Below are 134,898 nucleotides of genomic sequence, written 5' to 3' on the forward strand. Positions count from 1 at the left end.
AGCATGAATGTGTCGTTTGTGGGACCACCTTAGAGCGGTATTGGATCTCTTTGTATGCGTCATATTGTGCGAAACAGTTCTCTTTCTCACAGGCCCTTGTGTTACTGTGTCCCCACCTACCTGGGCTCTCTACCTCCCTGTGTAGTGTGTAGGTGCCCTTCCTGTGGTCTGTTCTGTGCCCCAAGCTGTCCCCTGTCCTGTTGTCTGGCAAATGGCGTGCTCTATCCTGCACTGTATACCTATCTATCGCCATTCCCTGTGCCCTGTATATGACATTCCTGCATCTGCTCTATCCTGTGATTGCCTTGCATGTGCCTGGTCCTGTCGGCTTCCTGCCATGCATATGCCATGCCCTATCCACTGCATATCCGCTACCCTACCCTCCCGTACCTGATCTTTATCCTACCCTGCGCCCGGTCGATTCCCGTGCCCAACCCAGCTCAGTGCCCTTTCTGTCTGATGCCCCAGCCTGCTCTAGGTACTTAGATAGTCCCTCCCCATTCGTCAATGCCCTAAAATGTGGTGCCCTTCTTTTCCTGGCGAATGACCGGTCCATGGTTTAGGTCTTGCAAACCATCCGCATGCGCCCTTCAACCTCCTTTCTCCCTAGCAGACCCGGCCTGTCTTAAAACTTAACATCCCTGCCCTTTAACCCTACCCTGCCTGTTCTACACTTGCCTTGGCACTGCCCAATGCCCATGTTTCAACATTACATTTCCCCATCAACTGCCTTAACCTGACTCGCCCACTCTGTTCAGTTCGGTTCGACCCGGTCTAGTCAGCTTCAATCTGCTGACTTTGTCCTTCCGTATCCTTTGATGCTCAGCAAGGAGAGAGTCGGGGCTGGGGGGGGGGGGGGCTGCCCTGCCAACTGCTCAGTAGTGTGAGGAAAAGCGAATTCTTTCAAAAGATCATCTGAAATCAATTTGTACCTAATTAACCAACACAATTGAAAGATAATAAGTCATTGATGCATCGAAAATAAAATGTGATAAAGACCGCTTCCTTTCCTTGCCAAAACAAATGTCCTGAATACTTACAGAAAAATAATAAAAGCAATGCTGATAATAATTTTGCGGCATTTATGTCACTCAAATATGATGCAACAAGCCAATTTTCGGTCTTCGAAACATGTACGGACATTCCGTACAAGTTTTAAAAGGTCCGAAAACTTGTACGGACACTGTCTAGTGTCCGTAGTGGTGGCGACGCACGTGTGGCGCGTGGGCTGTAATGCTTGGATAGATCGTCCCGTACCCTTCTAAACGTGGGCTGTGACTGAACTGTTTCGCTGGATCAACCAGCGCCCCACCGTGACTGTGTCTTGATCAGGGAGGAATGTTCACGCGGCTGTGTTTTTAATCAAGAACGAGTGTAATGTTTCGGTACATCGCCTTTCACCCGACTGAAACGCTCACTGGCGTGGTACGTGTCACCAGAGGCTAGTAGCTTAGCAACCTACACATGTTTTTTTTGTGTGTTATGATTCATGATGGACACATTTTTCCTGAGGGTCACGTGAGGTCATTTCGGACTCCTGACCTCGCCATCATGAGGTCGCCATCATACCGGGGATCAAGTGCGAGGGTCACAATGATACCAGCCTTTATAGGAATAAAGAGAAGGCAGCAATTAACGAAGCATACTGCGAAATAATAGAATGAACAAACGGCTTCAAGCACCAAAAACTTCATTAAATTATTATATCCTAGCATAAAAGATGCATAGCAACATGGCGTTTCGGTAGATAGAGCTGATAAAGAGGAGGCAACAATTAACGTAGCAAAATGCGAAATAATAGGACAAATAAACGGCTTCAAACACCAATAACTTCATTGAATGACTATATCCTGGCATAAACATGGCATAGCAACATAGCTTGTTGAAAGCGCCTTCGATTGAATCCAAGAACAGATCTATGCGACTAATGTGAGGGGAGATATGTAAGATAAAACATTTTTATGTTGTCATTTTAATACGTTCTTTCAGCGCCGGCCGCCCGCCCTCCGCCGCCCGCAGTCGACGCTAGCGCACCCTGTGGCCGGCCGGCGAAACGGGGCAAAGACAACCAATCAGCTTCTCCCGCCGCCCGCTGGATCCGCCGCTGGCCGGCTGTCCCAATCGAGTGCCAATGAGTCCCAAATGCGGCCCAAATAGTTCCAAATGTTAACACGCGCGGCTATGCATTTGGTATCATTTGGGACTGATTTGAAACTGCAATTGGCACTGCCCATTGAGTTCAACATTATTTGGAACTAATTGGTACTAGAAATTGGGAGAAGCACCCTCCGAGTCGAGCGCGGTTTGCCGGGCATAAGTTTCTCCGTCGAGGGGGATAAAGGGGGCGGAGCCAGGGGGCAAGAGGGCGAAGAGAACGAGCTTGATTCGCCGACTTGGCCCGGCACTTTGCCGACCGATCGCCAGCCGGCGCCACCGGCGCCCGCCGTCGCAGACGCGTCGCCAGGCACTGCGACGCGGGCGGCGAGTCGGCTCGGGCCGGCCGGCAGGCAGGCGACCGCGACGGATGATCAGTCAGCGAGTGGCCGATGCGCACATTGTCTGAATCACCAAGAATCACAGCTTCAGCCCTATCCATCGGTTTTCTACTACTGGTATCATCGTGACCCTCGCACCTGGTTCCTGGTATGATGGCGTCCTCACGATGGCGAGGTCACAAGTCCGACATGACCTCACGTGACCTTTAGGAAAAATATGGCAATCATAAAACAACAAGCCTGTGTATTGCTAAGCTACTGACCTCAACCGACACATAGCACAGCAGGGCGTGTTTCGGCTGGACATGCTTTTTCGTTTTTTGGCAATGAAAAGAGGTGATTACATAAACATTTCATCTGTTAATATGTCTGGTGGCCCCCCCCCCCCAAAAAAAAAAAACGTTCCGAACTTTGGAGGCCTATATCTCACATTTGAGTGCAAATAACGAGCCAAAATTTTTATCAAGTTTGCGTCACTTCTTTGCGCATTGGTATGCCAAATTATGACACTGTACCATCATTTTCAAGCCAGCAATCTTATGTTGAATTAACCCTCGCATGTGTAGGGGGGGGGGGTCGGATGGTTTTTCGCGAGTAACTCGCGTAAAAAGAGGCCGATCGCGACGAAACTTTCAGTACCCTCGCATTGATCAATTTTACACCTACCCTGAAAATTTCATGACCCTGACCTAAATGACCTTTGACCGGTGGCCTCTTTTCCGAGACCATGTTTGGCCGGAATCGCGATTCCGCGTATGTCGGCTCGCATTAGCCATGCGTTTGCAAGCTTTTCGTGGTTTCAAACGTCGCATTTGTCATGTAAAATGGACCATAAAACATGTATCACACGACACTTTCATATTGTGACCCCCCAGTGACCTGACCTCTGTGACCTGACCTGGTATCAGTGACCTCAGATAGCGAGGTATGTGTTTGACGAACAATGTAACGGGTGGTCAGTATGAAACTGGACAAAATTTGATTAAGCTAGCATCTCCAATTATGGACAGATTTTAATTATTTTTGGCAGGTGAATACTTCCAGTTATTCTATATTACCAGCTCAGATTTCAACTTTCTGCTATTAACTAGTAGAAAACATTGTGCCGGTAAGTCAGCAAGCGTTCCGGGACCTGTTCGCGCAAGTTTGTGAAAATAACACAAATTACAAACATGCTATCATTATGCGTCACATTACGCCATAGGGTGTAACCAGATCTTAAGAATATGTGATCATCGATAAAGTCTGAGGACTTGCAGATGTTTTGCATGGTGGGAACGGCAAGATCACCAAGAAAAGGCACATTCAGCACCGAAAGAAACAAACCGGTGCCGTCACCGAACAGTTGGGGCTCTCCTTGTGATCTCTGGGAAGAAATTTTGGAATCTTCAAAACATATGACCAATTAATGTGTCAACAAGCAGGAATCAGGTACAAAAATAGGATAAAGGTGACGGAGGCACAATATCGTACGCAGAAACCCCGCCTGCGCCGTCTGTCACCGGGTCCAATGCAGGGTAGCAAAAACATGAAGGTGCATATGGACGACGAATCTTATTTCACCTGCAGTGGCAGTCAAACACCTTCCATTGCCGAATTTTACACCTCAGCTGGTGGAGACACTATTCCACATGTGGCCCTCATCTTCGCTTTCGACCTGAGAGCAAGAATCCACCCGAGAGGCCCGTCTGGGTTGCCATGAGTCCGAGGGGCTCACACGTCCAGTTTCTTGCCGAGCACAGGCAATGAAAAGGGCGAACTGTGCTATGAAAAGTGTTTGAATGGCGTATTGTTACCACTTCTTGAGTCTCAGAACACAGAGCATGATGCTATGTTAGGTTCCGACCCTGCAACAATCACAGTACGCGCGCTAGAACACGAAACTTCTTGAGGAGGCTGGGGTGCCCGAAATAGCACGTGACATGAATCCGCCATGTACCCCTCAGATTTAGCCCATTGAGGATCTGTAGGGGCTCATCAGACAGAAAGTGTATAAGGGAAGGTGACAGGTCAGCTGAGACGCACAATTGAAGCGGAGAATCCAGCAGGCCATCCGTCAAATCGACTCGGAGGTGCCGCGAAAGACAATAGCGGGGCTGCCAGCGCGCGTGCGCTTGGAGGCTGACAGAGGTCCAGTGTCACACATCCATTAGGGCGAGCGTGATCACAACAAAATAATGGCACGGTAACGCGATTTTCGTTGCTTTCGCTTAAAAACTTTCGACACAGTAACAATTCAAACTTTGTCCAGTTTCATACTGACCACCCGTTACCATCGATGGTTTTCAATAACTTACCAATTTACTCGATTTCACAACACATTTCTTGAAATGCCTGTGAACGGTGAAAATCCTACCTTTGACCTGGCCTGTGACGTCATCGGTTTGACCTAGGTCAATGAAATTTGGTCACAAGGTAGTTCCCGGGTGGGGCTATCGAACGCCATTTGAATTTTGAAAATCGGCCGGTAAATTTCCGAGATCTTAGTGGGGGGCCGAAACGCCCCCAATTCTGGTCATCTCGAGGATTTGTACGACTTGATTTTTTATTTTTCACGGATCTATACATGCAAACCGTAGTATTTTAGATCGGATTCCGGCCGCAGTGGGCCATTTGGAATATCTGGTATAATAGTGTAACTGTACATCCCCATCATCCTCATATCGCATACAAAATGCAAATTGCAAGCGCTCCTCGAATCACAAACCCGTCCAAAAAAGTATGTTTCCCGATGACTGGATTGTTGACTGACTTTAGGCCCTTTCATTCAGCGTCGGCTCCTGACGGTCTTTGTTGGCCACTGAGAGCCCTCCCCGGCTACCGAGGGGCGGGCCTATATAAACCTTAGAAGACCCCTACACAGATAGCTGAGAGCCTCCAGCCGATCTTTAGAAGCCCACGCCGAATTTTGGAGCTCTTAAGCCGGCCTCTAGGAGTCCAACGCAGCTGACTTTACTTCCATGCGGTTTTGGATGCCGCATTCCAGCCCACGAGGCCCCAAGTCTGCCTCTAAGGGCCCCATTGGCTTCTGAGGGCCTAGACTCAGTCCGGCCTCTAAAGGTCCCTTGCAGAATTTTGAGGGCCCCACCAGCCTCTGAGAGCCTGCGTCGACCTCTGAGGGCTCCAAGACATGTCTTGAAGAATGTCGGGCCAGCGATCGCTGAGTCCAGTCAGTTGACAGTCCTAACTCGAAAGTTAAACTTTGTGGTTATCATAAACAACATCACGAACAACATTACCAATAACGATGGCACTTTTAGTTTTTCTTCATTCTATCGATTTACGGTTTCCCCGTATGATGTTTCCTCGTATCGGCCCACGTCGCTTGGGCCCGCTTGAGTAAGTAGGTAAGAATCACTTGTGTTCTCCAAATATTGATACCTACTTTTCTGGCTAGCATGAATGTGTCGTTTGTGGGACCACCTTAGAGCGGTATTGGATCTCTTTGTATGCGTCATATTGTGCGAAACAGTTCTCTTTCTCACAGGCCCTTGTGTTACTGTGTCCCCACCTACCTGGGCTCTCTACCTCCCTGTGTAGTGTGTAGGTGCCCTTCCTGTGGTCTGTTCTGTGCCCCAAGCTGTCCCCTGTCCTGTTGTCTGGCAAATGGCGTGCTCTATCCTGCACTGTATACCTATCTATCGCCATTCCCTGTGCCCTGTATATGACATTCCTGCATCTGCTCTATCCTGTGATTGCCTTGCATGTGCCTGGTCCTGTCGGCTTCCTGCCATGCATATGCCATGCCCTATCCACTGCATATCCGCTACCCTACCCTCCCGTACCTGATCTTTATCCTACCCTGCGCCCGGTCGATTCCCGTGCCCAACCCAGCTCAGTGCCCTTTCTGTCTGATGCCCCAGCCTGCTCTAGGTACTTAGATAGTCCCTCCCCATTCGTCAATGCCCTAAAATGTGGTGCCCTTCTTTTCCTGGCGAATGACCGGTCCATGGTTTAGGTCTTGCAAACCATCCGCATGCGCCCTTCAACCTCCTTTCTCCCTAGCAGACCCGGCCTGTCTTAAAACTTAACATCCCTGCCCTTTAACCCTACCCTGCCTGTTCTACACTTGCCTTGGCACTGCCCAATGCCCATGTTTCAACATTACATTTCCCCATCAACTGCCTTAACCTGACTCGCCCACTCTGTTCAGTTCGGTTCGACCCGGTCTAGTCAGCTTCAATCTGCTGACTTTGTCCTTCCGTATCCTTTGATGCTCAGCAAGGAGAGAGTCGGGGCTGGGGGGGGGGGGGGCTGCCCTGCCAACTGCTCAGTAGTGTGAGGAAAAGCGAATTCTTTCAAAAGATCATCTGAAATCAATTTGTACCTAATTAACCAACACAATTGAAAGATAATAAGTCATTGATGCATCGAAAATAAAATGTGATAAAGACCGCTTCCTTTCCTTGCCAAAACAAATGTCCTGAATACTTACAGAAAAATAATAAAAGCAATGCTGATAATAATTTTGCGGCATTTATGTCACTCAAATATGATGCAACAAGCCAATTTTCGGTCTTCGAAACATGTACGGACATTCCGTACAAGTTTTAAAAGGTCCGAAAACTTGTACGGACACTGTCTAGTGTCCGTAGTGGTGGCGACGCACGTGTGGCGCGTGGGCTGTAATGCTTGGATAGATCGTCCCGTACCCTTCTAAACGTGGGCTGTGACTGAACTGTTTCGCTGGATCAACCAGCGCCCCACCGTGACTGTGTCTTGATCAGGGAGGAATGTTCACGCGGCTGTGTTTTTAATCAAGAACGAGTGTAATGTTTCGGTACATCGCCTTTCACCCGACTGAAACGCTCACTGGCGTGGTACGTGTCACCAGAGGCTAGTAGCTTAGCAACCTACACATGTTTTTTTTGTGTGTTATGATTCATGATGGACACATTTTTCCTGAGGGTCACGTGAGGTCATTTCGGACTCCTGACCTCGCCATCATGAGGTCGCCATCATACCGGGGATCAAGTGCGAGGGTCACAATGATACCAGCCTTTATAGGAATAAAGAGAAGGCAGCAATTAACGAAGCATACTGCGAAATAATAGAATGAACAAACGGCTTCAAGCACCAAAAACTTCATTAAATTATTATATCCTAGCATAAAAGATGCATAGCAACATGGCGTTTCGGTAGATAGAGCTGATAAAGAGGAGGCAACAATTAACGTAGCAAAATGCGAAATAATAGGACAAATAAACGGCTTCAAACACCAATAACTTCATTGAATGACTATATCCTGGCATAAACATGGCATAGCAACATAGCTTGTTGAAAGCGCCTTCGATTGAATCCAAGAACAGATCTATGCGACTAATGTGAGGGGAGATATGTAAGATAAAACATTTTTATGTTGTCATTTTAATACGTTCTTTCAGCGCCGGCCGCCCGCCCTCCGCCGCCCGCAGTCGACGCTAGCGCACCCTGTGGCCGGCCGGCGAAACGGGGCAAAGACAACCAATCAGCTTCTCCCGCCGCCCGCTGGATCCGCCGCTGGCCGGCTGTCCCAATCGAGTGCCAATGAGTCCCAAATGCGGCCCAAATAGTTCCAAATGTTAACACGCGCGGCTATGCATTTGGTATCATTTGGGACTGATTTGAAACTGCAATTGGCACTGCCCATTGAGTTCAACATTATTTGGAACTAATTGGTACTAGAAATTGGGAGAAGCACCCTCCGAGTCGAGCGCGGCTGGGCCCATGAGGTGTTCTTACGAGCCATGTGGGGCCCTTCTGAGTCCCTGAACCTGATGGGGCCCCTGAGCCAGGTGGACACGTGCCTCACGGGCCCACCTATGAGAAAAATAGTAAGCCCGTAAATATCGAAATGTAATCACCTGTCAGGGCCTCGGCTAACATGTTAACTGGTGGGCCAAATGGCCCACCAGTGACCCGAAATGGCCCACCAGCTTCAAAGATTTGGCCCACCAGTAAATTTCCGAAAAATCTAAGTTTTCACATTTTTCACATTTCAAATTGAATTAGCAGATCTTATCCTATCGTACATTTTCAGGCTGTAAAGTACCCATCGGTGAAACATATTGTTGTGAAAAAATTCAACCTATTGTTTGCAATATCCTCTTGGGGTAAAAAGTGGACTATAGTGGAGTGGACCCGCAACTTTAAAAAAAAAAATCCACCACCTACGTCTTTGCTGTATGCCCGGTGTGCTCAGCCGGACACCACCGGACATGGAACGGATATTAACGGATAACAAACGGACGTCCAACGGAAACAAACGGACATCACCGGACGCTGACAGTTCCAGGGGCGGAGCTTCCTATACAGTTGATGGGGCGGCTGCCCCACCAACTTGGTATTTTGCCCCACCAATAAGCGTTTTGCCCCACCAACTTTAGCTGATTTCTAAGACTTTGTTGCTTTGCAAATTAATCTTTTTTTCGCATTGAATAGCTATGGAACGTCTGGTTGATGCAAAATGATATGTCTGTAATGATAGGAATTGATTCAATGTGGCATTTTATTCAACTTTATAATCGGACATTGTGGGTTTGACGACTTTTTGCCCCACCAACTTCCCTGGAAAAGCTCCACCCATGGACACAGTTCTCGTCCGTTTCTCGTCCGTTGGTCCAATCCGGTGAAGTGTGACCGAGGCTTTAAAGTGACCATCCCACCTTAACATTAGTTTTGAGTTGAGATAGCCAAATTGGTGGCCATGGCCTGAAAATACCGGTTTGGGCACTCACAACATTGAAAAATGCTTTAATTCGGAGATATGGAATTTCAAACTTGCAGTTTTCAGATTCTAAGGGGCTAATGCATTGGTATGCCCCCTTAGAATTTGTGACGTCAGCGGAGATCTAACGATTTTTAAATCTTTTACTAAAACGTTTGGTAGCACGCGGTGGTATATGCTGCTTTGCGCGCAACAAATGCCGCACTTTCAAAAAAAGTCGCTAGGAACAGCGGAGATACCAAAAAGTAAACAAAGGTAAAAGTCTAATATCTTGAAAACCCGTGAATATTTTTCGATGAAATTTGGTAGATAATCGTTTTTGCTCTTTCTGAACCGAGCGACATCACTTTCATGCCAATTCATTAACTTTTTTGAAGGTGGGAGGGTCCCTTTAAATTTTATGCAATAATCGTGAAAGACGTCTGCCTCTGTCAATGACAGATAGCGGCTTCCAGGCGATCGAGGTCTGCGAGTGAGTTCTTGCAAGCTTTCCGCTCGATCGAGTGGTTGCAGTCACATAAGCATCTGCCGCAGACCAGTCGGTTACAAGAAAAACTACGAATAAAGAACAGACCAGTTCAGACGGTCGGGGATAAGCCTGCGAGCGATCTCAGACGGCTCGCCGATAGACACGATATAAGCCAGAGTCAAACTAGAGGTAGTGTCGGTGACTTCCAGCAGATTGAAGTCTGCAAGCGATATTTAAACCGTTCACAGTCAGCGTTCCAAAAATTTCTCATTTGGGCTGAAGATGACACTCAAGAATAAGAATGGATAGTTTTCCACTCTCACATTTTGGGTGGCTAGAATTTTCCACACAGACACCCAAGAGAAATCTGAAGTTTGGGACACTGTTCACCACAAATGTACATAACTTTTTTTAAAGAAAATATTAGGGTTGCGCACTGCGCAGTGCGCTAGGGCTTTTGAGTGAATTCTTTTCCATGCGACACGCAATAGGCTTAATGATCATTTTCAGAGATGTTGGGGTTCCTGCTACAACCCACTTTATATATAAAGTTGCACTCGTGCTGTTCACAATTCCTCCCGATCCACCCGACAACGCCCGATCCCGTCCGACCGCTTCCGAATCTCCGACTAGTCGGCGAGCGATCCACTCAGGGCTCGCTGATTTTTAACATCCGACCGGCCGTAATTTATCGTCCAGAGTTTTATAATAGGCGTCAATATTTTGTGCATACTTATGCGATTTTATGTGCACCGCCGGAGTATCACCACTGAGAGGGTTGTGGGTCCCTGCTCTCTCCTCTCGGCTCTCTCTGAACAGTCGGGGGGTGGGGGTCGAGCCAGTTTTTTTACATTTTTTTAAATGCCATCCTGACGTTTTTTGCAGAATAAAGTGACCGAAATCTGGGGAGAAATCGAAAATTGGAGGGGGGAGGGCTATGGCTACGAAGGTCAGTCCATGTCGCTACCCAAGTGGCCCACCAGTCAAAATTCCTTAGCCGAGGCCCTGTCACCTGTCATTTTTCAGCGACTATTGTGACCGTCAATGGCGGCGCCACGAATTTTCGCCAGTGGGGGCAAGCTTGAGGTAACCCGACTGTGGTCTGATACCTACCCCGATCTGCAAAATCCATGAGCACCTTGCCCCTAGAGGTTGCCATTCAAAATTATTATGGTTTCAGGTTTCATGCATACGTATTGAGCTTAAAGGAAACAGTCCACTTTCCTGAAATCAGTATTTTGCTATTGATTTATGATTTTTTATGCTCAAAATAATCATGAAATAAAATAAAACCTTTTTGTAAAAACAATTATTTTCTATATTTTAATATAGGACGAACTATATTATATGTAAAATAATGTTTGACGCGGAAGCTTATTACGCATTGACCAATCATATTGCGTAGCTCAAACCTACGCATACTGCATTGGCTGTAAGCAGCACGCTGATTGGCTGACGATGACGTGGCTGCATTCCTGTGCAAGGCACGCATTCCTCTACAAGGCACTCTTTTCGGAACGAGAAATGGAATATCTTCGTCTAGGGTGATCGTTGAGCCGTAAAAGCTCCTGATTTGTGCTAGTCTCAGCTCAAGCTACGAAACTGCTATTCCAGCTCAAAACCCCATGTTAAAAGTGAACTATTTCCTTTAACCATTAACCCTCGCGGGCCAGGAGGGGGGGGGAGGGGGGAGGGCGTTTTTTGCCTCCCCTGGCGAATATTTGCGATACCTCATGAACACTTAGGGATAGAAAGACGAAACTTGCTGTACCTTATCCCCCATTAATTTGACATCTTTTGAAGCAAGCGAATTGGACCTAGCCTTCTTGATAACGTCTCGGGGCTGATTTTCCTAGACTCCTGCACGGCAAACTTCGGCGTCACAGACGTGAACTTCAACCAGCTGCCAAAAATAGAGGTTGAGAGATGAAGACGAATTACGAGCACGGTTGTGTGGCATTTGACCTAGAAAAATGCTTAAGTAACTTTGGTGACCTGAGGTTGGAGGTCAGGTCAATGACCCCGAGCTGGGGCTTTAGTTTTTTTCGCAAATAACTTCAACAAAAATGGTCCTAGAGCTACGACAGCGGTAACATCGCATTTGTCTCGTCGAGACGTGTCGAATGACATATATATATATTGTTTGAAAAAGGTCAAGTTTTATGTTGACCTCATGTGACCTCGAATGACCTTTGGTTGACTTTGACACATGAAAGGGCGTTTGTGATGATTTCGTTGTCGCTGATCACGATTCTGGCATCCATTATGCTCTAAGCATTCATTTAGAGCCCAGGATGGCCAAACATGTCTTACTTATTATGCCTGACTTGAATAAGTGAAATAACCTCTAGCAAGGATACTCTCTTGTGACTTTAAACCTTGTAGCAGCCTTTTATCGTAAGCTAAGGCACAAATAGGGGCCCGCTAAGCTTCAAAACATTTCAAAACATTTCGGAATTTAGTAAACAAGATATAAGAAAAAGTGCAAAGTTTGTGGTCAATTTTGATCATGACTGTGACCTTGCATTTGAATGTTATGCAGATCATCGGAATCCCCAGACTCTCTTCTTTCGTTTAACATCCATTTTAGCCGGTTTCATGCACAATGCCGTCCTCTGGAACACGTACCTACTTTGAGACCACTACAAAAGTGCCGGTTTTTGCCTTTGACCTTGATTTTTGACCTTGAAAATTGACCTGAGATCAAAAAGTTTAGCTTTAGAATCTTCTCGTAAATACCTTTCGTTTGGTACCATTTTTGTTTCCGTAGCTGCCTTATTTACGGAGTTAGACAGGTGTGTGGGGGGCTACCCCCCACGAGCAAACAAATCGAGCAAACAAACAACAAACAAACCCCCGGGCTGCGGTGGTTGGGATTGCCCCCCGGACCCGGGCGGGTTACGGTCGCGAGCAAATAAAGCTATAAAACTAGATTGCGAGACACAAACCTATGAAAACGTTATGTTGTTTGTTGAGATGGATTGAGAATGGCGTATTCCTCAAAACAATAATCAGTACCTAGTTCTCTTTTTTCCCGTAGTGGGTACGTGTGCGATTCTCACACACACGATTGATATACCAGAACAAGCTTTATTATCCACATACCAGATAACCCGGATATACATACCTATCACATTTTGTCATACCTCCCTGAACTCAGTCTCAGTCTAAGGGTTCCTAAAAGAAGGTGATCTCTTCTCTGGCCGATTTTGACAAACTGCCTCTCAACCTCCTCGAGGTCAAGCGAGAGGGCAGCCTTCTGGTGAATGAAAATGAGTAGGAGAATGAGTGGGAGTAGGAGATATGCGACAGACGGTCCGAGAACGAACGTTCTGCCAATGCACTTGATACGCGGGGACCGTAAAAACAGGCGTAGGTACTAGTGGTGTCAATTTCAGAAAACGTATGTCCAAAGCCCGTCCAATGTCCAATGCTTACGTCGACTGTCCGTCCAAAAATGTCCAAGCCAGCCATTTGTCCAAAGATGTCCGACACCTACGCAATAGTTTACACTCCACACTGTTATTTAATTTGCTTTTCATGTACCGTTCCCAGCTTAAAAGTGTTAATCATATTGAAAGCTGAGCTTTGTAATAGCCAATCAATGTTAAACACGATTATTTTTTTTAAATGTTGAGGTGTAGCAAGTGATTGTCCAAAGTTGTCCAAAGCCTGCTGCCATTGTCCAACCGAATTCCGAATTGGACATTGGACAAAATCGGAATTCCGAAGATACAAGTTCCGATTGACATCACTAGTAGGTACTATTATAACCGCCTATCATGAATGTTGCACCGGTCTTCTGTTCCCATTTCAACATCAGCCAAATTTTGTGGGGGCAAAAACATAGTCTTGCCCCCATGGCCTTCTGCCAGTGGGGGCAGTCTGCCCCCACTGCCCCCACGGTGGCGCCGCCCTTGGTGACCGTCGGATTCCCGCCAGAGCCTCGTAGCTACCGCTGCCTCCGCGCAATGTCCGCCCCTGCGGGCCTCAGGGGCTGCTGCACCGGTGCTAATCGCCGTCATCGGTTTCTGTCACCTTATTACAGAGGTGCCGGGGCTGTTGCCGAGCTGCCGGCAAATACATATACGACTTTTTTCGGAAAGATGTTTATGTAATAAGGTAGCAAAGAACTGGGACGAGCAGAAATAGAATGATTTTCAAGAAGAACGTTCTACCTTTGGGAAATATTAGTGGAAATCCCGGGATTATCAGTACCATATAGGGATACCCAACCCTGCCTTGTACGGTTGTGCCCTATGTCAAAGCTGCAATTTTTCACCCGGTGCAGGGGTTGAGCACCCCCAACCATTTTGAAAAATCGACACCCCTGTGACCTGGTGACCTGATCTTGAATGACCTTGGTCTGAAATTTTTACAACACGTGTAGAATTGATGGATGATGGAGCGCCGCCGTTTTTGAGATATCCGCGAAAAACCGCAGGAAAAACCGCAGGTGCCCCCCCCCCCCCCCCAGCAGGGCGCCAACACACTTTGACGATTTGCCCCAGTAGTCAAAATTCCTTAGCCGAGGCCCTGAGAAGAACTGGGACAAGGTTTAGGCACGTTGTCCCAGTTCCCTACAAGTCGTCATTTTTATTTCATTTTCAACTGCTCTCCCACACAAAAAGTATAACAGATACATACAAAATGTTTCTGCATAATTAACCCGCGCCGGGCCGGGGGGGTGTTTGAACACCCCCCCTGCGGTTTTTCGCAGATATCTCAAAAACGGCGGCGCGGAGTGCCGCCGTTTTTGGCACACCTGTTTGTGCATCTTTTCCGCACATGTTGTGGAAATTTCAGACCCAGGTCACCTTAGGTCAGGTCACCAGGTCACGCCAAGTGACCTCACCTCAGAAAAAATAAGAATGCTCGTCATAGCTACACCGATAGATTGATTGCCTTGAAACTTTCAGCGATTGATAAGAACAGAATTATCTATAAAATGTTTATCTCGAAATTTTGATATCGGTGACCTAAGATCAGGTCAATTTTGCGACCTCTCCATTATAAGTCAATGGGAGAAAATTGAAAAGCGTCTGTTTTGCACGAACGCTATTCTAGACACTCTCAAACATCGAGATGTAGGTAAAATGGACACACTGAACCGGAAAATGGCAACTGTGACCCCTCGTTATGTCCCCGAGGTCATCTCAGGTCACGAACAGAATCTAACAGTTTTTCGCTAATAACTTCTGATAGAGACGTGCCAGAGCGCTGAAAACGCCTTAGATGTGTTCGGCTCGACGTTGCAGATCGACTGATATGCAACATGACCTTTTCCGGTCAGGTCATGACCTTGACCTGAGGTCAAATTTTCAAGTTGACCTTTCAAGGTCAAATTATAGTTCATTCGACGCGTCTCGACGAGAGGAACACGATGGTGGCAAAAGTAATGTCGTGGCTCTTTTGAGTCAAAAGTTATTGCCGAAAAAACGTTTTTTTGTAAAAACGGCTATTTTTGGAGTTTTTGCCCTCTGGAGGCTAAACTGTTGACCTGAGGTCAAATCTGATAACATTATTCAGAAAGGTCTGTAAAAGGGCTATCGAATGCGCTTTTCCGCGGCGCTGTAGCTCTATCGGTTCCCGAGATAGCCGTTGGCAGTTTCCAAAATGTTGAAATAGTGGACATTTGACCTTTGGTGACCTCTGGTGACCTGACCTTTGACCTGACCCAAAAAATGACTGAAGTGTTTTCGTCCTTATTTTGGACGTTCTTTCGATTGCCGCTTACCGCGTGTCGCTACGTGGCCCAGGAGCCGAGTTAGAAGGGGGGGTGTTCAGACACCCCCCCGGCCCGGCGCGGAATCTCAGAGCACCGGCCCGGCGCGGGTTAAGATGACTTCACTGACATCCAAAGGTGAACGGCCTGAACATTTCACATCGCTGAGTAGGTAAACGGCAAATTGAATTAGAGTACAATGCCAAAAAATCACATTTTAGACCCCAACTCAATATCTCAGAGACAGGCAACCGGAAAAGGAAACTGCACTTGGTTGTGACGTGCCCCGACTAAATGCATGAGAATATTTGATATTTATAGATATTGCGCCACAAGAAAAATGGCCCACAGCTATTAGGTGCAACTATATCTGTAAGCTTAGCTATATCTGTACAACATAAGTATGTACAACAACATACAACCCATGGGTATGTAGTTTTTTTTTGCCCACCCAGCACATATCCCAAACGCGCACTACTCAACCCTACCACCCACCGCCCAAAACCTGCACCGTGCCAGGTAGGCGGTGGCCCAGTGACCGCCTCTCGTCTCCAAGGCTCGCCGTCAGCACAATCTGACGGCCCCGTAACAGTTGTTACTCTCGACCGCTTCCTTTTCTGATCAATGGAGTTCGTTAGCCAGAGGCAGTCGATACATCTGCGTCCGGATCCGCCATTCGAGATCCGCCGGTCGGTCGGAGATCCAGTGGGCGGTCTGGGATCGACTATCCGAGATCCGACGGGCAGGCTGGGATCTGTCGTTTATGTCTATGTAGTACCGTTGTCTAGATTTCTAGTACCTATGTAACTACCTACGCCACATGGAAGAAGTTAACAAAATGACTTCATCGAAGTTATCAGCTGTATCGTCGCTTTCTTAATTACTTTTTCAAACTTAATCATAAAACCACTGTGCCCTTTTGCACAATGCACATTTGTTTTATCTGAGGGCTGTTCCCGGCACCTGCTGACGGGCTAACTACTGCTGAATCCAGCTGACAAAATGCATCAACCAATCAGCGTGGACCAGGGGGGGGGGGGGGGGGGGAGGTCCACGCTGATTGGTTGATGAATTTTGTCAGCTGGATTCAGCAGTAGTCACTAGTCAGCCCGTCAGTAGGTGCCGGGAACAGCCCTCTGATGTTATTGTTGCGTAATGCATCCTTCATTACTTTTCTTATTCTTGCTTGTAACTGTTTTCGTCCGAACATAAGCTGGCTAGATCCTCGCCGTCGCGTGACTTACGGACGGCCAGTGAGGGAATAAATAGGACTTAGCAGGGATCTGTACTCCCCGGTGAGTCAATCTGGCCATTCACATGTCCATCGCTAATGAGCGGACAAATGAGCTGCACAACTGCAGCTGCGGAGCGCGTCGCGGTAGTTGTGTCCGTCCCTCTGCGGCCCGTGGGCTGCTCCCGCGGCCTCCCGGCACGGCTCCCATCGGCAGCGTTCGTCGGCAGACACACCGCCACTGGAGACAGGACCCCCGAGCTGCAGCTCCGAGGTCAGGACGGAATAGATGTGATTGTTCTCAGACCTTCAGCCTGCACCGGTCTCTCCCAGTCCCACTTCTCCATCTGCTGCTGCTTCTTCCGATGAACGGACCGCATTGACAAAATTTATTGAACCATAAGCCCCTAACTGGGAAGCATGGAGAGACTGACACTTCTCAGCCACACTGCCGCCACACTGCCGCGGCCGTGAACTGCATGGATAGATGAGTTCTGCAGAAGTCGGCGGCATCACAGCGTCGGGGAACTGCGTTCACGCTCTATGTTCGGCGCCGATAGTTGATTTGCTCCAGCCGTGCTCGGGACGTGACTGCTCCTTAGGAGCGCGTTCAGGCAGCGTCCACTGCGGGCTACACCTGAGTGACCTCTGCATGAATCATATTCCGTTGGTGTCAGGTGGCCGCCGGCAGCTCACATGGCAGTGGGGCCACGACTGAGTCCACACGACTTCTCTTGTGCGACTAATGATCTGAAAAAGTTATTTCCCGCTGAATTTCAAGCATAGCTGTAATTCAGTGTTCGCCACGGGCCGGGCCAGCCCAACGGGCCATGGGCCGGGCTGGGCTACGGGCTGGGCCGGGCCCCCAAATATCATTAGTTAACGGGCTATGGACGGGCCGGGCCAAGAGCTTTGTGGACTATGGGTTTTGCGACTAATGTCAATTTAAAAAAATTTGGAAACTGATGCAAACAAAACCCACTGGGAAAATACTAAAACTAAACCAAATTTAAGCAATGTGAAAGAAAACCTACTTGATATTGAATTTTGGAAATCTTGAGAATTATCCAATATCACATCATGTCACACATAGGAGGGTTTTCATAAAAATTCCGCAACCAAAAAGATCAGAGAATCTCTAGCATCATTAGTTTGTTAATAAGTTAAAATGTAGTTATCAGAATAACTTACTTAGCACTACAACTCCAAAAACTAAGAAGCCACTCAACAATGATGGGCTACAGGGCTACATTAAGTTTAACACTTATATATGGCGATAGTGAGACAATTCCAACACAGTCTTTTTTCCTTCACCGACGGCTTTTTAACGAACAGAACCTTAAAAGGATACTCACGAAACACACTGTAAGTAACGAGGAATTCTACAGAGTATTTCGCGATGAAAGCTTCTTTTAATGTCCATAAATTGGTCAAAATAAATCACAACAACAACACACCAGCCCCTTCTCAACAAAATTTGCGATCATGGCGCTATGTTTATGTGGCGGCATCTAGGTAGTATACACAACAGTATATCAAATAAATACGTTTTTTTAGTAAGTATCAAGGTGAAAAACAAAATGAAACAAATAAAAAATAAAACCTAAATCACGAAGCCTGAAAACTTGAACGAAAAACAAAATAAAAACTTGATCATATATGTTTTATTATACAATTGGTCAGAATCGCTACCTGCCGCAGCTGCGACAATCAAGAAGTGTTCGCTCATTTTCAATTGATGATGATGATGCGTAAAAGTCGCAAAAGTACCCAATGACATTTCAAGCTTGCCATGTTTTCTGCTTACGCTGCTAGCGATATCCATATCTTGAAAAGAGCCTAACATAAAATAGCAAGGAAAGCAGCAGATAGTTGTCCACAGAGATTCGGTTGACACGTGGGCATGAATTGAAAATAGATTAAATCAGTTTTGCTGATAAATGGATGGATTTTCTCTTTTTTGGAAGACAGTGCTTAAGCTAGTGTCACCTATTTTGCATGCTTTCTCAGGCTTTTGATATTGCAGCAGCAATGGAGTGAATTTAACAGCAAGGTCAATCCCAGACAGATTCATCAATTCCCATAAGTCAAGCTTTTTTTCTGCTGGTAAGTGCTGGGAAGTATAGAGTAAGTTGCAAATACTTCCTTCAAGTATGCATTAGAGTCACCAATTATGCATGATAATGTTCACACACATCAGCTTGCAAGATAACTTTACTCATAGAATGTAGTTTATATAATCATGTAAACTTTTTATAGGTGTGTAATCATGACCTAATTGACTGAGGTGCTTGCTGTTACTGTTAAAATTTGTGCCATAGGTACTTGAAATCATTATATTCATTGAATAGAAGGGAGTCATGATTGCCGTGTTAATATTCATGCAATTTGAATTGTTCTCAAAATAGTGTAATCAGTCATGCTTATTATAGCAATAGACTAAGACAATAACTAGATTGCTATTTTTGACGGGCCGGGCCGGGCTGGGCTTGGACATATTTGCCAAGAGCGGGCTACGGGCTGGGCCGGGCTCTGAACCCATGGGCCCGGGCCGGGCTGGGCTGGGGATTTTGGGGCCCGTGGCGAACACTGCTGTAATTCTACATAAAGTTGTATCTGTTTCAGTAGTGACTTTAACGCATCGGAAAAAAAACTGTGGAAGATCATCATAACGTTAACCCGCGCCCTGCTGGGGGGGGGGGGGGGGGGGTTTGAACACCCCCCCTTGTGGTTTTTCGCGAATATCTCAAAAACGGCGGCGCGGAGCGTTTGGTACCCCTTATCATACATCAATTCTACACATGTTGTGAAAATTTCAGGCCAAGGTCATTCAAGGTCAGGTCACCAGGTCACTTGAAGTGACCTCACCTCATAAAAAGTTTCAATGTCTGTCATAGCCACACCGAGTGACCGATTGCTTTTAAACTTTCAGCGATTGCTAAGAGCAATAGCATGTAAAAAATGTATATCTTAGAATTTTGATATCGATGACCTAAGGTCAGGTCAATTTTGCGACCTCCCCATTATAAGTCAATGGGAGAAAATTGAAATGCGCCTCTTTTGGACGAAAGACATTATAAACACTCCCAAACACCGAATTACAAGTGGTTTAGACACACTGAACATGAAAATGGTGTCCGTGACCCTTGTTTGTGCCCAGAGGTCATCTTAGGTCACGAATGGTATCTAACAGTTTTTCGCAAATAACTTTTGATAGAGGCATGCTAGAGCGATGAAAACGCCTTATATGTGTTCAGCTCGACGATACGGATCGACTGATATGCAACATGACCCTTTCCGGTCAGGTCATGACCTTGACCTGAGGTCAAATTTTCAAGTTGACCTTTCAAGGTCAAGTTATAGTTCATTCGATGCGTCTTGACGAGAGGAACACGATGCCGGTGAAAGTAAGCTCGTACAAGGCTTGGGTCAAAAGTTATTGCAGAAAAACTGTCTCCGAAAAAATCGGCTATTTTTGCAGTTTTTGCCCCCTGCAGGCAAAACCGTTGACGGTAGGTCAAATCTGAGAGGATTACTCAGAAAGGGCGTTAATAGGGCTATCGAATGCACTTTTCCGCGGCGCTGTAGCTCTATTAGTTCCCGAGTTATGCGTTGGCTTCTTGGAAATTTTCGACATTCACCTGGAAATCGGCGAAATTTTGCCTTCAATGACCTCTGGTGACCTGACCTTTGACCTGACCAAAAAATTGACCGAAGTGATTTCGTCATTATTTTTTGCGCTCTTTCGAACGCCGCCTTCCGCGTATCGCTACGTGGCCCAGGAGCCGAGTTACAAGGGGGGGGGGGTGTTCAAACACCCCCCCCCCCCAGCAGGGCGTGGAAATCCCGGACCCCCAGCCGGGCGCGGGTTAACACGCGCAGTGGAAGGGTTGCGAGTACTACGCCCAGTGGAAGGGGGGGAGGCGGATGTCGCCCCCCCTAAGATCTCAGCTCCCAATGGAGCTAGAAAAACGAAATTTGGAGGGTAGGTTGGGGCCCTGGGGAACTCTGTTGTGTGTGAATTTCATGGCCCTAGGTCAATATCTTCAAGGTCAAATGAGGTCAAATGTGGTCAAATCTGCCATATGAACGACTGTTTTGCGTTTACACGCCGATAACTCAAAAAGTTACCGGCCGATTTTCTTTTTTTCTTTCACTATACGAAAGAACATACAGTTCTGAGTATGCATGGTGAGTTTCTAGTTAATCCAGCAATAAATATGGCATAATAAATATGGCAGTTAGAAGCCTGCTAAGGGTAAGATGTCGCCGGCTGAAGCGGGATCGGCCGACGCGGGAAACGCGGCAATCACAATTTTGTGTTTACACGGTCATAACTCAAGTTGTTACCGGCCGATTTTCAAAATTCTTTGACCATATGATTGCCTGTACATTTCTCAGTCTTCTCACCAAATTTGACGCGAATCTAATATAATCAGCGGTAAGGAGCGCGATGTAAAGACGGAACCGTCCCGCCCCGGCACAGTCTATATACAATTCAAGCGGCGCGTAACGGCTAGCGCCGGCCGCCGCGCCGCCGCGCCGCCGCCGCGGCAGGATGTTTGACTTTACACCGCTATTACTAGAAAAGTTGCGAACCGATTTTCTTATTTCTTGCCCGTCGTGAAAACGGCAATTATATAGTACCTCTGTACCTGTACGTTATTGTATTGTCTACGGTCTTCCTTGTAGGCCCAGGTCCGGTGCGAAGGCGGGAAACTCCAGCCGGCTCACATTTCTGGCTTGTATTACAACATTTAACAGCATTTGTTGGAATACACGTACACGACACACTGACACAGGCGGAGGGAACGAAAAGACAACCTGTTTGATTTTGTGGCGGATGATGGATACTATAGCTGTTTCCAATTGAAAGGCTTTTCTTTTGTTATTATCCAACAAAAGTCTCCAATCATTATTTATCATGTTTCATGCTGGGTTCCTTAAGTTTCCGACTCTGACTGCTGACAGGATCTGTAGTGTTTTCGGCTTCTGCGGACCACGCATCGACGAAGTGCAGACGGCAAGAAAAGCTTGGTACGAAATAATATAGAACGTCACCTAGATGGCCAATGGCCATGCTGAGTCAATATTAAGCGAGCACATTCATTTATCGTTTTGATGATATATTATTATTGACATCAACTTACAATTGTTGCCGGGGTCATTGAGTGGGTATTATTTGAACGAAAGTATGAAGGCCTAATGCAACGAAGATTATGCCACTGATGCCACTAATGCCACTGATGTCGAGGCGCTGTGATATTGATTATTTTCGCGCATTTTATCACTTTCCTCTTCTAATTCGTATGCAATACGTTTACCTAAGGATTGATATAAAAATTAACAGGAAGTACCTAGATTTTACAAAGATACCTAAGGAATAAGGTAACCAATAACAACTTGGTTCATTCAGCTACTTAGAGTGACATTTATACCCTCTGACCTCCAACATCCAGTCATCTGCAACCCAGCATGGACCTGTTTGAAACAATGCCATCCATCCCTATCGCCGCCCACGCCTGCTGAATGCCTCCAAGCCTGTTTCGTTCCACCTGAGTACACAGTGACGCCGACAGGTCGTGGACAGGGACCGTCGGTCACTCTATGTGTGTGACGGACCGCAGGGCCCGGAGCACGTCTACCCTCCCTTCCCAGCCCCTCCCCTCCCCCACACCTATCCGCCCCCCCCCCCCATCTCGCCACCTGACATTCAGCCGGGATTTCATAGGAATCCTCGCTGGGTCGGTGGCCCTCCGTTCAATTCCACTCGTGGCGGGCTCCATTACACAGGACAGCCGACCAGTCTCCCGTTCTCAGTACCCTCCGAGCCCACAGAAAGTGCCGCTCACTTGCGCGTGTTCGGTCCGAGCCAGAAATGCCTAAATTTTCAAAAACTGAGAGCCGTCGAAGCGGCCAGGCGGTGGCGTTTACCGGCCCCATATCCTCGGCTCGACCCTCCCTAACGGCAGTCCGAGGGTGGCGGCCAGTATAAAACGGCCAGGTCAAAGGGCGCTCGGGGTTTTGATTTTAAAACTAACAGATCACATATCTGTTCCTTAGGGATTAATATGTCACAGCGTACCACAAAAATAAAATTTAAACAACACCCTAAAAAGACATGCTACACGCTGGCCCATGGCTTTGATTGCGCGATAAATGACACTGCCTGTTTGACTGTCCATTTTTAAAGTGACAGGGAAGTTGACAGTTTTCCACAAGACTAATAAATAGATCCGCCAACATTTGGTAGGTAGGTACAAACGGTTCAAAATCCTCCGAATTTCCTAAAGGACAAATTGGTCATGATACGTCTAGAGCTACATGATGCATTTGAAAACTTATCCATTCCTGAGCGATGGAGTATGTATCGGAGAGCAGATGCAAGACAGCCATACGCACCAGTCAAACAGTATAGAACCGGTGGAACACAGTACCCAATGCGCACCGCTGGCCTCGAGCCTGTCGGGCGCGGGCCTGTATCATTGCTTCACAAGTATGGAGAGCGTTCGGCCACCGCCGCAAGACGGAGCTCGTGAGATACCTCTCGTTTGGTCACCTGAGAGGCACACTCACACTGCCTCATCCCCCATGAACAGTCTTGATTCAGGAGCTAATACTTATCTTGTCAGTCAATTTGCTGCAAGTACAAAACATACGAGTCAAGTTCAGCGCAATCTAGCGGTGAATATGTCGCTCCACCGGGATAATTGTAGTGCGCCTAACACTTAGCGTCATTTGCACGGAGTCGCTAATCATTCACTCTGCACAGGAGCAGGCACACTGCCAGCGCGACCGGAGATCCACGGGGCGGAGTGCGCTGCGCGGCGGCGCGCTGCCGTTCGCCAGCGCGAGCGAAGAGGTCGCCGGCGACCTCGCCGAGTTTTGATTCTGGTCGGGCGGCGCGGCGCGGTCTGACTAGAGCCGGGTTTGTACGTGGTCGGGGGTGGGGTGGGACTGGCGGTCGGGGTCGGGGTCGGGGTCGCGGTCGTGGGGCGGCGGGGGCCGGCGGGCTCGGCGCCGCGCCCGCCGCCGGCCCGGTCAGTCGGCCACCTCACAGTCCTCCTCTGTCTGACTGCGGTTGCCCACCAGCAGCGTCCGCCGGAACCGGCGCTCCATGGCGCCGCGCCGGCACACACACTTGCACAGGATGCTGCTGAACGCGAACCGAAAGTCGCGGCTGCACAGCGCGTACACGCACGGGTTGACGGCCGAGTTGCAGTAGCCCAGCCAGAAGAACACGCTGAACAGCAGCGGCGGCACGCAGTCGGCGCAGAAGCCCCGCACCAGGTAGCACACAAAGAATGGCAGCCAGCACAGGATGAACAGGCCCACGATGATGCCCACCGTCTTTGCCGCCTTGGTCTCCATGCGGAAGCGCCGCGCCTGGTGTCTCACGTTCCGCCGGCTGACGCGCGATATGAACCGCGGCGGCCGCGAGTCGTCCTCGGAGCTCTGCGAGGCCGAGCTCAGCTTCTTGGCGGGCCGCTGCGGCTGCGGCACGCGCCGGCCCGGCCGCGAGTCACCCTCAACCACCGTGTAGATCTCGTACTGGTTCTTGGCGCGGCTGTCCTCGCGACAGTGCACCACGAACGAGGGCTTCTTCTGGCGGCGCGCGCCGGGCTCGCTGAGCGTCAGCCGCACCTGGCCGTGCGCGCGCGCGCCGCCGGCGGCCGCCTGCTCGGCGCGCTGCGTCACCGACCGACCGCGGTGGATGCGCAGCGTCAGCCGGCCCTCCTCGTCCTCCTTGGTGGTGCGGAAGCCCTGCGCGATGGCGCGCGTCGTGCTCACTGCCGTCCGGTAGATGCGGCCGTAGAAGAACAGCATCACGGTGCTGGGCAGGAAGAAGGAGCCGAGCGCCGAGTAGATGACGTAGCCGCGCTCGTTGGTCAGCTCGCAGGTCAGCCGGCACGCCGAGGAGCCCCGCGAACCGATCAGCGTGCCCGGCCGGTCGTTCCAGCCGACCAGCGGCGGAAAGCAAATGACGAAACTGAGCACCCAGACGGCGGCGATCAGCTGCTTGGCGCGGCGCGTCGACATCAGGCTCGGGTAGCTGATGGGCTGGCTGACGGCCAGGTAGCGGTCCAGGCTGATGGCGCACAGGTTCAGGATGGACGAGGTGCACATCCAGACGTCGACGGCCAGCCAGACGCTGCACCAGACGTCGCCGTACAGCCACACGTCGAGCACCTCCAGCGTCGCCGAGAAGGGCAGCACCAGCATGCCGACGAGCAGGTCGGCGCAGGCCAGCGACACGATGAACAGGTTGGTGACGGTGCGCAGCTTGCTGTGCACGAACACGGCCATCACGACCAGCAGGTTGCCGGCCACCACCATCAGGTTGAGGAAGGCGAGCGCCAGCAGCGAGATGAGCCGGTGGTCGGCCCAGTCGAACAGCGTCGCCGGCCGGCCGCAACTCACGTTCAGCGTCACGTTATCGGCCGGCGCCGGCGACAGCGGCGGCCCTTCCATGGCGAGCCGCGCCGGCCGCTCCGTCGTCCCCACCGCGCCTGAAATCAGACAGATACGGGCGGTCACAGCTCCATCCCATGCACCAGTGATCACGGTAGCTAACAGACACACGAGAACAGGTCACAGGTACAACCCTCGTACTACGGTCATCACGTCACAAACAGACAGCACGGGCGGGTCGTAACTCCAGCGGCATCACGGATCACTCGACTCCCCGAGCTTTGTTCTCCGTCGTCATCGCCGCAGCCGCTGCGACCTTCCCAACCGACCTCGCGCTGTTGCTCCATGCCGCACTCGGGTCGGGAGGGCGGCGGGGCGGAGCGTGCGGGTGGGAGGTGACTCGTCGGCGGCACCCGCACCACCATGTGCTCGGCCTTCCGCCACTCGAATTATCCACTAGGCTAAATCAGCGGGCCGAAATCGTTCCAACATTAGATCTATTCCCAGCCGCGCCCCTGCCCGACGATGGGGTGGCCACGGAAATTAAACCAATTATACGCGCTTTGTCGAAATGCATGGCCCTAAAGCTTCGATTTTAGTCGAGTTGGACTGAAATTGATGCAAAGTTTAGCGTCGGTTATATCCCGTGTCAGACAGCGAACGGCCGCGTGCTGGAGATGGCGGCGCGCTCTTCAGCGCCGGCCGGCCGGAGGGGGCACGGCCACTTCGAGATAGTTACCCGCGTGATTATTGCACACTCACCAAGAATAAAGGAAATCAAATGAGGAATCATTCAACGAATGCTGACCGGGGCTGGCTTGGAGAAGCTTTCAATTCTTTCCCCGAGCCTCCGGTCGAGTGTAATCATACGGTTCGTTATGGGCTTCCTTTGCGACCGACAGCTCGAATTCAGATTCTAAGAGAGATCTAACCGTAATCTTCATTAACGGTAATTGACGTTCCCAATCCAATCAGTGTCACCTCGGCGGGCGGGCTGAGCTCCCGCGGCCTACCAAGGCGCGGTCGGAGCACTCCTTCCAGCGGCGGTCGGTCCCCTGGTGCCCCTGGTATCCCCGGGGAGGCGCTGCCGGGCCGCGGAGCTCGCGGCAGGGCAGGTGTCTATCGATGACTGGTCGGAATCGGTGCCACGATATCCGTGATTAATTGCTGGCAGCCCGCATGTGGGAAAACAGTAATAATCGCAGCTCACACTGACACCACTATCATGCAGTGCACAACTGACGGCTAGTAAATATAGAAGGGCATTCGGAGGTCGGATAATACCCCTTGCAACCCTTGCACCTTACACCTAATTATGAATCATTATCACCCCATTGTCTGCTTACCCGTTGATATGTTTTAATAGAACAAAATGAAATTCATTGGCGTATGTTCAGTGATGTAATCTGGCTGATGCGCCAGTTACCAACAGCATATTGTTATCGAATGCTGGCATCTTGACAGTCGAATAATTTGAACGCCAATTTATTGCAGCACGTATCTCACCCTCCGTGTATTTGAGCTCGTATACGAAAGCTATTGTTTTCAAGCGTCAAATACTGGTGAGCTTGTCGCCTAGCTTGGCCTTCGAGTTTCGAGAAGCGTTCACCATGACTCGTAGCACGAGATGATGAGACCTGAGGTTACCGCTCCTCCAGAGGGAAACTTCCGCACTAAAACCCCCGGATCCCCGGATGCTTCACGGTGGTCCTCCGATGTTCCGCGGCGTCCCCGGACGTTCCGCAGCGGTCGGAGCCGCGACCACGGGAGCCGGTGGGGCGGCTCTGATTTGGCCGAGCGGCTGTTGGCCAGCGTGACGATCAAACAGCCCAGAGGCGCCACTGACAGCCGTTTCAAACAGGCACCGTGTCTCAGAAATACGCCCGGGACGTGGGGCGCGGCGGGGCTCGACTTCGAGATCGGCGGCGGCTGCCGGCCACCGGGTGCAGCCGGGGGATGGCTAAACAGGCGCTCCACGGATAAACAGGCCCTCAGTTCACGGCGGCGTGAGAGCAGCGGCCACCCACACAAACACGGCCGGAACAGACGCATCGGCGCACAGACAACACAAAACCGGCGGCCGCACATCACAGGCGCGCTGAGAGGCTAATGGCGTTATGAATGTGGCTGACGACAGTACCGCCAGACAGCCAGGTGTTCGAGCTGTGTCGGCGTGCACTTGAGGTGCAGACGGGGTGACGGAGAAATATGGAGATGGTCAGATGGAGCACGGATAGAGTGGGGGTGTGGTCCGGGTGCGGTCTAATCAAGCAACATTGATGACTATGAGTGCCCCTCCGATTTTACGTGAAAATAATTAAAAACGGCAACTCGTGGGGTATGCTTTTAGCGGATTAGGCTGCTGTGACCAGCGCGGTCCGTGTTCACCGCTGTCGGTCCCGTGCTCGCCGCCACGGTCGGCCGACGCCGTCACCTCTCGGCGCTGTTTAGGCCGGCTCGCCATCTTTGTTTATGGCCCGCCCTAACGATGTCGATCGGAGGGTTGACCATTAGCGGTCAGCGGCACCGCAGGGCGTCCGGCCGCGCCCAGCTGACCCCGTGGGGCCGCCGCCGACCCTGAGCGCCGGCCCTACATGGCGCACCAGACGCCAAACCGCTCCAACAGCTCACCTGGCATCATCAGGCAGGCATTGGGCCGCTAGCAAGAAAGGCGATATGATACAATATGGCTTATTGCCTCGAGTTCAGGGTCACAATGGAATGGTTCATCTATTCGGGCCGTTCTTGTTCACTTGCCAAACTCTCAAGCGCCAAGCTCAGTCGCCATCAGTGCTGGCCTGATTGTAGAAAACTTGCAGGATTTCGCTTTGGTGAATTAGAGTAGATATATCAGATACTTATTAGTCTATTGCTTAGTTACGCATGCACAAAGATTCATAACAATATACTATACGCTATACATTCTTTTTTTTAATCACTCGGGTGGGAAGCAGCAAAATCATCTGACCAAAAGCTCCTGTTGACCAGCGTTTCTCTTCTCATATCAAAATTGCACCTTCTCGTATACGTCAATCACAGCTCAGGCTAATCCCGATAGCGTCCGTACGGACTGTCTTGCGTCATCGTTTCATTACCCGAGCGTGCACCAGTCGGTTGTACAATGTACAGTACAGGGCCTGGGGGCGGGGGAAGCCTGGTGTAAACACAGGACACCCCACCCCCGCACCCCTCCGGGCAGAGGGCGGGGGTATGCACGGATTAATCACCTCCCGGCCCAGCCGGCGCCGGCGGCGTTACTGACAGGACAGTGACGCTGCAGGACGGCCGCGCTGGCCGCCCGACCGCGCCGGTCTCCGCGGGCCGCCCTTCACTGAGAAAGGCGTGGTTTATGCAGGACGACCTGTGCGGGCTCAGGTGGGCAGCAAGACTCGGGATTTACGGCTCAATGCACTGACACAGACACTGCAGTGGCAATCACGAGATAAGCCCCATGCAATAACTATTATCTTTCGGAGAAACGGATACACTTATAAAGGTAACATTATAAAGTGTGGTTTTAACCCTCGCCAGGCGAGGGCCTTTTCCATAACACGGACGGCGAGGGGGGGGGGGGGTTGGTACGACCCCCCTGGCGATTGGCTCCTATGGCACTTAGAAACACCAAATTTACAGGGTAGATGGGTCTATAAGAGGTCTCGCCCCTGTGCAACTTTGGTTGCTCTAGGTCAATATTTAGGGGGGTTCTGGGGGGGGGGGTATAAGTGTAAAATGCTTGCTAAGACAGGCCAAAAGTTTTTCGCTTATAACTTTTGATCTAATTAAGATAGAGCAAAAAGAATTGCACCAGTGAACTCAGCACGTCAAGGCGCGTCGAATGATATAATTGTTTGCTTGCTTAAGTGTACTTAAAAAGTTAAGCACATCTTAAGTAGGTACATCTTAACCCTCGCCCATGTAGGGGGGGGGGGTGCAACCCCCCCCCCTACATGGGTTTTTCTTAGCTACACGCCGAACCGTTTCAGATAGCCTGCTCAAATTTTCAGTACCCTATGGGGCATCCTTTGCGCAACTTTTGTTTTTTTTTTGTCAAGGTCATGTCAGGTCACGGAGTTATGACGTCATAAAGGGAACAACCTCCGGCCAGATTTACGCTAAATTGGAGATTGCTTCACATTGGTATAAATGCCGACTGACCTGACACACTGATGGATTGTTTTAGAATCATAACTGGCTGATTTGACATTGGCACAATGTCCGTTGACCTTTTCAAGGTTACTAAAGGTCAAGGTCAGGTCAGTGACCTCGGTTGACCTGTAATGACTTCTTGCACTTGTATGCCTTTTCGGGGTATTTTGATGCCCTGAATTCGAATTTGCTATCCATTTCAGGCATCGTCGGTTGTTTCTTGTAGTTCATTTTGGGTCAGGGTCAGGTCAGTGACGTCACACGCCTGACGTGACCCAATGCACAAATGACCTTGCAGACTTCCGATGCTCCCAACGCATCATTTTTAGAGTTATGACATCGAAATACACACCAAACGATAGAGAATTGATCAAGGATCACGATAGTGAAGGTTTCAAGTCGATATCTCTTACCGTTTTGCCGCAATCGGCGCGGAAATCTGAAAAAGTTAGATTTTTTCGAAAAGTTGACGTTTGACCGGTCATAAGTAGGTCAAATGTTGACCTAGGACCAAAAAATATACCACCAATCGCGAGATCTCGTTGAGAGCAATCCGTTGGTCTTTTCCGCTAAGCTCTACGACGCTCCGTTTTCAAACGCCAGGGGGGGGGGTCGCACCCCCCCCCCCCCTGCATGGGCGAAGGTGGCAAAACACCGTTTACAGGCGAGGGTTAACCCTATTAGTGGCAGGGGGGGTTGTTTTCATCCACCCCTAAGGTTTTTCGGGAATATCTCCGAAACCGCTGAAGCTACGATGCTGAAATTTTCTGACTTTTCCTAAAACTAAATTGGGCACATTCCCTGAAAATTTCAAGTTCATAACTTTACCAGGGGCGGCTCCAGAGCACTGGGAATTGGGGGGTCCTATTCGTGAAGCGAGTCATTTGGGCGAAGATCACGATGCTGATGTATTATAACTGTATGCACCAGTTTTACGAACAGTGAATGAAAGGTATCATGTGATAACATATACAAAGTTATTGTGCATCCTCTTTTGACACGTTTTTGTTATAATAGGCGGATCCAGGCGTCCAAAAGGGGGGTTATGTGTTACCTCCCAACATAGGTGCCCTGACACCGCCTATGCATGACCAATACAATTGTAGTCGTTCTCTCATAAGAAAATTGTAACATAACAAGACCATTACCACCCTTTTTAGAAACAGTACCAACAAAAACCTTATTTTCTATACTTTTTGTGTACCCCCAATCTCAATGATCTGTATCCGCCTATGATTTTTGAAAATGCATATTTTTAGGATCCATTCCATGTGAATTCCTGGTTCATTCTCTATCAATCGGCAAAAGTTGCGTTAAGATTGGTTCAGAAACCTGGCCGTGATAAACAGTCTAAAATGTATCTGCAATTTGCCCGTTTTTACCCCCGTCTACCCCCGTCTATTGACATTTTTTAATTCTTATTTTTTAGAAATGTAGATCACGTTGAGCGAAATCGAATGCCGTTTGAATTTTGAAAATCGGCCCGTTAGATCTCGAGATATCAGGGGGGAGGGGTCGTAAACAGCCCCCCCCCCTGCCACTAATAGGGGTAGCCAGGAGCCTGCCACTAATAGGGTTAAGTCTTAAGAATGGTCGAAATGCTTAATGTTGCATTTCATTCGACTCGGCTGTTCAAGAGGAACAGAACGATGCCATTTTGAAAGCTTTATCTTTATTGTGTGACAAGTTATTGGCACAAACGTCATTTGACCTCAGTTGACCTCATTTGACCTGACCCATGGACAAGTACACCAAACAAAGAAGCACCAAGTGACATAATGTTAAGTAATGTTGTTTCAAAGCACCAAAGTGATAGAAGGAAGCGGATATCGCCAGTATTTTCCGAATTGAATATTTTCCCATAGGCTTAACATTACGACGTAATGACCTCTAACTGACCTCAGGTCAGCGACATGAAAAAAACGAACTATATGTTATACAACTCGGTGAACTTAGGATATCCTGAAGTTTGAAGGAAATCAGTTCAGAGCTGTGAGTAGGACAGGTGCATAAAGAAAATTGAAATTTGACCATGACCTTGTACCGGTTTTTCTGACCTGGTGACCTGATCTAAAACGGCAGACACCTGAAATTTTCAGGGAATGTGCCAAAAGGTTGCCCCAGAGGTTATGCCAAATTTAGCGGCGCTACGCGCCGCCGTTTTTACGTTATTTGCGAAAAACCTTGGGGGGGGGGGGTTGCATCAACCCCCCCTTGCCGGGCGAGGGTTAAAAAGTAACGTTGAGTCGTCAATGCAAGCTCTCATTTTTGTCAGGCTCCATAGCTATTTTCATTTTTATCAGATCAAATGGGCTCCAATTCCAGCCATTTTTATGTTCTTTTAGCGTTGATATTTTTTATTTCTTTCTTGCATGCTTGGCGTTTAAATACAGTGTTAGCAACGCATTCAGTGAATAACTTCCTACCTTAACCCTCGCCCGCATTGGTGTTTTTCCAGTCGCGAACGTATAAGGGACCCCCCTTGGACCCCCCTTACCATTTCGCCCTGATCAAGCTAGAGCTTCGCAGAAAAAAACGAGCGTGTTGCCCATGACGAGACGAAGCCGATGATACCCAATTTTAAGATCCTAGGTCATCGGTTGACCTTCCAGGTCAGGTCAATGACCCAAAAGTCGGGGAAATCGGGACCTGTTTTAACGTGGTGATTTTACCTTCAGGTGACCTTGACACCCACCCTAATGCATGGGATCAACATCATATCACATGGTGAACGCTTGAAAGCATGAAAAGACTGCGAACGCGCGGCTAATGCGAGCCGACATACGCCGAATCGGGATTCCGGCCAAACATGGTCTTGAAAAGTAGGTCACAGGTAAAAGGTCATTTGGGTCAGGGTCATGAAATTTTCAGGGTAGGTGTAAAATTGATAAACGCGATGGTACTGAACGTTTCGTCGCGATCAGCCGTTTTTTACGTGAGTTATTTGTGAAAAACCGAGGGGGTCCGTTCGACCCCCCCCCCCGCACCTATATACGGGCGAGGTTTAAGTGCATCGTGCTGTATCATTGTCATGTGTTCGGTGCTTCGCAATGTGTGCTATCCTACCTGTCTATCTGTCGGAGCCCCGGTGCTCCCATCAAAGGTGTTTTATTGGTTGTATCGACGGCGACCATCAAAAGGCACGATGATATTTTATTGACGACTCCACCAGCGGCGACAGGAATGGATCAGCTGGCGCAGAAAAGAGCTTGATCATAAACGGTTAGGCTTCATCGCTGATGTCAGCCGAATGTCTTTTCAGTCGCACAACGACGGAAATAGAGGCAGCAATGGGCTCTATTCTGTCTATTCTTTTTTGTAGGATAAAGCTACCATTAGAATTATATTATATATAGTGCCCCGTGAACCAATAAATACCGCATCCAGAATTAATTAACATTGTACTTTTAGTTTTCAAATGCACACAAAGAAGTAGGTACCTAAGTTACCTACTACCTATTGCTGGATAATGTGTGACTGAGTGCCATTCACTTATTAAGCTGTTTCAGGCAAATGGTAGGGTAAGGTGCCTAATTAGCGACCCTTTCCGATTTGCGACCTACCTCCCTACAGAAAAACTGGCAGGAGAAAACGGGGTAAAAATATCGTCAAAAGGTCAGCCATACTTTGGTTACCAAATAAAATTACTTTCCGGTCGTCGATGTTTCTGGTGGGACGTTTCAGGTGAGTTTAAATAAAAATGACGAGTTTCTTATCCAAAACGTGTGTGTTTGGGCCCTCTCTGATGAAAAGCGATGCATATTAGAATGATGCACCTTTTTTATTCTGAGTCGACATTCCTTTTTCAATTGATTGCCGTTTTCCCATAGTGAATCCCTCAACTGTGCACAGCATTGCGGTTAAAAGTGTTTCGCAACTCATATTTCCTATTTGCGCCTGACATGGTCGCAAATAGCTCAAGAAAGGAAAGAAAGGGGAAAAGAGAGAAATGAAAATGAGGTGTTGCTGAAGCTTGCAATGTGTGGCAGGGGATGCCAAATGTCGTCACCGACTGCAGGGGTGCCGAATTCAGCGCGGACCTCGAATATCATACGAGATAGCCCGCAAAATTTGGGTTTCCGATTTCTTTTCGCGTTCGGTGCATCACGTGATCAGTTTTTACTTGCGTAAATGTGTTTGATAAACGTTACTGTTCGAGAGATTGAGTGCTTTGCGTATAGGTTACCTTTTTGAGATTATATTTCATCTTTTCAGGCGTCGCATTTTTTTTTTGCCATTTTTAATATGGGGAAACCCATAGACTTATTAGCGACTCTCCCCGGTCGCTAATCGGGAAGAGTTCCCTATAAGCGTTTTTTTTTTGCAATGGTTTGCCAAAATGCTCACTACAAATACGTTAGTGAATATTGGGGCAGAAAATGGCTATGTTTTAATAGAAAAATGAGCGATCTCTGCGAAAATCAAGCCAGTAATACAGTGGCACCCACAGAGCGTGAGCAATGACGGTTCAAATTAAGGGGGTCGCTAATTAGGCACCTTACCCTACACGGTATATGTACAAATGCAAATAAGATGTCTAACTTGCTTGGCACTCTCCACAGATTCCGGCAGCCTCAACGTGAAAATGATTGTAGATTTCACTCTACATTTGGCGTGAAACTAAGCAACGATCCCGGACTTGTAGGCATTGATTAATTTTATTCCATTTACACCTTCCCCATTGACAGGTCACCGGAGCCTGACCTGACATACGTAGGATTTCATTGAATAAAGTTGCGGATTTTCAATGTTATCGTGCTTTCTTGTTTACTGATAGGTAAACAGGTCATTCAGTATGAGTTTGATGGCCTGCTAGTGCACAGCTCACGGTTTCTGGGCTGTAGCTTGAAGAAGAGAGCCCACTCATTAAAACAAATTATAATGGCATGTTCTTTTATTGCTGTTTTAAATCGGCAGGTGGCAGTTCATTGGAGCTAATGCAGTGTTCATCATAAGTCACGCAAACGCGGCCTATTAGCGAGCTCCTAAAAGGAGTGCGGCAACGATAAAATGATTTGAAATTCGCCAGGTAGCTTGTAGCTTCTACGCGGCTCCGAATATTCCCGCAAAACTTGAGCACTGATACAAAGTGGATGGTCAGTGGCGTCTCTTACATAACAGCAGGAAGTTATAAAAGCAAAGTTCTGCATACTGATTCACTTTTAAAGCGGACTGAAACGCAGCCTATCTGAAAATAATTGGCTTGTGCATGCGTCCGGGCATTCGAGTCGTCTGACAAAGTTCAATTCCACGCCATTGGGTGCAACTTTAAGGGCTCTGTCAGTCACCACGCCACATCAACTGCATGTATCCATTTCGACTGTGTCGATCATGGGTCAACTATGTAGACGGCTGCGTCGGTGAACACTGCATCGCAAATCTGGCCGTGTCAGTGTGTCGGTCACTGCCGGTTTACCACATGTGCGGATTAATTGTTGCAGTTCTGTATATATTGTAACCGTCGTAATCGGAACAATTATTCGGCTGTTTCCGTACATCATTGGATCCAGTGTTTGGTTACCTTGCAACCCATGCGGGGTGCGCTATGCTAGGCTGTCGTCCCCTACATACGGCCGCCGGTGATATAGGTGCAGTGTGCGTCTGTCTATGCCACTGATTGGTTTGACGGCCGGACCTGACGGCCCCTCTGTCTGTACGGACCACAGATCCAGGTGTGTTTGGGACGATCGATGCCCCGGGGGTGTCCTCCCCCCCCCCCCCCCCCAGAGCAGGGACAGTGGGTGGGTGGGTCGGGTGAGCACAGCGAGCTGCACCAGGGCGCAGGGGGCGCCGGAGACAGGCACCTGCAGTATACCCAGACTCCCCGGGGATGTGGCCCGCTCTGCAGCTGCAGATGTCAGACGGACGCGGCTTCCGTGCGAGGATACTCAACTACGCACTGACATCATTGTAACACATGTCCTTTATCCTATAGGTGATGTCTGAGCAGAATCACACTTTGTATGAAAATTCAAGCATTAAAACGTGGCTCTTTGTATAGTGATGATTTGTGAACCGGATGACTTATGACTGTGTGATTGTGCTCTGTGATTGTGCACAATCATGCCATCGGCATGCCAATATGGTGGTTGTCTTCATTAGTGTTGCACTGAGAATTCCGTTGACAAAGGCCTCTGCTCACCTCGACGGCTTTGTCGTGGCTCACTCTGTTCTCTGACCACTGAATAGTTTGGTCACGGACGAAGTGAATGTGTCACTCCGCTGTTTATAGATAACGCATTTTTATTTCATATTTCATTCACGAAATGTCGATAAATACATAAATAACACTTCACTGTAACTGTGGGTAACGATATGGTACAGTAAGTTTTATGTTGAAACTAGTTCTGTCAGGTTGATTCTTATCTGGAGCACTTATGCCTTCAAATACGTCTATCATAAGGAGGTCATTACTAAACTTTATATTCTGGATTAGGCAATAAGCAGCCAAGTATAGACAATGAATTGTTTCATAAGCGCGGTGTAGCGACTGTAATGAATTCACACCAAGTCCAGGAATATCTCAGACGGGAACTTGGACGATTGATTGCCGTGTGGTTAAGCCCAACTAAGCCGGATCGACCGCGGCGAGTTCATCAGAACAGAGAGTTCTTGTGTTCGCCGAAACTGCGACACGTGGCGAAAACTGCGGCGACACGCGGCGAGACGGCGTGACCTCGTGGCCGCCGAGCTGGGTCAGAGCCGTCCTGGCCGCCGCTGGGTCAGAGCCGTCCTGGCCGCCGCTGGGTCAGTGTCCGGTCCATTCGCCGAGCCTGATTCAAAGCACCAACAACAAATTGCCTTAGGCATGTGCAGGCAATAAGTTTGTTCTGTTTCTCAGTTGGTAGAGCGCATGATTACAGGTTGTGAAGAGCTCTGGGTTGTAGTCGATCGGTGCTCAATATGTGGCTGATTTGACAGAGTCCGGTGCCGGTAGGTAGTAGGCACAGAGTCCGGTGCCGGTAGGTAGTAGGCACAGAGTCCGGTGCCGGTAGGTAGTCGGCACAGAGTCCGGTGCCGGTAGGTAGTAGGCACAGAGTCCGGTGCCGGTAGGTAGTAGGCAGTAGGTGTAGGCAGTAGGCAGTAGGTAGTAGGCAGTCCGGTGCCGGTAGGTAGTGGGCAGTTGGCTGGTGCCGGTAGTAGGCAGTCCGGTGCCGGTAGGTAGTGGGCAGTTGGCTGGTGCCGGTAGTAGGCAGTCCGGTGCCGGTAGGTAGTGGGCAGTTGGCTGGTGCCGGTAGTAGGCAGTCCGGTGCCGGTAGGTAGTGGGCAGTAGGTGTAGGCAGTAGGCAGTAGGTAGTAGGCAGTCCGGTGCCGGTAGGTAGTGGGCAGTTGGCTGAAGTCGCGGGAGAGGGACGTGTCATGTCCGTCGAAGTGGACAACTTTGACTTTGGATTCCAGCTCTGTCCGCCATGTCGATCGACGAGTGAAGATGTAGGGAACAAGCTCATTTTGGCTTCTTCTGTGGGCCTGTCTCTTGGACAAATTCGACCTAAAAATAGGATTTTATAAAATTATTTGCCGTTCATGCCTACAGGGAATAAAATAAGGCCAGATAATTCCACAATGCACACGTATGCAAATTCAAATGATACCCTTTGTTCCCGTACCCCCCCCCCCCTTTTTATAAGTTAGGCCGCTGCTGTGTCCTAGCCGCTTCCCTTTGTTCATATCGTCTCTAAATGGTGAAACGAGCACTGAGACTACAAAACATTCACCTTTTTGCCATTTCACCCGAAACAGCTATCGGGCGAGACAAAGCCCGAGAGGAGGCTTGAAAAAGCCGTTCACATCCAAGCATGGATAACAACGGCCCACCTATGCAAATGTGATTTTAAAACGAATCGTGTCAATTATCAAACAGTCAAGTTATTCTATGACCAGCCTACTTTTCACATGCCAGTTAATGGTAACGCCGCATCCTTGCTCAAACGCGTATCCGCGGTTGGCCTCTAGAGCCGCGCCGGCCGGCACTGTCGAGCGGTGTTCCGACCTGACCTCGCCGCAGGGTTCGTGACGTCACCAGCGGGCCGCCGTGAGCTGGACGGCTGAGGTCCACTCAACGCGGCCCGGGCGAGTGAAGCGGACCAGCAGCGGTCGCTGCCGAGCACGTTTTCTTGCAGTGCAGTGATTATCAACGCCGGAGGTGACGGGACGATGGATAGAATCTGCTGCCGTCACAGGTATCGTGCGTGCTTCACCTATCGCACCGCTACGGGTGTCTGGAGCGAGGAAACGGCTGATGGACTCTGCTGCCATAAAGGTACCGTCCCCGGCTGGCCGATCCGCCGGCCCGACCGTTAGTGTTGCTATGCTGTGAGTCAACCTGGCGACCCGGTTGACTGCAGCGTGTTGAACAGCTGCAGATGCTACGATCGAGCATGAGGTACTCATATGTATCGTGGGATGCCCCTTAACGCACACTGAAAATAAATTCACACCCGCTCCTGGTGTTTACACCTTTTTAGGAAATGTTTACACCCCACCGTTTTTGAGCACCTGCACCGGTGTAGTTTCAACACCAAGCTTTGGTGTAAGCATACACTGAATCCTGGTGTAACACCAGGCACATACACTGGCGTATGGTGTTAAATCACTGTAAGTACACCAGTTTGTGGTGCTACACGACGTCTTTACAACATAAAAAGGTGCTACACCATTAATTTGCACCTTCTTTACGGGTACAAAACAAATACCCTTACACCAATGTGTGGTGTTAGTAGCCAATTGGGTACACCCCCTTCCGGTGTTGTGAAGGAGATACACCGGTGTTTGGTGTAGCTGCAGCTCGATGAATTAGTATATATATATATATATATATATATATATATATATATATATATATATATATATATATATATATATATATATATATATATATATATACGTGTGCATGCGTCTGTGTGAACACATGTGACAAGTCCATATGCGTATACTGTGGCTTGCCTAGACCCCATACAAAGCAAAGCATTCCTTAAATAAAGACAATTTATTTTGTAACGTCCGAGACGAGCAATAAACAAAAGTTATTAACAAAAATTGCGGCAACTGTGAGTGGCGCTTTCTCAAGTGCACGGGTGGTCGCCGTAATCTGCTGACAACATACCAGACCAGACACTTATTTATCTCACACTTATTTATCACACTTATTTATCACTTATTTATCTCGCACCACCTCCAGTCTCTACACATCCCCGCATCACTCGACTCAAACTGAAGCGCGAATCAACACGCCGCCGTTCATTTGAATTTACGCATGTGCACGCGCAGCCGCTCGCGCTGGCCGGCGGCCGGCTGACCTTGAATCCAAGGCCATATCCGATCTATGGTAACGGTGCTAGTAACACCGTTTAGAGATCAATGAACTGGGAGCTACACCATTGTGTGGCGTATGCGATATAACGTCTCTGTCACGGGGTGTTGACACCAAATGGTGGTGTTATTTATCCGCAGCGTCGGTTGGTCTGAGGTGGCATTGGTGTTATTTGTCGGTGTTGATTTTGAACACCGAGTAATTGCACCATTCTTCGGCGTTACACCCCACAGTTACACAGTTGAGTTGTGTTACACCCTACCAAAACGCCTCTCATTGGTGCTTATTTTCGTGTCACCGGCACGCGAGTGTTAATTTATTTTCAGTGCACCGACTTGCGAACCGTACGAACGCTGCTACACGATGACTACACGATCAGCATGGTACCGCCTTTAGGCAGCGCCAAGGGTCCAGCGCACCGCGGTGGCAAGCGTCATTCTTTATTACGAGCGAGTGCGAAACGAGTCTTTCAACATGACGGAAATCTCAGTATGAGCGATCCGGCTGGCCCGGCCCGGCCTGTAACGATTCTGAGAGGCCTATCTCGGCAGCCGCTGGGGCGATTGACATGCGGTAATTCTGTCAGGAAGTTCCGTACTTTCTGCCAAAGATCGGACACTCTCGATGCGTGTGGGTCCCCCACTGCACGTGCAAAATGCAAAGAACAAGTGTCAGATTTGTTCCCATTACAATAACTCGGAATCACCGGCGCGGTCTCGCTTAAACTTGGCATGTAGGTAGGCAGTAGGCACCCACCAGGCAATGTTTTCCCATGGGTTCCGGACCGGTCGGTAGGGTGCCGCTTCCAGATCTCTAGAACACGGCTGAGCTGATTGCCAACAAATTTGGCACACTGCTAGTGACTGGTTAGTAGGGTGCAGTGCACAAGCCAGTTAGAAGTACCCGCTCGCCATTCCGCACGTGCAGGGCTCACTCTCTCATACGCTCGTTATTCGCCCAAAAAGGCGTTTTGGTGATAATGGGCTAAGTTGTACCTATCTCGGCCGGCACTTTGTCTGCCGTATCACTAATGATCACACGGTATTCACAGCAGCAATCGTCTATCTCGATAGTTCGGTTGCTGAATCGGTGCGTGTTTCAGTAAGTGACGGTGGTTCCTTACTCGTCGGTAATGCCGCTCGGGAGACCTTTAGTCCGTAACTGATCCCATGTGCATGATCCTGCTGTCTGGCAGCTTTTGGACGGCGAACGCGATCGCGACTACCCGGACAGCAGAGGCGATGCTGGAAGTTGGATCCATTTTCCAGTCCGGCGTCTTAGATGGCTAGGCTAACGCGTCTTAGCTGCTTGAACGCTTAGGCCGAGTGGCGTCCGCACGGGTCAGTCGGATGCCTCGCATCGTACTTTCGCGCGTGTAGGGCTTAAGGTACGTTCGCTCGTTGTCATTCAAATCGGCCGTTTACTGGCTTGGTATCTTGCGCTTCTAAGAGTACATGAAAGGAATGCCGTAATGATGTCAAGTCTCATTCTCGTCAACGCGGATATCCGGCTGAATGCGGCCTGGCCACCCAACCGCTGCCGTTCCAAATCGCCGTCCGTATTGTGACTGCTATACTAACGTTTCCATCACCGTCCGGACGTACTTAATCGTTTCCCACAGTCTGGCTCCCGACCCATGCCGTTTAGCGACAAGACTATGATCGTTTCACCGTCTGGGTGAGCTCAATCGTTGTCGTCTCATCAGGCTATGCCACGGGGTGCAGTCTTGCGACGCGGCCGCTTACGTTTCCGATCGACCGCTTCGACGTGTTTAATGTAGTCTAGTTTAGTTTATTGATAAAACATCTACGGGCATGGTCACACAATGACGGACACAGTCTTAATTAAAGATGGTAGGCATGGTACGGATGAAATCATGGGCTAAGGCAAACCAAGGTTTACAAGTACAATAAAGGTGACACAGATATGGTTATACATATGTGTTGTGACACAGGTATAAAAAGGAGGATTTAATTATACGACGGACCAAGTGACGTTCGAGTGGATATACGCAGCTACCCGGTTTCGTCAATCTGCACAGCAACTGAGGCGGTCTGCTAGCCCCACTGCTAAGTTTCTAGCGCCCGCAAAACGCTTATCGTTTAGTCAGTCTGGCTGTTCGACTGGTAAACTCTGTCCATCCGATTGTTAGCGTTTTCGACCACCGCCTCTGGCTGCGTCTCATTGTCCTCGGTGGTCCAGCTATGCCACGGGATGGCCGAACCAGCGCGGGCTGGCGGCCCGGCGGCGCTGCCGGAAGCGGGTTTGTCTGAGTGCGTGGACGGAGGTGACAGCAATGGATTCAGCAGCAATCCCGATGCTGCCATAACAGGTGCCGTTTCCGTCAGGGTATTCCGGACGTACCGTGAGTATCAGACTGGCTACTCCGCTTCGCAGTCCTGGCGAACCGGCTGTCGACGTTTCTAACCGGCCAGAATGTATATCCGACCGACAGCACTGCGCCCCAATCGTGAGTCTTGTCAGACCGGCTACTCAGCATTGCAGTCCTAGCGAACCGGCTGCCGACGTTTCTTACAGACCACACTGTTTATCCGACAGGCAGAACTGTCTCAATCGTGAGTCTATCAGACTGGCTACCCAGCATTGCAGTCCTGGCGAACCGGCTGCCGACGTTTCTTACCGACCACATTGTATATCCGACCGACAGCACTGCGCCTCAATCGCGATTATCAGACCGGCTACTCAGCATTGCAGTCCTAGCGAACCGGCTGCCGACGTTTCTTACAGACCACACTGGTTCCGACCGACAGAACTGCGCCTCAATCATGAGTATCAGACTGGCTACCCAGCATTGCAGTCCTGGCGAACCGGCTGCCGACGTTTCTTACCGACCACATTGTATATCCGACCGACAGAACTGTGCCTCAATCATGAGTATCAGACTGGGCTACCCAGCATTGCAGTCCTGGCGACCCGGCTGCCGACGTTTTTCTTACCGACCACATTGTATATCCGACCGACGAACTGCGCCTCAATCGTGAGTATCAGACTGGCTACTCAGTATTGCAGTCCTGGCGACCCGGCTGCCGACGTTTTTACCGACCACACTGTTTATCCGACCGACAGAACTGCGCCTCAATCATGAGCATCAGACTGGCTACCCAGCATTGCAGTCTTGGCGAACCGGCTGCCGACGTTTCTTACCGACCACATTGTATATCCGACCGACAGCACTGCGCCTCAATCGCGATTATCAGACCGGCTACTCAGCATTGCAGTCCTAGCGAACCGGCTGCCGACGTTTCTTACAGACCACACTGGTTCCGACCGACAGAACTGCGCCTCAATCATGAGTATCAGACTGGCTACCCAGCATTGCAGTCCTGGCGAACCGGCTGCCGACGTTTCTTACCGACCACATTGTATATCCGACCGACAGAACTGTGCCTCAATCATGAGTATCAGACTGGGCTACCCAGCATTGCAGTCCTGGCGACCCGGCTGCCGACGTTTTCTTACCGACCACATTGTATATCCGACCGACGAACTGCGCCTCAATCGTGAGTATCAGACTGGCTACTCAGTATTGCAGTCCTGGCGACCCGGCTGCCGACGTTTTTACCGACCACACTGTTTATCCGACCGACAGAACTGCGCCTCAATCATGAGCATCAGACTGGCTACCCAGCATTGCAGTCTTGGCGAACCGGCTGCCGACGTTTCTTACCGACCACATGTGTATCCGACCGACAGAACTGCGCCTCAGTCGTGAGTCTATCAGAATGGCTACCCAGCATTGGGTCGTGGCGAACCGGCTGCTGATGTTTCCGATCGAACCCATTGCGTACGACCGGCCGCACTGTGTGTCAACTAGTACGGTCAGCCGTTGGGGTGGTGGCTATCTTGTAAGCCGTTATGACCGATCGTAGACGGTCACGTGCTCGTTCCTGTAACCGCATTTGGCTCAGACCTCCATCGTTCATCTTCCCGATGGACCGGCAGCACCAGACTGCCATTTCCATGATGCTGGTAGTGGTCGAACAGAGTGGTCCAGTCAGCTGCGCTGCAGTGACTGGCGATAGATCGTGGCCCGTCCCTACAGGCGTTTATCAGTAGAGCCGGTGGTGGCGACATCTCGTTCTCTACGATGCGTTCCGACCGCCTACCCTTCACATACTTAATCGCTCCGTTAGTCTGGCTATGTGGCTGATTACACTCTCGGATGACCTGACTGCACGTTCCCGGAGCGTACATGCATGTTTTCTGGGTGTTCACAATGTATGTGCAGGTGTCCCGACGAATACGCAACAATGTGATCCAGCTGTCGCGTCCACAAATGCGTGGCTGCTGTTTTGATAGTGCCTAATAGTTTTACCACCCAAATACTAGCATTTTGTCTCGACCGCCCGTGCTGGTAGTTGGATGCTCCGACGACTAATATTATGGACCGACCGCCGAGTCCGACCGATAATCCGGCCTTCGCATGACCACTACCTATCGTTATATACAGCTTACGATACCTGTGTGCAACTGCGCGGGGGATGTTTAACCGTCCAATGCAGTCCAGATCTCTTACTGACTACCGTTTCTTTAGTCGCTGTTGTCAGTCCGGCTCCAACTAGCCCAGTCCGGCACCGAGACCTGGCTACTCTTCCGACCACTCCCATGGAGTGTTTCACAGACTGTTTCATCGGTCTCGACAGGCGGAATCTTCGACTCAACAGTTTGGCTATTTGACTGCTAATGTTGGCCCGACCGACGTGTTTACTCGCCCAGTATTTTAGCCTTCCGGCTGCTTTACGATCCCCGCCGACCGCTGAGTGCGTCAAACTGTCCCCCCTGGCTCTCCGTGTGGTCGCAGCCTGGTTTGCCCACTTCTGTTCTGTTTCCAACAGACCAGAACAAATATGCATTAATCGTTCATGCAGTCTGGCTCTGCTACTATCACGTGTAGGCCGCCCACATTGTGCGTTTCATTGGTTTCAGACGTTTGAGAACAACGACTGACGACGCCGTCGACCGACTATGGTGTGATCAACTGTATCATTGTCCGGCTCGCAGCGGCTTGTGCTTCCCCCTATGATTATTTTACGATCGATCGTGGTGGATTCACAGTTGCCGGCACCCTGCATCCATCTCACTGCAGTCTGGCTCATCATCGACCACTGATGCCGGTGTACCTTAACCGGTCTTCAACGCCTGAACCTCTGACTGCCCACAGTTTTGCGTTTGTCTGCTCGTGCCTGACACCTGCACGGCTTCGAATTGTCGGCTCGTCTGTCTGCAATCTAGTAACCCACTGCACCGTTATTGACCGATCGTTGTGTGTTGCACCGTTCTCGGCAAGCTGGTTTCGACCGATCGCAGTGTAGCCAGCCGACTTCTAGGCCGGCCGACCGTAACTGGAGTTAATTCAGTCTATGCAGTTGTGTGCTCTTGACTGACGAACAGTCTGCTCTCCGACTGCTAACATTCCCGACTAACCACAATGGGTGGTGACCGTTCCCGGCCGCCCAGCTCTTCAACTTATAACAGTCTGACCATCCCACAGCCACCGCAGCGGAGTAACACAAATCGACGCGCCACTACGACGCCATCTGCTTGTACCCGCGCGGCAATGTGACATGCGTATCTATGACAGAAATGTTCCCGACTTCGTCACGCGGCGACTCGCGTTGGTTCCACCTCCTGCAACTGAGCACTCAGGTCTGATGGCCAATATCCGGCGTGGTTTCTTCTACCATGTTTCGTCGTGAAACAGGCGGCCCCAATCGGGTCCGAAGAAGAATGTGGAACGGACGAAATGGCTTATACGGTACGTACCATTGGCTTATAACATACGCGTTTATATGCCTACATATATACCCGCGCACAGTCTCGCAAACATTCTGTCCTGTCGGGTGTCATTGGCGCCTGGAAGGTGAATAGGATATAAGGGAGAGAGAGAGACGGCCGGCCGATAAACAGCCAACACATGAGTATGCTATGGAGCATACGATGCCGAAGCGTTACGGGATTAACTAAAGATAACGCCAGTTATATGCCAGTTAATGGTAACGCCGCATCCTTGCTCAAACGCGTATCCGCGGTTGGCCTCTAGAGCCGCGCCGGCCGGCACTGTCGAGCGGTGTTCCGACCTGACCTCGCCGCAGGGTTCGTGACGTCACCAGCGGGCCGCCGTGAGCTGGACGGCTGAGGTCCACTCAACGCGGCCCGGGCGAGTGAAGCGGACCAGCAGCGGTCGCTGCCGAGCACGTTTTCCTCCACCCACCCCTCCAACCATCTGCGTTGGTTTTACTTACCTTCATTTCCTTACCTCGTCGACCGTCTCCTCTCTCTCTTAACGATCGCCTGGAAGGTGAATAGGATATAAGGGAGAGAGAGAGACGGCCGGCCGATAAACAGCCAACACATGAGTATGCTATGGAGCATACGATGCCGAAGCGTTACGGGATTAACTAAAGATAACGCCAGTTATACGCCTTTGATGTGCTCCTTCACTGGGCTCCACGTCCACAGGGCACACGATTCCTCCGACTGAACCACGACATTATGCAAAAAGTCCTCCCAACTGCTCATTTTGCTATAGTAGACTGTCATCGACTTCTTTTCTGTTCCCTTACGACCCGACACGCTTAGCACCGAGCGGCTCCGGTGGGGCGCGGGGCTGGGGTGTTACTGCAGAATGGAGTCACACAATGAGCGCTCGGGCCACCTCACGCGCACCGGCAGTGCCCTATAATCGAGTGAAGCGCCGATAAACGTCACTCTGGCGGCACAGTTTATTGACTAGCGGCCGTCTCATTTGGCTTGGACGGCGGCCAGGGTCAGGCCGGCCGGGCGGGACCGGCGGACGCCGGGTATGGCATGGACCGCCTCCGCCGGCACCGCTGCCACTGGGAGAGGACGGCAGCTGCGCGGCCGGGGCAGACGGTGGCAGTCGCTGATAGACTGCGGTAGATTTAGCAGTTGACTGGTGTGCACTGGGGGCTTAATTCGGGCTCTTATTACAGTCGATATAAAAAACTGACGTGGACCTCGACAAAATGCCTTCATGACTACCTTTCCAGCGTCTGCTAGGAATTCCACGCATTAGGATGCGGTAAATATCGCTGGCAAAAGGCGTGAGCGAGGAAGAAACCTGCATATCCGCACTGTCACTCTTCCCGCAGGTTTTTTAGCCAATACATCTCGGCCGGTATGCCGTGTAGCGCTACAGCGCGGGTACACGTCAAAACAGCTGGTGACAATTGAGCTGGTGACTTTTGAGCTAGTGCGAACGAGCTGGTGCTTCAAAACAGCTTGCCTCAAAATCGCTAGCATCAAAATAGCTACTGAATCAAAATAGCTAGTGACATTGTTCGGCTGTTCCAATTCAAGATAGTGCTTGTCATGCCCTGGCGGGCTCATACATAACAATCGATCACCATAGTAAATCGATCGTGTTTGTTTCGCGGCTGGCCTGGGCTGTGGGCTCACCGGCGCCCCAGTTATGTGAAATGAAAGGTCCGGTCCATCAGAGCTCGTGTCAACGTGCAGAACTTTCAACCAGCGAAAATATCATAAAACGGCCCTGCATCGAGCTGAACAAACACATTAGCTACGAAGATATGACATTATTTACATAATAAGCCTTATAAACCACTTTTCTGGAATAAACGGTTCATGATCATCTTGCCATTTTTCTACAATGCTCTCGGGAATGCATTTTATCATAAGCGGTGTTCTATGTTTTACGGTGATCAAAGCGGCACAAAGCACGTGCTGTTTCTTTCGTTGCCAATACAAATACTTTTTGTTTGTCTGCACTGCCTGCATCCTGCATTGTGTTTTCGTCGCTCTGAGTCTTCCTATTATCGTAGAACATGATTGAGTGTGATTTATGTGTGGGAAAATGGCGGACTAATACGCCAGTAACGCCACATCTAGGCCAGTTTCGCAATACTGCCTAGACGTATTACCAGAGTATCTCGACTTCTTACTTCTTACATAATGCAGGTAAATACATTCTTTTGAAGCATGAATCTTAATCTTGAGAGACGATGTGATTGGCTTTTGATATTTACATCGTTCCAAGACAAAAAAAAAGAGAAAAAATTAAAATATGCCTTATGTCGCAGCCTAAGGTTAATTTGATCCTTCTAGCGTTTCAGCGCCCAAAACGTCGGTGTGGTGCCTCATAAGTGCTCCCGTGCCCTCTGCCCTAAATATCGATCACGATGTCAATCAGAGAGCACTGTTTGATTCCTGCGCCGGCCTCCCCAGCCGCCACGTATATGCCCTATATGTCTTAGGACGGACGGAATGCGTTGGTCATTCCGAGCGTTCTATCATGCCATCGGAGGTCTGCGTAGCAGATTAATGTGCCTACTAGAATGTGACACAGACAAAGTCTATGCATATGTAGCCATACATTTTCTTCTGAACGATGCTGCAAAATTTAGCAAAGCCTTCTCTATATTATCATATTAAACGCTTTGAGGCATTTGCATTATATAAAAATCGTTGTCCGACCTACACCCTTAGATTTTGTATTGAGTACACATCATTATGTTGAAAAGGAACATTTCTTTGTAAACGGTATTTAGCTTATTATATCAAATGATATCAAAATATGAAACTAAAAAATCAACCTATTTCAACATTAGTCTTAGCTATTAAAAGCATAACATTTCAGTCACTGTTTATTACCAGCAGTGACATCCGGTGCACCAATAGATTACACGGAGTGCTGCGCTAACTCACGTATTGGCCTTCACGCTTCCGTGTATTTTATGGTAACAGCGTGTCTTGTCTATTTGTTCCATAAGTCACCAGTGTTTTGAACGTCACCAGCACTGGGCGGTAGCTTATTACATAGCAGTTTTTACCAACCAAGGCGTTGAACCATCAGATTGGAAATTTATCGCTTATCTCGAAGTACACACTGCACAATTCTAGCATGTATTCTCAATATTGATAATAGTTATCATAACAAAAGGAAGATGGTGAGCGAAGATATAACATTCGCAGAACAATACCATGTCAAATGAATTGTTGAACGCGTGGGCATTCAAAAGTAAGGGCCGGGACATTTCAGAGTCCCAATTTCCTTTAATAATGAAATGTCAGGTCACTTATGTTAATCACAAGACTGGTGATGCGGCGCGGTGGGGTGCGTTTCGGAAGTGAGGGCCGTGTAGAGGTCTTGTCACGTGGCTGAGCGGAGCACCAGCCGGCGGCTATCAAAGCGATTAGCCGGGCAGTGGCCACCCACTATCGTCAGATAATCGACCACGAGCCACCCAGTGTCAAACCCGAGAGCTGAGCTTATAAGGGAAAGGTTGAGCTGAGAGCTGAGAGCTGAGCTGATGGGAGAGAGGGTGAGCTGAGAGCTGAGCTGATGGAGGAGAGGGAGAGCTGAGCTGATATGAGAGAGGGTGAGCTGTGAGCTGAGCTGATAGGAGAGAGGGGGAGCTGAGAGCTGAGCTGATTGGAGAATGGGTGACCTGAGCTGATGGGGGATGGGGAGAGCTAAGAGTTGAGCTGATGGGAGAGACGGTGAGCTGAGAGCTAAGCTGATTGGAGAGAGGGCGAGCTGAGAGATGAGCTGATAGGAGAGGCCTTTATCTTGTCCTACCTCTTTTCGTTTCCAAAAACAGACAGATTAGATAGGCAGGCCAGGTAGGGTGCCGCCAGTCGAAGAACATCTTAGCAAAGCGAACCAAATCGGGTTTATTGTCTAAAATTAGTGTGACTGGAATTGCATATCACCAGCAAATGATCATGCTGAAACCGAACCCCGGCTTTAGCTTTGCCAAACTCTCTTAACCCTCGCCCCGTTGGGGGGGGGCATTTTGGCCCCCCCTGTGGTTTTTCCTGAATAGCAAGAAAACGGCGGCGCGCAGCGCCGCCAAATTTTTAGTACCTTCCCGGGCATCAATTAGACACCTTCACACCAAATTTCAAGTCTTAGGTCACCTTAGGTCAGGAGTTATTGAGGTCAAACTGAGGTCATGTTCGAGCAAAAATGAGCAAAAAACATGCAATCTTGAAACGCTCACCAAATCTACAGTTATCAAGCAATTTCAAAGTTCTTTATATGGTCTAGTAGACAAAAAGCGGTGCTACAAAACTGCTATCTCGGATTTTCAAAATTTTGGGTTTTTGACCCCAAAAAATTCAAAAAATAGATTTTTTTAGAAAAACTAAAAAAAATCCGAAATTTTTCCGAATTTCGAAAAAACCGGAACATATGTGATAGTCCCTGCGCTCTTCTATATACATACCAAATTTCAGATCGATATCTCGTTTTTTGGCCAAGTTATAGCGAAAAAAACTGTTCAAAAATGATGACGTCAAATTTTTTAACTCAATTTTTTGCGATTCTAGACCACGTACGGCAAAACAAAGACCACCATTGAACTCCCCGTGACGAGCTGCATCGATTCGATACCGATTTTATGCAAAAATATTAACTTTCAAATTTGACCTAATTTGACCTGACCTTGACCTGACCTTGACCTGACCTTGACCAAAACGTGACCTAAGCTGGCCCCAAAGGCTGCCTGACCCAAATAATCGCATTCGCCATGTAAAATGGACCATAAAACATGTATCACACGACACTTTCATATTGTGACCCCCCGTGACCTGACCTCTGTGACCTGACCTGGTATCAGTGACCTCAAATAGCAAAATATGTGTTTGAAGAACATTTCCCCATCGATGATTTTCAATGAAATGCATTTTACTCGATTTTACAACGCATTTCTTGAAATGCCTGTTAACGGTGAAAATTAAACCTTTGACCTGACCTGTGACGTCATCGGTTTGACCTAGGTCAATAAAATTGGGTCACAAGGTAGTTCCCTGAAGGGCTATCCAACACCGTTTGCCGCTTGTCGCTAGGCTGCGTGGTTCTCGAGATCTTAGGGGGGGCCAAAATGGCCCCCCCAACGGGGCGCGTTGCTCGGCAGAGCCCAACGGGGCGCGGGTTAAGGCCGCCCCACACTGGACCTCGCATGCGGGTTGCGAGTTTGCGGGTTTTGAGCTTGCGGGCATAATACTAATTCATAGAGTGATTAGACCGTTCCCTTATGGTAACTTCATGAATACAGTGAAGCCGGTGCACCTTCAGAAAATTACATATAGTCGCAATACCAGCGCAACGAACCGAAATTCGACTCCAACGAAAACCCCGCAAGCCTCGCAGAACTCGCAGACCTCGCTGCGAGGAAAGTCGAAAGTTGACTCAAAACGAGCTTTTGGAATGCGATGTAAGTTGGCTCGCAAGCTAAAAACATGCAGACTCGCTTGTTACGTGGTAGTGTGGGTCACTCAGCTTAGATTGTATTATTTGATTCTGAAGAAACCCGAAAAACCAAAAACTCGCAACCCGCATGCGAGGTCCAGTGTGGGGCGGCCTTTACTGATCCTCACAATCAATCATGAGTGGTTTTTATTACGCTTGAAAACGTAGATCACATAACGTGATTTCATTCAGTGCTGCTTATACTTGTGGCAAACTGCATTAGCTTTCACTTCTTTTAACGCCAAGAGACACCTGTGTGTTCACCCAAATACACTTCCCTCTCCTTTTCCTTCTATCCTCAAACCATTTTGTACTTAATTTCCGTTCTCTGTTTTCGCGTCCTGTCACTCTCCTGTCTGTTTGCTCCACTCTCAGCTACAAATTTGTGAGCGCATCATCGCGCTCCCGTCTCCGCAGAAGTGCATAAAACAAATGATCAGTCGGTGGCCAGGGAGGTCTCCGTGACCGGGTACACAGTCATCAGGGACGAGCCGTCAAGGGGTGGTGGCACGGACGGCGGTGGAGGGATGGCCTGTGAGGGCGGATGGGGTGAGGATGCCGCGGGGCCATGGCGGCGGCGGCGGCGGCGGCGGGGGCGGACGGGTGGGCGGCGTCACCGGCTACGCTGATGATTTCCGCGATAGATGACGAGAGTGCGCCGGAACCGGACAGACAGCCGTGCGAGCGGCAGGACCACGGCGTGGATGTCCCCGGCGGAAGTGCGCGCAACGAGATGTCTGTTTTGATTACACGTAAGCTTTTGTGGCGTGACGGCGACATTTGTTGACCCGGTAGCGAAATTCATGGTGAAGCTCCAATATGACCGCAACTCGTTTGAGGGGCTGACCGGCCGATAATATGGCTCCAAAATTGTCCTCATTGGATTTGAATCACTACGACGAAAAGTGGTTATGGAGCATTGAAAGATACTTACTACTTTTTACACAGGAAAAAAATCTGCTAAATTTCCACGCTGCTTTCCTTGGTCGATAACAATTTGTACGCTTTAAATTTTTTAAAGAAATAAGGACCTTAACGCGGAACATGATTGCAAGGTGTCCTGTTTGATGCAGACAGTCAATGGGATGATGAGTGGGTATACCTATGGATTAACTTTGCCACGTTTGGCAGCTGGCAATTGACCCACATCGCGGGTGGTCGTTTCGAGCTGTCGATAACCGTCCATATCATTGGTCACTTTGAAAAATCAATACCTTTATGTCACCCATAGAGAATAAGAGAATAGTTTTCATTTCTTTAAGTGTCTTGGCAAGGAAAGATGTCTTTTGTTTATGTAAGCGCTGCCGCCTACATAAACAAAGGATATTTTTCATTAACCATCGTTATGTACAAAAGGGAAAATAACATCACACGCCTAACCTTTCCTCCGCTTGTGGCGTGTGGGCGACACAGCCAGCCGAGCACAAACACGGTCATTAGCCGCGCGGCACCAGTGTCAGGCGTCTTCGATTTTGTCATTTCGTCGTGGCCAACTCCGCGGAGACATGACCAAAGGTTAACGAGCGCCTCCGCAGCTGATTATGACAGCGGGATGCGGCTGTTTTTGTGTCGGTCGGGAGCCGAGCGCCTGTAATCCGCCGAAAAGGACCGGCGACTGAGGCGCCGGCTCTGATCCATACCGTCCCGATGTCACCGCTGCTTACTGCCCAGGGCTGGCGGCCAGAGGCGGCGATGGGCTATAATTTTCCAAACACATTGTCGCCAGATAAAGACGGCATACGTACAATAAAATGGCAACACTTTTAGGGCTTTGTTAATGAATGCTCCTGATTATTTCATAAATTAAACGTAAAGATAGTGCAGAAATCAGCAATGCACGGATAAACATAACCGCGGATGTTCGTTGGTTGTTTTACATAGTTATTGCAGTAATTACTCAATGGGCCAACACACTCCCATGTCTTCCTCCGCATATGGATATGTAGGCTGCGGAGGTAGACCTGGTCCCTTCTCGTCGTCAGTCTGGTCCCGGTCGCCCCCCCCCCCGGACGGGAGGAGGTGGGGGGGGGGAGGGCCGGCGGAAATGATCCATAGCTCATTCCTGCGCCGGTCCCGTCTCATTAGGAGGGGCGGCGCTTAGGTGTCGGGTGCCTCCTGGCTCAGTGCCGCACGCTCAGAGGACGATCCGACAGCAAAGAGGGTGAGGTGAAAATGTGGAAATGGCAGGAGGCATAGACGAAAGAAGACAGAGTGGGAAGACAGGCATGATAGGAAAGTGGAGCAAGAGATTTAAACAAAAATGAGCGAGAGAGAGAGAGAGAGAGAGAGAGAGAGAGAGAGAGAGAGAGAGAGAGAGAGAGAGAGGGAAGAGAGAGAGGGAGAGACTGAGAGGCGGTGACAGACTGTGAGAGACACAGAAGATAAGGTGACGGCCACCGGGGTCTCGGAGACGCCGCGTCAGACACGGAGATAGAGCCGAGGACCGTCGACACTCCGGTGATGAAGGGCTCGACAGCTCCGCCAGGGACTGGGGCACAACGGGTGTCGGAAGCCGGCCGGCACTTCCGACAGCCGTCACCAGCCAGACAATAATTCACAGCAGAGCTAGGGCGGCGGCCGGCGACGGCGCGGAACTGTCAGAACGGTGGTTAGCTCACATTTTCAGAATGATAAAATATGTGGGCGTTCGCAAGGTCTCTTTTTTATTCTAAGATGGTTGTGTGGCGGCAGGCTAAAGCCAAGACCAAAGCCATGCTGAGACAAAATGGCACATTTGTCTCGCGTATCCACTATAGTTCAGTGTGTACTACCGTGCAAATAGACACAGCGGGCCGGTGGCCGTCGGAAGCATTAGTGCGGCCGTGCCGTCCTTTTAGCGGCCTGGGCTGGGGACTGTCGGCCGGCAGGCTGGCGCGGAGCGCGGCGCCGCCGGGTCAGCGGCCTAGCGACACGCACTCGCTCTTCCCCGCGTCCGGCACCGCGATGAGATCCGGCCCCCGGCCCCGGCGGTGACGGCGCCCAGTTGCGTCAGATTCGGACCGGCCGCGTTAGGCAGGTTCGTGACTGTGCGCAGACGTACTTCAGCTGCAGCCACAGTCAGCTGCGAGCGTGAAACTGGGCGGTCACTCCACATGAATATCCGTTGACCGTGGACATCATAACTGCGGCTGTGATTTGAAAATAAGTTATTTAACAAATAAAAAGTTGGGTTGGATTAGTGACATCAATCCTGGATTTGATAAATTAGTCGAGTCAAAATAAATTGTACAATTATCGTCCCGATATGTCTTTGTTTGTGTTGCTGTCAACTAACGATCAGGTTCGTGAGGAATTCATTAGATTTCTTTGATCTATAAGCACTGACTGGCGAGCTGACAAAATGAATAACGAGTTGTTGGTGCTGTCAATCACAGCTAATCAGCGATCAAAAATCATGTTCAACCACAGTCAATCTCCTTTCTGAAAACGTTTATATCTGAACCTGGGCCGGCGTATCGCTTTGCCGACAATTTATAATTGTTATCGGCGAAACGTGACTAAGGACACGCAACGTGTTCTAATCGCCTGTAGTTCTTACGTTAGCACGCAACTCGGCTCGCTTATTCAGCCAACTCTCGAACAAAACACCTGAAAGTTGAGCGTTCGGGGCGAATTCCGGGCGTCGTGCCGCCGTCGGTCAGTCGGTAAAAACTGGGAGACCGCCGCGGTGACGGCCGTCGGTCGCCTGCTCAGCGGAATCGCTCGGCTGATAAGGCGGGCCCGGTGGCGGGGTGATGAATGAACCGACGACTGGAGGCCGCAGATAAACGGCCGGCCGTGTCAGACAGAGCCGCAGCTCATACATCCGCCGGCAGCGACAAAACGGTGACCAATTATGCCAATTACGGGTGTGCCGAGAATGCCTACCGCTGAGAACTGCCTCAGCCTCAGCATTTTCAATCACTACGATGGTGAAGGGGTGTATGCAGTCATAGCAGAAGATAGCCTACGTTAGACGAACTATTTCGTGAACAATCCCAATAATCCTACCGCACGATTGGACGGAGACCGAGTTGTGAGTACCGGCTGGGGTAGCTGATGGTCGGGTGTGCCGACATGTCTCTGTGCCTCCCGCGATGTAGATCGATGCCGCTGTTGACCTCGATACAAAGCACGCATCTGCTGTGCCCGTACCGTGCGTGCTATCCAGCTGTGCGTGACCCGTGTATGTGTGGTAGAGAGCGTCCATTGAGGTGGGATAGCAAGTGGTAAATACGCGCACCAGCGACGGTTTGTCGACAACTGTCTGGCAAATTCAAGTTCTGCCCAATGAAAGGACCAAGTTCTTCATTAGGATCGAATAGCGGAGAGCTGAGAGAGTCGGATGCACCGTGGTAGGTAGTTATTCACAAAGGTAAGAATACTAAAATTATGAAAGTATATCAAAAATGGTCTCATGGACAGTGTATGCCGCTCCTTATCTCTGCCGACAGCTGGCATACCATGCCGATCACCTTACTTGATCTGAGAGCCTTCCTTAGCTGCTTGGGGCACGAAATTTATGTGACAGGCACAAATAGCGTCCATTCATATAATCCTGATCGGGCCTATGGATGGGGCCAGGTAAGTCTAATTATGATTTATAGTAAGGGAAAATATATAAATAAAGATACCAAAAAGTCATATCCTGGTGGGGAATGCTTTGCGTCTTATTACACCAAACATTTCGAAAATTAATTCATTTTTATGGTAGGTATATGAAAAATCACCGAACATATCTGATCCCACCAAACATGTAAACGTTAATGTGATGATTGATGAAAGGCCCAGCAATATATTCCATTCATTTTTTCTGATAGGTATGCACGGAAATGCCTACTGTCTAATGAATTATCAACTTGCATTCTTCATACGTGTAACTCAAGAAAAAAAATACAATTACAGTTGTGTCTCAGCCTATTGACCGTGAAGCGACCTACCGAACAATTAACATCAAGCTCTTAATGTATCTTAACCCGCGCACCGACGGGGGTCTGCGCCAACTTTGTACCGACGGGGGGGGGGGCGGATGACCGCCCCCCCCCCCCTGAGATCTCGAGAACGAAGCAAGATAGCGACAAGCGGTAAACGGCATGGGATACGCACGGGCAAGGTCTACAATTTTTACAAAGGTCATTTTCAGGTCAGGTCAAAGATAACGTCACAGGGGTAAAAAAAGTCAAAATGGCGGCGCTGGATATGGAAAGAGTTTTTCTCGAATAACTTTCGAACTAGTCAAGATAGGAACAATCTAAGGGCATTATCGTGATCCTCTCGTCAATCCGCATCGAACGATATATATATATATATATATATATATATATATATATATATATATATATATATATATATATTGACCTCGAAAGGTCAAGATCAAAGTTTGACCTCAGGTCACGTAACCTCGAGGTCATCATGTATATCATTCGATGCGTCTTGACGAGCTGAACACAATGAGACCATCTGCGCGGCTTTATCTTGTTCCTGTACAGAGTTATTGGCAAAAAACCTTTGGTAACCTTTGATGACGTCACATGACCTTACAGCTGCCCAACAGCAAAACAGACCTCAAGGTAGTGAAGGTTGATCGTATATGAAGTCATGTATGGTACCTATATGGGACCATTCCGACCCGTTTTAGTGGTAAAAACAGGGGGTTTATTTTTTCCCCAGTTACTTATCGAGAAATTGAGGTCGAGAAATTGAACTGGCCTTAGGTCACCAATATCAAAATTCCGAAATTTACAAATTGTAGCTACTAATGACCTTATCCCGGCACCGCCTGGGCTATTTCCGTACCCACGACAGCCTGGGGGGGGGGGGTCGGATCCGACCCCCCCCCCTGTTATCTCGAGAACCAATGGTCGTATCGAGCCCCGCGAGGCGGCGTTCGAAAAGCCCTCTTAAGATTTTAAGATTGAGGTCAACTTTCGGGTGAAGGTCAGGTCAAAGGTCAAATTCTGGGGTTTTGCATGATAAGGCTTACGGACAGCGGAATCGATAGCTGCTGCTCGAAACTCACCAAAAATGACCTCAAAGACCTAGTGAAGGTACCATGTACGTATAGGGGTCATACTAAGTACGGGTCAAGGTCAGGTCAGGTCACGAAAGGTCACGGTTTTCACTTTCTGCTACATGGTCGTGCGACACATGTTTTATGGCTTATTTTTCACGCCGAATCCGATGGTAATGGTTATATGTGACCCCAAGTCACTGTGCTGGTGATAAGTGTGCATTGAAAGCATAAAAAAATCGTTTATACCAAACATAACTAAACGAGGGCTAAGAAAATAATCAATTTTTCTACTTTTTTATTTTTGACATGAAAATACCTTTTTCTAGACGAGCTTTGTCCCAGGAATCTAGTGGTGCCATTTGTTTTCACATGCGATGTTCAGAAGTGCCTCTAATTCGCGAAAATGCTTATGACGTCACCATGCTCTATGCATGTTCGAGCTATATTTTACAATTTGGGGGTCAAAAATCAAGATAGAAAGTTGAAATTTGGGACATGTAATGTTCTATTAGAGCTCTATAGTATATATTCCGTTTTTTCTAAAATTCCAAAAAAAATTGGATTTCATTAGCTGTTTTCCAAAAAATATAGTTTTTGGAATTTTTAGGGGTAAAAAACGCATTTTATGGAAAGTCCGAGATAACCATTTTAAAGAACTCGTTGAGCTGCGTCTTTTCATGTCCTTAATTTGCAATTTGCTTTAAACCTCGATTTTTAGCGATTTTTTAAACATTTACCACTTTTTGACTGAAAACGCCATGTAGTTACATCACTAAAATCGATATATCTAAAAAATTGGAAATCTTTTCTTAAAAATCACACAGGAGACGTCAAATTGATGGGGGAGAAGGTATGCCAAGTTTCAAGTTAATAGCGTAAGCGGTTCATGAGTTATTCAAGAAAAACGGAGGGGGGGGGGTCGGATCCGACCCCCCCCCCCCCAGGCGGTCGCGGGTTATAACATTCTGCGACTTTCAAAGGCCTCCGACATCTACTGTAGCTCTGGCACGGTGACAAAGTTGCAAAAAAGTGGGTGGGGTCATTCAATGTGACCTGGTGACCTGGCCTTAAAAGTTAGGAGGTTCAAACTTGCACACCATGTGTAAAATTGATGAGAGAGTACGACTATTTAGTCGTACCAAATTTCGCGGCGCTACGCGCCGCGGTTTTCCCGCTATTCGCGAAAAACCTCAGGAGGGGGCGGATTTCCGCCCCCCCCCCGTCGGTGCGCGTGTTAACCCTCGCCCCGTTGGGGGGGGGCCACTTTGGCCCCCCCTGTGGTTTTTCCTGAATAGCAAGAAAACGGCGGCGCGCAGCGCCGCCAAATTTTCAGTACCTTCCCGGGCATCAATTTGACACCTTCAAACCAAATTTCAAGTCTTAGGTCACCTTAGGTCAGGAGTTATTGAGGTCAAACTGAGGTCATGTTCGAGCAAAAATGAGCAAAAAACATGCAATCTTGAAACGCTCACCAAATCTACAGTTATCAAGCAATTTCAAAGTTCTTTATATGGGCTAGTAGACAAATAACGGCGCTACAAAACTGCTATCTCGGATTTTCGAAATTTTGGGTTTTTGACCCAAAAAAATTCAAAAAATTGATTTTTTTAGAAAAACTAAAAAAAATCCAAAATTTTTCCGAATTTCGAAAAAAACGCAATATATGTGATAGTCCCTGCGCTCTTCTATATACATGCCAAATTTCAGACCGATATCTCGTTTTTTGGCCAAGTTATAGCGAAAAAACTGTTCAAAAATCATGACGTCAAATTTTTGAACTCAATTTTTAGCAATTCTAGACCACGTACGGCAAAACAAAGACCACCATTGAACTCCCCGTGACGAGGTGCATCGATTCGATACCCATTTTATGAAAAATATTAACTTTGAAATTTGACCTAATTTGACCTGACCTTGACCTGACCTTGACCTGACCTTGACCAACACGTGACCTAAGCTGGCCCCAAAGGCTGCCTGACCCACATAATCGCATTTGTCATGTAAAATGGACCATAAAACATGTATCACACGACACTTTCATATTGTGACCCCCCGTGACCTGACCTCTGTGACCTGACCTGGTATCAGTGACCTCAAATAGCAAAATATGTGTTTGAAGAACATTTCCCCATCGATGATTTTCAATGAAATGCATTTTACTCGATTTTACAACGCATTCCTTGAAATGCCTGTAAACGGTGAAAATTGGACCTTTGACCTGACCTGTGACGTCATCGGTTTGACCTAGGTCAATAAAATTGGGTCACAAGGTAGTTCCCTGATAGGGCTATCCAACACCGTTTGCCGCTTGTCGCTAGGTTGCGTGGTTCTCGAGATCTTAGGGGGGGGGCCAAAATGGCCCCCCCCCCCCAACGGGGCGCGTTGCTCGGCAGAGCCCAACGTGGCGCGGGTTAAAATGTACGCACAATACACAATTACACATGATTTTAGCATCACATTACGAAAAATACTGAGAAGTATTGCTGTGTACCGCCTGCACGCTCTACATTGTGCACACTGAAGATGACAACGTGACCGCGGACTCATCTCGTATTTAAATTCTGTGCGCGACAGCGGTGACTCAGCAAGACGGATTGCATCGGTGAGCGATCCGCGGGCTTCTCTGCCCGACCAGAGTCGGAAGGTCGCCACTCGGCCGCTGCTCGAGAGAGCTGTTGCTTTGGTGAATCGGCCGACTGATGGAGGAGCTCTCTCTCTCTCTTTCTCTACCTCTCGCTCTCCATTCCCCCTCTCTCAATCCCCTCTCACTCTCTACCCCTCCCCTGCTGTCGGACCGACCGTGACAGTCGGCGAACGGAAGAAACATTGAGCGTCCATGCCATCACGCACTAGAAAAACATATACCCGTTCGACCAGCTACTCTTCGACAGGAACGAAAGCTCCACGAGCATTACTGAGAAAGGCTCCATTTGTTTTTCGATCAGGAAGGAAATATGTATGTTAGAAACAAGAGGTTTACTCAGGGATAGGTTAAGAAGAGGTTCCTGCTGAAATACCATCGAAACATTGAAATTTTACAACACTAGCAATCCTCCACACTTCGAAGAACTAAGGCGGTCCTGTCAGTCAGGGAATCTCAGAAGGCCACCATCGGCTGCACCGCTTTTGACGGACGGGGAGGGGGCTGCCAGGCGGACGCTGTTGACGGGGGGTGCCTGGCCGGCCGCGATGCGCGCGTCGGGACAGATGCGCCGGCCGATAGGTTCCTCAGAACTCGTGACTGGAGCGCTGACGAAGACGGCACCGCAGCCGCGCGCGGACAGATGGGAGGGAGCCGGGAGGGGTCGCTGTGACAGAGACCACCGCGGCGGGAGCGACGGACCAGTGGCGACCACCCCCCAAAGGTGCCTGAGCGACCGCGGCCCGCCCACAACTGGACTGTCGGGCAGAGCCGTCAGCCACCGAACGGCCGGCCGGCCGACGGCGCCGGTCGGGCCGAGCTACAGCTGCATCCCGCCAGCAATGAGATGTATAGCCGGTCGGCGAAAACAGCGTCCTCCAGCACGCATTATTCACGATAGCGCTGTGTTTTGGCGTGTCGACTGGCTGGAGACGCCGGTCGGCCATCGATGTGACCCGCCAGAGATGCTCGCCGACTAACAATGTCCAGGGCGGAGCTGGACACCCCTCTCCGAGATGTAGTACACATTACACAGCAGCGTCGGGATTCCGAGTTGAAAGCCGGAAAAATTCGACATCAATCTAAACATATATTTTATTGTATTTCAGGCCGTTGTTATCAACGACACCACAGGTCAGCTAAGTGCATTCTGTATCCGAAGCACAATTCGGTATGCAGGTGTTATACTGTCTACCTACAAAAAAAGAGAAGAAGATCCGGCCAAAGCTGTCGGCAGGTGCAACAAACGAAGGTCGCAAAATGATATAAATGTATGGAACCGCACAATGCCATGCTAAATAGATCTTAGCTAGGCAGAAACGGTGTGCTCCTGAATTCAAGAGTAGCAGGGCAACTTCTTATCGCTAGCTGACCGCTGTCAAGCGATAGCATCAATCATGCAGGATCAGGAGAGGTCAGCATCAACCGGCATCTGAATCCGGGTGACCATTCTATCGAGTTCATAAATGATAACGGTATTATGCAGTTACAGCACTCAATCGTTACATTCAATATTTGTATATGTAGTTGTAGATCATCGCAAGCGGATGGTCTTCGGAGGCCAAGGTGCATCTCTCGGCAACTCTGAAAATCTGATTTTAGTGTTGCCGACATCGCAACGGATTATCGGCATCGTGGATATCCCTAATGGGAAGGAACTGTTGCAGAGGTCAAGCTTTATATTGAACAGGGTTTCTTTCTAGTTTATGGTTTGACAGTGTTGTACCTGACAGTTGTTTCGTTTACCGTTGGCTGCTGCTTGGCCTAATGTGGGTGTTCGTTAGGGGCCGTTCACAAGTCATGATCTATTCGCCGTGACTAATTTTCGATTATGGTAGTGAAAGGCGTGTCAAATGATAAGAGAAAGATGACACTTGACGTCTCACATTATTTTTCGTTCTATGCGTAATCTTGTTTCATGTCACCAGTCTGTCTGGTCCATTTGCCACGGGTTCCAGGTTTTAATCGGCCTGATAATTAGACAACTATATGGCCTTCAGTACTGCTTGAGCTTATAATTAGCAGAATAGCCACTGCAATATGGCTGTGATAAGTCCACAGTTATGTTCTATTGTAGGGTTGATATGTTTGTGACAGCCACTGTACCGAGAAAGCTACCCTATCAATGCATATCCAACTTATACTGAGTGGGCTAGCCACCAGTGAGATCTAGGCACACTGCTAATCCCATGTCCTGCCAAATTAAATGTTGTCACTTTGATTCAAACGTCACCGATTGCTTATTGAATGAAGCGCCGCGGCGGCGAACCAATATTTTTCTCTGCAGCCGCCTTTGCTGTGCTCTGGCCTTTGACGACAGGCTGTTTGTATAAGCCACACGTGTGTTTGGTCTCGGTAATTTGTTACTGAATGCACCCGACTGTGTTGACGATTTACTCGATTCTGCATACTCAACAACATTATACAGCGGGGAAGAGGCAACACATCGCGGCCTAAACGAATTTACCGCAGCGCATTCAGCGGCGCTGCGACAGTGGCAGTCGGCGGGCGGGGATTGGGTTAGGGCTGACTGCCGGCGGTGCGGGGCGCGGGGTCTGGGGCGGCCAGCGGCGCCCGGCAGACAGCCCCGGCAGACAGCCCCGGCAGACAGCCCCGGCAGACAGCCCGGCCCCGGCAGACAGTCCCGGCAGACAGCCCCGGCAGACAGCCCCGGCAGACAGCCCCGGCAGACAGCCCCGGCAGACAGCCCCGGCAGAAAGCCCCGGCAGACAGCCCCGGCAGACAGCCCGGCCCCGGCCCCGGCAGACAGCCCCGGCAGACAGCCCGGTCCCGGCCCCGGCAGACAGCCCCGGCCCCGGCACCCGGCAGACAGCCCAGCCCCGGCGCCCGGCAGACAGCCCCGGCAGACAGCTCCGGCAGACAGCCCCGGCAGACAGCCCCGGCCCGGCGCCCGGCAGACAGTCCCGGCAGACAGCCCGGCCCCGGCGCCCAGCAGACAGCCCGGCCCCGGCGACCTCGATCGGCGGACAAAAGACGGCCACTGCGCGTCGGCCACGGGCCCAATCCTCCCTGCCTGAGCGGCGAGCCCCGCCGCGGCTGCGGCTCGGAAGCTGTTGACAGCTCTGAGCCCGGCAGCCAAGGGCCGTCGGATCCGATGAACCGCCCTGAGAGCGGCCGCCGCCGCGACGGGCACGATCCGAAGAGGACGCAAATCGGCCCCTCCACGGATCACCGGTACTCGCTAAAAGTTGCGCCGCTCCGATATTAGCTGAGCACTGGATCTACCGGTTACAAGCAGGGTCAAAAGAGACGAGAATTCGTTTAGCTGAGGTGCAGCTACTCTCATGATATGCGCAGAGGCGTATGCGGCTGCTACAAATAGAATAACTAGTCCAATCCCCTTCCCCCATCAACTCGGTTGCGGAACTACTAACGATATTTATATTGGTGTTGGTACATTTGCATATACTGTTGAGTGTTGATAAATAAGCTACACTTTTGTAGACGTTTGTTATAGCCCTGTTGCACTCGAACTAAAATAAGATTCGTAATACCCGTGCATCATTTATCCAAGCATCAATGATTGATGACTGAGATATCGGAATGCGTTTAGCGTTCTCAGAGCCCATTAAATGGCTCGAAGTGATACATTAAACAAATAAAATTCTGCCTGATCAAACATGTGATGCTTACGTTCCAGCGATAAAACTGGTCGAAAATATAACGGTAAATTAATCTAAGGCAATTTCATCATTTACCAATGGTATTACTTTACATGCTTCATAAGCAGTGCACACAAAACCTAGTTCTGGAAGTGATGCATTATTAAGGTGACGCATTGCAACCACCTTACACTTTATAGTCGACGAAGTTGGATCTGTAACGGCTTTTTACTGACCCATACATCCCCAGGTTGACAGGAAATAATTGGATTTTACCATCAAAGGAAGATGACATTAAATTACGATTTAACACCTGCCAGAAATTGAGATGCATGTGCTCATCACACTTGACAAGGTACAGTGCTAAGTCATTCAAAGGATCCGGTTGTGTCTTTTGTGTTGCGCGTTTCGAGGAGCATCGTATGTATCGGCAAGTTCCTTGACCAACTAGGCATCTATAAACAATGGGAATAGTGAGAATACATGCGATGTAAACGGCATGCTCTTCAGTAAAGATCCCGTTAACATTTTGCGATCTATCTCCATTGCATTAGACCGATGCGGATAGTGCATCAATGGGTGATTTGCCATCCACAGTCAGAGGAGTGGAGAAACCACAGGGCACGGGATGTCAGCCGAGCCGTTCCCTCGTTTGGCGCGGTGCGGATCGGTATGTGAACGGGAGAACAGGCGCTGGTCGTTACCCGGCGGCGCACGACAGGTCTCCGGTGACGGCCCGCTGCTGACAGACTGCGGCCTGCAGCCGGACCTGTCACCTGACACAGTCTGTGTGACTGGCACAGTCGGCGGCACCGTCCGCCGGCCCCGAGACCGCGCGACGGCCACACCGCCACCGACAGGGCCGCTCCGCGGTCGAACATCGAATAACACATCGACAGAGAGCAACAGGTTCTCAGTTTGACAGCGAAACTCGGATGGCTGAAAGCTGAACAAATCTTCTCCGAAAGATCGTTAGCATTGCTCTTCCGAAAGAGAAGCGACCTGATCTCGGCCGTCTCCGTTTGACATTTGGTCGGCAGTCGACCAATCAGCACGGAGGGTCGGACGGCCTCCTGTTGTGTCGTCTGACAACACTGACACTGCTCGCCTCCTCGTCGTGGACGAGCGACCTCGGCAGCGGCGGCGACGGTAGCGGCGGTGGTGATGCGGCAGCGACAGTGAATTTCGCGCCGGACGCCGCGGTTGCGTCACGGCGACTCATCAGCGCCAAATGTGTCGCCAACGGAGCCGTAAACATCTGACCTTTCCCTAGAGTCGGCGGTCAGACGGACCAACGGCAGCTCGCAGAGTGGCGTCCAGACTCCTGGCCGGGGTCGAGCCGGACGGACTTATCGGACCAGACAGCCGCCGGCCGAGCAGTGCCGATATCCACACAGCCCTACCAAACAGGACAGTAGCCGGCCGGACAGGCCCGGTCAGACGGGACAGCGGACAGTGCTGGCAGACAGAAGGCCCCGCCGGTCCCCAGCCGCGGACCCAGGCGCCGCTGTTTGACGGCGGAGATGGCCCTGCAGCCTCTGTGCCGTCCCTGACTGAGCCTGTTTATAAACCATCACTGATGCAACAGGATACGCCAGCAGAAATGAGTAATGTCTCAGATGACGTCGACTACAATTTAGAATATCTTTGAACAACCTGCAAATGATCCTTGACTAGATTAGGCAGCGGAATAAATTGAGTTTGGTTTCGTCACCCTCTCCCCCTGCACCTTTCCTTCCCTCCTCCTTTCCACTCTCACTCTCTCTCTCTCTCTCTCTCTCTCTCTCTCTCTCTCTCTCTCTCTCTCTCTCTCTCTCTCTCTCTCCCTCTCCCTCTCCCCCTCCCTCCCTCCCTCGCTCCCTCCGTCTACCTCTTTCATCTCTCTTGTTCTCCCTTCCTCCTCTCTCAAAATCAAGCTGTCCTAGTATCTGTTGCTGGATGGCGCCAGCTGTCGAAAGAAGCATGAGTGATAGGAAAAGCAGGATGAAGACAGAATCTCATATGACACTTTCCACAGTATCTTGACATACCATAAAATATTTTGATTTACTTTGACATTTACAACATATCCCAAGTCAGGCAAGGGTAGCATTTAAAAGGTCACCCCACAAATTACAGATCCGATGGACTGGTGGCTCAGGCCGGTGGACCGGCTGGATTCCTCTATATGGACGGCCGTCGGACGGGATTGTCGGGAGGTCCCGGGCCGCTGAAGCCGTCTCTCTCCGGGGCGGGCACACGTCAGCGCACCTGCCCGACCCGATCACGACCAACAGCGCCGGTTGGCCGCGCCGCCGCCCATTAGCAATGCACATGAGCCGGCGGCGGTGCAGCGGGGAGCGCCGGCGGCGGCCCGTGCCCACACCCCTCGGCGGGCCGGGCGGGCCAGCCGGGCCGCTGTCCGCCGGCAATTTGTGGGCCGGCGGCGGGCCGTCCCTCAGTGGGCTACCAGAGCCGGCACGGAGCCGACCGGCCACAGCCACCCGGCTGAAACACGACACTGGCCGCAGAATAAACAAACCCGGCCACAGCAACGTTTTAATTTGTGGCGGCAACGACTGTATGCAACTATGGACGACATCAACGTTTATCACCTAGCCGTCGCCGCGCCGGGCCGAGGCAGGATGGTATTAGTCAATAGCACCGTATCAGCTTGCAAAGCGCGCCGAAAACATACGGGCTATGTACTGACGCGCTTAGCTGCCTGCTCCTCGAAAGTTCATTGTGTTGTATATTTACCTGATTAGTACCTGAGGAAATACCTCAGAGACTACCGTATCTGATAAAACCCAGCGATTCCCTCCCTCACAGATGCGCTGATGTAAGAAAAAGAATGTGCTAGCACCTATATTATTGCATTATGCATGACGAAGCATTAGTCATATACGCCGTCGGCTTCCAGCCGGCCGGCTGTCAGTGGCTGCTGCGGCGTAAATTGAGCCGTGCCGCCGCCGGCCTCCATTGAGCGCCTGTCTGATACAGCAGTGATAAGGCGGCTAAGACGGCCATTACCTCAGCCGCAGCGTGAAATAAGGAGAGGTGTGATGTCACGTGCTCACACGTCACTTGTCAGCTGAAAAGTCACAGCAGGTCCTCAACGTGGAAAGAGGTCCGGGACCGAGCCGCTTTGCTCCGCATTATAGGGGAGACCCGGGAGGTATGGGCTGGTTTTGTGAAAAGACAATTTTCTTCCAGTGGGCAGTGACTAGACCCGGTTTTTCACTCTGTGCACGTGAAATTGCCTTTTGCCTGCAAAGTGTGCCTGATATTAGGCATCTGGGATCAACTATTTTGTCTGGAGATAGCCTTCAATAAATAATGTGCTTTTTCGATCCATCAAAATACACCGGGAGGTATGGGCCATGGCCCGGGAGGTATGTGCCGGTGCCATGTTTCATATTCTTTTCTAGACAATGAGAACAATAATCGCAGCTGGTATCTACCTTGATCTCTCTTAGAGCCCAGGAACCGCATAAGCGGTCAACAGCTTACTTAATGGAGGTCACTTGGGCACATATGTATTTTGGTAAACTCAATCATGCACCATGAAATAAAATAAAGAATAATTTTACGTTCGAATCAAATTTGAGGTTAAATTTTCAACCTTGCACGACAAAAACAAAACTTATTGAAGATGATACTCAATGAAAGCATCTTTTTATTGATTTAGGATCAACGGGGGTGGGTGGCCCGAACCTCCCGGTTAGGACGCCAGAATTTGCGTAGTATTTCAGCTCATAATCTTGCAAGAAAGCTTCAAATTGTCTATCCAATCTTAATTTGCATGCTTATAACCCGCGCCCTGGTGGGGTCTGTATAACGCGACCTGGTGGGGGGGGGGGGGGGGGGCTATTTTTTGCCCCCTCGTATCTCCGAAACTACTGGACGGATCCGCAAAATTCAAACAGCGTTCGAAAGGCCTGTCAAATTTGTCGAAGGAAACCAAATTTCATTGACCTCGGGGTCACCGATGACGTCACAGGTCAGGTCAAAGATGAAATGTTTCACCGTTCACGGGTCTACTAGGGAATGCGCTATAACACCGAGGAAAACGCATTTTGTCGAGAATCAGCGATAGGGCGTCAGTTGCCTAGTAGATATGTTGCTATTAGAGGTCACTGACAATACCAGGTCAGGTCACAGGTCAGGTCACCAAGGGTCACAGGTCAGGTCACATGAGCTCAACTTTACTAAGGTTGTGTGATGCATGTTTTATGGCCAATTTTTCATTTCCAACTCAATGGTGTTGGTTATAAGACTATCAGGTACGGCTTAGGTTACTTTCTGGTGAAGGTCAGGTCAACGTCAGGTCAAGGTCAGGCCAAAAAAGGTCAAATTTTAAAGTTGATAGTTTTGCATAAAATGGGTATTGATTCGATGCAGCTCGTCACGGGGAGTCTAATGGTGGTCTTTGTTTTGCGCTACGGGGTCTAGAATTGCTAAAAATTGAGTTTGAAAATTTGACGTCATCAATTTTGAACAGTTTTTTCGCTATAACTTCGCCAAAAAAAAGAGGTATCAATCTAAAATTGGGTATGTGGATGGAAGGCGGTAAGGACTATCACATATATTCCGGTTTTTGCGAAATTCGAAAAACTTTTTGGATTTTTCGACTATTATATCCAAAAAATCTATTTTTTGATTTTTGGGGGTCAAAATAAAAAAATTTCAAAAATCCAAGATGACAGTTTTGTAGCCCTGTCAATTCTACAGCTTTTATGTCTTTATCATTTTTCTGTATTTGCAAAGCTATAGGCCTAACAGCTCTTCCCGCGAAACCCTTTTTTGGGTCGAAAACCGCAGAACATGACGTCACTCTGACGTCATTTCCGGCCAACCTATCATAGCTTTTGGAAAAATTTTTGGTCACAATGTGTAAAATTGATGTCCGGGAGGGTACTGAAAGTTTGGTGACGATCGGCGCAGCGGTTCTGGAGATATATCGAAAAGTCTGGAGGGGGGGGCAAAAAATAGCCCCCCCCCCCCACCAGGTCGCGGGTTAACTTCATGTTAGCATTGGTCTGACATCATAAAACGAACCTGGTTCAAACTTATCACGAATTTTCTGTATGTAAAGTATTTTACTCGAAGAGGGAAAAAACGCTTTATCACCGCTCATTGCCAAAGAAGAATGAGGAAGATTTTGGAAATAGCGTGGGTTGTATAACGGAATGGCTGCTACCAGTTTACGCGGTCAAATGTGTAAAAATAAGCAGCACTTCTTCAAAACTGCGATGGCCCATACCTCCAGGGGGCCCATACCTCCCGGGTCTCCCCTACATAGCATAACGTTGAAAAGATGTTTAGATACAGATATACTGTGATTGGACAAAAAATTACTTTAAGCGTTTCCCGATTCTGAATTGTTTCATCATATATAAATGAAGGTAAAATGGCATCGTTCCGAGGGCAGATCAGTGGCGAGCTGGACGGAATCCCTCAAACTGACAGTTCTTCCCCTAGATGTCACTAGGTGTAACGCCTAGGAGGTAGACTGTTCCGCATGGCTTTACAGTGCGAAGAGTAGGAGAAACGAGAGAGAGAGAGAGAGAGAGAGAGAGAGAGAGAGAGAGAGGGGGGAAGAGGTGGACTATGAGACCGGGCTCGGCCCTGGTGACTGGCGGGTGGGACCTGGGCGTGGGAGAGTTCAGAAGGGCGGAGTGCGCGGAGTTGAGAGGGCAGTTCGGGGGCCGCCCAGGAGCGATTGGAGTGCCCAGCTGGCCGGGGCGGAGTCGGCCCGTCAGGGGGCGGCCGTCACGCCGCCCGTCACGCCCCGTGACGTCACGTCACGTCGGCGGCGAGTGACGGATGGCGTGTCGTCAGCGGCGTCACCGGAGCCGGCTCGGCGGCGGCGCTGAGAGAGTCGCTCGGCCGGCACCGCCGCGGGGCCGGCCGCGGCATTCCCTCCGCCTGAGCGGCAGTCGGCAGAGACAAACACGGCGCCCCACAGTACCGGGAACGGACGGCTATAGACTATTTCAATCTTTAATTGTGTCTGCCAGAGCCGGACGCATGCCTGACACGGGAAGCGCCCAATACAGTGGAGTCGGTCTGGGTCCAAACATGGAAAGAAAAAAGGCCTTCCGTGAGCCCCACCGCTCCCTAGCGCCACTGACCATCTCTCACTGTCCACCACCACCTGGCCATTCGCGATCCCCCAGCGTTCCCGGCCGTCCGCTCCGTCCACCCACCTTCTGTCCACCACCCACCCACCCCCGTCGTCCATCCGGCGGCGGTCCGGCGCGGCGGTGCGGCCGCCCTGAGCGGCGCGATGCCGCGGCTGGCTCAGCAGGACTGCGCTCCTGATCGCACGATTAATCACTGAGTATCGGCGCCGGCCAGAGCCGCCCTGTCGACACCTCCGCCGCGCTGGGGCGCCGATTACCGAACTGGCCCCGCCGCCGCCCGAGACAGGGACCGAGACAGGTCAGGTCGAACTGCGCCGCGATATAAGAAAGGAAAGAGGCCATGGGTTGAGTGGGAGCATAGCGCCCTGTCTCACCGAGCCCGTGTCTCATTGGCTCTGGTCTCGCTGACTGGCGTGAAAGGATAAGAGCGACTCCTATCGCACTGCTGATGGATTAATGCTGGGCAACTAGCCCGGTAGAGCCCAGCCAGGAGAGCTCACCAGTCACCGGGACTTACATAGAACACGAGCACGACATAATGCAGTGAAACCCGGCCATTCACTTCCCGAGCCCCCGCGACTCCCATTGGGGGAGCTCCAGACACCCTGCACATTCCAGCGTCTCGCCCGAACGGTGTAGTGAGCAGATTAACAGCTCGATACCATCTGACTACTAGCAGTTGCACCCGGTCACCCTATCGGCCCTGGCACACACCTACACTTCCTGCAGGCATGCAGGCGCGAATACATTGCCGGGTTAGCTGCATTTATCCGTCCATTCCGTTCTACTGAAGGGGATCAATCTGCATAGAAAAGTGATAATTATAGTCTATGCTTTTCATCTGGGCCAGCTTCTGTATTGCTACTGGCCTTGTAACCTGAACGGATAGGTGAAAGGCTGAAATTCCCACAAAGCAAATCTGTACAAAGTGCAACCATCTCAGAAACGTCGCCGGTGAACTTTTACTTGGATATTCGCAAAAAGACGATACTTGATTTTCTAGTTATCTGTTATAGGTCTGATTTGCACTTCATAGTATTTATTCGGAACCTACTTCAATTAATTAATAGATTCAACTAACTCATACAAAGTGCCAGGTTAAGTGAAAATTAGAGCCTACAGCGCCCACTGAATAGGTACAACGGCCTTGGGTACAACAACCTGGCACCTACTGCATGGTATTTAATCTGTTAAATACACGGCACATGATGTAAGAAGTGACCATATTAATATTTATTGCTCACATTTCTCGCCATGAGCACACGGTGTAAGTGTTCATCTGATACCAGCGATGTATTGCAGGCGTTACTAAATGCAAACCATAACCAAGTTTGGTACCTGCCATTATTAGACTCTGGTCTATTCATCATGGCGGATATAATAAAAATAAAAATAATCGATTTAAAAGCGTGAAGTCAGATGAGCGTGGACACGGCCGAGGTACCGTGCTGGAATGTGGTGCCTGCTGCAGTGTGCCATTGACATGCAGGACGCTGATTAGATACACTCGGTGTGCTTCCTTTCTGGGCTGGGCATTCTGTCACAGCTGACTGAGGCGTGCCGACCAGCAGACAGACAGCACCCGGGCTGTACCCGCAGTCGGTAGGTCTGAGCGGCTCCCCTGTGCTCGGGCCCCGCCATTTACAAAGAACCTACTCAATCCCCAGTGTCTGTAGAATTGCTGAGTACCCTACCACTTTAATGGTACCACTAACAAGAAACACATCATTGCTAACTGCTTATCTTGTTATGCATTTTTTACCCTGTAAGTGACAAGCCCCCGATTTAACTTTGGTGCTTGCTTACATCCGTTCATAGATAATAATTTTCTCTTGAACGGCTATCAAAAAGGCATCAATAACTTATATCGGCCCCTTTGATGTTCATTTCGAGGCCATTTGATAGACACTTTGGGCACCTGCAGTCACGCACTCCATTTAACGATAGCTTCTCTTCCAGATGAGCTCAAGAAGTGCCGACACGCACACTTCAAATACATTTGCCGTCGTCTCAGCAGTCACTTGCGAAACGTTTCTCCGGTTCCAGCAATCCGACACGGACCGGCTCGGCGAATCGGCCGAGTCAGAGCCGCCCTAAAACTCGCACCTCCATCCCATATAAGTCAGCGCACAAATCAGCTACCGAGTCTGGCCGCTCGCCGCCGGCCGTTTGTGACGTCACTGGCCGGCCAACTTGCGGCGATTGTGGCGCAACAAGTGCCGTTACCGTGCACGCGCGCCACTTTAGAATGCACAGAGGGGCTGGCGGGGCACTGCCGGCCTTCTGGTCACGCTGATAGCTCGTCGGGCAGCGCAGGGCCGGTGGGCGGCATAGATGAGGTGCCGGCCGGCCGGCGGGGGCGGCAGGACAGAGTGACGTGCCCGCTCCGCCCCCCAGTGAAGGACGCGGTAGGCACCGGACGGGGGCTGAGACAGGGACAGGTGCATGCTGAGCGGTACACACTCCGGTACACAAGGATGGTGGAGCAGTGTGAGGCAGGTGGCCTCTTCCTGTTTTGTTTGACCGCACGGTTTCTAGTCAGTGAGGAAGCCCTACCATCTGTCCTCGATATGGTGTCCTAAGCTGTTCGCAGCAAGCTGCTAGAGGTCTGCTGTGCAATGTGCATGTCACTGCAGGGCGGCGCGGGAAAGTCGCCGGCAAATGGCGACTGTCACGCGTAAATCATTCAGCCAGAGTTAAGATAAACTGCTGTTGTCGCGTGGCTTCTGAGCCGGCCGGCGGCTGCACGGGCCATCAGTTACCCATAGTGCTTACACCGGGTGGTCGCGGACACCGGATAGAGCCGTCGGCGCTTATTGATCTAAAACTGGTCAGCGCCGACCGCCGGGGTCAGCAGCGGGTCAAGAGGGTCAGCAGCGGGTCACTGGGGTCATTACGTCACCAGGGTCAGTGGCAGGTCAGCGTCAACTGCCAGGGTCAGCGGCAGGTCATGGAGGGGCCAGCAGCAGGTCAGCGCCGACCGCGCCGCGCCGGGGTCAGCGTTAGGTCAGCGGGGTCAGCGACAGCTCAGCGCCGACCGCCAGGGTCAACAGCAGGCCAGCACCGACCTCCGGGGTCAGCGGTAGGTCAATGGGGTCACCGGGGTCAGCAGCAGGTCAGTGAGGTCAACAGCCGGTCAGTGAGGTCAACAGCCGGTCAGTAAGGTCAACAGCCAGTCAGCAGCGCGTTTATACAGTGGAGACACCAGCGCGACGTTTAAGTAATGCTGTACAGAATAGACCATCTCATATAAGTTCAATCGGTGTCTAGCAAATGGCAATAAATGCATAGCTATTATGTCAACGAGTTAGACGCTAGAAGACAGCCTCACCTTTGATATGTGATGCGTTCCACTTAATATCACATAAATTGTTGTCCCATGAAGCCCTGGAAAAGAAGAAAAACGTTGAAACACGAACCCTAGCCCTGATCAATGAAGGACCTTCAGTCATCTTAGTCAATCAGCGGTCATTTCAGACTATACACAATCGCCGTTTAGTAATAGAATCGCTCTAGAAGGTCACAGGCGCATGGTGGGGCTCGATCAATGTCTGACCATGGTGCACCTCGCGGCTGAGCTCGTTTCTGAGTCAGCAGTTCGGACATACAGCGGCCGTCCATTCATGACAGTGCAGGGCCGCTGTGATTTATCCGCCGGCGCCTCTGTTGCTAGTGATGGACTGGGCTCTGAATGACATTCGAGCCGATGTTGTCTGCGGCAAAAATCCGGTGCGCCCCGGCCCGTGATGTCATGGTGCACGGGCTCGTGAGCAGGTGCAGCTCGCCGGTTTGGGCACGAGCCGCGGCCAGCCGCGGTCACCGCAGAGGCCGAGCCGACACACGGCAGGCACGCCAACAATCCGACCGCAGCAGCATGTGAGACGAGTCGCCTGGTTCATAGAGCATGCTTGTTGCATGCTAGTCTGTGATTAACTTGGTGTTGAACCTGTCCGCACGGGAAATTAGCATATCAGTAAGACGATTGGCAATAAAACAGAATGTTTTCTGAGACAACCATGGCGTTCTTGCCATCATCCTTATTGGAATTCTCGAACTAGGCTGATTAGTGAGAACTGAAACGTACTCCCGGCTGCCTCTGAATGATACAACACTCAGGCGAAAACGCATTGGCTGTGCATTTCTTATGGGTGCGATATGCGATGAGAATGGGATGAGAAACCGAGGCAAAGACGCAGAACATGGCAGATGAAAGTTAAGAAACTGAAGTTAAATCAGTCGTTCAACATAGTAACACTCTTCCCAAGGACGAAATCCACACCTGTGATGCTAGAATACCCCCTTGCTCTTTTAAAGTAAACTACCTTTAAAACATCCGCAATGTCAATGTTTGAGTGGAAGCACCGCTGTTTTTATGGAATGTTAAGTTAACTAATTATAGTATCCGCGGGCCACTTGTGTTGGTTCTCACTCGAGTCAGGTAGCGTGTTTCTACAAATGCGCAAACATGCTCCGCGACGGAAACACGCGTGACCCGTCCGACAAGCGGTCGACGCGGCCCCACCTGGAGAACAATGGGTGGCAGAGGGAGAAAAACTGACCGACCCCGACCCAACGAGCCTCCGCGCTGGTCGGTAGCGGAGCTCCACTTTGTCGCACCGCGGCGCCATGCATGACGTGTTTCTTCAAAGGTTAACGGCGGATCAGCCAAATGAAGCCTCTAAGCGCTGCCGTGCGCACCAAATATGGTCACCGGCAGCGCAAAACGAAAATGATTGAGCCGTCATCTGTCCAATACAGCTTTGGTATCATCAAACTGGCGATCGTATAAAAGACATGATATCTTTGGGTATGTGGGCCCACAAGAACTTTTGGCTAGAGACATAAAAATATTTGAAGCTTCTGCGCACTTACAATCAAGTAGGTTAAAAATACTGACAGTCGGTGACTAACCGATTGAAGTAAAGGGAAAAGAAAGAAACCAGAAAGGAAGGGGGACGTTGGACCGCGCCTGGCAACCACCTCGGCGTCGGTAGTGACCGACTGAAGACGTCCCCCGGCCGCTCGCGTCTGATGAGATTGACGTAAGAATAGACGGCGGATTCAGTTGGTCGTGTCAGTGTGTCTGACGTCGTCAAAGACTTGTTGCTAGCCCAATCAGATCTATCCTTATATAGAAATGTTGCCAGCTCAATAAGATCTGCCTTGCTGCGGCTGTCGCTAATGGCTCTGTGGTCATCACAAAACATCAGCACTGCTAGTGGTACTGGTGCACTGCAGGACCGTAAGAATAGACCTACAAAACAGCGCTGTTCAATGGAACCAAATGTAATCACATCCGGCAGGGAGTAGGTTATTTCTGCGTATAGATAACCATTTAGATATCCTATTATACAGCTAGGCGATTGACATCGTTATCGAGTCATACCGCATTGATTAGCCAACTTAACCCTCGCCGGCACAGGGGGGGGGGGGGGGGGGTTGATGCAACCCCCCTGAGGTTTTTCGCGAATATCTCGCGTAAAAAGCGGCCGATCGCGACGAAACTTTCAGTACCCTCGCATTGATCAATTTTACACGTTCCCTGAAAATTTCATGACCCTGACCCCAATGACCTTTGACCTGTGACCTCTTTTCCGTGACCATGTTTGGCCGAAATCGCGATTCGGCGTATGTCTGCTCGCATTAGCCGCGCGTTTGCAAGCTTTTCGTGGTTTCAAACGTTCAAACATGTGATTTGATGTTGCTCCCATACATTAGGGTGGGTGTCAAGGTCACCTGAAGGTCAGGTCAGGTCATTGACCTTTGGTGACCTCGGGTGACCTCGGTTCACTTTTTCGAGTTTTACATGTTTCTAGGCTAGTTTTTGGAGCTGAATTCGAATTTAGCAACCATTTGAACATTTACGAAGTAGTTTTGGTGCCTTCGTAATATGTTACGAAGCTGTCAGAGGCGGTTGACACGTATTACGAATACCCGTCACAACCCCTACCGGTTGACCTGACCTGACCTGACCCGACCTGGTCTAAATGCTTAAAAGCATCATCTCTGATCAAAACTAACACGATATTCGTGATCAGCACCCCGGAAACCACATAGCAACCACACTTTACGACTTTCTAACAGGTCCCGATTTTCCCGGTTTTCGGGTCATTGACCTGACCTGGCAGGTCACCCGATGACCTAGGACCTTAAAATTGGGTATCATCGGCTTCCTCTCGTGACGGGCAACACGCTCGTTTTTTTCCGCGAAGCTCTAGCTCGATCAGGGGCCAAACGCGAGGGGGGGTCGTACCAACCTCCCCTTGTGCCGTCGAAGGACGCAAAATGGCCTGTGCCGGCGAGGGTTAAAGAGTACGGTTCGCATTATTGATGATAAATTATAATAACCCATCACCTTTCATCCTGTTTCAAATAATCGTACATACAAAAGCCGGTCCGGCGACCAGCAGCGCCCGGGTCCGGTCCAGTGACCCGGCTGCGCCCGGGTCCGGTGCGGCGCCCGGCAGCGCCCGGGTCCAGTACGGCGACCAGTGCAGCGCCCGGGTCCAGTACGGCGACCGGCAGCGCCCGGGTCCGGACCGGCGACCAGCAGCGCCCGGGTCCGGACCGGCGACCAGCAGCGCCCGGGTCCGGTGCGGCGCCCGGCAGCGCCCGGGTCCGGTCTGGCGACAGCCGCCAGCCCGTGTTTGTCGCCGCCGCCGCTGGCGCAATACGTGTTCATCGCCGTCCGTTGTATACGGTCTCGGTGCGGTGGCGCCGGCTGTTTTCTGCCGGCGGCCGCCCACACGGGCCGCCGCGCGCGCGGAAAGGGGTAGTCTGGCCGGCGACAGTCGATAGTGGACGACAGCCCTCCCGGGGACCAAATCAGAGGCCCACGGGAGCGTACCGACAGACCGCGGCGGGGCTGCCACACTGCATATGTCACATGGGAGGGATTGAGCACACACAGAATCATGTAGGTACGCAGACGCTAATATATTATATAATATTGCTGCATCCCTGTCTTTGCTTCTGAAAGGAAGGCACTGCCCCAGATTGCCAGACATAACCAGTATGCTGCTAATACCGATGACAGCAGTTCAATTAAGAAAGATTTATACAATAGGATGAGCTTCGAGGGCAATATCAGATGTATATTCTTGGATAACATCAGTATTCTCTGCAGTTGCTATGTGTTCGCCGATAAGCGCATGCCTTGTGACGACAATGCAGTCTCTTTCTCGGATACATCCGGAATCCACGCGGATCCGGTATTCAACATAGCCGCGTCCGAGCGACCCTTCAATTACAGATGTTATCACCGCACAATAGAAGGATGTGCCCCAACACTGCAGCATATGCTTTATTTACGTTCCTTATTTGTTTTCCTTTCTTGGTATTCATACATTTCTTGCATCTGATATTCTTTTTATAGGATCATGATGTGCGTCAGAGACGTTGCTAAAATAGCTATGAAGGGAAATATTCACGCATAATTTCGCAAATCTCTATTTGATAAAAAAAGAGCAGAGGCCTCTTGCACCAAACTACCTAGCTAGGTAAAATCGAAAAACCGGTTTCAGAATAAGCAAATCTAACGGTGGTAAATTTGTTTGCAATAGCCCAATACATAATTCTACATGCGCTTGCTAAATTTTGCACGAAAATTATTACATTTGAGACTTGGACTGGGTATACGATGCAAAATAATCCAAGCATTGGTGTAAGAGGATTTTGGTGCAAGAGGCCTCTGATGCCATGCAGCGATGATCTCAGAAGAATGTCTTCGGATGATTCGGAATTTGTGTCAAGCAATGGTTTTATTTTTGTGGCTTCAAAATCTTGTAGTGATAGATGGGGCTCAAATTTGTTCCATGATTGTCTAAATGTTGGGGAGCTGATGATCTTTCTGAGCAGTTGCAGAGGCGGCTGGTGACGGTTATCGAATATTCAAATCAGCAAAATATTTGAAAGGATTGAATCTGCGACTGCCTACAGTGAACATAACAATGTGTCGCTAAACTCGTCGCAACTTAGCTTACATGATTCCTGAGAACGAGCCCTGAATTCAATGAACCTAGCTGAGCGACAGGGAACATGAACACGTTGATGTTTTACAATAGCCTTGGCCGGCGGCTGCCTCCGGCTTCCTTTGCCGCCGAGCGGCGCACCCCACCGTACGCGCCGGTGGCGCGGGCCCTTTATAGCGACATCAGGCACGCTGTAGATACGCCGATAGCCGGATCCGCCCGCTTACCGCGACCGTCGGCGCACTTAGAGCCTGCCGAAGACTCAGACACTCTATCAAGACATACGACCGATCCAGGCACACGAAAGGAGGCGGCGATCTACTCGTAGCGCTCAGTAGCCGGAGCGTCTCCCGCCCGGCGAGTTCCCAGTTTTGAATCTCTGCTGTGTGCACCTCTGCAGCCCCTCGGTGGTCAGGTTTGAAGGGCGCCCCTGAATGAGGAGGTGCTGGATATCAATGATACCATGCATACGGAGAGCGTCTGTCGACCACCGCCGGTGGTGACGGCACCAGCGCCTGACGAAACTCAATCGCGCCGCGCGCCCGCCGCCGTCTCTGGCCGGCCACCCGGTATGAATTGTGCATTAACCGGCCGCTGAGTCAGCGCGGAGCGATCGGCGATCGCCACTCCGACCGCACAGGTGGCGAAGGTGACAGACGGGACGGCTGACAGCCGCTAGGGCTGACCATCGCGCCGAGCGCCGCCGAGGGCCGCCGTACTACTCGTATCACCCCCGCTGCCGGTGGGTGGGCAGTGGGTGCTCTCCCCCGACTCCGCTGTGACCGGTCAGCTCGGCGGCGTACCCGCGGTGTGCCGTCGCACCACATGACCGCCGGCGGCGGACAATTGGCCCCGCTCACAGCGGCGGGGCACGCTCGCGAGCAAACTCGTCGCTCAGCGAGCCGCCGACGCCGCCGACGTATCGGCGTTCGCCGAATCCCCGGCGCGGCCGATCCGGCGTCGGCAGGGGAGGAGGAGGGGGCGATTCGGGACAGTAATTGGTCTGGGCATCCGGCGGCGGCGCGCGGCTCGGACGTACCTCACTCCGGTCACGTTCGACACACGGCCGATCATCCTCGTCAGATCACTGTCTGGGACCGACTCGGCTCGCTGTGAGTCCGGGGACGACCTCGGCTCCCAGAGAGTCTGGGGACGCGCCGGGGTCACGACTGCGGCCGTCACAGGATCCCAGCTCCCGTACCGCACTGCTAGAGTCATATCTTTCACTCAGTTCTCTTATGGGCGGCTATATATTCTGGGCTCTATTGAGTTTTCCTAGTGAAGTTGGAAGTTCCGAGCAGAGTACCCTGACCTGGGTTATTTCACTGGAGTGGTCCATGACACACCGACGCCGTCTTGACCGTATCTGGACAGTGTGAGAGGCATCGCAGGCTCTGGCGGCTCGATGAATATCTCCTCTAGGCTCGATGAATATCTCCAACAAGGGCAGATATCGGTTTGAAAGAGCATATCGCATCGACTCCTGACCTTTAGACGAGCACATAGCCACATACCACATCGACTCCTGACCGATGCGACCACCCATCGCCGAACCTGAAACTGGAAGACTAGATCCACGCGCCCAGGCGGAAGAGAAACGTGTCTGTCGCAGTTTTTATCATCCCATACTGTATGGACAGGATCCATGTCAAACAATGACCTCACGAGGAAACCGATATTGTTTATTTTAGTACCTGTGTAACTCGGTGGAGCCCGGAGGGATATTGTTCTCGTTAGACGTCCACATCACTGGTGTTTGATGTAGTCGCCTTCTGTCAAGCGCAGCCTGCTCCATACGGGCTGTCTCCACAACGTGACGCGCTCTACCGCTCCACTGCAAACGGCGCACCGCGTGCACCAGTTGTTCTACCTACCGCAGTGTAACCGGGAGGGGCATTTGAATCGGCATATTACTGGCTAATGGCCGCTAGTAACAGAAACAGAAACAATAACAGTCCTCATTGGAAGAGGGTGTCGCAATGGGTCGTGGTAATCGTCCTTTAGTTATCGTGACACGTGTTGGTATGTATTGTAAAAAAAACACAAATTCTAAGCCCAAATACTTGCCAAATAGCCATTAGCAAGCACTTAAATTTAATTATTCCTAAAGAAGCTGCCATTTAAAAATTCTTGGATCAGCAAGTCATATTTGGATATATGTACTTCAAAATTACGTTGAACATAATTATTTTACCATGAAAGATTGTTAGAATGTATCCGGGGTCAAATCGGACAATCGTATACTAATAGGAGGAAGAGCCCATCTCTGGTTCCTGAGGGAGGACCTCCATCCCGCACACACATACACACAAACACACAAACGAAGCGGTCATGCGGGGCGGGCCATATCGATCGCGTTACGTCATCGGCCCGCTTCTGGCACGCCGTCAGATCTCTCCGGCCTCCGCGACGGAGGAGGCGACGCTACGGAAACGACGCGTCGCAGCCGTCGCACAGACGGGCTCCCAGCTGGCGCGGCAGGCACGCAGACTCGAATTCTGGTCACCGCCTCACTGGCTCTCTAATGGCGGTGATGTGGACATCATTCGTATTCGCCCGTGCTTCCCTTGCGACCGTGCTATTTCTGACACCTTCAGTTGGTATATTTGCAGGACTCGGGAGGCATCATCAGACTTCTTTTAATCATATCTGGTCATTCTTGCTTCCGTCAGTTATATCTGGCCGCCCCAGCTTCCATCAGTCGTATCTCGCAGCTCCAGCCTCCTCCATATCGGTCGGCTTTCGTCCGTCTCTGTCTGTGTCACGGCTGTCCGGGGTTCCCCTTGCGCCGCAGTCGCCACTAGCTACTCCAAAGCCTCTCTCAGGCCATCCGCAGAGTCGCGCGGCCCGCAGCCGCTAAAAGATAGCGATCTAAATCCATTTCAGAGGACTCGTGGCCTGCCGCGTGTTATTTCCGCCGAGTGGGTGTCGAGCGGAGGACGGAAGGAAACGCTGCAGCGCCACCCCGACTGCCTCCGTCGGCCTCCTTTACATGCGGCCGTATTTCGACGGTGTGTTTGGATGGCGAGCTTTGAAGCTGTGCCTCGCCGTAAAGTTGTCTTCTCCCATGTTTGTTGACGAATCTCGAAGAGTGCTTGTCGGAAGTAACCAGGGGAATGCTTCGTTTGCGCAAGCCTCATTAGAAAAAAACGCGTTCCGCCCGGTCTAGTGACGTCATAGTCTCGTCGAAACTTCATGAGCATGGTGTCAGAAACATGGTCATTAATCGTACCGAACTAAACAGAGCTGGTAGCTCAGCGCGGTGCAGCACAAACTGGTATGGGTACCGAGGAGTCGCAATCAGAACAACCTTCGGTCAACAAGTTGCAAGTACAACCGTCCGTACCACTGCCCTAGACGTGTGGGAGCAGTACGGGCGGGCCGATGCAGAGTGACCTGTAAAATCCTCTGCTACTCCAATCCCCTGATTGACCGATGTCCTGTCTGGGCCCGGCACCAGCTTTAAACTCGATGTCGGGTGTGCCGAGTTGAGGTCTTCTGAGACGGGACAGGGGACGCCCCCTCCCCCGAGGCACTCTGGGGCGCTGAGCTCGGCTCGTTCGGCCGGCCGGCGAGCATGCAGCCCCTTCCTCTGAGCGAGTTTCGATGTCGCGGCTCTAACGAGCGGCGGTGCCGCTATCGGCCGCTGACGGTGCGCCGTCGTCCGTCCGTCGGCAGGGAGAGAGGACACCCGGCCCTGGCTGGCCCGTCATCCGGCCGACATGTCCATCGGGGAACGGAGCTGGCGGCCGGCCAGCCGCGCCGGCAGCGACCACCCCTGCTGACCGGCACCGCTTCCGGTCACCCGCCGCAGAATGAGCGAGCGCGCACCGCAGTTACGGTATGACATACGACATACAGCGGAGATGGCATACGGCATACGGCAGATGACGGACAGCATATGACATATACGGCAGGCGATGGACGGCGGATGAGAGATGAAAACGGCAGATGGTTGTCAGAGTGGTGGGGAGAAATGAGTTTTGAATATACTAGAGATAGATTTAATCGTATGAGACGCAAGATGAACAAATCAACTACAATGAGACGGAGACTCACAAAGTATGATACATAAACGAAGAGTGCAATTCAATGCAATGCAGTCACATGTATATTATTTACCATTTTAGCGAATACGCCATCACCGGTTAGAAAGTTTCTTCGTTTCATCTTATATAGAGCCCATGGACATAAATTCAGCCAGCCGACTAGATAAATGCGTCTTCCCACAGAACCAAATCAAGAAGAAAAAAATCACCCGCCCCTGACGGTCAGGAGTGTCAGTCAGGCTATGACAGACGGTCGGCACTGGCTCCGGGAGACGCGGTCGTCTGGGCGGGGGCCACCGCGGCAATCAGTGCGCCCATCCCAGGCCGCGCCGGCCGACCGCAGCCCTCAGGGAAATGGACCGTTAACAACTAGTGGACAGTCATGTGGAAGGGTGCGCCACCAGCCGCGCCAGCTGCAAAAAGGAGCCGGAAGAGGGAAACGCGCCTACCCAGATGGATTGGGACCCCCGCGGGAGCACGACTCTTGCAGCCATCATCAAGATTGATGGTCGTCCTTGTCTCACCACCCTGCGCTGGGCGTTGGCCACTGGTAGTGGTGACTATGGAAGTCATTTGGCGTTGCTCGGTAAGTGCCTACCTACCACCACTCCATCGCCTGGCTACAAGGCCAGATTTAGCCGACCTTGAGAGGTCGGCGCTGTCGGTGGGGGTGGGTTGACCTGACACCGGGGGCTGGTGTAAGGCCACCCGACACCGCCGGCTGGTGTAAGGCGACCCGACACACCGGGGCTGGTCTGGGGCCGACCCGACACACCGCCGGCTGGTGTAAGGCGACCCGACACACCGGGGCTGGTCTGGGGCCGACCCGACACACCGGCTGACGGCCCGTCGCCATCACGAGCCCCACGGAGGCCCGCAGGCCGGCCCGTGACCCGCGGAGCCCCCAGGCCGGCCCGTGACCCGCGGCGCGGTGCGCCGTGAAAACGCCGTCGCTATAAGGCCGCGGACGGGTGGGAAAGCCGACAGCGGACGGCCCGATGGAATGCACCGCAGCTAAGCTTGATCCCTTCATAAACAACCCAGCCTGTTCGCCGGATATGAGCTTTAGTGAGAATATTGATAGACTTAAACCAAATTATCGATAATAGGAGCATGTTTGATACAAACATCACGATGTGAGGTAGCAAGCTTATTGATGGGCTTGCTGAAATATGGATCAACTTTTATAATGCAATTTCATTTTTGTGTTTACGCGGCAGAGATCAAAGGCAAATAAAAATCCTCACACGCCTTATCGACTGGACTGGAAAACAAGAAACGATCGTCCTCAAAGGTCTCTAAACGCCCAATCATCTAGCTGCATTTTGCAGATCATTGACCTCGCCTGACCATTTAACTCCCACTCTTGACCTTGAACACAACAAACACCTGTCCGGCCAGCCGCGTCTGACGTTTGACCTTTGGTCCGGCCCTCTAATTTTCCAACTTTCCCCGCGATAGCTGTTTGTCGTCGCACGAGGCACGCTCGCGAGTCGACGACGGCTGGACGCGCGCCGGCCAACCAAATTAACTGCTCGCTCTGTTGTGGCCAGGCCGGTCGACGGGCGGTGGTCGGATTGGTCTGTGGGTCGGCATCAGTTCGGTCAGCGAGTCGTTGTTAGATCGGTATCTTCAAGGTCAGTCAGCGGATCAGTATAAGATCGGTCAGTGGTCAGTACCAGATCGGTCAGCGGTCCGGAATCTGCTCGGCCTGCATGCAGCACAGTACCGGATTGGTCAGTCTGTGGCCAGATCGGTCAGCGGGTCAGTACCAGATCGGTCAGTCGGCGGCCAGATTGGTCGGTCGGTGGCCAGATCGGTCAGCGGCCGCGGAGTCAGCCGGCTGCCAGATTGGTCAGTCCGCAGATCGGTCAGCGGGTCAGTACCAGATTGGTCAGTCTGTGGCCAGATCGGTCAGCGCCCAGCGGTCCAGTACCAGATTGGTCAGTTGGCGGCCAGATCGGTCAGCGTACCGCGGAGTCAGCCGGCGCACAATTACCGCCGGGGGAGGGCGGCGCGCCCACGCACGATTACCGGCACCCGTCGCGCCGGCCGCCACCCACGCGCAATTAACAGCCGGCTGCTGTCGTGCAGCGCTCTATAAAAGATGCCGAGCGATATTTGATCGACCCCTGGCCACCGCCGCCCGCATCGATACCCGGTTTTTGGAAGGTCCGGGCCGTCCGAAAATGGCGCGTCGACGCTTCTTTAAAATGTTACGAGAAGAAGAGCGACAGGATCGAAAGAGTGGCCTTTTCCCTGGCTACTGGTGACTTGCTCATTAGGGACTCTGTCAGCATGTTTCCGCGAGCCGGTCAGGGCGATTTGTCTTCGGTGGCGCTGCTCGGGGAGTGGAACAGCCTGGGTGTAACGTTATATAAACAACGGCAGTGACCCGCCGCCAACCAGCTGCTAACACCCATAACTCTTCCATGCTTCATGTCGGGCGACGCTTATTTTCTTTTGTTCATTTGGAGCCAAATCAGCCGGTCATTACCGCTGGTATACCGCTATGTCCAAGTTGGCATATTGGGTGGCGTGCTTACTGTTTAGTCATTTATGCGGTTAAAAATGGCTGAGCTCCCGTACTGCATCAGTGCTGTATCCCGTGCCCTCCTTTCAGTCTCCGCAAAGGCTAAACGGAAAAAGTCTGCGTAGATAACCGTTTTCAGCAGCATTGAGTCAACGTTCGGTGACCTCGTGTAGTCCATGTCCCTATCCTGCATCCAACGGAACCGCTGCAGTTCTCACCGAGTGCGATCCTGTTGGGAAGGAGCGTCTCATCAGACCAGCCATAACCGGGTTAGTTAGGTGCTGCCCAAACTTCAGAGCCTCGCGCGCATCCGGGGTGGTCCTCGGTCTGAAAAACTCGCTGTCGGCGTGGATCTGAGCAGGCGCCAGCCGAGATTGCTGCGGCTCAGCCGACAGCCGGGGCTGAGGGCGTTCGACATGCGAGATGCATATACGTCCGGCGGCAGGCGGGGGAGTCGCGACTGATGGATGGCGACAGGGCCAGCGGCCGGATAATGGGGCGCCGGGCTGGCTCAGCACTGAGGCAGCGCGCAACAGACGAGCGCCAGTAAACGGACGCCACATGCACCCGTCTGTACTCGGCGGAGGGCGCATTAGGCGCAGTTAAACCGGGCGTGTGGCGCATGTCCCGCGTCTCGACTGCAGCTCACTGCTGTCGCGCAGGCCGGCCGCCGGGCGCTCGGCTATACCCTGTGCAGTTGGCGGAACTTCAGGAAAGACGAACTGATTATCGACTGAGCTGATATCTGCTCGAACAGGTTGAGAGAGAAAATCGCTTATTGGCAGGTCTGCAGGAGGCGAGGTTCGGATGACGTAATTATCCGCCGCTGACAGCAGCTTCATCGGTCGGCCGACTCAAGCCTTCCACTGATCAGCTCTGGCGTGATCCTTTGTCCGCCGATCAGCTCTAGCGTGATCGACGGATCACATCCCAGCGGCCGCCGGCCGGAGCTGACCCTATCACCGGGCGCCGGCCGCCTCTCCGCCGCCCCAGCCTGCAGACGCCCCATGAACAAACAGAACACTCTGTGTACACCCGTACATACATACATACGTCATTGGAGGCCGGTTACAGTCGCGGGGGTCACGTCATACAGCACTCCCCGGAGGGATGACAACATTGGCGATCGCTGCTCCACGACACATGTAATAAATGGCCTGCGCTCTCAGTGATTGCCCCGAAACGATACAGGGCACATGCAAATGCCGGAGCGTGGCGTCGACGTGCTATAGGGGATTTCTACCATCAGCGATGGGTGCTGTGATATAACTGCGATTTATTGGGACCACACTACCGGGGGCCTCCCGGCGTTCCGCTGACCATCTGCGTACGCCTTCCCACTCGGCGGCCGTCACGTCCGCAGTGATATATTTACGGGGTCCTCTGGGCCCCTCTCTATCCGCCGCGCCGGCTGAGCACAGCTCCCACCTCGGACTCCGCTATTACGCGCCCGCGCCTGAATATGGCGTCGCTTATGACTGTGGCGGCGACTGCCGCTGTCAGCTGGGGCCATTATGCATACCGTCTCGACTTTGATCTCGACTCCGTATCACAAGTACATTCGCTCCGGTTTGCTGTATGTGCAATGAGCAGCGCCGCTATATGTGAGCACTGTCCTGGTCCGGCGCCCCACGATGCACCTCCTTACACGTGCCAGACTAGCGTGTCATTGGCTGTGTTCACGCCAAGCGGCCGTCAGCAAAATGTAACCATTGGCAGGCTGCTGATAACAGCAGCCTGCGTGATGAGGTGCATCGTCATCCATTCATTGTCACTGAAGGCTTCATTTGGTTACTTCCGGGCAATGTATCGCACCATGATTGAGGAACAAACATGATGGAATGTACACCTCCGTAATTCTTATACCTGTGCAGTGCCCACTATGGAGGTACGGTAGCTTACCTACTTTAAAATTAAAATAGATCACAAGATAAGCCATCATTGGAAGCAAAGGTTTCATGCTCTTAGCTTGAGTTAAATAAGGATACTTATTTCGATATTTCGCCAAAAACAAAAGACAAATTTAGGCACTGGTGTTCGAAATTGAGAGATTTTGTTATTTACGCTGAAACAGATTTTAAAAGCGTGCATACCTATACTCTGCAATGCAGAAGGGTCTGTCCGAATGTTTTGTGAGCGTAATTTACCGCATCACAGGGAGTGTGTCAGATCACTATGATGCACCGCGGTGCTTTGGAAGCAAATATTTACAAGAAGAGCATTAGTTCAGCTCACAGGAGAAGCATCTCAGGGAGCTGTTGCCAAACATTGACAGCGAATTGATCAACACTGAATTCCGTCTCAAATGCGGTGACTCACTCGAATTCGAAGGTCCGGAGACGTTCCATTCTTTTCATCACAACGCAAGAGAATAAATGGCCAGAATTCAGACAAGTTTAGTCCTTTATCTTTCGTAGCATCGTTTATCATAATCTGAATTTCGTTTCAATCCAAGCAAACATGTTTGTATGACTGATTTATTCGGAAACGACTGCAGCATCGCTGTGTTTCAAAACAAGTCTCAATTTGGATTCAACGTTAGTTTTTAAATGACACAGCTTAGGGTGTTCATTATCTCCAACATAGCACAAAATAATGCAGCTTTAATTTCAATAACAGTTACAATTTGAACAAAAGCTGGAAAATCGTATTTATGCTTGACTTTGCTGTGCCGCCTATTTTGTCAACGAATTGATTATTTAGCACTCCATCACTTATCACCAGTTAATATTCATCAAATAAGATCGTACAATATCATCGATCTACATATTTTTCATTCTGTGAGAAACCGAACCGTGAATAGCGAGCACGTTCGTGCATTCAATTATCTATGCACGGATGTGCTCGAGCGTATGCCCAGTGTATAGGTTAGAGCTTCTTTGCAGCGGCCTGCTCTTGTGTGACAGCTGACAAGATCCGGTAAGTAACAGGGGTGGGTAATACCTGACCAGACCAGCATTCGAGGCTAACAATTTCTTACCGCATTCGAACAGGAATCAAATTACATCACTAACATGCAATTACAGCAACTTTACTTAAGGGCTTTAGCTTCCAATTATCAATGTTATAGCACATATCAAACAGATTTCCTAGGGGGAACCCATCAGCAGACTTTTTTGTGACGTCGGTTTATGTACAGACTGCCGTATTGACGGTGTGTTTCCACGGAGCTTTGCGCGCCGTTCTTCTCACGATCGAATGTAAAGTCGTCAAGTTCAGCTCGTCAACTCATTTCAACGACTTCTTTTGATCAGTAAAAGCGCTGAGCGCCAGCTAATGCATATAATCAGACGCCGAGTGTTCTGGAAGGACGTCGACTTCGCAGGAGTAGCGACGAATGGTCGGAAAGGCTAGTAAGAAGATGCGCCCCGCATCGCGGATGGCATACGGGGCGCCGCCAGTAGTCGGACTTCCGCTGAGCGAGGCGCGAGATGCAGGTCTCGAGGACGTCGGCCCGTGGATGTAATCGGTGGCAGCCTTTCTCTGACATATTCGCGGCTGAATGGCGGGGCTGTGCGGCGGCTGGCGGGACTGTCCTTAGCGGCCAGTCGGCTGGATAAATACGTCCGGCGCCGATATCGGCGGGCCGAGGGCGGCCGCTGGGAACCCAGACAGGCCGCTAAGTGTCTCCGGCGGCGCCGACACAGTGGAAGACACAAAAATCGCCTGAGCGCCGCATCGCTGTATTGTCAGGCAGAGAGATTTACGACCGTGAAGAGAGTCGCCGTCAGGTCGGCCGGACCGCGGCAATTGCGCGCACCGGCGCACGCTCAATAGCCAGAGCTTCCCGACCAAGTGTCGACATCGACAAACAAAATTACGCTGATTTTGGTAGTCAGATTCACCACGCGCTTGAATGTTAACGAAATACTCGGGAATTCGGTGGCGCACAGCGTCGAACGGAACTCGGGTGCTGACAGTGGGCATTCGTGACACTGTCACATAGACCCGGCTATCGACCGGCACCGGAATGGATGCAGTCGGCCCGAAGTGTTCGAGGGCTACTTTGGCGATATTTCTTGGCGGCGGCAGACTGAGCACCGGTGACCGTCGCGCACTGGCGGCTCGCACGCTATAGTCTTACCCATAAGTAGGTAAGTAGGGCTTTTGTGTTGAGCGTGTTGTCTTTCTCCATTTGACACAAGGGCAGTAATGATGGTGATATCGATCTGCATGACTCAGGGTGATAGGTATATCGATATTTGTTTTATCCTTCTGTGTGACACGTTTGTTCTGGAAGATTTTGATAACGCCTAAAAGTAACAATTCGTAGGACACCTCTTTACCTCCTAATTAAATAGGATCGATTCTCATGGATTTCATCGTACCATTTTTAAGCATCATGTTCCACCATAATGGTTCCACTAATGTTCTCAAGCTGGTTCGTCATGCGTCAATGAATTTGGCTAGTTTGTTGGTATTACAACCAACGCATTTTCGTACATAATTTAACTTGCAAAGAATCCCAACCCAACCATATCGAATAAATCAATGCTTCTACTTCTACTTCTAATTCTACTTCATAGGTACCAAACAAAAAAAATGTATGTAACGACAACAAAACTGTCCCATATTCACTTATTAGACATTTGGCGAGGATTTGTTTATATGCAAGACGCACTTGAAATGTCATTCTGAAAAAATAACATCGAAATAACCGCTTCAGTTACTTAAGTGTAGCGACTAAGGGAAGCTAAAAAAGAACTACCAGCCAAGAGAATCGTCAAAGGGCTAGACATAATTGCCTTTCAGAGGTCGATTTTTCATTTTGTCTCCCAATGAGTTAAAAGTGACATAAAATTTTATTGAAACCGAGCGTCTGAATTTGGCATTTTAGTGAAGTTAAGTTCCATGGCGGCAACAAAGTACAGGGTTAGGCAATTTTGTTACAATCTGATCGCCTTTTGGAATAGTTTGATTTGTTACAAAATGTGTGTGCATGTTTTTTTTTTGTACATTCGCCTGTGTACTTGGATACGGAAATAAATTATTCTCCTTAACCCGCGAACCACTGGGGGGGGGGTTATTTATAGCCGCCCCTTCCGTTTTTCTGCAATAACTTCCAAACCGCTTGACGTATCGACGCCAATCTTTCAGTACCTTCGGCTGCATCAATTTGATACCTTGTGTCAAAATTTGAATTTCATACCTACCATAGGTCGGCCGAAAATGACGTCAGAGTGACGTCATGTTCGGCCGATTTCGACGCAAAACATTGAACCACGGCAATCGCTCCCAAGAGCTCAGTTTTTAAGCTAGATCCAATTTCTTTGCATGAGAGGACTCAGAATAGACTGTGCTATCAAACTGCTATCTCGGATTTTCGAAATTTTGAAAATTTCGAAAATTTTCAATAATAAAATTCAAAATCTATCTTCTTACATTTTTTTCATTTTTTTTTGACTTTTCGAAAAAACCGGAATATATGTGATAGAACGCTATATTATGACTAACTCTAGCAAGTTTTAGCTAAATATTTTCAAAAATGGCCAAGTTATACGCATTATTGCAAAAAATTAACAATTATTAATTTTTCAAATCAATTTTTCAGCACAAATTTGACATCGTACGCCAATATAAATAGCACCATCGTGTTTCTGAGCTCAAACTGCATCCAATAGACATCTTTTTTGTTGAAAAAATTTAACTTCAAAATTTGACCTTTTTTACCTGAAAGTGACCTGACCTAAGCTAAATGTGACTCAAAATGACCTCGAATGACACAGGCGACATCAAATTCGAAATGTTTGGCCTAAATGGACCATTAAACATGTGTCACGTGACCGACGGATGATATAATATTTTCGTGACCTGTGATGACCTGACCTTGACCTGAAAATCAAAGTACAAGTTTGGTACCCTCAGAGTATCTAGAGCATCTGTTCACGAGTGTGTGAACCAAAAATGAGCCTGATCTGACTTGTAAGACGGCGGCCAGAGCCCAAAACGTGAAGAAGCCAAAATGCTAATAATTTTTATTTTGACCTGACCTGTAACGTCATCGGTGACCTCGAGGTCAATGAAATTAGGTTTCGTTCGACAGTTTTTCCGGGGCTATCAGACGCCGTTTGAATTTTGACGATCGGCCCAGTAGTTTCGGAGTTAGGAGGGGGGCTATGAATAGCCCCCCCCCCCCCCCCCAGTAGGGCGTGTTATACGCAGACCCCAGTGGGGCGCGGGTTAATGACTATAACTGGTCAACAGGGCTGTAATTAACAAGAGATATACAACGTCCATGCAAGTCCGCTGTTGATGAAACCGTACAATATTTTCATTTTGCGATGCATAAGGTATGGGGGAATAAACACGATAACATTATCACATGTTGATAAATCGATAGCTGAACAAAGAATAACCGCCATGCCGCTTATCGACACAAAACGTAATTAGATGCCGAAAATGTTCCGTGGATACGCTAACGACGGATTGCTTTTATCAAACCATCTCACCTGGCGAGGCAAATTGGCTGAGAGACCCTTCTGGGAGGCTGATCCTCCTTCATACGTCACTCTCGAGCCTCACAGCTTATTGCCGACCGGCTGACTTGCGTCAAGACTTGCGTGGGCCGTCTCGGTACGGCCCACTCGGTACGTCTGTGTCAGCCGGTGACCTGCGCCGAGCTCCAGACCCCCTCACACTACATCCCCCTTCCCCCTGAGGTCAGTAGGGCGCCACCAAGGCCGCCGGTGTCGTTGCCCTCGGCGCGGCGGGCCGCCAACCGAGTGGACACAGTGATTCCAGAGCACGTTATTCGAATATCAAATCGCAAATGACGGGCCCGGCGGCGCTTCAGGAAGCTCACACGAGCTGGATGTCACAACCGCTACCGTAGTTTATCGGTGGCGAGCGCCGATAGAGATGGACAATAATACTCAGCGACCAAATGGAATCCGGCTAATAAGGCCGGCGAGTAACGAACTTTCATAAAGAAAATTAAATTCTGAATGTGTGCGCCTGAATACCAGAAACGAATGCCCTTGTAAATTGGTATCGTTCCATGGCACCATGCCGGAAGTAGGTACATATACCAGTTACCACTATATTTTTTATCGGAGTGGGTCAGGCTTACAACAGATTTTTCCAAATAGCTTTGTCACAAATATGCATGTTGACTATGCTAGTTTTATGTTTTCTCTTCGGCCCACAACAGTTTCATAAGCAATTTTTAGCGGTAGCACAGAAATAGTTGATGCACACCGTATAGTATGCACACGCATGAAACCGCGTTGTATGGACTGATCCAGATGAGAAATATTCAACTGAGCAATATTTCCACTTTCCACCTGGACTTATTACACGGAGAGAGTCATCACAGCTGATGAAACGCCCCCGCCTATAAGGACACCGCTTCAGAAAGTTAGATTACCATTCTAAAAACGAACGCCGCCCATTTGCCGAAGCACTTGTCGTTCATTGTCGACCGTAACCTGGTTGGAACATCGGGAGTCACTGGTTCCAGGAGATTTCACGAGAGTCACAAATCTCCCGGTCCCATCGCAATCCGGCGGTCGATCGCTCTACTTCCGGTGTCTGCTCGGAATGTTCGCAGGGCTGGTCTGAGCCCGGTCCAATCGGCACGGGGGGGGGGAGGCTGATAAGGCAGAGGGCGCAGGCTGGCAGGACCCAAGTGAGGGCCTGGAAGGTAAAAGAAGCGTGAGTGATTTAGCTGTGGGTACTCTTAACCCTCGCACGACCAGGCCATTTCTCATAACACGAACGACCAGGGGGGGGTTGTTACGACCCCCCCCCTGGCGTTTCGAAACGGAAGGTCGTAGAGCTTAGCGGAAAAAACCAACGGATTGCTCTCAACGAGATCTCGCGATTGGTGGTATATTTTTTGGTCCTAGGTCAACATTTGACCTACTTATGACCGGTCAAAGGTCAAATTTTCGGAAAAATCTAACTTTTTCAGATTTCCGCGCCGATTGCGGCAAAACGGTAAGAGATATCGACTTGAAACCTTCACTATCGTGATCCTTGATCAATTCTCTATCGTTTGGTGCGTATTTCGATGTCATAACTCTAAAAATGATGCGTTGGGAGCATCGGAAGTCTGCAAGGTCATTTGTGCATTGGGTCACGTCAGGCGTGTGACGTCACTGACCTGACCCTGACCCAAAATGAACTACAAGAAACAACCGACGATGCCTGAAATGGATAGCAAATTCGAATTCAGGGCATCAAAATACCCCGAAAAGGCATACAAGTGCAAGAAGTCATTACAGGTCAACCGAGGTCACTGACCTGACCTTGACCTTTAGTAACCTTGAAAAGGTCAACGGACATTGTGCCAATGTCAAATCAGCCAGTTATGGTTCTAAAACAATCCATCAGTGTGTCAGGTCAGTCGGCATTTATACCAATGTGAAGCAATCTCCAATTTAGCGTAAATCTGGCCGGAGGTTGTTCCCTTTATGACGTCATAACTCCGTGACCTGACATGACCCGATCAATTTTTTTCGGCAAAAGATGCGCAAAGGTTGCCCCAGAGGGTATTGAAAATTTCAGCCCGCTACGACAAGCCGTTTAGCGTGCACATCGAAAAAACCTCAGGGGGGGGGGGTTGATACAACCCCCCCCCCCTAGGCGTACTAGGGTTAACTTGGGACGGTCGTTGATCTGCTCGATGGGAAGTGCAAAGCCCGCTCGCCGGGAGAGCTGCTGGTCCACCCGGTGGATAGAGTTTTGTCCGCTCGGTGGAGACTGGAGAGTGTTTACTGTTTAGTCCGCTCACCAGGATAGCTGTTGGTCCACCCTGTGAATCAGTTCTCGGTCCGCTCTGTGGATCAGTTCTCGGTCCGCGCTCGGCGGGATTTGTCCGTCGCGGCCGATGACCGCTGTGACCGCTCTCTCGCCGGCGGATCGGGTGACCGGCCGTCCGTGACAGATGGGAACGGCCGCACGCCGGCAGATAAGATACGGAGAGGACACTGAGAAAATAGCGCCGCTCGGCCCGCTCGCCGGGAGCAGGGTGGACTACGTGAGCAGGCGCGCACTACTCAAACACTGGACTGGGAATATACATAGACACGGTTCAATGCAATTTAGTTGTTCAAGCATTATCACGATTTAATTTTTCATGGGCTCCTAAAGTCGCACAACACCTACACGACACAGAAAACTCGATGAGCCTCAGTAAAGATGAACTTACATCTGTTTACCGTCTTCTGCTAGATCAGCGGCCCTGATTTGCCCCATTCTGTCGGCCTCTCGGCGGCCGGCCTGTAGTGATGGATGGACATTCGGCGGCCACCCGCTGTCCACTGGAGCGGCTCGGACGCAGGTCCGCCATGTTCGGCCCTCTCCGCCTCTATATCGGTCCACCAGCCCTCTCGGACGGACCAGCTAAACAAACACTCGTTAGGATGTCCTGTGAATGGCGCCGCCCAAGGCCAACGGCGACCCGACCAGCCCACATTTTACCCGCAAAAGGAACACATTAGTGGTGAATTGTTACACCGGATTTGGTAAAAGTTTAAAGTGATGTCGTGTCACACTGAAATCAGGGATAAGGGTGAGTGGTGACGCATACCAGCTCTACTGTCTACATAATTTAGAAAGCAACTAACGTAAAAGTATGCATGCACACTGCAGTCTGCACACTGCACACTGCAAAAAGCATTGTGATTATCAATAGGGCAGAACTCGGAATAGTGAAGTTGAGATCACATTCGTAAGAGGCCCAAGCAAAGCATGATCGTTGCTATTGTACATAATAAAATGCGTTTCTACGCTACAACTGATCACAGAGTCCCTTCCAAAGCCATGAAACTATACCAAAGATTGAGGTAGTCCCATTAAGTTATCCACTGGTCTCACTGCAGACTGGTCAAACGACATCACATCATACTTAGGAAATTTTGACGCCGCACACTTCCTACTACATTACCTCCAAGCGAAACTTTAAGACATAAAGCGTAATCATTATAAACAGTTCGCCGCGTCTGGTCACACGTTTCCCTCCCCGTGGATTTGCGTGCGGCGGCTCGGAAAATGGCGACGGCTGCGGGCCGCCGGCCGCTCTCTGCTCGGAAAATATACGCCGAGCCGCGTCTTATCCGACTGAGGCTGTCAGGTGGATGCTGCCGAGCCGTCTCGTGCGCTGCATCTCTACAGACACACCGCGCCCCAACAAATGTCCCGAGTCATAACAGCCGGGATTTAAAAGCGGCTGGCTAATCCTCGCCACCTTCCGCCGCCGAGCGGTGCCGTGGTTGGAAAACAAACGTCCGGACGAGCCAACAAGAGAGCGTGCCGCTGGGCTGCGAATGAGAAATGTGTGTCTGGAAACTGCGGAGCTGGTGCAATTTTGGCAATGAGGTGAGCCTGGCAACCCAAGCTGGCAAACGGGTTTTCGGCGGCAGTTTGGGTAATTCGTTAAGGAAATCGGCAATTCTTAATTAGCGATTCGGCTTTTACTTTCACGTGCCAACTGTGATTGAAGATGATTCCGCCGATCCTGTAATTAAAATTCACTTTCGAGTTTTTATTGTTGCCATAACCACAAGCTAGCCTAAGCTAAAAAAGATCGTCGATATTTCATTTCAGTGTCTCAGGCGACACTTGACTCCAAACAAGTCCGCGAGTTTCATCACGCATATCGACAACATCACGTAACATTATGCGGGACTTTGCATGCGCTGCTATCGTTGAAGAGTCAAATCCCGTAAATTGACCATAACACATGTCGCGTGGCGGCGCGGTGATGCATTGCGTGAAAGGTCGGGACTCATATGCCGGTCGGGCCCGCCAGAGTTCGTGTGAAGTGGGGTTACATGTGGGGTTATCGCTGTTGCGCGCACATGCTGGGTAGTTTAACCATAATACCAACGTAGGGTAGTATTGCATGCCACAGTTTCCTTAGGAAAACTTGAATTTGGTGTGTGGTCCGGAACTCACTCAGGTTGAATATGATCCTATAACGCTGCGACCGGAGAATGTATAGCTTAGTGGCATGGCTACACTTTCCAGTTTACTGCTCTCACACTCAAAAATTGTCATGCTGAAATAATGACATTTGTCTACGAGCGCACAGTACCATAAAGCTCTATTAGCATAGCACAACGCCTTATGAAAATGATTCTGAAATAAACCTTTTCTCTCAGTCAAAGCTGCATTAAAGGGAAAAAGGTGGACAATTTACATCTGTGCAGTGCATTGACAGTTGCAAACATGCCGCTCAGTTGCTGATGGATGCCGATACCCGATGAACGATAACACTAGAGGAGCACTTTTGAGCGAATCTGCAATGCACTGGTAAACTATAGAGAGCCAACCATATGGCCAACAAATCGTGCGAGGCATTCTGCCCACCTCATCTGAATAAGAGCATTTCATGGTCGTGGTAGCATTTGGATGAGCGTTTTTAGCGCATGATAGATAGACCCGGGATATTGAACACGCAACAGTCCCGTGCATGTACCGGGAAAAGTTCAGCCATCTCTCTGAAATGATTTAGTTTGGTGCGCGGTTCTCCCAGAACGTCAGTGGGGCACAAACCGCGCTGGGGCTAAGAAACTACATAATAGTTGCAGTATATGAAGCTTAGTTTATTATCGATCCGAACCTTACCCGCCAGGCGCCAACGGATAACTGCTGGTACAATGGATTGGTTTGAGGAACAGAAACGGCATCATCGCTATATTAGCCTCTTATTATGTTTAGATATTCTGCAATCTGCGATATTATCATTGCTTTTGACTGCCAAGCCATCTGACGATAAAATTACGTTTCATTCATATGTTTCCTTATTTTCTACCCTACACACTGTCAATTTTTTTCTGCTAGTGGCCCTTCCGGTGGATGGATTTGAGATAAAGCCTTGAGTTTGGCATTTAAAATGGCGATAGGTATGCTTTTTCGTCAGCGTTGAAGTTCCCCCGGTCGTAAAAGTTTCTACCCCTCGGGTTAGCCCTTCAGAGTCGATGGAAACCAAGACAATAAGTATATTGAGACGTGCTGGTGAAGTAAACTTTTCTCTCGTCCGTGCATCCTGCGTCTAAGCTTAAAGTGCAGTCATTAAGCTGTTAGTAGCTTCGTCGAATTTTAATTTCCGATAATTTCGTAGGTAAAAAAGTGTTTTCCTGACGACTGCTTAACGTGTATTTACATGCGTATTTAAGCAAAACAAAACTTATTTCAATGCATATCACTTATCAGTGAGGCTACCATTGCCATATCTGTTTGGATATCATTCAGCCATCTTGTTTTCGACGGTCCTTGCAATTTATGCTGTGAAGTTTTGGATGCAACTTGAACTTGGTACTAAAGAGAAATAGATGCTTAGGAACTTGTTTGTCCTTTTGTGCATAAAGTTAGCACTGGACTGCGCATTTCCATTACGACTTCTCGGCAAATTCCCTCCCTCACTTGGAGCCACACCAAAAATACCTTATCTTTTTCCCAATAAGGAAAGTAGGAATAAATGAAGGGTTTGGGAGAAGCAAATGGCCCATCAAGCACACATCACAAGATTGTAAGTCATTCACTAAACTGAGTCTGCTCTTTATCAGCATTCAACATTGACAAGTCGTGCTGCTAGAACTACAGCGGCCCTGCTAGGATACTGGCACACAATGTGCCATCAACAATGCAGTGAGCCGCGAGGCTCAGTTGCATGCAAGATGTGTTTTGGCTACTTGTTCTGAGGGTGGCCTATGGAATGTGACTGATGAGAAAGGCCGTTGTCAAAATCAGCCCATTGGTATTTCAATTGAAGCAACCTACAGACTCCTAAAGACTTTGAGTCATAGTGTGATAAATGACCAGGATTTGGTTGCATAATCGTAATCCGTTGAGAGTATTTGATGGACAAAGACCATCATCATCAGGCCGAAAAAACAGTCAATGCACTGAATAGCATTTGTAGAGCAGCCAGCAGTCAGCATTCAGCAGTGACTACAGTTCCTGACAAAAGACACTCCAGCGGCGTAATTAGCTGATACGCCAGGAATATGTAATTCCTTCCGAAACGTCCTCCGAAATGGCTGCTCCAATAAACACCTTTTCAATCGATGTTGTCCGCTCAACAGATTGGCGTTTGAAAATTCGCATCCATTGCCGTCTGCCGCCTGCGACCTCTCAGTGCATTGTGGGGTGGGCTCGGCTCGCTACCAAAGAAGTCGCCTTGAAGAGCGCCCGGCGTCCTGACCGACCGATCTGGGCAACAAGGGTGAACCGCGCAGGCAAATTATAAGATACTGAGGACCACATTCAAACTTCAGGGAACATGTTGAGTCCGTTTTACTCTACCTGCCGGCGATGTCGTGCGGTTGTGCTCATAACTCACATCCCTTTCTTGCAGTGTATCAACTGGTGCTGATGCAGCAGCTCTGATGAGAGCGCCTGCGAGCTCGGGCGGCTCAGCAAGTATCAAGTGTTCGGCTGTCGTCTCTGACAATGGCAGGGGGCGCGGCGGCCGCAGCGAACCCGCCCCTCCACACTGCGATCAGAGGAGGCAATGCTGGATCTGCTGAATAGGTACTTCCCAGCCAAACAACGCGGCTGAGGAAATCGCGACAAGTTTTGAACAAAGGACCCCTGAGACAGGGGCCGTCCTTTGTGGCACAAGAGCCTGTGAAGTGATAAAATTTCACTTAAGAACGGTCGGTTATGCCTCGCTCTGCCTAGTAGCTGACACGTCAGACAGTAAAAGGATGACAGCTATACTACGCGACTGACAGTGACAGGATGGCAGAAAACAGCATTATCATAACACAAAACCCATGCCCCGGTAAACTTAACCCTCGCCCTGGCAGGGCATTTTTCATAACACGGCCTGGCAGGGGGGGGTCGATGCGACCCCCCCCCCTCGCGATTGGCTCCTATGGCACCTAGAAACACCAAATTTGGTAGGTAGGTGGGCCTCCTAGAGTTCTCTCCCCTGTGCAAATTTGGTTGCTCTAGGTCAATATTTAGGGGGGTTTTGGGGGGTATAAATGTAAAAATTTCGCTAAAAACAGGTCAAAAGTTTTTCGCTTATAACTTTTGATCTAATTAAGATAGAGCAAAAAGAAAAGCACCAGTGAACTTAGCACGTCAAGGCGCGTCGAATGATATACTTTTTAGCTTGCTTAAGTGTACTTAAAGTTTTTCTTAAATTTTAAGTAAACTTAAATTAATAAATTAAGTTCAAGTTAACCAAATTGCATCATATCGCATATCATTCGATTCGGCTGATCACCAGGAACACAATGATACCATTTTTTAAGCTCTAGCGTCATTATGTGCCAAGTTATTGGCAAAAACGTCATTTGACCTCAGTTGACCTCATTTGACCTGACCCATGGATAAGTACACCAAACAAAGAAGCACCATGTGACCTGCTGTTAAGTACTGTGGTTTCAAAGCACAGAAGTGATAGAACGAAGCGGATATCTCCAGTATTTTCCGAATTTAGTATTTTCCCATAGGCTTAACATTACGACGTAATGACCTCTAACTGACCTCAGGTCAGTGACCTCAAAAAACCCGAACTATATGTTATACAACTCGGTGAACTTAGCACATCCTGAAAGTTTGAAGGAAATCAGTCCAAAACTGTGAGTTGGACAGGTGCAAAAAGAAAATTGAAATTTGACCATGACCTTGTGCCGGTTTTTCTGACCTGGTAACCTGACCCAAGGTCACCCGGACCTGAAATTTTCAGGTCATATGTAAAAAGGTTGCCCCATAGGCTGTACCAAATTTGCGCCGCCGTTTTTACGCTATCTTCGAAAAACCTTAGGGGGGGTCGCATCGACCCCCCCCCCCCCCTGCCAGGGCGAGGGTTAAAACAGCATCGGCTAAAGTGGTTCCGCTCCCTCGTTTAGTAATTTGGGTGTCTGTTGATCTAGCCACCGTTTGGCTGTATTCTAATCAATGCATTGTATCAATTGCAGAGGACGATGGGTGTCGGGTCAATGCCACTGGCCAATTGACATCAAAGTTCAGAGCAGAAAGTTTGACTTTTGACCTTTGACATGAAGCCAGGAAAGCCATTGATGAAACTTTCTGTCTCATACAACTCAACGATAAATCAGCGAACATGAATACGTGTATCGTGTGGTGGATGATCCTCAAATATAACAAAAATTCCCATATGACTTGCCGGTCTGACTATGGCTTTCTTTGGAATGTGACAGTCGACAATCAGTGAGCGGCACCGATCTGAAATAGATGTGACGGGTCGCCCTGACTGCGCTGATCTGTGACGAGTCACTCTGGCCTTCATGGCTGTCTGACAGCGGCCAGCCTCTGCCTGACAGTTTCTGACAGCCTCTGCCACAGTCTGTGCCAGTCTGTGCTGTTGGGCCAGCAGCACAACTGACCTACCACAACGACGTCGCGGCCAGACATCTCAGAAACAAACTGAGACAGCGGCACCCAATGATGATCACCGCCGAGAAAGAGATCACGCTAATTGATAAATGACACTTCAAATCGTGTCTGCGTCGATTGCAGCGAACAGACTTGGGACGCTCGGGGCGGGATTTACCGGCAATGTATAAACGAAACAGATCGCGTATGTCCTTCCATGATGCTAACCTAATACGGGGCCAGGCTTCAGACACCGGATGGCCGTTTTTCACGCGGAGCCCGGGGCCGCCGCGATGGGAACATGATGCCTCGTCTCCACCGCCACGGCCACCGTGACCGCGCCGATAAATTTGCCGCGCTCAGTGGCGGCTCGGCGGCCGGCTCCGATAGAGCCCGACACCAGATTTGGTGCCAGACGACCGGTCGGCAGCATACTTCCAGTGAAACGGATGAATCGCTGCAGCCTTCGCGAAAAAAAAAACCTGTTACGGCAGTGACACGCGCTCGAAGCAAACCGGAAAATATGGTGTGATGTGTTGTGTCTAAACAGACGCATGACAGTTTGAGATAGCATTAAATGCTGCGCTGTGATTTGGAATGCCGGCTAACCGGAATCCCCAATGGCGTTTTCCATGACTGGTGACTGCACGACATTGACTCAAAATGACAGCTTGTGGGGGCAACAATTGCTCTTGCTTACAAAGATAACTTAAGTTTGTATATATATGTATACTCGTATATATATATATATATATATATATATATATATATATATATATATATATATATATATATATTTATATATATGTATATATATTTATGCATTGCTTGGAGCAACAAGCAATGCACAAATTCTAAATGTTCCATGCCTGAGCCGTTAAAATGAATAAAAGAAATAAACATCTTACAGATGGGATGCCCAATAAGGTTACATTGGTCTGACATTGCCTTTAAGAATCAATAGCTATTGACAATCGATCTACGCCAGTTTCTGGACCAATATCTGACATCAACGCATCAGCAATTCAGCACTAAAGCTGCTTAGGAGGTTTTATGCATTACACATTTGCGCTGAAAATAATTATCAACTGGCACGACGTCTACGAACAATAAAAATACCCGTCCTCCACAACAGAAATAAAACGTTTCAGTGTCTCCCGAAGATGGAGATAGAAAAAAGACCTTGCCTTAGTGGGGCGCCCGACGCAATGCGGACGGTGCAGCAAACATCGACAAGACGCTTAAATCAGCGTTAAAGTACTTAAATACCCTGCCACTCTGTGTTAGGGGCCGCCTGCTATACTGAGCAGAAAATTATGCGTGTGGCGCTTCGCTCCTGTCAACCTGTTTTGTTCCCGAAAATGGTAAAGGACAATGTATGACAGTGTTCCCCGAGGTACTTGGCAAAAAGCAGGAGTCTCGGAACCGAATTTAGACGTTAACCCGCGCATGACTGGGGTATTTTCCATAACGCGAGTGACTGAGGGGGGGGCTCTCCAGAGCCCACCCTCCTATCTCCGAAACTACTGGGCCGATCGTCAAAATTCAAACGGTGTCTGACAGCCCTGGAAAAACTGTCCAATGAAACCTATTTTCATGGACCTCGAGGTCACCGATGACGTCAAAGGTCAGGTCAAAGTAAAAATTATCGACAATTTTGCTAGTTCACAATTTAGGCTCTGACCACCGGACGGCCGGTCCGATCAGGCTCATTTTTGGTTTACGCACTCCTTGACGGATGCCTTAGATACCCTGAGGGTACCGAACTTTTACTTCGAATTTTTAAGGTCAAGGCCAGGTCATCCTAGGTCACGAAAATTGTATATCATGTATCGGTCACGTGACGCATGTTTTATGGTCCATTTTACTCGTAGATTTCGAAAATAGTGTCTTCTGTGTCATTTGAGGTCATTGTCAGCTGAATTTACCGGAGGTCAGGTCACTTTCAGGTCAGAAAAGGTCAAATTTTGAAAATGAAATTTTTCAACAAAAAAGGTGCCTATCAGATGCAGTTTGAGCTCAGGAACACGATGGTGCCATTTATATTGCTGTACGACGTCAAAAACGTACTGAAAAATGGATTTGAAAAATCATAAAATTGTAAAAAAAAAAATTACAATAATGCAAATAACCTGGCTATTTTTGAAGATATTGGGCTACAATTTGCAAATGTAGTTCATCAGTGTGTGTTCTATCACATATATTCCGGTTTTTACGAAAATTCAAAAACTTTTTGAAAAAATTAAAAAATATATTTTTTGTAATTGTAAATACATATTTTTCAAAATTTTCAAAATATCGAAAATTCGAGACAGCAGTTTGATAGCTACGTGTATTTGTAGTCCACTCATGCAAAGAAAATGGATCTAGCTTGCTTTAAAATTGAGCTCTTGAGAGCGTTTGCCGTAATTCAGTATTTTGCATGAAAATCGGCCGACATGACGTCACTCTGACGTCATTTCCAGTCAAACTATGGTAGCTAGAAAGTTGACATTTTAACACAAGGTGTCAAATTGATGCCTTTGAAGGTACCGCAAGTTTTGTGTTGATCCGTCAAACGGTTTAGAAGATATTGCTGAAAAACGGGAGGCGGGGCTCTGTAGAGCCCCCCCCCCCCCCACACTCATGCGCGGGTTAATGAAGCATACCTATTTGCTGTCCAAATGGGCGTTTGTAAAGACATTCCTATCTGAGTTCTACAGTTGCTCCTTAGTTTATATCCATGCCTGCATTGCAAATTAACTACACCCATATTACATGATTTGAGCTGTTAATGTAGTGTGATAGGAAATATAATCTTAAAAAGCAGTTGAGAGCAAGTTGTTGAAAAAACTGCTTAAGATGAGAACTGGGAGACATAAGTGTGCTTTCAGTATTTATTTCTTGTGTAGTTAACGGTTAATTTCTCTTGTGATTTGCAAACCCTTTCAATTACAGCATCACTAGTTTGGTTGAGTTAGGTTACTGCATCATCCTTCCAATACAGAAATAAACTCTTCCTTGAATGAGCCAGATAAGTTTCGATAGAAGCCGTCGAACAGACTGCAAATTAGGAGAGTTCTGAGCCAGACGACTCTCAATCCTTTGATATGTATAGCCCTAGCTTGTAACAATAACAGAATGACGTTGACAGAAGTTTTCGTCGAAATGACGGAGTGGATATGGATTTATCAACGATTGGAAGATACTTGCAACACTTCAGACGGAGTGAAAAAACGCTTAATGTAAAACATACATATGTAAGCAAATCTGATACTGATTACTTATTGCATTATTCTACATGAGTTGAAAAAGATTAATGACATCTTCCTGGAGAAATCAAGGACATTTCGGCCGGGTTTCAAAACCTATTTGCTGCCCATATGGTGACACACTACTTATGTAGCGCGTTTACCATATTGCGTGTTAAACTGACTTACTTTGATAAATGTCAGCAGCCTGAAAATTGGGCAGTAAAAATTTCAAAGCCTGAACGTAAACTGAAAACACTCCACACTGCGGCTTCTGGCATCAGCTAGCCTTTTCATTCAACTCACAATCTACAAAACGAATTATGCGAAAAGCTCCGCAAAGCATTCTGCACATTTCAAAGGCCTAATGAGATAGATGTACCTAAATGGCACGAGACGTACAAGCACAATCCATGCAGCACATCTTTCCTGACAATGCTGGCTCAATTCAGTGGAAAGTTCCTTGAGTAGATGAGTACCTGTTCACAAAGTGAACTTCATTTTCAAGTAAAGACGCCCATCAAATGGTAAGTGGTACAACAGTTACTTAACGACACAAAGGGATTTTTTGTTTAAGTCACAGGAGGCACCAGCCAGTCTTAACATACGATTCGGAACACCTTGTCATCAGGTCCAAAAAAAGTAATAAGCAGTGAAAAAATTGTCGTCTGTGTACATGCCGTTTTTGCAATGTAATTGCAACTTCAGTGAGCCCACCCGATGTTCCCCGGGCCTACCTGGTTCGTCTGCTTTCCGATCAGTGTGGCGCTTGTGAGACCGCCGATGCCCCAGCTGCGGATGGCAGAGTTCGGGACGGGCGGCGGTTACGGCTCCGTCCTGCCCGGGGTGTGGGTCAGGTCCCGCCGGGTCACCTGTCGCTCCCCTCTGATCTCTGCTCCGTCTCTCCTCACCCAAGGCCCGCGCTCGCGGCTCGCTCACTTCGCAAGGGTCAGCCTGGGCCGTGCACTAAGCGCGCGCCCACCTCTCGGCTCGGGTCACTGGGGAGCGCGTGCGGCGTCCACGCTGCGGCGGCGGCGGCGGCGCGGCAGAGCTCGTCCCCCAGCCGAGTTCGGGCCGCTACTGGCGCCCGGTACGGCGGCAGACCGCGGCCGCCGCCGCCGGTCGACCCTGCGCCGGCCGACGCCTCCCGGTATCGGTGGGTTGTCGCCGGGCGGCTCAGATCGCGAGAAGAGGGCGAGTGCGAGGACGCCCGAGATGGGTGCCGAGTGCCGTAAGTGACTTTCACCGTGCGGCTCTTTGCTATGTAAAACGGAAGCCAAAACCACCTTAATGTGCTTTTCACTTCGTGTGTCTGCCTTATGAACAATTGTCAATACCACGAACAACCTTTTTTTCCGAACTACTCCGCCACCCATGATCAGGTGACCAGGAGTGCCCCCGCCCTCAAACCCAGCGACTAGCAGAACCTTACGTTAACACCAGATAAAATAAACTGATAAGTCGCGGCACTCCCTGCTAAGAAAGGAAATAAAACTAAAAAAAAGCAAATGAGAGAAGGGGTAGCGGGTTTAGGCGGAGACAAGAACAGAATGCGAAAGTAGTCACTGCTGAAACCAGACAGATGACTGTTCTCTACTACGATACCGAAAGCAACTTTCACTCAGAAGGGCATGCATTCATCTAGAGTAGAAAAAACAATCGCTCATTCACACGTCATGCAAACATACGTGGGGATTCGCTCTGGTCAAAAATTCGGCCGGTCAATGCTGAGGGCAGAAAAGCCTTTCCAGCTAAGCGAAGCTTGTTGCTGGTCAGGCTCCTTGCTCCAGCGCCAGAGTTATTCATGGTGACGATGATGAAAATAATTTCGATGAAACGTGATTTACTTGCAATTAGTGCAGTTTTGAGGCAAGTACCTTTGAAATTAAGTTGCAATGAAAGGATAGCGAGAATTCCAGAGGAAATTCTCGAAAAAGCTTACATATTTTGTATGAAGTATGCTTTGACGTATCTTTTTAGCTGAGATTTAGATATCTGATTAATGGTTGTTATAGAGAATTGGGATGCAACGACATTATTCCAGACACGCGGTCCTATCCATGATGCTATTTGTGCACGATAACGTTTTGCCGAGAAGGGTTCGTGAAAATGTTGTCTATTTCTTGTTCTTATATTATCCTGATCTACTGTAGTAAACAATTGGTTAAGTTGTGATGGTAAATGTGAAGCGAATTTTCGATACATGAACATGATAAGTTGTTGTCTAGCTAGTGCGTTTACTTTAAGAACATTGAGCTTACGAAATATGGGCATAGTATGTGCAAGACGATGTTCATTTACTATAATTCGAACTGCTCGTTTTTGTAATACTTCGATTTTGTGGAGATAAGTTGGATATGTGAAACCCCAGATTAGGCAGCAGTAGTTTAAGTAAGGAAGAATCAGTGAGTTGTAGAGCAAGAGTAATGATTTTTCAGGAAGAAAGTACTTCGCTCTACTCAAGATTCCAATATTTCTACTGATAATGATTGCTATGTTATCGATGTGGTATTTCCACTTCAAGGCAGGGTCAATAGTGATGCCTAGATATTTTACTTTTTCTGCTATTTCAATTTTTTCACCATGTATCATAATGTTCAAATTAATGATATTACCCATTTGGTTGTATACTTGGTAAATGGTTTTTTGTACGTTGAGTGTGAGTTTGTTTGCTTGAAGCCAAATGGATACAGCTTCAAGTTCTTTATTCATATTTTCTTGTAGTTCCTGTGTATTTTCACCTTCAAAAAGTAAGGCTGTGTCATCAGCATATAGAAGGCATTCTGATTTTTTGCATACATTTTTTAAGTCATTTATGTATATAAGGAAGAGTAAGGGGCCTAGGATAGAGCCTTGGGGCACTCCTAGCTTAATACTTTGAAAAGAGGATCTAGTACTTTTAAATTCTACACATTGTTGTCTGTTTGTGAGATATGACTTGATAAAGCGAAGAGCACGACCAGTAAATCCGTATTTACGACATTTGCTGATGAGTATGTTGTGGTTCACTGTATCAAATGCTTTTTTAAGGTCAATGAATACCGCTGAGGACATTTTCCCATTTTCCATGCTTTTTGTTATTCGTTCTTGCAGGAGTACTATAGGCATGTATGTTGATAAGGATTTTTGAAAGCCAAATTGATCCTTACATAATATGTCATTCTGTATGAGGTATGCATTGATTCTCTGGTGTACAATCTTTTCTAGAAGTTTGGAAAGATAGGGAAGGATACTAATGGGTCTATAGTTGCTAAATATATTTTTACTTCCAGATTTGTATAATGGCTTCACCACAGCCATCTTCATACTTTCAGGAAATGTTCCAGTACTCAACGATATGTTTATTAAATGAACCAATTGACTGAGTATTGCTGAATATGTATTTTTGAATATTTTTGAATTGATGTTGTCAATACCAGCACCAACATTTTTCATATTTCTTATCATGGAGTCTAATTCTGCAGAATTTGTTGGGTGAAAATGATCAAATGTGTTTTCACTGGAAGTGACACTATCCAGGGGATCAGTTCTGGTATTTGGGATTTCTTTTTCTAGCTTCTCACCAATTGATATGAAAAAATTGTTAAATAAGTGAGCTACTTGCTTGGTGTCTTCAACTTTTTTTTTTCTCTCTCTTCCTTTTTCTGTATATTTGGCGACTTTTGGTTTACATACATGTTACACGCATACAGTTCACACAATGCAGGTACGTGTCACCTGAAGAATAAGGAAAAAAAAACGCCACTCTGGCGGTACGCTGCCATTTGTCAGCTATGTAAGTGTCAAGGGAGGCTTGTAAACATTGCATTTTACTCCTGTTGACCTTCACGTAGGGAAAGGTTGGGATGATACTTCCTCGCTTTTTCACTAATAAATCAAGAATAAAGCGGCAGATGGCAAAAAACACGGGTTAATCAATCTTACATCTACCCTGAAAATTATATGACGTTAATCCAAGTCACATTTAACCTTCGACCTCTTTCTGAAGACCTTGTCAAGCCAGAATGGCGATTCGACCAATGATGGCGCACGCCGCACATTTATCTGGGCGTTCCAGACTTTGTGATTAGATTAGCAGCGGCCAGCGTGCAACCATGTGAAATGATGCTTACCCCATGGATTGAGATAGGTGTGAAGGTCACCTAAAGGCTAGGTCAAGGTCATTCACCTTTCATGATCTCGTTTTTTCTGTTTTATATTTTTGAGGGTTGTTTTGGGAATGTCGAATTCATCACCCATTTGAGCATTTGTAAACTGCTTTTAGAGCCCACGTAATATTTCGTGCAACATCAGTGGCGGTAAATGTTTTTGATGGTTGAACATCTGAAGCTGAGCCTGAAGCATCTGAGCTGGCCTGACCAGTGACCAGCCTGACGACCTGCTGCACGTGCACTTTTATATCTAAAGCTCTATGTGAAAAAACACACACACATAAGACACTCTCCGGATTAAAAACAGCGTCTATCTATATAACCTGACAGCTTCTTCGGAAACTTCAAGCGTTATATTCAGCATTTTCAAGTTCCGAAATCCGAACCACGATATTTGTAAGAAGGTAGGTAGTAGGTACAGTAGGTCTACTAAAAAAGTCCCCCGCTCCAGAGGCGGCCGGCCGGCCGAACCCCCGGATTCCAACCCCGACTCTATTGCGCAGGCCGCGGCAGCGACACGGGTCAGGTCGCGGCGCCCGGCGAGTGGGTCAGTTGGCGGCGGCCGGCCGTGGAGTGAGGGCGCCGTGTGTGGGGCGCAGAGATGCCGAGTGCAGAGGAGGGGAAGATAGTGACTCTGCACGATGCCGGAAATGATGCCTTTGTGATCTAAATTGAACACCTGCAGTGCATATCCTCCCTTGCTCCATTCCTATTTTATCATAGTCTTTCAATAATCCGTAATGACCATTCAACGCAAGCAAGCAAACAAAACAACCCGTTTAGCGGCGACATCATCTCGGATAAAAAAGCGACAGTGATGATTAGAATATACTTAGCGCGAGGGCAAATCGAGGGGTATGCATGTATCACATACAGAGTATTTTATTCTCGAATTAAGATTGGAGATCCTGTCCAACAAGTCAGCGGCCGTTCTAGACACAGATAAATGCTTTGTTTTCGGTCGCATCAATATCTGCAATAATTCGAAGCGAGGTTTAACCCTCGCCGGCCGAGAAGAATGCCGCCACCATGTATTTTTTTTTGCGGTAGCTCAAAGCACACTAATGATAGAAGGCTGACATTTCATATGCCTTACTTTTGATTCAAGCCGGATCATTTGACACCAACCACGTTTTCAGGTTAGGTCACTTAACTATGACGTCTTAACCCGCGCCCCACTGGGGTCTGCGTATAACGCGCCCTACTGGGGAGGGGGGGGGGCTCTTCATAGCCCCCCTTCTAACTCCCGAAACTACTGCGCCGATCGTCAAAATTAAAACGGCGTCTGATAGCCCCGGAAAAACTGTCGAACGAAACCTAATTTCATTGACCTCGAGGTCACCGATGACGTCACAGGTCAGGTCAAAGTAAATATTATTAGCATTTTGGCTTGTTCACATTTTGGGCTCTGGCCGCCGTCTTACAAGTCAGATCAGGCTCATTTTTTGTTTACACACTTGTGAACAGATGCTTTAGATACCCTGAGTGTACCAAACTTGTATTTTGATTTTCAGGTCAGGGTCAGGTCATCACAGGTCACGGAAATATTATATCATGCGTCGGTCACGTGACACATGTTTTATGGTCCATTTAGGCTATAGATTTCGAATTTGATGCCGTTTGTGTCATTCGAGGTCATTTTGAATTGAATTTAACTCAGGTCAGGTCACTTTCAGGTAAAAAAAAGGTCAAATTTTGAAGTTAATTTTTTTTCAACAAAAAATGTGGCTATTGGATGCAGATTGAGCTCAGGAACACGATGGTGCTACTTATATTGGCGTATATCAAATACGTACTGACAAATTGATTTGAAAAATTTATAGTTGTAAATTTTTTGAAATAATGCGTATAACTTGGCCATTTTTGAAGATATTTAGCTAAAAATTGCTAAAGTAAGTCAAAAGAATCTGTTCTATCACATATATTCCGTTTTTTTTCGAAAAGTCAAAAAGTTTATGAAAAAGATAAATCCGAGATAGCAGGTTGATAGCGCAGTCTATTCTGAGTCCTCTCGTGCAAAGAAATTGAATCTAGCTTAAAAACTGAGCTCATGGGAGCGATTGCCGTGGTTCAATGTTTTGTGTCGAAATCGGCCGAACGTAACCTGTGTTGCCCTAACATGACATTGACCTGAGGTAAACATCCTAAATTCCTTCACCTAAACAAAAAAGCTTATAAATCGCCGCGTCTGAGAACAGAAAACACGATTGTATCGAAGTGATGATAATGCGACCATTTTTGCCTAATTTGACCTGACCTTGACCTGACCTTCACCAGAACATAATCTTAACCGACCCCAAAGGCTGCCTGACCCACATAATCGTATTTGACATATAAAATGGACCATAATACATGCATCACATGATATTTTCATATTGTGACCCTCAGTGACCTGACCTCTGTGACCTGACCTAGTATCAGTGACCTCAAACAGCAAAATATGTGTTTGAAGAACATATTTTCCCCGTCGATGATTTTCAATGAAATCCATTTTACTCGATATTACAACGCATTTCTTGAAATGCCTGTAAACGGTGAAAATTCGACCTTTGACCTGACCTGTGACGTCATCGGTTTGACCAAGGTCAGTAAAATTGGGTCACAAGGTAGTTCCCTGATAAGGCTATCCAACACCGTTTGCCGCTTGTCGCTAGGTTGCGTGGTTCTCGAGATCTTAGGGTGGGGGTGGGGGGCAAATTGCCCCCCCAACAGGGCGCGTTGCTCGGCAGAGCCCAACGGGGCGCGGGTTAAGCCAAAAACTTTTAAGTGTTTGTAGAAAAGCAATTGGTTTTCTCACAATACCGATGGTGGCAGTTGTTATTTACATGCTAAGCCGTTGACCTTCATTAACCCTAGAACGCCTAGGGGGGGTTGTATCAACCCCCCCCCCCCTGAGGTTTTTTCGAAGTGCACGCTAAACGGCTTGTCGTAGCGGGCTGAAATTTTCAATACCCTCTGGGGCAACCTTTGCGCATCTTTTGCCGAAAAAAATTGATCGGGTCATGTCAGGTCACGGAGTTATGACGTCATAAAGGGAACAACCTCCGGCCAGATTTACGCTAAATTGGAGATTGCTTCACATTGGTATAAATGCCGACTGACCTGACACACTGATGGATTGTTTTAGAACCATAACTGGCTGATTTGACATTGGCACAATGTCCGTTGACCTTTTCAAGGTTACTAAAGGTCAAGGTCAGGTCAGTGACCTCGGTTGACCTGTAATGACTTCTTGCACTTGTATGCCTTTTCGGGGTATTTTGATGCCCTGAATTCGAATTTGCTATCCATTTCAGGCATCGTCGGTTGTTTCTTGTAGTTCATTTTGGGTCAGGGTCAGGTCAGTGACGTCACACGCCTGACGTGACCCAATGTACAAATGACCTTGCAGACTTCCGATGCTCCCAACGCATCATTTTTAGAGTTATGACATCGAAATACGCACCAAACGATAGAGAATTGATCAAGGATCACGATAGTGAAGGTTTCAAGTCGATATCTCTTACCGTTTTGCCGCAATCGGCGCGGAAATCTGAAAAAGTTAGATTTTTCCGAAAATTTGACCTTTGACCGGTCATAATTAGGTCAAATGTTGACCTAGGACCAAAAAATATACCACCAATCGCGAGATCTCGTTGAGAGCAATCCGTTGGTTTTTTCCGCTAAGCTCTACGACCTTCCGTTTCGAAACGCCAGGGGGGGGGGTCGTAACAACCCCCCCCCCCTGGTCGTTCGTGTTATGAGAAATGGCCTGGTCGTGCGAGGGTTAAATCTGACAATATTATTCAGACAGAGCGGTAAACGAGCTGATTGTTGTGTTAGGTTAGGCTCTTTCCGTCGATTTCAGAGTGGGAAGGATGACAGGAATTAGGGGGAGACAGGGGGCCTGGGCGGGAGTCCTGGACCTCATGCTCCGCTGGGGCCGAGCCCATCACGTGTATGGGATTGCCCTGGCACATGGATAGCCCTGGGCGGTGTTTCACGGCCCCGCGCTGCAGCACGCTGCGTTGCGCTGCTGCATTGTTGCGGCGGTTGATATGAATTCGGCTTTACGCTAGCGTTGCGAGCTTCCGAGTCTGTTGATGTTTCCATGGAAATTGGAAACCCAATGCACCGGTGCGCGCAACGCACCCTGTCCAAGCAAAATTTTACCATCGATGACCTCTGATGACATGACCTCTGGCTCTGACCCGATCTTAAATTGGCTGAAGTATTTTTTCTTCTTTTTGCTACTTTTGACGCTACTTCGAATACCACTTAAATGCCCAAAGCTGAGTTATAAGAATGATTCTCAATCCCGATTTCCCCTCCAACAGGGCGTGAGAGTCTAGGCATTCCTGTGGGGCACGGGCCAACAATGACTATCTCATAATCATTGTGGCCATGAACATCTACTGCCATTCTTTAACACCGGTTTCGCTGCGCTGAGCGGTGGCGTCCCGTTTGTTGGATTCTACAGCTGGCTGGCGGAAAGCGTTACCGGCCGCTCGTCCACCGCCCGCTGGCCGGACCGAGCGGTCCCGCTGACCCTACCTGACCTGAGCCCGGCGCGATATGGGACAGGCAGACGGGGGTTCGGCTCAGCGGAGGCAGCGCCCACTAGTGCTGGGGACTTTTTTAATAGACCTACTGTACTGTCGGCTATACCAAGCCACTCATCAAGCTACCCATCCAAAGTCTAATACCAACTCAAGAGACTCATTTACATGTCTGTCGCGTGCATGTCGACCTATTAGCCCCAACTATCCAGCTTTGATGGGATTTACGCACGTCTATACACACCGCTTATCACATGCGATTAGCGACTGAAGCATCTGATTACCTACCTACCTAGAAATGATCCTTTTTCCAGCAATGAATAAATTTTAGTTTGCATTTATGATTTGAGGTTAATTTGATATTAAGTTCTATAGAAGTATAGAGCATAGGTGGCGGAACGGGGAGGGCACCGGGTAACGTGCCCCCCTTTGATTTGGGCATTTTATCATTAGCCCTATGGGCGTTGCATGGAAAGGATGGGACCAAAAGTCGGCAGTGCCCCCCCCCCCTTAATTGAAGGTGTTCTGCCGCTACTGCTATAGAGCCTTGATATTAAGTAATATTAACTTCAAGAACTTCTTGTTAGAACTTGAAGAACTTGAAGAACTTCAAGCTATGACTTCGTCAAAATATTGCTAATGTTTTCCTTACCCAAACAAAAACTTGGCTGATTACCTTCAGTTGTCTTTTTTGTTTTGTCAAAAGGTAGGCGTGGATGTAATGGCTCATTTCCATTGCAATATAAGCTCACATTACGAGTGACGTTTCTGTCAATGCACTTGTCTTATTATGTCCGCCTTATTATTTTTATCGTCATAGGGTATATTAGAATAATTTCAGAGCGATATTCAAAGAAAGTGTATTTGGGGTATATTCGGAGAAATGATCAGGGTGTTGTATTAGACCAATTCCCCTAATATGCTTAAAAGGAATCAAAAAAGCTCTCAGTGTATTTCTATTTTCTTGCAGATTGCATCACTTTTCAGTAAAAGTGTAGGCATCTTCCAGTTGCCAAGGAGCAAGACCCCCTTTTCTTGGTTGGGATACCAGTCCACAGATACCAGAGCACAGCCACCACGTGCCTCAGCGACCAGTGTTGCTTGGGGTCTCTGCGGCGAGATCACGCACACATAAACAGATATCGGGCGGGGCCGCGGCGCGCATCAACCGCCGCATATGCAGGTAATTAGGGCCCCATATCGATATGCATCGGCCGTCGGCCGACTCCATTCGGAGATTATTGCGAGATATTGGTCTATAGAAGGAGTCTCACATGACTCGCCGCGTGCGGCCGGCACGTAATCAGACAGAATGGTGCTCTAACTGCACCATATGGCCTCACGTGCCTACAAGAGACGACGTCAGGTCACTCGATAGCACCGAACATCCGCAGAATTGATTCGATTTACTGCTTTTGGGTCACGGTTTATCAGTGAAAAAGCATTGATTCTTCGTCCATCGAGAACGTAGGTTCATGCTTTTTACTCATACTTTTTTATAATTTCCCCTCCATTTGACCAGTTGGGCTTCATGCGCTTTGTTTCATTGCACTATTTACAGCTACAGGGTCTTTCATAATGAATGTTACTTTTGAAAGAGCTATTTCTCAGGACATATATGTTCCTCATGTAATATGTACCATCACATGAAACAGAAACACATTAGCATTTTTGCACACACAACTTTCATTTTAATGCTCCTCAGGAATTTTCCACTGTATCGCCCTTAATTACAGGTTTCGGCCCTCTGACGAAGGTGTCGCACCCCGCGCCTCACAACGTCTGGGTCCAGCCTTCCAGCAAACACTGAGAGCTTTTTTGATTCCTTTTAAGCATATTAGGGGAATTGGTCTAAAACAACACCGTGATCATTTCTCCGAATATACCCCAAATACACTTTCTTTGAATATCGCTCTGAAATTCTTCTGATATACCCTACACTGAAAACCTTTTTGGTTCCTTTTAAGCATATTAGGGGTTTTGGTCTAAAAAAACACCCTGATCATTTTTTCGAATATACCCCAACTATACCCTTGTTCTTTAAATAGCTCCCTTGAATTCTTCTAATATACCATAGTAAGTACCGAAGAGGAAAGGAATATGATTCCTGTTCTATTCCCTGCCATACCCACAGTACACTCCTTTTAACCTACCAAAATACCCTTACATCGAAACCTCTAGTATTCCTTCTAAGCGTATAAGGGGAATATTTTGCAAACTATACTCGCATTATACCACTTAACACTCCCGTATTATTCTGTGATTTTCATCACTGATCTCAATGTATTCTTGCATTAGACCCCACATAAACCCAGAAGGGAAAATAATAATGCTCAAGGTATATTCGTCGTAGAACTTGCTCAGAAACTGTCTCATTACTCTCAGCTCCCTCGTCCGATTTCCCTTTATATATCGTAACACATCCAAAACTCACAGACATTTGGTCTTTTATTATTATTCATGTTTTACATTGGTGACAACAGCATGGACATAGCTTCACCGTTTCTCTTCCGATAAGACGCAACTTGGGATAAGTAAATCTGAGATCATCATGAATGGATATCTAATGTCTATTTCGGTTATAAAACACGAAAATCAACGGTGGTTTCAGCTACGCAAAAATGGCGTGTATGTTAAATAACTGTTCATTACCAAAGAGATGTCATTAGAGCATTGCATATCCTGTAACAATTGCTGACTTTCACCTAGCAGCTTACACGACACATTTTTACAAGACAAAACTTTATGCCGGACCCTGTAAAAGGGATAGTAGGACCAGATACTGCGCACTGCTCGGGTCCGGGCGCTGACGGTAAAATAGTCATGCAGATCTACACCGGGTGCGGGCAAACACGCCCACCAAGGGTTTCTTGGGTGAATTTTCCGCTTTCCGGCACGCCGAAAAGTCGTTGTCGTGCAGGTTTCGTCTTTTCTGGGTTCCACAGCTGTGCTTTCGATGTCCTCCACGACGTCCTTTGCTCGAATGATCAATGCACACACTACACACCCGCTATCACCCGCGCTGAGCACAACCGTCCTTCTCCACTGCGCACGCTCAAACTCAACTGGCGCGCTCAAACCCTTTGAAAATTGGCGCGCTTTCGGCCCAGCTGTCTGATCACGTGTCATGCACGTCCCTGCCGGCACTGGATTGCAGTATGCTGATTGGGTGGCGGTTGCGAATCACCTGGCTCAAACGCACTTGCGCCGCGACTGGTTATAGCTGCCCATACCGCGCGTCAAAACAAGCTTATAGCTGCCTGTTATGTTGTCGCACCGCCCACACGCACTCAGCGAAGACGGCACCGCGTTTAGTGCTGTATTAGTGGTCAGCAACGGTTAGTTATCGCACAAAGATAACTGAGGTTCTGGCCAGCGGGAAACGGACGGGAGGCCGGCGCAGCGACCATCGTGGGTTGGAGGCTGGGGCGGGGAGGGGACGGGAGAGGAGAACGGGGCAGTAAAGTACACACGGCCGGGCCGCCGGCAGTGATAACACCCGTGACAAACAGGGGAGGTGGGCTGACCGCGGCGCCTCACAGTCAGTCGCCGCGCGGGGGCGAGAGGAGACGACGCTGTGCGGTGAGGCGTGGACGAACGATACTCTGTGGTGAGGCGAGGGGTACAGTAGGTCTATTAAAAAAGTCCCCCGCACCAGTGGGCGCTGCCTTCGCTGAGCCGAACCCCCGTCTGCCCGTCCCATATCACGCCGGGCTCAGGTCAGGTAGGGTCAGCGGGACCGCTCGGTCCGGCCCGCGGGCGGTGGACGGGCGGCCGGTAACGCTTTCCGCCAGCCAGCTGTAGAATCCAACAAACGGGACGGCCACCGCTCAGCGCAGCGAAACCGGTGTTAAAGAATGGCAGTGGATGTTCATGGCCACAAACTCAGATTTGGGCATTTAAGTGGTATTCAAAGTAGCGTCAAAAGTAGCAAAAAGAAAAAAAAATACTTCAGCCAATTTTAGATCGGGTCAGAGCCAGAGGTCATGTCACCAGAGATCATCGATGGTAAAATTTTGCTTGGACAGGGTGCGTTGCGCGCACCGGTGCATCGGGTTTCCAATTTCCATGGAAGCATCAACAGACTCGGAAGCTCGCAACGCTAGCGTGGAGCCGAATTCATATCAACCGCCGCAACAATGCAGCAGCGCAGCTGCAGCGCGGGGCCGTGAAACACCGCCCAGGGCTATCCATGTGTCAGGGCACTCCAACCCACGTGATGGGCTCGGCCCCAGCGGAGCATGAGGCCCAGGACTCCCGCCCGGCCCCTGTCTCCCCCTAATTCCCGTCATCCTTCCTTCCCACTCTGAAATCGATGGACGAGCCTAACCTAACACAACAATCAGCTCTTTTACCGCTATGTCTGAATAATATTGTCAGATTTAATTAAGGTCAACGGCTTAGCATATAAATAACAACAACTGCCACCATCGGTATTATGAGGAAACCAATTGTTTTTCCACAATAACGTAAAAGTTTTTAGCTTAAAACTTACATGAAATTAATTTTACCAGCCTCGTGTTCCTCTTATCAAAACGCTTCGAATGAATCAAAAGTTGATCTTTAAAGGTCATTTGAAAAATTTGGCCTATGTTCAAAGACATGGCCTGACCAGAAATGGTCATGATGCATAGCAGGATATTAGATCTGATCCGTATCGTGGAACTTCACAAACACTTCAGATGATTTCATAACTTAAGCATGTCTATCAAAAATAATTATTACATGGCTTGTATGTAAGCTGGGTGTGTGGTTGAACGCAACTGATAATGTTCTGTTGGCCACAATTTCTATATTTAATTTATCCTGCCGGATTTCACATTTTTATTAATGACACCTTGACGATGTCGAGAAAAAACGCTAAGGAGATTTAACAGATACATTCAGTATAAGGAAGGGTCAAGGGTGCTGGATTCCTTCCGTCCTTGCTATCCTAAGGAAAAACCAATCCGCATCGCCCCTAGTCTTCATGCTTCCCTCTCTGGACTGGAGGTCACCCCACCAGCCAACCTGTAGTTGATGTCAGATCCATTCCAGGACACATAATCCTCTTCGGGTGACCGTTTGGGAGACGGCCGGACCGTCCCAACAAGGCAATCTGGTCCCACGGGAACAGTCTCGCTTCTGCAGATCACTGTCGCTGGCTCGCACAACCCAATTACTACACCAGAGCATAGTTAAATGTCATAGCTCTGCAAGGGCCTTTTCAGACCGAAAAAGATGGCTCCCAACAAACAAACAATTTTCTCATTCAGTATTGTATCCCATCAAGCACCACATGTTTTCAGAGTGTTTATTATGCATTCCGTCCAAAAAACCGCAGTTCAATTTTATCCCATTGACTTGAGAGATCTCATAATTGACCCGGCCTTTCTGTCAACAATGTCAAACTTGCAAAGTAAAAGTTTCAAATACATTTTCTGTTGCCCATTGAAATCGCTGAAAGTTCTAAAGCGATCGGTTAGTCGGTATAGATATGATGAGCACAGGAACTTTCCTTGAGGTAAGGTCACTTGACGTGACCTGGTGTTATGACCTTGAATTGAAAGACTTGGGAGGGGAAAATGGGTCATTTGAAATCTTAAAATGCTAGATTTAAACAATAATTGCAAACACTATCCCGGCCAAATAGTGAGTGAGAATGGAGCGATTCCCCAACCCCATGTTTAGCTCCTATAACTGAGCTAGCTGCTAGAGCCTCACGAAAAAAAAAAACGAGCGCTTGCGTCGTTAGGTGACGCAGCAACTGGTACCCCATTTTAAAATATCAGTGACCTCTTAGTGCAGGTCAAGGGCCCCAAGGCATTGGATCGGTTTTTGGTAAATAGATTCGTAAAAATGGTCGCATTATCGTCATTTCGATACAATCGTGTTTTCTGTTCTCAGACGCGTCGATTTATATGCTTTTTTGCTTAGGTGAAGCAATTTAGGATGTTTACCTCAGGTCAATGTCATGTTAGGGCAACACAGGTCACGAAGCTGTTGAAAGGAGGACATGCTGCATAACATTTGATTCGGCAAGTCTTACAAGTCCATTGATGGCTGTCCCGACTGGCTAGCTCATTTTGATCGGGAGTTATTGACGAAGCACTCCTATGACTCTAGTTACGTAATAAATGACGTCACGCAAGGTGAACAATGCAAAAGTGAAGCATTAGACCTTGCCAAGAATGTAGGAAGTCACGATTTCATGTGCTTGAGGTATAGTTTCAGATCATTTCCGACGGCAAATTAACAGTTTCCATATTTCCCCATTATGCTTATATGACACTAAGTGCATTGCGGATTTGCATCATTTTATAACAGACAATCATGCAGAAGTTTACTTAACCCTCGCCGGACCTATTGGTTTTCTACATACGCGCCGGCCGAGGGGGGGGGGAGGGGGCGGGTACGACCCCCCTCACCGTTTCGCCCCTGGTGGAGCTAGCGCGTCGCGGAAAAAACGAGCGTGTGCGCCGTTACAAGACGCAGAGATTGGTACCCGATTTTAAGGTCCTAGGTCAACCGGTGACCTCTGAGGTCAGTTCAAGTGCCCCAAGGTACGGTCCAGTTTTTGTTGAATAACTTCGCAATAAACGGCTGCAGAGCCGAGATTTTGGCAGCATCGTGTTGGCCTCGGTCAGGCGCGTCGAATGATATACTTTTTGTTTGGGTCAGGTCAAATTAGGGTGTTGACCCCAGGTCACGGTCAGGTCAGCACCCCCAGGTCACGAAGTTGGTCGAAAGAGGTCATGTCGCATATCATTCGATTTGGCAGGTCTTCCTGAGTCCATTGGTGGCTTTCCCGACTCGCCTGCTCAATTTGATCGGGAGTTATTGACGAAAAACTAATATGACCTTGATGACGTCATAAATGACGTCACGCAAGGTCAACATTGCAAAAGTGACGCATCTTACCTTGCAAGGAGTGCATCAAATCACGATTCTGTGTGCTTGAGATAGTTGGAGATTATTCCCGGCGCCAGAATAGCAATTTTCATTTTCCCCATTGACTTATAATGACCTGACAGGTCATTATGACTTATAATGACCTGACCTGTCATGTCATTGACTTAAATGACCTGACCTCATATGACCTTTAGGAAAAATCTGAGATAAACAAGTTGTGGGACTCGTAATGGATACTAGATCCTGCAGGTTTCATTTCCCTGTGAAAGCTCCTCTGGCAGTGAGGGCGTTGCGAAGTTGCAACATCTGAAGACCGTGCAGAGGTTTAGGTACTTATGACGTCATAGCAGGGCCTATTCTAACATGTTAACTGGGGGGGGGCAAATGCCCTCGCACACAACAGAATTGCCCCCCATCCCAGTTGTCGAGATTTGCCCACTATAACTCAAAATGGGAAAGGAACAGGGTGACGAACATACTACTGTGACTTGTTTTGCAATGGATGTCAAATGAGTCAGTCTGCAAGTAATGACCAGTGGTGGATCCAAGGGTGGGTCATATGGGTCATGACCCCCGCCCCCTTGGGGCCCGGGGACTCCACAGGCCTGCCAGGGGCTTTACCGGCCTGTCAGGGGCACCACAGGTCTGTTGGGAGCACCATCGACCTAGCAAGAGCACCATAGGTCTGCCAGGGGCACCACAGACCTGCCAGGGGCCCCACCGGCGTCGCAGGGGCACCACCTTGGGCCTGTCAGGGGTATCACCACAGGCCCGCCAGGGGCACCACAGGCCTGCCAGAGGCACCACAGGCCTAGCAAGGGCACCACGGACCTGTCAGCGACACCACGGGCCTGTCGGGGGCACCTCAGGCTTGTCAGGGCCAAGGGACATCACAGTCCTTTCAGGGGCACCACAGGCCTGTCAGGGGCACCAAAGGCCTAGCAGGGACACCACATGCCTGGCAGTTGCACCACCGGCCTCGCAGTGACACATTGGGCCTGTTAGTGGCACAACGTGCCTGTCGGGGACACTCCAGGCTTGTCAGGAGCACCACAGTCCTGTCAGGGCCCAGGGGCACCAGCGGCCTAGCAGCGGCGCCATCGGCCTAGCAGGGACACCAACGGCCTCGCAAGGGCATCATGGGCCTGTCAGGGGCACCACGGGCATGTCGTTGGAACTTCAGGCTTGTCAGGGGCACCACAGTTCTTTCAGATGCACCGACGGACTAGCACCATGGCACCATGTTTGGCCGGGATCGCGATTCGACGTATGTTGCCTCGCATTAGCCGCGCGTTTGCAGTCTTGTCTTTTCGTCGTTTCAAACGTTCAAACATGGGATATGATGTTGCTCTCATGCCTTAGGGTGGGTGTCAAGGTCACCGGAAGGTCAGGTCAGGTCATTTACCTTTGATGACCTCGGTTCACATGTTCGAGTTTCATATGTTTCTAGGCTAGTTTTTGGAGCTGAATTCGAATTTAGCAGCCATTTGACCGTTTACGAAGTAGTTTTGGTGCCGTCGTAACATGTTACGAAGCTGTCAGAGGCGGTTGCCACCTACTACGAATATCCGGCAAAGCCCTTACTGGTTGACCTGACCTGACCTGACCCGACCTGGCCTAAATGCATGAAGACATCATCTATGATCATAACTAACATGATATTCGTGATCAGCACCCCGAAAAAAAACATAGCAGCCACCCTTTACGACGCTCTAACAGGTCTCGATTTTCCCGACTTTTGGGTCATTGACCTGACCTGGAAGGTCAACCGATGACCAAGGACCTTAAAATTGGGTATCATCGGCTTCCTTTCATCACGGGCAGCACGCTCGTTTTTTTTTTCAGCGAAGCTCTAGCTCGATCAGGGGCGAAACGGCAAGGAGGGGGGGGGGGGGAAGTTCCAAGGCCCTCCCCCATATAGTTACGTTCGCAGCTGGAAAACACCAATACGGGCGAGGGTTAATGGGTTATTAAAGACAATTTTCCAGGCTGCCCCCCCCCCCTCAGTCAAATTCCCTTAAAATAGGCTCTGCGTCATAGGTCAGTGACCTGACCTGACCCGAAAATGCGGTTGGTGTCAAAAGATCCGGCTTGAATCAAGGGTCAATATGCCACGTTTCAGCTCTCTATCGCCAGCGTGTTTGGAGCTATCGCGAAAAAAAAACTATGGGGGCGGCACCCGCCCCCCCCTCGGCCGGCGAGGGTTAAGACGTCATAGTTAACCCGCGCGGGGCTGGGGTCTCCAGCCGAACGCGCGGGGCTGGGGGGGGGGTAAATTTTACCCCCCCCCCCCTGTTATCTCCCGAACTAATGGTCCGATTTGGAAAATTCGAACGCCAATCGAAAGATCTCATCACGAACAACTAAAAACATGTACTTAATTTTAAGTTTGAGGTCAAGGTCAAGGTCAGGTCAAGGGTACAAATTGCAAGTATCGGCCTTGCACCGTAGTTGCCGAAGAATGGAGTCATGGACTGAGACTGATTGCCCAAAACGTGTTTTTAGGCTACCAAGACAATGTTCGTTGCATACAATATCATTCAGAGGTCAAGGTCAAGGTCAGGTCAGGTCAGGTCACCAAAAACAAAATATAGAAAAGGGCATGTGCGACACATGTTTTATAGGTCATTTTACTCATAGAATTCAAAAGGCACACTCAATAAGTGATATGGACCACCTCTGGATGAATTTCAGGTCGAGGTCAGGTCAAGGTCAGGTCAAGTGAGGTCAAATTTTGAAGTTGGTTGTTAAGGCCTAAAAAGGCGTCTATCTGATGCAGCTTTTCACGGCGAATCGAATGGTGCTATTTTTGTTTCCGTACGAGGTCTAGAACTTCCAAAAAATTCATTTTTCAATTTTTTTGTGTGTCGTGACGTCATAAAATTTTGAATAACTCCCACATTTTTGAACCGATTCTTCTAAAAATTGGTATGTAGGTGCACATGGACCACTTCTCTGACATATATTCCGTTTTTTTGATACACTCAAAATTTTGGATTTAATAACTATTTTCCCAAAAAAGTCAGTTTTTTGAAAAAATTTGGGCCAAAATCCAAAATTTTCAAAAAACCGAGATAGCCATTTGATAGACAAAGTAGAAAGGCGTATAACCTTTTTTGTTACGTCTTGATTCCTTTAAAAATGAAGATGTTAGTGTTAGCGGCGTTTGAAATTTTGCCGTTTTTTAGGCGAAAATGGCGAACATGACGTCACTAAAACGTCAATTTCTCCAAAATTTTCCGACGGATTTCGCTCAAATTTTCAGGGAACGTGTCAAATTGATGTAAGAAAAGGTACTGAAAGTTTGGCGGCGCTGCGCGCCGCCGTTTTTGAGATATTGCCAAAATTCGCGAGGGGGGGGTAAAATTTACCCCCCAGCCCCGCGCGGGTTAAGTGACCTGACTTGAAAACGTGGTTGATGTCAAATGATCCGGCTTGAATCAAATGTGAGGCATATGAAATGTCAGCCTTCTATCATCAGTGTGCTTTGAGCTACCGCAAAAAAAAATACATGGCGGCGGCATCCACCCCTTCTTCTCGGCCGGCGAGGGTTAAACCTCGCTTCGAATTATTGCAGATAACGATGCGACCGAAATCAAAGCATTTATCTGTGTCTAGAAGGGCCGCTGACTTGTTGGACAAGACCCCCAATCTTATTTCGCTAGATGGGAATAAAATACACGGTATGTGATACATCCCCTCGATTTGCCCCCGCGCTAAGTCTATTCTAATCATCACTAACGCTCTTTTATCCGAGATGATGTCGCCGCTAAACCGGTTGTTTTGTTTGCTTGCTTGCGTTGAATGGTCTGTGGTCATTACGGATTATTGAAGGATTATGATAAAATAGGAATGGGGCAAGGGAGGATATGCACTGAAGGGGTTTAATTCAGATCACAAAGGCATCATTTCCCGCATCGTGCAGAGTCACTATCTTCACCTCCTCTGCACTGCGGCATCTCTGCGCCCCACACGCGGCGTCCTCACTCCACGGCCGGCCGCCGCCAACTGACCCACTCGCCGGGCGCCGCGACCTGACCCGTGTCACTGCCGCGGCCTGCGCAATAGAGTCGGGGCTGGAATCCGGGGGTTCGGCCGGGCGGCCGCCTCTGGAGCGGGGGACTTTTTTAGTAGACCTACTGTACCAGGATACCAGCGTCCAACAGCCGGAATGGAGCCACCTCCAAGTAAGTCCCGGGTTATGACGACGCCCCACGGGACGCCCCGGTCCGCTACGCCACCATTACCAGCCTCACTTCAGAAGACCCAACGGCACACACGCCGCACTCAGTGGCCGCCATACCGCGCCACCACTGCCGTACTAGCGGGCCGGGAGCCACCCGAGACGGGGTCAGTCGTCCCCGGGCACATTTTCGGGGTGTGACAGTGTCGCTATTAAATGCATGCGCTAGACCCCACGGGTCCGCCAGCCGCGTGCATGGGTCTCAGGGATCACTGGCCGCGCGCAAGGCCCCACGGGCCGGCCTGACGCACAGAAGGGCCCCATGGGCCTCTGGATACATTAGGCCCGACGGGCTCGACAGCCGCACGCTCGGGCCCCATGGGCCACCGACACATACATCAGGCCCCACAGGCCCGCCAGCTCCGCACACGGGTTTTACGGGTCACCGGCTGCATACATTAGGCCCACGGGCCCGCCAGTCGCACACACGGGTCCCACGGGCCGCCGACTGCATACATTAGGCTTCAAGGGCCCGCCAGTCGCACACATGGGTGACCCCCGGCTGCTTACATTATGTTCCACGGGCCCGCCAGCCGACACACGGGTCTCACGGGCCACCGCTTGCATACATCAGGCCCCAAGGGTCCGTCAGTCGCACACACGGGTCCCATAGACCACCGGCTCCATACATTAGGTCCTACGGGCCCGCCAGCCGCACACGCGGGCCACACGGGTCACTGACTGCATATATTAGGCCCCACGGGCCCGCCAGTCGCACACACAGCTCTCAGGGACCACCGGCTGCATACATTAGATCCTACGGACCCGCTAGCCGCCGCGTTTAGAAGCCCCCAAAACGCCCCTTGCACTGGCTGTTACCAGCCACCACCACCGTCGTACCGGCGGGCTGAGGGAGCAGCCCGTAGCGCGGTCAGTCGTCCCCCGCAGAGCTGGCCTACGTTACGTTATTTTGAAGTTTTCGGTAACCCGTAGCTGTCAGTTCCGTTTCGTAGCGTAATTGGGATGTTCGGTAGCGTAGTACGGGGAATAATAGAATAACGTAGGAACTACGAAATGGATTCGGTAGCAATTTCAGGTCAGCTGTGCTTGTATAAGGTACATAATTTTTTTTTTTCAGTTTACTCATATCGTCACCAGACCTCCGGCCGTTTACACGGATATGAGACGCCTGCTTTATGAATACCACTGAGTCTTTCTTACGGCCGCACCGACACCGGGGATTTCCCACTGGGGAGTCCCAGGGAATTCCCTGTCGGAAGTCCAGCGCATCTAGCGAGTAGCGCGTAGCCCCGCCGCACCGACGGTGCTGCAAAGCCGGCGATCATTGTGCGCAGTATTTGGCTTACTAGGACTAACCGCACGCCGCCTTGGCTCGCCAGCCGCACGTAAGTAAGTACTGGTCCCACGGACCGCACAGCTGCACGCGCAGACCCCACGAGCCCGCCAGCTGCTCACACCGGTCCCTCGGACCGTCGGCTGCACGCGTTCGCCGCACCGGCTCGCCAGCCGCACGTAAGTAGGTACTGGTCCTACGGACCGGACAGCTGCACGCGCAGACCCCACGGGCTCGCCAGCTGCTAACACTGGTCCCATGGACCGCCGGCTGCACGCGCACGCCGCCTCGGCTCGCCAGCCGCACGTAAGTACTGGTCCCACGGACCGCACAGCTGCACGCGCACGCCTCCGGGCTCGCCAGCTGCTCACTCCGGTCCCACGGACCGCAAGCTGTGCGCGCACGCCTCCGGGCTCGCCAGCTGCTCACTCCGGTCCCACGGACCGCCGGCTGCACGCGCACGCCGCCTCGGCTCGCCAGCCGCACGTAAGTACTGGTCCCACGGACCGCACAGCTGCACGCGCACGCCTCCGGGCTCGCCAGCTGCTCACTCCGGTCCCACGGACCGCCAGCTGTACGCGCACGCCTCCGGGCTCGCCAGCTGCTCACTCCGGCCCACGGCCGCAAGCTGTACGCGCACGCCTCCGGGCTCGCCAGCTGCTCACTCCGGTCCCACGGACCGCCAGCTGTACGCGCACGCCTCCGGGCTCGCCAGCTGCTCACTCCGGCCCACGGCCGCAAGCTGTACGCGCACGCCTCCGGGCTCGCCAGCTGCTCACTCCGGTCCCACGGACCGCAAGCTGTACGCGCACGCCTCCGGGCTCGCCAGCTGCTCACTCCGGTCCCACGGACCGCAAGCTGTACGCGCACGCCTCCGGGCTCGCCAGCCACACGTAAGTATATGTACCGGTCCCACGGGCCGCAGACCGGTCCCACGGACCACGGTCTGGTCACGCGCAGACCCTACGGGCTCGCCAGCCGTTCACCCTGGTCCCACGGACCGCCAGTCACCCCCCCCCCCACCCCCAGGCCCCTCGGGCGCTGCTCACACCATTCCCACGGACCGCCAACGGCATGTACAGGCCCCCTGGGCCCACCAGCCGCACACACGCGGCACAAGGACCACTGCTGTCCCGGCACCGCACGTCTTCTTCGCACCGGCCAACCCACTTCATGGTCTAACGTCTCGCCGTCACATACGAGTAGGAATGGAACAGCTCAGTCCGGCCAGCCAACGCCCGGCTCTGCCACTGGCGATGTTCGGAGCTGGGCCTCCTGCGCCCCCGGTGACAGGCTCACTCCCGGCCACGGGCCTGGGAAGCCAACATGAGGGCCCCACGGGGCGCCACAGGACGGGAGCGGCGGCGCCCGGAGCGCCCAGCTGCGCAGCGCCACGACGGCCAGCCGCGAGATCAGCGGGCACAGCGCGGGACATTGGCCACTGGGCCCCGTGTAATCGGACACCGATCCCGTCTCCACCGCCCGGCCCCGCGGCGGCCGGCGGGCGGCCAGGCGAGAGTTAGGGCCCACGGCCAACACACCCGCACTGGGCCCCGAGTTCGGCAAACAACACGTGGGGAGACGGGCCGCCCGTCGCCACGCAGGCGGCACTGGCCGGTCCCGGCCCGTCAAAACATGAGATAAGGGCCGCAGACGAACCAACAGACCACAGGTTCCAGTGCGTCATCGGACCTAGACATACAGTCCGCGCCCAACACCGCCGGCGGCAGAGCAGCTTGTCGGGGACCGACGGCGGGTCGGCGGACAGTTCAGACAGCGAGAGAGGCGGGCAGAGACGGCGCAGGGGCGTCCGATGAGTTACCCGTAGCCGTGGCACCGGAACAAGGAGACGACAGCGGCAGAGCTCCTCCAGTGCTAATAGCGAGGACACCAGGCGACGCAGCAGACACCGCCGTCAAGAACGCCTGGACAACGGCACCCCCCCCCCCGCAGACGGCGTACTGCGGGCGCACGGAGCGCCGGGCGACCACGGGGACGCATCGACGGGCGAGCGACCGGACTCTGTCTCCTCCTGACCCATGTCGCCGAATTCGCCGCCTAGAGACCCACTCCGTGTGTGTCCCTCGTAAGATGACACCCACCGGCGCTCTACGGCTCCGTGGGGCAGCGTCAGCCCAGCTCCCCTCCCCTCCCTCATTACCCACCCCACGTTATCTGGCTTAGTATGACGAGCCAGTGCAGGCTTAATCGGACACCGATGTTTAACCACCGCCAACCTTTTGCTCTGACGCACACCCGCCCGGCCGGCCAGTCCCGGCCCGCCGACCGGTCACCGCCGGAGGCGCCGAGCGGCACATACGGTATCTGACAGTAGCGGCAGAGACTGTACACTAGGGTATATTAGAAGAATTCAAGGGAGGTATTTAACGAATAAGGGTATAGTTTGGGTATGATCGAAGAAAATGATCAGGGTGTTGTTTTAGACCAAAACCCCTAATATGCTTAAAAGGAATCATTTGAGGAATCATTTGAGTATCTTAAGGGCATTCCGCCAGGAAAACGGCAGAGTTATAGGAGCATGACACACCATGATCAAAGGGAATAGAGAATCGTTTTGGTTGTCAGTGAACCTCTCCACTGTGGTTCGCAGTGGATGGCTGCAGGAGGGTTTTGTCTCAGATCTGCCAATGCGACTCCCAAAAACCAGTAGTCCAGCGGGGAGAAGTCAGGACTCCGTGGTGGCCATGGTCGCTCGGTGAGGCGGCTGATAACGCGCTCTTCGAAATTCTCGATCAGCCACTGGCGCAACAGTTGCCGTGGTGTGCACTGTGACACCATCCTGCTGGAACCACAGGCCGTCTCTTTGAACCTTGTCCCTGACCTGAGGCAGAAGCATTCCTTGAGCAGCCTGAGGTAAGCCACCCCGTTCAGTGTTGACCCAGGGGAGAGCCAATGGATGAAGACTTGTCCGTCGACCGTAATCCGTAATGCGTGGTGTCGACATACACTCTGCTTTTCCGTGAAGGAAAATTGGCGTTGTGAATTTTTAATTTTTTGGGGACAAAACCCTAATCAATTTGCAACAATACGCATGTAAAATTCACGCGGAAGTGATAAATTAAGAGCTCCTAACTAAATGTTCAAAAATAACATTCATTATGAAAGACCCTGTATGTACGATTTCTAGTAATTTGGCTGAGGAAAACGCGGCATATTTCAATCTTATGACGTTAAGTATCATTCTTCACACGTTAGAAATAAGTACCTATTGGTACACAAGAAATCATATCAAAATTAAAAAGTCTTCTGCACTCAAAACAGTCATCGAGAGTTGCCACAAAGTCGTAAAATCATCTAAACAACAATAGGTACAAGAAAGGCTACAGAAAATCACCTAACAAGAATATTTCGGAGCTTTGCCAATTGCCACTTACTGAGCTGTTTTTTTTTTTGTATATAATTCAAGCAATATTCATGTTTATGCAACACTTATTTGTTTACCACACTATTGTTCACTTAGAAAGTACAATGCTGATTCAAACAGATCAGAACCTAGCGCCGTACTGATAAATTTATTGTATTTATTGGCCAGACTGATGTTCACAAATAGACAAAGTGGCAAAAAAGTGCAGACAGAAGCCGAACCTGCAGGGCTGCTCAGTGCTCAATATATGCATTGCCTCGCTAAGTACCCGTTAATCAGCTAGTGAGGCCGGCAGGGCGGCTGACGGAGGGCAGCCGCGGGCGCGGCGCGTGGCGGCCACGTTCCGCGCGCGCGTGGCTGACTTTGGCCGTTTGTTGGCAGCCGCGCGGCGGCCTCCGTCACTCTCCGAGACATGGGCGATGAGCGATCGCCGCTCTCCCAATCGGGAACATCAGGAATGAGTCGGCACCGAGGTCAGTGCGGCGCGGCCACCGGCGCCGTCTGAACGTCCCGCGCTCGACACCGTCTCGGCGGCCGGCGAGACACGGGCCAGTGTCGGTCTCAGAGCTTCAGCACAGGTCTGCAGTCTGACTCTGGACCCAGTGATTTTCCTATCCTCCATAAGGCTGACACTGTTGACAAAAGCCAGTACAAAAACTTTCCAAAACATCAACTTGTTCAAAAATGCCAGGCTCAAACTACGGATAAGATATAATATTGTAGTTGCGATCGTGAAGCAGTGAATATGCAATTCATTTATCAAAAAATATATTATTTGCTCATACGCAGACATTGAAAATTTAAAGACATTTAAATTAAATCGGAATGAAAAACTGACGAAGCCCTTCTGAGCCATGTAACAACATCCTATGCGACACAAAACAACGCTGTATGAGTGTAAAATGTATTGTATAGGCAAGACACGAATATTGCAAAGGGCGTATAACTAGTCAAAAGGCTCGTTCTACTCCACGTCTACGTTAGTAAACTGACACCTGATGTCGATGCAGTTATATTCGGTGATGCTAGATGTATCGTTGTATAGAACGTTCGACTGTTATAGACGTGACGCTGGGGAGCTAATATTGTTCTAGCGCACGCTCTATCGTTTATATAACGATTCCAATCTGCCTGGTGACGCACATCCGCTTTAGGATCCGACTCTTGGCGTCTATTCCCTCGGAGCTTCTAATATCAGCCGTAATGCGAGAGCACTTGACGCCGATCTCACACCATTGCCGGCGCCGCAGTCGGAATCGTCCCGGCGCCGACCGTCGCGACTCCGTCCGGCGTCCTTCCCGTCGGCTTCGCGTGACGACAGCTCATCGCCGTGCAATCAGAACGGATCCCGAATATGCATCATTCAGAGCGCCTTTAATTGTACGTGTTATGCAGGCAGCGGCAGGCAAGTTTGAGCCATTGATCCGACGCCCGTTTTGGACGCTTGCTTGCATGCATCCAGGCTGAGCGCTGTGACACGGCCGCGAGGGTCTCCGACATGAGCGTGCGAGCCACGAGCCGACCCGAGTGACCTTTGGCGCGGGGCGAGTGACACAAGGCACGAGCTGTATGAGCCATGTGACTCCACTCAGCTTGTATGACATCTCACGGCTAGCATGACTTACTATGCCTCATGCATGACTCCACTGCACAACAGTGTGACTCTATGTCAAGAGCCGTGTGACTCTATGGCATGAGCATGGTCTGTGTGACTCATGACACAATCATTGTGACTCAATGACTCGATCTGTACCTCACGCCACCACGTCTGTCATATTGACGCAGCCTGGGACCGCCGCCGAGCCGGGTCGGGCCGGGTCGGCGCTGGCGCGGTGTCACGATGGTGCGCTGCTAGGCCCTATCGCTGTGGCGGGGTGTCCATCAGGGCCGGCCGAGCGCCTAAAATGACACCCCAGTCATCTCACGGAGATCTCTCCGGGAAGTCCTGTGACACACCCAGCCGCCCAACGCCGCCAGTATTGGGGTAGATTACTCTGCCAGTGAGCAGAGCAATGGTGAGGGACTAGCCGCAGAACAGAAGTTTGCTTTATTTCGAATGTGTTTTTATGTGTGGCCAGTCGTGATAGGTCGTGACCTTATGGGAGAAGTTGGCTCCATTTATGGACATTGCAAGCGTCAGCTGGAGAAGGTCATTGTGAAGCATGCCGTTTACAAAGTAGATGTGCTGTCAACACCGTATGTACATATACCATATACGAGAGTACGGACTGTGCACGCTAAGTAGATTTTACATTTTTAGCAAACAACCTTGCACAATATTATCTGAATGCTGCATGCTAATGTTTTCATCAAATTCTTTATCCGATATCGAAGATTAGCAGCAGAAGGATCAGCTCCAATTACAACATATTTTCATTTCGTTCCCAAATCACCGGCGGCGCATAAATTGACTCACACCAGACGGCATCCCCGTCGCGCATTCTCAGCAGTAGTGGGCTGTGCGACCGTATCCCGTCCGGCACCTGGTTGGTACATACCACTCCGCCTCCCGGCTTCCACGCTGGCCAGTTGCTGTGGAGATCTGCCCCGGTGCCGCTCCGAAAATAGCCCGATAGAGGCAGAAAACCAGTCCGCCCTGATTGGTTCCTCTCCTTCTCTGTGACAAATCAGCGCGCGTGGTCAGCAGCTCGGCAGGACGGCACATTAGCCTGCAGGCAGCTCGTTTTAGCTCGCACAGACCCGCCGGCGCTGACGTCAGTAAATACGAATACGAGAAATAATGACATTATTGATATACCCATACCTATCCAAACATAGAAACAAATGTAAATGACATTATGTGCGGGCTGCAAGAATTACCATCCCGGAGACAGCCTGTCACCTCTCCTCCCCACAGCTATCTGGGGAACCGCCGCTATGCTGATCCTCGGTATTGATGGGATAATCGGCACTTGGAATTGGCACCACTCGCCCGTAACAAAAGTTCCCCGTAAAAATATTATATTGGCATACAGACACTACAATAAATGAGTAATGACTGTACATATGGATTCTGAAGTGAATAGAAACGCAAGCCAAGAGCGTCCTCACGTGACCACAAATGAGGTCTCAACGTACACTGCGGCCTTGCAGATATAATACCAATTACCAACATCATATTGCCCGCACCACTCAGCCGCTTACCGATCAGAAAATACCCTCACCGGCACTATACTGGGAGAGGAATCATTCGGCTGCGGCCGGTTACTGCCATTCGTAGAATGACGACACGCTCGGAATGCAGTAACAAAAGACTGTGAACATGCCAAACAATGTCTTCGCGTCACATGCCAGTCGGTTAGAATATCGAATCGAGCTTGACCAACATGCTGCTGGGCCATTCATGAGCAACGTCCATAAAATCCAACCATTCAGTAAATGGGTCTGTGACATTGGGGTGACTGAGCTCAGTACAGCAGAGCTTGTGTGCCTGCTTTGGGCAAGGCATCCCCGGTTGCCGGGCTGGGCATCGTTATACATGACCGTTTACTTTTATCATGATTAGGCTTACTGACAACTAAGCTGTAAATATCAGCTTCGAGGGCCGGTCCGGTCCGCGCTTCCTGATAACTTAATCATCATACCTAATGTTTAAGTTATCAGGATAACATCAGCAGCCACATAACTCTGCACCTTTTTTCAATCAAACACTGATCAGCCTTGTAACCATGCCCGTCGCCGCTCCGCTAAAGGCCAGCGGCGGTCGCGGTCGGTCGCTGCCGACCCTGCCGTTTCCGTCACCGGGCCGGGCAGCTGACATCAGCCGTGCCTCGGCCGTCCGTCGTCCGATGACGCCGGCCGTCAGCCCTTCCCCGGGCCACCCGGCGGCGCTTCAAAGACGGCCACGAGCGCGCGCCGTGCTCCGCGGACGGCCCGGCGCGCATACCAACCGGCGGCAATCGACGGCCCGCATATACGGCGAACTCGGCCCGCATATACGGCGAACGATGGTACATACAGCGCAGCGACTGTAAATACGGCGAACACGGAGCTGCAACGGCCGTACGGCGGACATCCATGCAACGCCGCGGCCGTACGGCGAACACGGCGACACAACGGCCGTACATCCAGCATAACGCCGCGGCCGTACGGTGAATACGGAGATAGAACGGCTTTATATACGGCGATGCGGCCATGCAGCTCGGTCCCGTCGGCACGGGAAACCCCGCAGTACGGCCACGACAGCCCTGCAGCACGGCGCGCCACCGCCCACGAGACCACAGCGGCACGGCAGTTCGGTTATCGCGGTACTGACAATATAACGACAGCCGCAGCGGTCTGGCACGGATAAATCCGTGAATAAGAATAATCCATAATAGCCGTTTTCACGACGGCCATCTGGTACACATTTGGTGCACATCTGGTGCAGATTAGGTGCAGATTTGGTCAAATTAGGTTCAGTGTGTCTCTTAATAGCTATCAGCTAGGGTTGCACTATTTGCTTATATGCCTGCTTTGTCATATTAGCCGTTATAGGTGGGCCCTATTACTGATTAGGGTGTCTCATACCGTACGCTCCCCAGATCGGTTGTCCAGTATTGGCTGTTAATGGCCGTCTGCACCCAAATCGCGTTATCGTTCATATCATGATCGATAACAAGACTTAGGCCGACGACGAGTGTGTCTATAGGACGGTATTTTTGGATTGAAAGTTGCTATTGGGGAGGGTGGGAGGGGATCGTTTTCCACAGCCTGTCGCTTCGTTTCCACCCTTCCGCACTGTCCGCCGCCTCTGAGCGCGCGCCTTGGACTGCCCGACCTGTTTTGCGGCCTGTGTACTGTGCGTGTCTTATCTCGCCTCGGCCGAAGCCCAGTCCCCTCCCCCTGGACCCGGGTCGTCAACCGCGCCACGACTCGGGTCTCCTCCCACCCCTCTGCCCCTCCCTCCCTCCTCGTGCTGGCCATCCTCCGCTCCCTCTATTCGAGCCCCAAATCAAGCTAATAGGTGGGCCCTATTACTGATTAGGGTGTCTCATACCGTACGCTCCCCAGATCGGTTGTCCAGTATTGGCTGTTAATGGCCGTCTGCACCCAAATCGCGTTATCGTTCATATCATGATCGATAACAAGACGCCAAACTCGCCAACGGAGCAGAATGTACGCGGTTATATAGGTATCCTGATTGTTGGCAATGCACACGACGTTCGGCATGAACAGTGTTTTGTTCGCAGTTCCATAGCCTGCCGTGTCCGTCTGTCTGCTGTTTGCACTTCCCATCGCCCCGTCGACGCGGCGATTAGTGTTATGAGTTACGCCAGGTCCCCCTTTTCTAGCGTCCGCACACACTGACGAACACTTCCCTTCCCCATGTCGCCGAACCCCCCCTCTCTCCCCACTCTCTCTCTCTCTCTCTCTCTCTCTCTCTCTCTCTCTCTCTCTTTCCTCTCCCTCCCCCTCTCTCTCTCTCTCCTCTCTCTCTCTCCCTCACTTTCCTCCCCGTCCGACGTCCGACTACGGGACGGACGGGCCCGTCCCACGGTCCCTCTCTTGTTTGTCGGTTTTCTGGGGGTGTAGCTTTATTACCGCAACGGCCGTCCAGAACCAATAGCACCACCGTGGCCACAGACCACCCTCATATCCACTTTCGCGTTTGACGAGCGCTAGACGGCGATATTTGAAATTGACATGTTTGACTGGCACCGCCATTGCGTCCTTTTTATTGACACCATCCGAAGCCGTGCTGCTGTCGATATGCATGGACCAGTGGACGTCATGCTGCCGGTAGCCTGGTGCCTGGTGCAAAACAGGGTCGCCAGGTGTCCTTAGGGTGTGTTATTCCCCAGCGACGGCAAAGTCCAAGTCGGCGCGGAGCCAAGCGTCTAAAGCCGACGCGGAGCCAAGCGTCTATGTGCGCCTGTTCGGCGATGGCCGCGCTGAGCGGCCGCAGTTCTATGCACACAGCATTGGTTAATGGTTTGCCCATCTCCTTATTCGCTACCGCTTATAATTGCCATTGTTCCATAAATTTTTAATGGGTCAACATGGTTCAGGCATGTGGAAGTGCCTCACCGATACGGTTCAGGCGTACCGGGCGCATAAATGAGCCCACATGGTTCACGCATGTGTGGCTTGGTGCTGCGTCGATATGGTTCACGCATACCTGACGAACAGCGAGTTTGTAATGATCAACATGGTTCAGGCATGTTGAATTGCCTCTCCGATACGGTTCAGGCGTAACTGGCGCATAAATGAGCCCACATGGTTAACGCATTTGTGGCTTGGTGCTGCTTCGATATGGTTCACGCATACCTGACGAACAGCGAGTTTTGTAATGGGTCAACATGGTTCAGGCATGTTGAAGTGTCTCACCGATACGGTTCAGGTGGGTTCAGGCGTACCGGGCGCATAAATGAGCCCACCTGGTTCACGCATGTGTGGCTTGGTGCTGCGTCGATATGGTTCACGCATACCTGACGAACAGCGAGTTTTTAATGGATCAACATGGTTCAGGCATGTTGAATTGCCTCCCCGATACGGTTCAGGCGTAACTGGCGCATAAATGAGCCCACATGGTTCACGCATTTGTGGCTTGGTGCTGCTTCGATATGGTTCACGCATACCTGACGAACAGCGAGTTTTGTAATGGGTCAACATGGTTCAGGCATGTTGAAGTGTCTCACCGATACGGTTCAGGTGGGTTCAGGCGTACCGGGCGCATAAATGAGCCCACCTGGTTCACGCATGTGTGGCTTGGTGCTGCGTCGATATGGTTCACGCATACCTGACGAACAGCGAGTTTTTAATGGATCAACATGGGTCAGGCATGTTGAATTGCCTCCCCGATACGGTTCAGGCGTAACTGGCGCATAAATGAGCCCACATGGTGCACGCATGTGTGGCTTGGTGCTGCGTCGATATGTCGATATGGTTCAGACATACCTGGCGAACAGCGAGTTTTACTGTGTCAACATGATTCAGGCATGTTGAATTGCCGCACCAAACGTGCCAGAATACCGGACGCGTAGATGAGCCCAGATGGTTCAGGCATGTGTGGCTTGGAGCCGCGTCGATATGGTTAATGCATACTTTACGAACAGCTAATTTAACTGTCAACATGGTTCATGCATGTTGAATCGCCTCACCGATACGGGTCAGAGAACCGGGCGCGTAATCCAGCCGCCCACATGATTCAGGCATTTTTGGCTGAGGGCCGCGTAGATATGATTCAGGCATCACGACGAACAACGCATTTAACTGTCAACATGATTCATGCATGTTGAATTGCCGCACCGCTACTGGTCAGGCGTACTGAGCGCCTAAATGAGCCCACATAATTCAGGCATGTGTGGCTGGGGGCCGCGTCGATATGGTTCATGCATACCTGACGCACAACGGATTTAACTGTGTCAACATGATTCATGCATGTTGAATCGCCGCACCGATGCGTGTTAGAATACCGGGCGCATAAATGGGCCCGCATGATTCAGGCATGTTTGGTTGGGAGCTGCGTCGATATGGTTTAGACGTACCTGACGCACGACGGATTTAACTGTCAACATGATTCATGCATGTTGAATCGCCTCATCGATACGGGTCAAAGAACCGGCGTATGTGAGCCCACATGATTCAAGCGTGTGTGGCTGGGAGCCACGTAGATATGGTTCAGGCATGCCTGACGAACAACGAATTTAGCTGTGTCAACATGATCATGCATGCTGAATTTCCGTACCGATACGGATCAGAGGAACGGTGTAGGGAAGCCCACATGATTCGGGCGTGTGTGGCTGGGAGCCGCGTAAATATAGTTCAGGCATACTTGACGAACAACGAATTTAGCTGTGTCAACATGATTCATGCATGTTGCATTGCCGCGCCGATACGTGTCAGAATACCGGGCACAATAGATGAAGCCCACATGATTCAGGCATGTGTGGCTGGGAGCCGCGTCGATGTGGCCTCACGCCGATATGTTTCAGGCATACCGGTTGCATGAATGAGCCCACGTAATTCAAGCGTGTGTGTCTCGTAGCCGCGTCGGTACGGTTCAGGCATACCTGACGAATAGCGAATTTTAACTGGGTGAACATGATTCATGCATATTTGGCCAATCGATTCTTCACGCCGATAAGGTTCAGGCATACTGGGGTACGGTTCAGGCATACCTGACGAGCAGCAAATTTAACTGGGTCAAACTGGGTCATGCATGTTTGATAGATCAATTTCTCACGCCGATATGGGTCAGGCAGACTGGGCGCACAAAAGAGCTCACGTGATTCGGGCGCGTGTGGCTTGTAAGCCGTGTCGGTACGGTTCAGTCATATCCGACGAACAGTGATTGAACTGGGTCAACATGGTTCATGCATGATCAATCGCTTCCTCACGCCGATATGGGTCAGGCATTCCGGGCGCTTAAATGGGCGCTGCGTCCATTGTCCTCCCTGACTGCGTGAGGGGTTATCCTGTGCAAATAGCTCCCGACCGACTGCTGGAGTCGTGGGTCCCTCCCCAGTGTTATCGGACAAAAGGTCAACCACTTGGCCCCACAGAGGTGACCCCTGCGTCCCTCCCGCGCCTTCCCCTCCCCCTCGTGAACTGGCGGTGGTTTTACACGCCGCGACGCCCGGCGGCGGTGTCACGACGTGACGTAACGGCTCTATTACTGCTGACGGCCGAGTGTTGGCCGCCCGACCGGTGGGCGCGCGCAGCAGAATGGGTGGGGGGAGCCCCGTCCGCGGAAACACAGCTGGCACTCCCCGGCGGCCATCACGGCGACAATGCTTTGATGTGTGCATTTGTTCTGGTGACGTCACCCGGCACCCAACGTATTAGCGTCATTGGCTCCATCTTAGTCAGGCGGGGCGCCGCGTCGATATGGTTTAGGCATACCTGACGAACAGCGAATTTAACTGACAACGTGATTCATGCATGTTGAATCGCCGCATCGGTACGGTTCAGGCGTACCGGGCGCATAGATGAGCCCACATGGTTCAGGCATGTGTGACTTGGCGCTGCGTCGATATGGTTCAGGCATATCTGACGAACAGCGACTTTTACTCTGTCAACATGAATCAGGCATGTTGCATTGCCGCACCGATACGGTGCAGGCGTACCCGGCGCATAAATGAGCCCACATGGTTCAGGCATGTGGGGCTTGGCGCTGCGTCGATATGGTTCAGGGATACCTGACGAACAGCGAGTTTACTGTGTCAACATGATTCATGCATGTTGAATTGCCGCACCGATAC

At 50.0% G+C, this 134,898-nt stretch overlaps 1 protein-coding gene across 1 annotated transcript; it reads right to left on the minus strand.

Annotated features, from left to right (window-relative positions):
• Nucleotides 1-22,974: 22,974 nt before the first annotated feature.
• Nucleotides 22,975-102,346, minus strand: LOC122390825 (probable G-protein coupled receptor No9). Its single transcript, XM_043384161.1, has 3 exons — nucleotides 101,949-102,346; nucleotides 71,464-71,519; nucleotides 22,975-25,136 (listed from the first exon to the last, which is right to left on the minus strand). The coding sequence occupies exon 3, from the start codon at nucleotides 25,096-25,098 to the stop codon at nucleotides 23,668-23,670; it is 1,431 nt and encodes a 476-aa protein (XP_043240096.1). The 5' UTR covers nucleotides 25,099-25,136; nucleotides 71,464-71,519; nucleotides 101,949-102,346; the 3' UTR covers nucleotides 22,975-23,667.
• Between the last annotated feature and the right edge of the window lie 32,552 nt (nucleotides 102,347-134,898).

The sequence above is a fragment of the Amphibalanus amphitrite genome, unplaced genomic scaffold (assembly GCF_019059575.1).
Source record: "Amphibalanus amphitrite isolate SeventyFive unplaced genomic scaffold, NRLGWU_Aamphi_draft 000021F_arrow, whole genome shotgun sequence".
In the NCBI taxonomy this organism is placed as follows: domain Eukaryota; kingdom Metazoa; phylum Arthropoda; class Thecostraca; order Balanomorpha; family Balanidae; genus Amphibalanus; species Amphibalanus amphitrite.

Bases quoted from the DNA above. Each gene is read 5' to 3' on its own strand.
- LOC122390825 (XM_043384161.1), bottom strand. From the start codon at position 25,098: ATGGAAGGGCCGCCGCTGTCGCCGGCGCCGGCCGATAACGTGACGCTG.